Source organism: Lepidochelys kempii, chromosome 18, assembly GCF_965140285.1.
Source record: "Lepidochelys kempii isolate rLepKem1 chromosome 18, rLepKem1.hap1, whole genome shotgun sequence".
NCBI lineage: Eukaryota > Metazoa > Chordata > Testudines > Cheloniidae > Lepidochelys > Lepidochelys kempii.
The window spans coordinates 12741091-12884360 of NC_136397.1; the positions used below are offsets into that span (position 1 = coordinate 12741091).

The following is a 143270-nucleotide window of genomic DNA, read 5'->3' on the forward strand; positions in this document are numbered from 1 at the left end:
GTACGTATACACATAGGCAACAGGGCAAATTTAGACCCAGAGCAAGAGGGTCTGACTCCATGCACCTTAATACACTCAGTCAGACCAGGCCGGTATTTGGCCCTTTCATCCCTTCTGTAACAGCACTGATGTCAATGACTTCACCCCATGAACAAGTCTAGTGTCAAAATGAGCTGGATGCGAAGCATCCTGCCCTGCTTACCCAGGGAGGACACGGTGCCGTGGGTTAAAGGGAGCTGCATTTGTTCTACGGAGGTGTAGCAGATCAAATGGTGGGGAGCATAAGCTATTCAAAAGCCAATGATACAATTCTCAGGGAGCAGAGGATTCAGCCCAAGGGAGGAAAGGACTACCTGCTTAGCTGGCTGGTGCTCATGAAGTGCCCTCTCCAGATCCGTGGGCTCACCCTGTGAGCCGAGGGCTCTGAGCTGCAGGTTGAGAACAAGCTGCATGGACAGCTTAGCCTGGATGCTTCAGGGAAATGGGCCCAATCCTCCACCGCTGAAATCAGTGGGAATTTTTCTATTGACTGCAGTGGGAGCAGGATGAAACCCCAAATACATGCTGGGGCGGGGGTGTGCATGTGGGAATTGCTATGTAACAAGATATTGCATTGCTTACCGGGGTTCTTTTTAATGTGCCCACCTAGCACTGGGAAAAGGCACATGGAACAAACGGGCTGATGGTTGTATAAACTTGCCTGCAGTTGGCAATACAAATAGGTCCCCGCCCACTCCACTGGCCCCAATCAGCTACAATACAAATCAATGAAGCTAGAGGTCTGGGTACAGTCAACAAAGGTCCAATCCCTGCTGATGACAAGGACCTTGGGGGCCAAAAGCTCAAGCCTTTGAACTAGGGTCCTGACACGACATCTACTGAAGGGAGGGGAATTTCTGCCATTGACTTCAAGGAGAGCAGGCTCTAGTCCTGTAGGATTTCCTGCACTGGTTCTCAGTGACCAGCAGGCTCTGAGTTTCCATACAAGATACAGCTGCACGAATTGCAATCGAATTGCACTTGCCCCTCATGCGGACGTTCAGCAAACAGCCTGCAGGGCAGAGTATCATGGCTGGGTACCCATCTCAGAAAACCCCCACCCAGTCCCAGCACAGATCATACAGGGAGAGGGCAGACCCAGTTCAGAAGACAGCACGCTGGTTCCCTCCCCACTCCCCTCAAAAAAGTCTCGCTGACATTCCCGAATAGACTAAACCCAAGAATCTGAAATGCCTCATTAACATCCTAGCCCATCTTAGCAGCTCTTCTGCTTTCAGCCCTGTGCCAGAGTCCGTCTTCATGGGAGTTCCAGCCAGGAGCAGAAGCGCTGGGATTCTGGCAAGGAAATCTGTGCACACGCGACTCCCCAGCCCGATGCTACAGAATGGAAGGTCAGCTAGTCCAGAGAGCACAGGATGCTCCAAGCATCTGGAGGCCTGCCTCCAGTGCAGAGGAGATGTGCTGCAATGTAAGAAGGGCCCTCCAGTGAATTGCACGAAGATCCCTTCTCCCAGGAGCAAATAGCCAATGACACACAGCGCCATCCCTGCAGATTCAACACAGGTTTCATTTGTTTCCCGGCTAGACAAAAGCCACAAGCCGCAGAAAGTCCTGGCCTTGCACTTAAAGACGAACTAACAGGATTTATTGTTGCTGCTGCTCTGCCCTTTCACAATGGGCAACAAATTGCGCTTTCGTCTCCTCACGCTGCTAGCGGGTGCTCAGAGAGGGCTGGATCCTGCTCTCAGGCCCGTCTCCGGAGAAGAGCTGGAGCACCGGCCCCACCAGCGCCTGCCTAAGAGCTTATGGCCTCTTCCAGCGCCTCAGCCAAGCTCCAGCCCCAGCGACGTGCTACCAGCCGCGCTGCTGCTCTCTCATGAGATCAGCACACTGGCCATCAAAAGCAGACTCCAGAGGCAGAGCATAGCAGGCAGCTGCAGAGCCATGCTGCTGACCATTACCAAGAGGCAACTCTTGCCTCCCTGTGATCACCCCCCCCCCGCAACCCCCACTACAGAATCAAACTAGCCCTGCTCCGGCAGCTGTGCTGACCGTTGCAGAGACCAAGTGTGGTCAAGGCTCAGGTTGGCATTTGTGATCCGTTCATTCAGACACTGATCGCTCCCTCTCAGCCCCCCGCCTGCTGTGTGCTCGGGTGGTAGGTGGGTGTGTGTTACTGGACTTGGATTTCAGTAGCACGGTTTGCAGAGCAAGTCACGGCTTCTTGGGAGGAAGGATGTCAGAGAATTCATGGAGGATAGGTCCATCAATGGCTATTAGCCAGGATGGGCAGGGATGGTGTCCCTAGCCTCTGTTTGCCAGAAGCTGGGAATGGGCGATGGGATGGATCACTTGATGACCTGTTCTGTTCATTCCCTGTGGGGCACCTGGCATTGGCCACTGTCGGAAGATGGGACACTGTGCTAGACGGACCTTTGGTCTGACCCAGTCTGGCCATTCTGATGTTTTTAGAGGCATTGTGTCTGTGGAGATAGTGAGGGACTAGACACAGAAGAACTGGGGTTTTTCCCCTCTAGACAAAACTACAGACAACCTTCTCTGCCACTGTGTTCCCTCCCTATTTCCTTTTCCAGTTGCAGAACCTTCCTCCGACAGTTATGACATGGGGTTTGTACCCAGACCAATTCTACCTCCTGCCTCAATTCCAGCCTCTATTTTCAACAGGAGGCAACATCCTCCATGTCCGGTCTTCAACCGTGGTTTAGCACTGCTGTCAGACAGCTGATGCATTTCAGACCAGCAACAGCTGCATTTTACTGGTAGATTACACACTGATCCCCCTCCCATGTATCACTGTGGGTCACTTTGGGATCCTTTCTGGAAAGCATGCTATGCAAGTCCTCTCCAAAACCAAGAGCAAAACTTGCTCCATTGCGAACATTCCCCATCCCAACTCACGGTTTGGAATTTGAATCCTCTGATGATCCCACAGCCCAAGTCAGAGGCCCAGCAGATCCATCCCAGCCAGACTTCACTGGGTCTACTTTTTATCCCCCGTCTCTTTGATTGCCTTCCCCCGGCAAGATGACAGCTTAGCGGCTAATATTTCAGCATCTGGCCTCCCTGGCCCTTTCCCACTGCCTGTTGTGTGTAGCGCTACACACCATATGTGTGTGCCTGGCTGGAAGGACAATACGCAGTCCTGTAACTCGAGACAAACATAAAGAAAGGCATTCTGGCCTGACCCTCAAATACTTGTTGCAAACCTTCCAAGTGTCCTTGCATTGCCCTGACAACTAAACTCCCAAATCCATGTCCTTCACCCTTTCCTATCCAAAGGGTTCAGTGCTTGCATCATAGCTGGAAAACAAACCTGAACTCCTCCAGAGAGGGATGAAACTGAGAGTTACAAGCCAAGGTGCCCTGAAAGTACTCCTGAGCCCCATCGTTCTTCATTCAAAAGCTGTTTGGGCCACTGAGATGTGTCATCTAGGCGGTGACAAATTGCCAGGGAAAGAAAGTGAATCATCCTCTTTGACTGACCTTCCTGCTGATCAAAGGGAGAAGGCCCTTCCTGACTTACTCAGATGCTGATAATGAGCCACTCAGGACTGTCTGGGAACCAATGACTGACTGAACTCAATAACTCCTTGATGCAATTGTCTGCCACCCTACCCACCAACTCCCCACCACCACTATCCCCCCCCCCCCGCCTTCTGCTGGTGCACAGGGAGGGGCTGTATTTACAGCCGAGAAGTGCACACCCGCGCACGCACACACATATAACGGTTGCTGCATGTAGGTTTGTGACCAAGGGGGTGTTGATGAAAAAATGGGCAAGTGAAAAAGGGATAGAGTGTAGAAGGGAAAAAGTCATTGCATCTGTTCGAGTTTGGGCCCAGCGCTCATCGGTAGCATGCGAGGCAGAGAGACCACGTTGTAGTGTCAGTGGAAGATTTCATCGCTCTGTATTTCTCTGCGAGAGGGGCCGAGTGGGGGATTCGAAAATGAAGAGCTGGGAGAGGTTGGGCCCAATTCTGTCTACAGGCACATTGTTGTCAATCTAGATTAAATGCCACCAGAGTGAAACTCTGGCTTAACAGTGGGGGAATCCAGAGTGGAATTTGCTCCTAAATGTAGCACTGTCTCTCCACCCCAAGGGTACTTTAATCCCTTCCACAGTGAGTCAAGGTTCCTTCCCCACTCTGAACTCTAGGGTACAGATGTGGGGACCTGCATGAAAACCCCCTAAGCTTATTTTTGCCAGCTTAGGTAAAACTTCCCCAAGGTACAAACTATTTTACCTTTTTCCCTTGGACTTTATTGCTGCCACCACCAAGCATCTAACAGGGAAAGAGCCCGCTTGGAAACGTCTTTCCTCCCCAAATCCCCCCAAGCCCTACACTCCCTTTCCTGGGGAAGGCTTGATAAAAATCCTCACCAATTTGCATGGGTGAACACAGACCCAAACCCTTGGATCTTAAGAACAATGAAAAAGCAATCAGGTTCTTAAAAGAAGAATTTTAATAGAAGTAAAAGAATCACCTCTGTAAAATCAGGATGGTCAATACCTTACAGGGTAATCAGATTCAAAACAGAGAATCCCTCTAGGCAAAACCTTAAGTTACAAAAAGACACAAAAACAGGAATATACATTCCATTCAGCACAGCTTATTTTATCAGCCATTTAAACAAAACAGAATCTAACGCATATCTAGCTAGATTACTTACTAAGTTTTAAGACTCCATTCCTGTTCTGTCCCTGGCAAAAACACACAGACAGAGAGAGCCTTTGTTTCTCCTCCCCCCCCCCCCCAGCTTTGAAAGTATCTTGTCTCCTCATTGGTCATTTTGGTCAGGTGCTAGCGAGGTTATCCTAGCTTCTTAACCCTTTATAGGTGAAAGGGTTTTTCCTCCGGCCAGGAGGGATTTTAAAGGTGTTTACCCTTCCCTTTATATTTATGACAGTGAGCATACCCCTGGGGTCATACATTGTCCAGCTGGAGGTTCCCAGAAGCACTCCACGTTGGGCAAGCTCTGCTCCCACCCTACTCAGTGCAGGTTTGACCATCGACTGCAGTGAGGGCAGCATAGGGCCACCATCGAGGGCTTTTGGAAATCTGCCCCGAGGCCTGATCCAAAGCTCCTCAGCAGGAACCATCCCTTTCACACCCATTGGCTTCAGCTGGGGCCCTCTGCACACAGCCCCATCTCACACCTCCCTCCATAACACCTTCTACAAGCCAGGGCCTGCTCTGATTTACACCCGCGTAACTCACTCTCCCCAGTGGCACCACTCCAGATTTATACCCGCATCAGCAAGATCAGAGGCAGGCGCTGTAAACATGGGTTGTGCAGTGAGAGATCAGGAGCCACCAGGGACACTTAAACATGTCACTGCCATCCTCCTAATAATCCATTCCCAATCTGCTCCAGCAGACAGCATGCTGAGCTAATCCCCTCTTGGGACAGCAAAGCAGTTCCCTGCTAACAGCCCCGCTACTGGTTACAAGGAGGATCTGATCAAGGCTGGATGAAAATTAATTAAATGGTTGATTCCTATCCAGAGTGCCGGGTCCTAGACAAAAATGAAGCATTTCAAGTTGGTTCTGAGGAAGCATTTCAAAGAGGACAGACTCCTCCTCTCCCCCTCTGTATGGTGGATGCATTGGGCTGGATCAGGCATGGTCTAACAGATTATTCGAGGCCACAGGAGCAGCAGCCCTGGGCATTTGTTGGTTTTTAGCCTGGTGCTGGGGTCAGAATTAACTCTAGTTTTACAGCACGCTGTAAGTTTCTAAACAGAGAGCTGCCAGCGGGGCTTGTGAGTCCAGCATGTTTAAAGATCCAGGCGTAAATCCCAAGGCGATACTGCTTAGGCTCATGTAATAGGAATCCTCTAGCCCTGACAAAGGCAAGAGATAGCTGAGAATGCTGTCGCCATCCACTCGCCACAGATTCTAAAGACCTGGCAGGCCCTGGCAAAGGACAAGCTCCCCAGCTTCTCTGCAAGCCAGCAGGTTCAGCCGAGATTCCCCTTCCCCATCCCCGTTACCCAAGTGCTTCAGACTGGCCGTTCCCTACTCTCCAGCTCCCATTCAGTATGGGCCAGAGGTTAGAAGAGCAGTCTGGGACTTGGAGACCTGGATTCTACTTCTAGTTTGCCACTGGCCTGCTGGGTGACTTGGACAAGTCACTGTCCTTCCTTGTGCCTCAGTTGTCTCCAGCTGAAAAATGGGGATAAAGATACTTACTCTCTTTTGTGAAGCGCTGTGAGAGCTATGGCTGAAGAGTGCTATGAAGCGAGACAAGTGTTATTTGTATTTACTGTCACTCTCAGAGGATGCCCCGTCTCCCAGTGTACGTCTCCACTGCAATTAAAAACTCATGGCTGGCCTGCGGCAGCCGACTCAGGCTAAAGGGGCTGTTTAATTGCAGGGTAGATGTTGAGGCTCTAGGACCTTGCAAAGTGGGAGGGTCTTGGAGCCTGGGATCCAGCTCGAGCCCAAACATCTACACTCCAACTAAACAGCCCCTAAGCCCAAGCCCTCCATGACCTGGGCCAGCTGTGGGCATACCCTGGAGGTCCGGACGCTAGGACGCCTAGAACAACTTGCTCTTAACCCTTTGTCTCCTCTAGAATCCAGCACCCCGTGCCTCTGCCCTCAGCGAGTTGCCAGGTGCTCCGTTTTAGTTTAATGGCATCAGGAGCTTTGATTAATGCAATAGCCACAACTGTGAGAGGCTTGGAGAGACTGCTCAGCCCAGCAGGCCCTGTTGGCTGAATTAATAACTGCCTTTCACTAAGGGAATCACATTAAAGCTACAGAGGAGAACACCGAGCACCTGTCTCTGTGCGTTACACTTGAGGGCCCCATGCTGTGCAGCACGCAGGCTCTAAATCAGCAGCTCTCAATCTTTCCAGGCTACTGTACCCCTGTCAGGAGGCTGATTTATCTTGCGTACCCTCAAAATCCACCTCACTTAAGCTATTTGCTTCTACAATGAGACATAAAAATACAAAACAGTGTCCCAGCACACTGTTACTGAACAATTGCTCTCTTCCTCATTTTTTTACCATATAATTATAAAATAAATCAATTGGAACATAAATATTGCACTTACATTTCAGTGTATAGAACATAGAGAACAGTATCAACCAGTCACTGTCTGTAGGAAATTGTAGTTTGTACGGACTTCACTAGCGCTGTTTACATAGCCTGTTGTAAAACCAGGCGAACATCTAGAGGAGTTGATGTACCCCCTGGAAGACCTCCGAGTACCCCCAGGGGTACACATACCCCTGGTTGAGAACCACTGCTCTATATCCTGCAGCACGCCCAAGAGTCAGTGGCAGCTTCTTACCCGTTTTAAGGAGACAGAGGGTTTTATTGAATTAAACAGAACGAATAACTCAACCAGCACCCCTCTGCCTGCTGGTATTTAACGTTGTTCAATGCTGTTTATCCTACACTGCTCTCTACATTTTTAATTTTCTGCCTGCTGCAGAATTCACAGGTTTGTTTTAAGCAAGTTGTCAGGGAGGAAGCCAGAGGGTTTAAACTTGAGGAGGGGGCAGTTGGGGCTGAGGGCACCCAGGAAGGCGGGGAAGCCAGTTTGGGGTTGCAAAGGACAAAGGGAGGACAATCATGGGATGCTAAAATAAATCAGTGAAATGGCTAACAACGCAGACAGTGAAACCTGCGCCACTGGATTTCACTCGTGGAGCCATTGTTTTCAAGCCACCTGCAGACTCAGGCAGGCCTCAGTCACACACAATTCATATCATAGAAGGTTAGGGTTGGAAGGGACCTCAGGAGGTCATCTAGTCCAACCCCCTGCTTGAAGCAGGGCCAATCCCCAATTTTTGCCCCAGATCCCTAAATGGCCCCCTTGAACTCACAACCCTGGGCTTAGCAGGCCAATGCTCAAACCATATGTGGAAGCTCTTCTGAATGACCATTGGGGATAGAAAGCTTAGGTTCTGGAGTGCAATCCTTCAGCAAAAGGTAGATTTTGCACCTTTAAAACCACGAGTCAAAGGGGCCTGGATTCTGTTTTCGTATACAGAAAGCAGCTATGCTATTGGCATGGCAGGAATACGGCAGAACCTCAGAGTTACGAGCACCAGAGTTACAAACCGACCACACACCTCCTTCGGAACCGACAGTGCGCCGTCAGGCAGCAGCAGAGACACCCCACCCCGCAAAAGCAAGTGCAGTACAGTGTTAAACATAAACTACTAAGAAACCAAAGGGGAAGCAGCATTTTTCTTCTGCAAAGTTTCAAAGCTGTAGTAAGTCAATGCTCAGCTGTAAACTTTTGAAAGAACCAGACCATTTTGTTCAGCATTATGAACATTTCAGAGTCATGAACAACCTCGATTCCCCAGGGGCTCGTCTCTCGGAGGTTCGACTGTACCAAGAACTAAGCAGAAGCCCCATGAGAGAGACGCAGCAGCTAGGAGAGTAAAACAGCTGCTGTCTGTTCACAGAGGCGAAGGCCTCAGAAACCTGAAGGTGCAGGAGAGGGCAGACAGAGACAACACGGTTTCCTAGCACACTAAGAAGGTCCCGACTGACCCAGCACTCGCTACCCTTGCCCTCAGGAGGAGAGAAGGAGAGGGTCAGACAGGCGAGGAGCTGCTGCCCAGTCGTGCTCAGCAGGTGCCAATACTTGCTGATCTTCACTATTAACACGGGGGCAAAACCCTGAAGCCCCCTCTCAGCCCTTGCTTGGGCAGAGCACCCATTGACATAAAAGCCATGTCCCTCCCCCAGCTACCACCCTTCTTCCCTCACACAAATCTGAGTTCACTGTCCAGCAAGACACAGCCACACAGCCGCCTCCCTTCCCACCCGCCCCGCCATGCCACGCCACTCTGCAAAGGAGACTCAGCTCCGGGTCACTTCAGGCACCAGCCCAGCTCACCCACGTGCCTTTCTCCCCCCACCTGCCCCGTGGTTAGACCCACGGCCAGGGAGTCACTGCACCTGAGCAGGTCTCACCAAAGCGAGGGGCAATCCAGGAGCTACTCACAGACTCGAAGCAGCAGCGTGTGCTTCCCTCCTGGGGCCTCGCAGGCCCCATCTCCCTGCAGCTTCCCCCCCAGCTCAGCACATCCCACCTGCTTCCTTCAGAAGGGTGGAGCTATAACCATACCTCTAGTCCCCAAGGGTTTGGCTCCTCCCACCACCTGCAACAAGACAGGCCACCTCCTTATAGGCCCCAGGCCCTTACTCAGCAGGGCAGAGCCACATTCCTTCGCCTCTTATCATAAATCCGCCTCCCATTTAAGTCACTGGGACTTTCCTCCAGGGCCTCAGTGGGAGGGAGCAGGCAGGTTTCCCCCACAGGAGCCAATGACTTCAGGGCACCGTCCTGTGTGCAGAATTGAGACATTTCTCCTGCATGGGGCTTTTGGCACCGTGGGCTCCTCAGGATGACACTGCCGTGTCCATGGGCCTCCGGCTCTGTTACAAGCACTTCCCTGCTGCAGGACAGCGTGTTGGAAGAGAAAGGCTGTAGCGGAAGGGGGCTGGGTTCACCCAGGTCTTTGGCACTGTGCCTCATTAAAGCTAGTTAGTCTTCCTGGCCCGACAATGACTGAATCACCCACACCAGCACTAGGGCTCATTATGCCCGTGACACCCGGGACAGCCGGTCACTAGGTGAAGGAGTGACCTGCCCTCCAAGACTCCCATCCCAATGCAGTCCTCCTCCTGGTCAGAGTATACCCAGGGGAGCCGGCTGTCCTGGTCTGTTGGCATTTCCTGCCCTGAAGGGCTTGCTTCTCATAGTCAGGAAGGCATCAGGGGCAGACAGCTGAGTGAACTATCTGGTTCTCTTCTGTGCTACGCTCCCCTGCCCAACGCCCACCCCCAGGACTACGGCTATGCTGCACAGCGAACTCAGGTGATTGCAGCCTAGCCAGGTGTGGGAACAGCCCCCCTGCAAAGCTCTACCCCCATCTCTGGGTCCTCTCAGGTTCTCTGCTCACATGTGCCTGCCTGGGGGCATTTCCCACAGTGCTTTGTGCTGAGACACGCTAGGATTCGTTCTCTGTCAAGCGTAAGAGATGTTATTTTTCCATCTGGGGCCTGTGGGGGTGCTTTGGAGGACTATTAGCACTGGAGTTAGTTAGCCTGTGTCCCCACTGCAAAATTGGGGGAGGGGAAAGCACCAGACAAAGTTAAAGCAGAGCCTAGGCTCTAACCCCCCACCCCCAAAGCTGGGTAAACTACCCTGGGCATAAAGCACCTCCAAACCCAGGTACAAGGTTTCTGTGTGTCAACAGTGCGGGGAGTTCTCTTATGCTCATAAACCCCGGTAAGAGCTCAGGGTAACTCGGCAGTGCAGCCGTGTCCTATTCTCATCCTGCCAGGGAAAGGGGCATTGCTGAGTTCACTGGATACAGAGCCTGGGGGTTTCAGTACCACACTGAAAGTCAGCAGATCTGGGCTGTGGGCCAAGCTCTGGCACGTCAGACAAGTCACTTGAGCTCTTTGTGTGCCTCAGTTTCCCCCTTTGAAAGGGGAAGAACATCTACTTCCCAGAGGGGGCTGTGAAGCTGTACTGAGGTTCAGACAGTGCTTGGAGATTGTTGGATGAATCTCGTGGCCGTTGTTGAGCTCCGTGTTATATTGTTATGAGCTGGGTGAAACCTTGTAACGGGCTGTTAAAACCTCATCCAAACTGAGGGTCCTCCACTTAAGAGAGTTGTGAGAGACAGTTAAGGGGCCACACCTAAAATGAAGCCTAGCAGGGTATGTCTACGCAGCAATTGGACACCTGCAGCTGGCCTGCGCCAGCCAACTTGGACTCACGGGGCTCAGGCTCTGGGGTTGCTTCATTGCTGTGCAGACTTCCAAACGTTGGCTTGACCCCGGGGCTCGAGGACCCTGTGAGGGGGGAGGGTCCCAGCGCTCAGACTCCAGCCCGAGCCCAGAAGTCTACACAGCAATGAAACAGCCCTGCAAGGGCCAGACATGGGTTTTCTTTGCTGTGTAGACATACCCCCGGAGTCTGCCCAGAAACTAGCACCAGGTGGGCAAAGGGGTCGAGTGGGTATTGGGGCCACAGGTGGGTGGGTGTACGAGAGAACTCACAGAAACTAGAAACGAGAAGACGAGAGGCAGAGGCAGGGGCTGTGACCCTGGGAAAAACAAGGGCGAGCACTTTGGAGTCTGGCGTTGACTGGAGAGGCTTGGGGGCTGTATGCAGAGACACTGCTCTTCTTGATGTTGGTGTTTTCTCCATGCAGAGAGACGGGACTTTTGTATAGTCCTTGAAACTAAAGAAGATTGCATCAAAGAAAATACCAGACGCCATCAATTCCTCCTTCCCACTGGAACATCCCCAGGGCCCTGAACTTTGACGAGCTGCTCATGTCAAAAAGGAGTGACAATCTTTTACTTCCTTTTGAGGAGATGGACGATTTGGGGATGGACGTGAATGTTAAGGAGAGAAGAGGCCAAGGCTGCACCACGTGCTTGTGACCAGCAGTTCTTCACCAGGTAACTGGGTAATAAAACACGGTGGACAGCAGCAGACAAGCTCACTGCTATCATCCTATGAGAAGATGCCCCTCACTGTATAAGATGGTCATCAGCCACCACCATTAAGGATTGAGGAGGCCTGTCTTTTCTTACCAAGATCCTCAACTGCGGTTAAATACTCTCCACCCAGCCAGCACAATCCGTAGGGAATTATAGCCAGCTATGGAGCATGGCAACCAATATCAGGCCCCGATCCACAAACTTTAAGGCCAGAAGGGACCATCATGATCAGCTAATCTGATGACCTGCACACCACAGGGTACAGAACCACACCCACCCACTCCTGTAATGGGCTCAGAACCTCGGGCTGAGACACTGAAGGCCTCAGATCTAGATCTTGTGCTGACACTCATGGAACCACTCACACCAGTACAATGGCAGCACCGCGTAGGTGTGAAACACTAGTAAATCAGAGGGCACTCTGGCATGCACGTCACACTGGTGTAAATGGTGACACAATGGGCAGGGCACTGGAGAATCTGGTCCAGAGTCTTCTGAAGTTTTCGGAGAGCTTTCAAAAGGTCCCAAGCGATCTCCAAACGGTGGTGCAAGCCCTGAGACAGACCAACGGAGGCACCAGTGTGAATGTCAAAATCTTTTATTTACAACAGTCTCCAAAAGTCAAGGAACACCAAAAGTAGTGTGGGCAGGAGAGGACTTACAAAAGTAACGTGGGTACATGACATCAGGGATTGTGCTACGGCCCTCGGAGAGCCAGCGCGCTCACGTCTGCACACAAGATGAAACGCACCGTGGCCCAGCCCTCTGCCCTCGCTACCCTCCGCTCTCAGCCCACCCCCTCCCACTAGCTTGCTCCTCACTCTTCTGTTTCCCAGAGCCATCCCTTCCCTCAGTCTCTGCCCACCCACCTCCAAGGTGTCTGAACTCCCTGCCTAGCCCTCACCCTCCCACCTCCGTGCCCCCTCCCCCCTCCACCGGCCCAGCTTGCATGGCCTCCCACTCCCATCTCTTTGCCCTCCCAGCAGCCCTCCTACCAGGATGGAATTGCCACACTGCCCAGGTGCAGCAGAGGGGGAGATTGGGACCCTATGCAGGTCAGCTGCCTGCTCACAATAGAGAGAGGAGACTGGATCTTGACGGACACTTGCCCCCAGGCAGAGGCAGCTCTGAACCTAACCCAGGGCAGATGGGGAGTTAGCTGAGGTATCCTCTCCCCCTACTACTGCATTAGCAAGGGCCCTAGCTCTGTGGCGTTCAGGCTCCATGCTCCACACTGATTAAAACGTGTGAGCTGAGCTGTAAACGCTACCCACTGGGAGGAGTGATTTTGAAAGGAATAGGCTTTGAGTTTGCCCTGCTTGGCTGTAAATCAATCGGCAAGGCTAAGCTGCAGGAGAGGGCGGGACGATTTATGTCAGTTGCTGTGATAAATAACAGGCCTTTTATAGCCTTCCAGGAGAGCAGGATTCTCCAGCAAGAAAATAAAGGGCCAGAAAAGTCTCTTTGAAGACTGGGAAACCAACTATTCCAATCTGGCTCCAGTAGAGCCAAGGTCAGGGCCCCCCAAAAGTGACCGTCTCGTCCTTCCCCCTCTTGGCTGTTGGCCTGTCCCCCTCTCCCCCACCCAGCAAATGCTGCTAGTTTTTTTCCATTCCTTTTTCCCCACACTTAATTTTCAAGCTGGCTTCATGGCATCTGATGTGCCCTATGCCCCACAGGACAGGGCCAGCACCATGGGGCAGGCCTCACTGACCGGCCAGGGGACCCCTCTCGAAGAGAGAGTTCGGGCTCCATGCCCCAGGCAGCTGACAGGCTGCACCTGCCACAAAAGGAGGCCAACTTTGATATGGGTACTTCTCACCTAGATCCAGGCTGAGACTATCAGCTCATTGCATAGATCACCGTGTAACTCAAGGGAGGCAGTGTAGGCCGAGGAGTGAGCTCAGGGTCCGATTCTCAGCTTTGCCACTCACCTAGTGTAGAACCTGGAGTAAGTCACTTGCCCTCGATTTTCCCAACCCCAACCCCATTCAACATAGACTGTAAGCTCTTTGAGGTAGGGACTGCCTCCTACTGTGTGTCTGTACAGTGCCTAGCACAATGGGGTCCTGACCTGACTCGGGGCCTCTTGGTAGCACAAACAACAGTTACATTTGTACTGTACACAGGACAGTCGTGCCGCTGTAATACAAATAACAACAAATAGCAACACCCTTCGATCCCCACCTACGGCCAAGTGGTGGGAGGCTGCTGCTTACAGCTGGGGAGGAACCGGGTTTTCCTTGCTTTTGGAAGTGTTTTCTAGGCCGAAACGTAATGAAAACACCCAATTTTGAAATTTTCCCCGCAAAATAAAATTCTGAAAAAAATTTCATTTTGGGTCGATTGACACATTTCACTTTGGGAAAGTCTAAACATTTTGTTCCAATTATGACTTTTTAAGGTTCTTTTGGATTACATCATATAAAATTTTTAAAAATTGTTTTGAAACGGAAAAATCAAAACGGCCTGGGCTGCAACGGTTGAAACAGAGCATGTGCGCCGGGGCAGAACGCTCCCTTGAGATTTTTTTTTTTTTAAAAACACAAATTTGTCAAAAACAAACCCCACAACCATCTTTCTGGGAAACATTTCTCCTTGGGCAAATCAGCATTTTCCAGTGAAAATCATTCCACCAGCAAATTTCCAACCAGTTCTACCACCGATCCCCTGAACCAGCTCATCCCCAGCTCCCCAGCAACTGGACCAGAACTCACAAGTCCATGCAACGCAGGTAATGCTGCATGGCAAATCTTTCAGTCTCAGGCTTCCGAGGGTGTAGTGCAGGAATCAAGTGGTTTAAAAGCCATGACAGAATTAATGAGCCTGCAGCGTCAGCTTACCCCCCAGAAAGCCAGGCTTTGCCTGCACACTGATGTTGTGTGTGTCCTGCACTAGTTTTCATTTTTCTGTGCAGTGTGGCTCTTCAGTAATGGTTTGGGTTCAAACGTTGTGTGTGGGTGTAGATGTTGTGTGTGATCCCTTGAGTCAGATTGACCTGTTGGAACCCTTCCGAGCAGGGATTTGGGTCTTCCTGTGTGTTAGTACAGTGCCTTGCACATGCAGCCCGTAGCCTGACTAGGTCGGGCAATATCAACAGGAACTACACTTGATCTTAGCCTTTCCAGTCTTTTGACACCACAGTGCTGTTAAATACAGGTCCCCTCCTTTGCCCTGCTACTCCATGGAGACTCGCAGGGTTTGTCACCACCAGCCTTGCTTGCATTGTGCAGTGACCTACGCCAAGAGCTTGCCTATCGCTTTTAGAGCCGGGCAGGAATTTTTTGGACAAAACGGCTTTGCATCAGAAAAAATGCCCATTTGGCAAAACCTAAAGTTTTTGTAGGAACAAGCCAGTTTCACCAGGAAAGATTTCTCAGGTCCAGGAGGGAATTTCTGGTGAGAGATGGAGTGAGCAAGACCCTCCCTGCACCCAGAATAGCTAATCAGCTGGTGGTCAGGACATTCTCCTGGGAGACCCTTGTTCAAGTCCCCAAGCTTTCTCAAGCGCTCATGTTGGAGCTGTTCCACTTTGTAAATAATTCAGTATCCCTGGGGCCCCTGAGAGAGACTGACCCTGTAGCCCAGTGGCTTTGGCACTCACCTGGGATGTGGGAGATCTCAAAGTTTTGCAGGATGGGAAAACCATTTCCTGCCCAGCTCTATAGATTTCAACGGGACTCCTCATTCAGGTGGCAGTCCATGACTAGTCTAGCAGTGTGCATTCTCTAGGAGAGAGAGAGATGAACCCATACTCCTTTCCCAGCCAGGAGATTGCAGGGACAGGAACCCAACAGAGCCTCTTCTCAGATGCAGGCTGCAGAGGAGCCATTAGGGGAGGGAGACAGGTGAAGGTTTGGAGGGGCTGATTTAGACACAGCATCTGCTGAAGGGCTGGCACCATGCCAGCCAGTTCTTGATTCCCAGTGCTATGAGCAGCTGTTTCAGGGCTCCAATTCCCACTATGGCAGCATCAGACCCACCTTTGTATTTGCTCAAGCAAATGGGCCATTTTCTAATCTGGAGACTGTGGGGTTGTTCCAGGAAATAAGGCCAAAGCAAACCTTGGCCCCCTGGGGCCAAGCATACACATTTGCCAGTGAGGGGCCCTCTCCTCAGACTCTTGGGGAGAGGTGGAGGGTCTGAAGCACCTTTAGGGCGGTTTGGTCCCATTCCATTATACATTTAGGGTGGTATTTGCTAAAGGAGGCATAAGCCCAGGGACCTATGCATCCTAAAGGCAGCCAGCAGGCAGGGTCATCAACAGGGGAGAGCCACCGACAGCTATTTACAGGTAGCCCTGGGGGGAGACACAGCCAGGGTGCTGCTAGGAGACAGCAAGCTTTGAAACTCAGGTCCTCTCACCGGCTGAACTGAACCTGCTGTGCTCTCCTTTCGGGTACATTGATGGTCAGCGGGGTTGCTGGATAAAAGCGAGAGGGGGCCGGGATGTTTCAGCTGGGCCCTTAAGGCAAGAGCTGTTAAAACCAGGTTGATATGTGAAGTTAAATGTTCATATCACCAAGTTTCAGGGGGTTGGGGGCGGAATTAGAGGATACGAGCTGTGTGCTCTAGTGGATAGACTGGCCTGGGAGTCAGGAGACCTGCATTCTATTCCTGGCTCTGCCGCTGGCCGGTTGGGTGATCTTGGGCAAGTCGCTTTCACCTCTTTGTGCCTCAGTTTCCCCCCGCCCCGCCCCCGCCCCCGCTTGGTCTTGCCCCATAGATGGATCTCTCTGTGGTAGGTTTTGCCTCTCACTGTGCATTTATACAGCACCTGGCACAATGAGGCCTCAGTCTCCCCACTTCCTAACTTAGTCTGCTATTTGCTCTCACTCCCCCTCCCTGTCTCACACCTTCCAAAGCTACAAGCTGAACATCACATCCTGCGCCTGACACTAGCCAAACCCCCTTCTCCTACTAAAGCTGGGATGGGGAGAGAGAGAAACAATGGGAACCTCTCTGCAGTCAGGCCCCAGCACTCAGGGTGAGAGCCCCAAGGGGCTGTCCATAAATTAATTACACACATTTTGTTGGTGATTTTCAAGACCTGCCCACCCCTTGTGACACTGAAACAAACCCATAAGGTTAAGCGCCTTCCCACCCACCCACCCCTAATGCATTGCATAATTTATGGACAGCCCCTAATCCTGCTAGGTCCTGAGTGCCCTCCAACTCCCAAACTACAGTGGCAACCCCACCCCCAGGGAAACCCAGCACCTCACCAGATTGGACCCAAGAGATAGAAAAGGTTTCCAGCTGCTTTGTTACACCTCCCAGGAGTGGCTGAGCTGGCAATCCCAGCATGCAGTTCTCAGCCCCATCCGGAGGGGGAAAGACTTACATCAGAAGTCTTTGTATATGCGGGGAGGGGAAACAAAAAAAAAAAAAAAAACCCACCTCCTGGGCTCGCATTTGCTCTAATGAGCAGTTTGCAGGGCTAGACACAGATCTGTGTCCTTACCCCAGACACTCCAATCCCTCCCTTCACACACAGCGAGAGTGACTTTCTCCAGGGGCTGTCTCTGTTTCTCTCTCTCTCTCTCACACACACACACAGGCCCCTTCTCCTCTTGTCTGTCTGTTGACCTGGAAACAAACAAACAGTGGCTTTAATCAGTCTCAGGAGGCTGAAGCATTTGCTCAGTTCAAGTCCTGCTGTCAGACCCGCCATTGCTTTGGTGATGCTGATCAGGTCCATCTCCTTGCACTCACCCTCTCCCTGTGTCACATGCACACACCCGGTACCCCAGCCACGCTGCCACTGATGCTCCGTGCAACCAAGTGCCACTCCGGGGCGCTAGTTAATTGATCTTGAGGTTGGAACGTCAGAGCAAGCTGGTGCCTGGAAAGCAGCGCTGGAAATCAGGGGACATAGGGCTCTGCAGGCCCATGGAGAAGCACAGGTCAGAGACACAGAAACCTGCCCCTGCTGGAGTCTGAGCTAATGGGGAATGACTAAAGGGCCCAGGATTCATTGAATGCCAAAGCAGCTGTGGCAGGAACTCAGCTGCAACACGGTAATGAAAACCCTGGGCCTGATTCTGCTCGCACACCAGCGTGACTTCTCTGCCAGCAGTAGAGTTGCTCCTAATTTCCCCCGGCCTCAGGACCACTGACAGGCTGCGTCCAGAGCTGGGCTAATTCTGAGCATGCAGGTCCCTTCTGAGCCACACAGGAGACAATCTGGTAGCTGAATTTGCAGGGGGTGAAAGGGATGAAGGGCCCAGTCCTGCAAGGAGAGGAGTGCTGAGCCCTCCCCCAGCTCCTGTTCAAGCCAACGGAAGCTGAGCACCCTCGTAAGGTCTGGTCCTAAATCCAGTTTCCCAGGGAAAATCCTGCACCTCAAAAGGCACCAATAAATGCATGAAATTAATTTATCATGGACTCTGCCAGGGACCTGAGCTGGGGACACGAACCCGAGCAGAAGGAGCTGCTGAGCTCAGCAGAGTGGTCACCGGCCCGGCAACGAATGGGGTACGGAGAGATCTAATCCCACTGGGCGCTTACATTTTTTAAAAGGGGCCATTCAATCCAGAGAGCAAATACGAATCCACCAGGGATTCAGTATCTGCAAACAAATGATAAGCCCAGCCCCACTCCTGCTGCCGCGTCTCCTGGTAAATAATGTTTAATGCAGCTCTCATTGGGCCTGACCCGCGCCCCTTCTGCCGGGGAACAGATGTGCCGCATATCAATGCGCACACTTAGTTATTTCCACTTTAAGAATATGATGGAATCAGTGATGCCTAAAAATGTACTTGTTAATGGTGTCACTTTGCAATTTCATTCTACTTTAATATAAACCATCTGTTCCAAGCAGGCAGCTGCCGGGGGCTGCATCAAAACTGCCACATAGGATGAGCCCTGACCTTTAGCAATGGGACGGGGGCTACGTGCATCATTGCTCCCAGTGGGAGAGGCCTGTGTGGTGGGTTGAAGGCCCACGATTCTCTCCCCAGTGGCGGTGACAGGGGGAGATGTTACCCACGCCGAGCGGCACAGGTGATGAGTGGGAGGAAATGTTGGTGCTGGCTGCTGTCACTGTCTTAGCCCGACGGCTGGGCCTGGAGAGAGACAGAGTAGGGAACTGCATTCCTGCTCCCTGCATTGCTGACTGTAACTACGCCCATGAGCTAACTGCACAATGCTATGGAGGGTCCCTGCCCCGGGAGGGAGATAGGATCCCCGGCCCATCCGTTAGAGCTGGTGTTTAGAATAGCGGGGGCGAGCTCTGCAGTGCCCCCGGTGAAGAGGAGAAGATGCTACCTGCAGACAATCTAGCTGTTGACGACCCAAAGCCAGTGCCCCATGAAGCGGCTCACTTGACAAAATGAACCTGGGGCACAGAGGTGGGAATGCGTCAGAGTGGCCATCATGGGCTAAGTGGGGAGGCAAAGAGAGGGGGTGGGGGCAGGTCGACAAGCAGATGACCCTGTGGGCTTCACCTTAGCGCCAGGACAGGGGTATGTGCCCATAAAGTATCCGGCAAACTCATCCCCAGCACACAACACACGCTCAGGAAAAGGGACCCCTAAACCCCGCTGCGCTCTTGGCTCTGGGACTCCACCTGAAAAGGACACACCAGCAGCTGCGTCCAGCCAAACCAAACAGACAGATAACCCCAAAGCGACATGTGAGCTCAGCCAACAAGAACTCCCACGATAGCCAACCCGGCTGGTGCACACACTAGATCCCCGTAGGCTGGGGCACGGACCAGTGGCAGCAGGAGCTTCCTTGGGAATCACTGACCCTTGGACAACCTCAATGGACTTTCCCCAACGCCCCCAAAACCTCCTCATCTCAGAAGGCCGGACTCTCTGCAGGTGTAAATCAGCAGAAGTAGATTACCCGAGTCAAGGATCGAGCCCAGGGGATGAAACTCACAAGGCCTCTCTCTCACTTAAGTCCTATTTTGAAGGCCTAAGTGGAACATCTGTGATGGCACATACATCAGGGGGGTGTCATACAGGGGGTGGGGTGCCAGGATCTCCAAACCCTCCATTCATTAACAAACAAGAAAAAGAAGGAGGAGGAGGCGGCTGAGAGTTACTGTGGCCCTGGTGCACTGTCAGTCCGTCCATCTGCCACCACCAAAATAAATACGAGTTTAGAGCAAAACCCAGTAGAAAATAAAGTACCTCTGGAGTTGAAAAAACATCCAGAAAAAGGGATTTTTTTTTTCATTTTTACAAAAAATATCCTTTTAAAAAAAAAACAGGGCGAAAGAGAGACGGAGGCAGCCCGGTGTGGGGACTACAGGGACGTCCCGCTGGGGAGGGGGATCTTCACGCCACTCTGCAGCAGGGCCAGGCAAACGCAGAGCCCCAAGACGCCCGCCAGGAGAACCCCCACCAGAGCCTTGAGGAAGGAAGTCCTGCTGCGGGTGAAGGTGCTGGGCCCCAGGACGCCCAGCAGGGCCGTGCTCACAGTCAGGGTGTACAGGATGGAGACGGCCGTGTTGAGGGCCACGATCTTCCCGAATTTGGCAAAGGGGGCGATGATGCAGAAGAAGAGCGGGACGGTGGCGATCACCGTGGTGACTGCGCTGGAGACGATGGCCACGCCCACATGCCGGACGGCTTCGATCGTCCTCCACTGGCGGCAGGAAGTGGGGTCCTGGCGGGGCAGACGGCAGCATTAGAAGGCACCCAGAAGGCACAGGAGGGCCGGGGCCTTGTCTGTATGGGGTTTTTAGCCCCTGGCGCAGCTGCAAGCAGTAGAAGCCGCTCGTGCGGAGGTGCTCTCAGCCCAGGATAAGTGGCACCAGTACAGATCGCACGGGACTGGTGCGAGTCAGAGGCTGCCAGCCTGCACCCAGGGTTACAATCCCAGCAGAGGCAAGACCTGTAAAGCAGCGTCTGGTGCCCACTACCCCAGTGTCAATGTGGAGGGATTCCCCTGAAGCCAGCGGAGTTACTCCAGTTTGAGGGATGTAACTCTGACCCTTGCATTGTAGATTCCCCGAAGCCTAGCCCCAGTCATCCCCCTGGAGCGGGAAAAGTGTGCACGGGGCCAAAGATGCATTAGAGGCACCTCCTGGCCCTTCATCTGTCCTGCCCCGAAAAAGCATGGCCAAGTGCAGCGAGGCACAGCATTCAGGGTGTGTCTGCACTGCAAATACAAGACCCACAGCAGCAAGCCTCAGAGCCCTGGCCAACTGCCTTGGGCTCGCAAGGCTAAAACCAGCAGCGTAGAGCCCAGGCTGAGACCCCGCTCCTTGCAAGGCGAGCCCAAACAGCTAGGCTGCTGTTTCTAGACCCACCTGAGCCAGTCGTCTTGGCCTCTGAGCCTTGGTGCTGCAGTGTTTTGGTTGCGCTGTAGACGTACCCGTAGCAGGAGGGGAAGAGAAGGGTGCCCCTGGACTCCAGTGACTGCCCCAGCACGGGGACTGTCTTCATAAGGGCAAAGTACTAGGGAGGGGCCAATCCCGGGGTCACAGGCCCCAGCTCAGAACCACCACTCTGCCAGTCGTAGCGCAGCTGAGTCCTGTGTCAAAGCCCGGGGGCGTAGCCTGGGCACCAGGGAGCTCCTCTGGGGCTGATGGGGGGAGGAATCCCCGCAGGGAGGAGGTAGCCTCCTTGCAGCTTGCCCCCTCCGCCCCAGCTCCATGCGAGAGAGGCCCTGCCGTGGCCCAGCTCCACATGCCCTCACATCAGCATGAGGAAGAGGCTGGGGCGGAACTCACCTCTGCCTGGTGAAGGGGCAAGTTCTCTCCCGCCAGCAGGTAGCCCTCCACCAGGTGCACGCAGTAATCGACGGAGGAGCCGACGAGGATGGAGAGAGAAATCGCCTCCACAGCCCCCATTTCCCAGCCAGACCAGTACATGATGGTCACCACCAGGCAGACAACCCCTGCACAAAGAGGGGGGAACAGCAAGCCAAGTTGGGCTTCGGGCTAGATCAAGCCTGGGCTCCTTGGACAAGGGGCATCAATCCGAGCTGCTTCACTGAAGGCAATGAAGCAGCTACGGCCCTGTGCTACTGTCTAGCACAGAGCATCCCAGCCAGTCTCATTCCAACCAGCCAACCCCTTCCTCCCGGCATCAGACAGAGAGAGACCCCGAACTAGAACTGGGCACGCTGCCCTCCTCCCATAGCACTGATGTTTTCCGAGCGTCTGAACATTCTTACCGTTGGGATGGAAAGTCAACAGCTCGAAAACATTCATGTCTCAAAAAGGCCCAGACCTTTCCCATTTCAGCTGATTGACAGGTTTTATTTTGATTTGGACCTTTAAACAAAAAATTTTTTTTTGTTTCAGTCTAATTAGTTTAAATTGCAAAACAAAAAATCCTTTCGAACCAGAAAACTGGAAATGTCTCCTTTTTTACGACTTTTTTCAAGTCGGGAGAGTCCCCAACACGGACCTGGTTCCACAAACAATTTCTGTTTCTAAGAATCTCTATTTGTTCGGTGAAAAACAATTTGCTGAAAAATTCCCAAGCAGCTCATCTGAGAATCCAAATTACACTCTCAGATTGTGAGGTGCTCAGATACTAGAGTGATGGGGGACCGTATGAGAGAGACAGACCGACTGACTCTGTATGGGGATATTCAGACTGACCGACCACTGATAGTGGTTCTGAACCTTCCAGGAGGCTGATTTGTCTTTCATACCCCCAAGTTTCCCCTCACTTCAAAATCACTTGCTTACAAAAATCAGACATAAAAATAGAAAAGTGTCTAAGCACACTGTTACTGAACAATTGCTCACATTCTCATTTTTACCATAGAATTATCAAATAAATCAATGGGAATATAAATATTGTACTTACATTTCAGCACATAATATAGAGAACAGTATAAACCAGTCATTGTCTGTATGGAATTTTAGTTTGTACTGACTTCACTAGCGCTGTTTATGTAGCCCGTTGTAAAACTAGGCAAATATCTAGATGAGTTGATGTACCCCCGGAAGACCTCAGAGTACCCCCAGGGGTATGTGTACCCCTAGGGGTACGTGTACCCCTGTTTGAGAACCACTGATCTACAAAAAGAAAAGGAGTACTTGTGGCACCTTAGAGACTAACAAATTTATTTGAGCATAAGCTTTCGTGAGCTACAGCTCACTACAGTAACCTTTGGCAATGAGGCACAGCCCAAACGGGAAGGGGTGGAGCACTCATGTTACAAAACCCCCTTGATTAACACGTGAGTTATGCACGTGTTTGGTTTCTAGAAGAAAGTGATGTTTATTTGTGAGTCATGAGTGGGAGACTAAGTCATTTTCAAATGATAGATTTGCTTTTTAAAAAGGGAAGTTTAGCAACATGCTCGGTCCATAATATGGTCAAATCACCAACCAGGCTATTTACAAATGTGTTTAAAACACTAACAAACCCACTAAAATATTCCGTGTTTATAATCCCATCTTTGGAAAGGAGAGTGACTGTTATTCAGAGCACATGGGCCTCAATCACATTATTATACACCAGAGGCAGGGCTGGAGTTTGGGTAGCTAAAACCCTTATTTAAATCAATAGAGGAGATTGTGTAGAGAAAACGCTCCAGAAACTAGACAGGAAAATTCTACTTTCAAGATGGGGACCCTTTGCAAACACGGATCCTGAGTCCCTTCCCACTCACTCCCAGTGCAATCAGGAGTGAGGCCGGTGCAGTTACACTGGCGAAAGCCAGATCAGAATCAGGCCCCCTGGAGTCACTCTGCTGTAAATGAGCAGTGACTCCAGTGCCGTGAATAGGAGCACAGCAGTGTAAACGAGAGGAGAATCAAGCCCGGTATAGCGATTCCTGCTGGCAAGCTGAAGTGGAAGACATCAGGGGGTGTCTTACCTAGAATGCTGAGCAGCACCGGCAGCAGGAGGAGAAGGTGCGTGGTGAACACAGCAACTGCAGCCACGCAGATAACCAGCGAGAGGATGAGACCGTACAGGGCACTCTGCACACCTGGAAGAGAGCAAGCAGCCTGGTTCCAGCCCCAGACTGCAGCCACAGCTGCGCTCCCAGCTGAGCTGAGCAGGGCCTTGCTGTGGGGCAGGCCGCCCACCTGGGAACTAACTCGAGCTGGGGCAAACGTGAAGGGGAGGATGAAGGGGATGGGGCAATGGAGTGGGAGTCAGGGGAGCCAAGTTCTACCCCTGCTCTGCCACTGACGGGCTGGGTGACCGTGGGCAAATCGCTTCTCCCTCCAGGCCTCGGTTTCCCCTCCCAGCCTGGCTCTGTCTGGTCTCTTTAGCCTGTGAGCTCCTTGGGGCAGTGAGCATCTGGACAGGTGTTCATACAGCACCCAACACGATGGCCGCCTGATCTTGGCTGGGGCCTGGGGGTGCTCCTGCACCACACGAGAATAAGAAGGAAATTGGGGTGAAGATCTGTGACCGAGCCAGGTGACGGGAGGGCAGGGTGCTGGGGAGGGAGAGGGATAGGTGCTGAAGCCCCCTGCCTATGATCTCCATGAAGATTTGCTTCCAGTGCTCGCAGGTCTGGAATCCGTGCCGGAGAGCGGAGCTGTCAGGGAAGAGCTGGAGCTGCTGCTGCAAGAAAGTCTCCCACTTCAGATAGTCGGAGTAGGTCTGGAAGGAAGACTTGCCCTGGTAGGTCGTCTGCAAGGAAGCGCATGGGACGGTCCTTAGAGTCGCCAACACAAGCCCAACATCTCCCATTCACACCTACCCACCTACCCCACTCATCCGGGGTGGAAGAGCTGGCAGCAGGTAGCTGCGCTGCTCTGGAGCCCAGCAAGAGTAGCGGGTGAATTGGTCTGCAGACCCCAACAGGAGGTGGGGGCGAGAAAAGTGACCGTGCCAAATGGCACCTTCTGACGCAGCACGCCTGCTCCACGCACACCCGACAGCCAAACCACGGGCGTGGCGCCCTGGCTGCCACAAAGCCAGTGCCAGCCAGCTCGTCTGATGGGCCAAAACCAGGGATTACAACCGCCGGGGCAGGCTCTTTAGGGCTGGGGAAGAGGCAGCTGGGTTTGCAGCTCCCAGGTGGAGTCCACAGCCCCGGCAGCTGAGAAAAACCTTGGGGACCTGCAGCCTGCTCTCAGCCTGGCCCCTTTGTCCAGGCCATTTTGTGGGCGCGAATGGAAGCAATAGGATGTCTCCGTCACTTGCAGCCCCAAGCAGGTTGACTCCCACCTGCAGCGGGAGCACAGATATTGGCAAGTGCAAAATGACTCCTGCAGATAAAGCCGGGCTGGTGCTGCAAAGCCGAGCCCTGGAGAGAGCAGGGTTAACACATGGACATCTGGGAGAATCGGTGCGGAAGCCAATGATGCCATCTGGACAGCCCCTTAAAAGCGGCTGCTTGCTTTCCTCCTGCCCCCGCCCCGCCCCACATGCCGGGGGAGCTGGTAGCAGGAGACTTGACCCGGGGAACATGGAAGTGCCCTCACCGATTCAAAAGCCATGGAGATCCACTGCACCTTGCCATCCTTCACCCCCACCGCCCCGTGGGAGAGCTGCCCGGGGAGCAGGTTCGGCTCTGGGAGGTTCTTACACTCAGGATGCAGCATCTGCAGAAAGGAGGAGATGCTGTAGCCTGGAGAGAGAGAGAGGGGAAGATGGGGGAGGGACACACAGGAGCGAAGGGACAGAGAAGACAGAGTTGCAGTTCTTGTCCATGAACAGCTGCTTCTCCTGTCACCTGCTCTGCCCTGGCTACAGATTTGGATTCTTGGCACCCCAGGGCCTGTCCCTACCAGGGGTTGAGAGCCCTCAGCTCCTGCTGGCTTCGAAGGGAGCAGAGGGCATTTGGTACCTCCCAGGACACCCTAGTCTCCCAGCAGGATGGGGTGGTAGGCCAGTGACCCCCTGTGTTCTCTGCGCCATGCCCTCAGCTGATGTGTGTTGACACAGCTCGCCGGAGTCAACGCAGTGGCATCACGTTATGCCAGCTCAGGATCTGCCTTGCTAGCTTTTCACCTCTCTTCCCCAGCTGCGAGAGGGTGGGGCTGGCCCTTGGGGATCCCTCCTCCCCCAAGAGGCAGCTCCTGAACTCTCGGTGGCATTTACATTGGGGCAGAAAGACGTGGCATCGGTTTGCAAAGCTGCAAGGTCAGGAGACAACACAGACACCCCAAATCAACAGAAGAGTTTTGCTGACAGGTGACAGGTGTTTGCTGGCAGGGGTGGCCGGCTCCAGGAACACTGCTGACCTTGCTGTCGGTGATTGCGGTGCCCTTCCCTACCCATGTCTAAAACTGGCCCCGGGCTCCTCTCGATACGGGTTAACTTGCAGCTCCCTCCAAACCCAATACAGAAGTTTGCCCTCCTTGCACAGGGGGACACCTCCTCGGGGTGTGACATGCCGGGTAAGTGACTACGAAGCAGTGCCACGTACCCAGGAGGGGTTACCGGTTCACTAGCTGAAGTCTCTGCTCTGTGGAGACTGTGGGCCAGATCCTGCTCTCCCTTGCACTGGGGAAAAGTGGAGGAACTCCACTCACATCATGGAGCCACCATGACGGGAACAGATCATCCAGTCCATTCCATCTCTAAGCTCCGTGATGGAGCTTCTAGGAGCAAGCCCACAAAGATACACAGCCCTGGGAGATGGAGGAAGCGGAAAGATACCTTGAGGCCGCAATCCCTTCTGCAGCTTGTCTGGCTAGGGCCACGTCTTGATCAAACCCAGTTCTGAGCACAGCAAAAGGTTAGCAGCACGGTTAGGGTAGCAGCTCCACTGGGCCCAGTGTCTGTTGTTTAACTACTCCCCAAAGCATGAGACAGAGCGACGGAGCCAAGGGTCAAAGCCCTTGGGACTCGGGCGCGATGATTTCAGCTAAGATTTGCAGCAAGATGGAGAGCAGGACAGGATGGTGCAATTTCTATGGCTCTTACCAACCCCACCCGCAGCGCGGGCTCAGCCTCTACATGGGGACCTGTCATTGTCAGGCACTTGTCCCCAGGATCAGGCTGGCTGGCCTTTGTCCTACATACCTGACGGCAGGCACTGGGCCCCTCCCGGCTTCACCAGTTCAGCATTGCCGGCAATGGCCTTGCAGATGAGGCACAGGTTGCCAATCTCTTTGAAGAGGTCAAAGCTGTCATCGTAGATAACGCTGCCCTTTCACAAGGAGACACAACAGCGAGAGCCGAACACGTGAGGCACACGCCCAGCACCTGGCGGGGTGGGGCAGGACCCGGGCGTATGACTGACCACACAACGCCAACTGCCCATTCTCCACCTCCCCCAGCTGGGCATGCGGTTCAGAGCCCCAGCTTTGGGCACAGAGAACAACTGGCACCAACAATCCTAGCTCCCGGAGCCGGAGTCCTGCCTTGGACCCCAGGAGCAGTGGCACAAAGAGGCAACGTGGGTTGCTCAGCAGGTTAGCCTGGGGTGCCCCTGCACCCATAACCCTGCCCAGCTCGCAACAGCACCCAGACAAGTCTGGCGAGCCAACCAGAGCTCCAGAGGTGTTACAGCTATGCCCCAAGGGCTTTTCTACATGCAAGATACAAGCCCTGTCTACACCCTTTAACGAGCCCAGTATAGTTAGAGTGGCACACCCCCTGCTGGTATAACGGCGCTTACAGCTGTATCATTTATTCCTGCAAGGAAGAGGCACCGTTACACCGATATAACTGCGTCCAGACTAGGGGTTGGACTGATTTAAAACTACCCAACATCATTAGACTGGTACAAACCCAGGGCAGAGCGGGCCCTAGCCAATCAAACCCCCAGGTTAGATGAGGGGAGTGTGGGCAAGTGACAGCAAGGGCATTCACAGCATGGCTGATTGGATGCTGAATAAGCAAACGGACCCCCTGCAGGAGCAGCCCAGACAGCTCCTTATCTGACCTGCAGCTCTATCCCCTGGCTGCGTTCCCAAGTGGCAAAGGTTAATTATTCCCATGCTGCTCTGGTACTGCACTATGGGAAGTAACTGCAGTTACCTGGAAACAAAGGTAAGCGGGAGTTTGTTGGGAAAGCAGCACCCATGTGTCCGGCTAGCAGATTTGGGAACTAAGCTGCACATGGACACTCAGATTTTCCCAGAGTAACTGAATCGTCTTTATTTAATCTAATACCTCGCCACAGGCCAGACAATAATTATGCAGCAATGGCTGGTGCTCCATAATCAAGCTTTCAGCCAAGTGTTCCACTCTAAGCCTGATTTGGGGCCCCCTCTAAAATCCACAACGAGTCCCAGAGGGTCTCAAACGTAAGTGGTTAGATCCTGGGCTCAGGTGGGGTTTTCTGGAAAGTTGGAAACAATTCGAACCAGGGGATCCTGATTTACATCTGTAGTAAGCTCGCAAACAACGAATGTGCTCTATTAGGTGCTTCATCGCAGCACTGCTGCCTCTGCTGTTTTAGCTGGTCAGAGGTGGGGAGGGATTGCTGGAGAGTCAGGGGTGCGCGTGAGAATTCGGGGAGGCAGGCATTAGCGCAACCTAACTCGGGAACAGTCCTCCTGCATCAGCCACCCCAGGGCTTGCCGGGCCTGCATGCAGGAAAGCACGTGTACCATGTCTCCGATGACGTGGTTATCCGGGTGTCGGGTGTGATTCACCCCGCGGATGCCAAACACCACAAACACCATGGCCCCCGTGTCCACCAGCGGCCGCACTGCTGGCTTTCCACAGCCGGTGTTCCCACACGGGTTAAAGCCTGAGGTGGCCGAGAGCTTCATCTTGGGGGACCCTGTCAAGCAAAGAGGGGAGGGTTACAAGCCGAGAAAGTGAGGAACTGAGCCAACACTCCACCTGGCGAGTCCTTCCAGTGCAGCCATGGCCATGTGCCCTCTGCCGCTCTCTCCAGCTTACCCTTCTCGCTGGGCACATAGAGGAAGCCTTTGTTGGGTCCGTCCGGGCTAGAGCTGAGAAGACAGCCAGGGGGCGCTATGCACACTCGGCCGTGGTAAGGGGGCTTGTGCGACTGGGCGAAATACAGCTTCCTGCAGGGCAAAGAGAGGGCATGATGGAGCGTCCAGCCCAGCAGCAAGGCGGGCACGAGATGTTAACACAAAGCAGCTCCATGCTGCCGGGCCCTTAGGAAGCAGGCTTAGGGGTTTGGCAACAGATAGTGCACCAGGGGGAGGAGAGGGAAAGAGAGGGCAGGTGAGGGAAGGAAGCTCTGGAGAAGCAGTGAAAAGAATTAGGGGAGAAAGCGACTCAGAGGTGTCATGAGTTTGTGCCCATGGGAGCGGTGTATCTGCGCTGCCCAAGGCCACACATTAGCCAAGAGTGGGATTTCTCTCTATCACATAAAGAATCCACTAACAACCCTCTATTCATTACACTAACAGCATCGATAATCCCACACTCCTGGACAGCACCTGCCACCCTGGGACCCCGGTGGCCTCTGCAAAGGTGGGAGAGTATCACAACAAGCTTATGACTTCACCGAGCTTCCTAGGCAGGGCGCCGCGGCCGCATGCCAAACTCAGAACCTCCTGTTCTAAACACACAGGCCTCTGCCACTTGAGTTAGACTCTCCATTAGCCATAAGGGGCTATGGTGCATAGCTGAGTAATTCAAATTCTACCCAGAAGAGGGCAGCAGTGCACAATACATAGCAGAATTAGACCCATTTTGCAGATGAGGAAACTGAGGTGCAGCAAAACGAAGCCTCTTGCCCAAGGTCACACAGCGAGTCTGTGGCAGAGCTGAGGAGAGACCTGGGCATCCTGACTTCCCCACTCCTTGCACTGACCACAAGGCAGCAGCACTCCCTGGCTGCTGAGCGTTTACCCGCTTGGGACGGTTACCGCGTTCGCTGCTGTTCCTTGGCCGCGACGTAGAAACTGAAGTCGAACTTCCAGCCTCTCTTGGCGTCGCAGGATAAAGTGGTCATCATCCATTTCCGGGGGCTCGTCTGCTGAAGCAGCCCTACTGTGGACACACAAGCTGTCAGCTTCTTGGTGAAGTTACCGAAAGGAACTCTATACACCTAAGCAATGGATTAACGAAAACAGACACTTAACCGCACAGTGCTGCAGAGCAGGCAAAGGTCAAAGAGACGTTAGCATCAGACACCCCCCCGCCCCTGCTTTACCCTGAGTCCTCACAGGGCCAGAGAGAAAAGGTTCTGCAGGGAGGAGCTAATCCATTGCCACCCAGACCTGGCCCTCCCACGCCTTTGCCTCCTTCCCGAGTATGGGGAGCTGGATACAACTAGAGCCTGGCTGTCGCGGGAGCTGAGCCCCCCCCAGACTGCAGCTGGAGCTGTGGTTGTTCAGTCCTGCTGCAGATCGAATGCTGGGGGATCTCCGCTGGACAGCCATCAGGCGCCCTGTGCAGGCCTGGCTCAGCCCCTTAGGCTGGAATTGATCCGTTCGGCTGCCCTGCCTGTGCATGGACAGACGGACAAAGCAAGAATTCAGCCCGCGGGACCCCAGAACGGCTCAGAAACCTTCTGTGGGTCAGCTCAGCTGAGGAACCCAGGCCAGTTCTTATCCCTTGCCACCTCCCGCCTGCTCTCCAGCCGTGGCTCTGGGATGAACAGTGACACAACAGCAGCCCAGTATCAACACCTGGCATCCTAGCAGCACCGGGTAGGACACAAGCAGTGTTCCTGTCCATGCCAGCTGGGAAGCCAGCAGTGCGAGCTTCCTCACAGCAGTGCCCTGTTGATCCCATCTCTGAGCTCCTGCTGTCTGCCTGCGGAGCAGGAGGCTTTGCAGTGCAAGCATGCCATAGAAGAGTCTAATGCACACACTTAACTTACCTGGAATGAGGGCACTTCCCCATCTCCCGGGGACACCATCTGCCACGAGGCAGGAACACTGGCATTGAGGGAGAACCTGTAGATGGGTGGCCTGCCCTGGCCTTTGGACTTGGAGACATACACAGTCCCCTGGGGATCTAGAAAACACACCACAGTCAGCCGGGCGGTGGTGAAAGACATTGATCGGTCAGCTAACGCTACAAACCAGGGGAGCGAACACAGAGGGCGTCTGGTCTATCCTCTCCCCAGCACTAGCCGAACACAACCCTCTGCCTCTCCACAGGATGGTGCCATTTCCAACGTGCTCTATGAACACAGGGCGAGATCCTGAGCTGGTGCAAGCCCTACTGACCCCCTTGGGGCTATGAAGCTTGGGATCTGACCCATCCTCCAATCCCTTGGGGTGCAGGTTGAGGAAACTAGCAGGTTTAATGACTTCCCAAAGCCCGGGAGCAAGTCAGTGGCAGAGGGGGGGAACTAGGAGGCAGCTGTTCCTGGCTCCCAGTCCCATGCTCAGACCACTAGACCACACCGCCACTCTGTTAAGCTGCTCTTCCCAAGTGCCTGTCTGCTGTGCAGCTCTGATGAGTTGAAGTGCCGGGAGCAATGAGCAATGATAATTTGGGGGCAGAGGGAAGGAAAATGTTCTCAGCAGCTCGTCACTCCCTGAACCATACGATGCCCAGCATCAAATCAGGGCTTGGTAGGGAGGTGTCTGCAGCCATGTCCCTTTTCTCTGTCTGTTCAGAGCCCACCTTTGCTATCTTCCTTCCCAGACAGGATCTCGGGCCCAGCCGGAAATCAGCAACAGGTTAGAATGACCGACGGCCAGTCCCCTTGTGCACTCACCCTGCTGCACAGCATCAGCCGCGCCCCCTCTGCTCCCCCAAGGGGGCCCCGAGCCCCGTTTCCTCTTCTCCAAGGAGGTTCGGATGTTGCTCTGCAGATTGTGGGGCTTTTCCTGAAACAAACCTGTCCCACAAGGTTAGTCAGGGAGGAAAAGGAGAATGGCATTGTCAGAGCTCGGTGTGCCAGGAACACACTGGGACCTCCATCAGCTCGGCCCCACACCCAGCACTCCCCCTCCTGGGCCGGTAACACACCGGGACCTCCATCAGCTCGGCCCCACACCCAGAGTTCCTGCTCCTGGCTGGTCACACCAGGATTTCCATCAGCTCGGCCCCACACCCAGAGTTCCTGCTCCTGGCTGGTCACACCAGGATTTCCATCAGCTCGGCCCCACACCCAGAGTTCCTGCTCCTGGCTGGTCACACCAGGATTTCCATCAGCTCGGCCCCACACCCAGAGTTCCTGCTCCTGGGCTGGTCACACCAGGATTTCCATCAGCTCGGCCCCACACCCAGAGTTCCTGCTCCTGGGCTGGTCACACCAGGATTTCCATCAGCTCGGCCCTACACCTAGCGCTCTTGGGCCAGTAACACACCAGACCCTGTCAGCTCAGCCCCAGCCCAGCACAGGTAGAACGGGGCACTGCCCTCAGCCGGCCGGACAATGTTCCCTTAGAGGGGCGCACGGGAGGAGGAGGAGGCGGCCAGCTTTCACAGCAACGTAGGTGGACACGAGAGGGTTGAGCTCAACCTCCATATCAACCCCCGCGGGGCTCTGCACAGGGCTAACGTCTCCGTCAGCTCCAGCTGCAGTGCGGCTGCCCTGGCGTCAGTGGAAGGGAGTTCCCATGGAGTTGCCCCTGTCCTGAGCACTTGCATTTGTGCTTTCCCTCCCCAAGCCCCCGGGGCTGGCAGGCTGCCACCCCTGCCCTACACGGCTGGCTTAGAGACAGAAGTTCAGAGCACCGGCCTTTGCCCACTGCCAGCCAGTATACATGGATTTCACAGTGACAAAACCCACCTTCCTGGGCAACAGGCAATTCCCTGGGCAACCCCAGCTGTCCAGAAAGGGGCAGGTCTTGCTCACAAGCACGGGGCTAACACTGATCACCATGGCGGGAAGGGAACATTTGCTCCCTAATCCCTGGGTTTTTCCTTCCAATGCCTCTGAGCTGAGAACACCAGAGAGCGTGGGGAAAAGGGGTCCAACGCAGCAGGAATCACTCTCCCGCCTGAATTGTCTTGGGCATGTCTAGTGGGCCAGGGAGGCCAGCAGTACAGAGGGGGAAGGGAGGGCAGCCAAGGAGGGCTCAGAAGAAGGCTAGAGACATTAGCATTGATGGGAGGCAGGGTTTGCAAGGGGAGCGCTGATGCCCTGGGGGTATTCACCCCATCCGTGCCGCGCAGGAGCTGCCCTCAGGCTGCCCCCATCCGACCCTTAGGAACTCTCACCTGAACAGGTGACGCAGGAGATGCCCTCGGCGCTCAGGTTGTACTTGAGGTCCAGGAGCACCTGGATGTTGGTGTCGGGCCGGAACAGGAGAGGAGCGCGGCTAGCTGGGCGGAGGCGGCTAGCGAAGAATATGGACAGGATCAGGACCATGACAAAGAGCCCTGCAATGAGAGGTGCGACCAGCATATGGGACTCTGCACACACAGAGCTCTCATCTGCACGGTGCCCCCGGGGCTGGCCATCCAGCAGCACCCAGGGGAGCAGGGTGCTGGGGGATTCCCCAGGCGAGCAGGGAAGCGACAGGTGCTGGATGCCCAGGCGCAGAGAGAGAGAGCCTAATGCCATTCCGAACACTGCAGCAGCATGTCTTCCCTAAATGTAAAGTGGCCGGCAAAGCCCAGAGGGGAGCACTGTGCCAGCGGGGAAAGGGCAGAGTTATCTGCCATATACAGAGCTATGCAAGTAGCAGAGACAGAGCAGGGTCTCAGGACACTGTCATTCCCCTGGGAGAGCAGGAGGAGGGGAGATCTATGTTCCATGTGCCTGTCGGAGGGGCAGGGCAGCGACGCTGTGTCCAACCTCGGCCTCCCCTCACCGTTAAGGCTGAGGAATTCTGGGAGCGCTGCCCAATTAGAGTCTGTGAGACGCACCATAGGGGAGGGCATCCCTCTGGCCATCCTTACCCACAATCACCCATCTGCTCTTCCCCGCAGACCACAGCGCCCAGTGCTGGAGGAGCTCCTGCAGATGGGCGATCAAGTGACCTTTCCTGATCTTCTCGGCCGGGAGCTGCAAGTTCTCCGGCAGCGCAGACACCAAGGGCACATCCCCCATTTCCAGAGCCGCTAGGGGAGAAAGAGACCAAAGGCAGGCTCAGAGCTTGGCTCGGCCCCCAAGCCCCTCGCAGGGGCACAGAGCAAGGAGCCAAAGAGAATGAGAAAGGCAAGTTCTCCTGCAGCCCAGAGTAGCCAGGCAGATGGACAGACTAGAGGACACTCTTAGAACTTCCTCAGCCCTGTGCCCTTCAGTGCATCAAACCCACTGGCCAGGCTGGAGCAGGAGCCAGAGCTGAGCAAGGCAGCGACTTAAAGCTCCTCTTACGACTAGACGTATGTGCCCAGCAAGGCTCTCAACCTGCTGCTCCCATCTATACTGTGGTAGCCCCTATAGGCGCCGGCGTGCTACGTGCTCCACAAACTCTTACAAGCCAAGCTGACGGAGCGTGGGAGGGGCACAGAGGCGCAGGGAGATGAAGGGGCTGCCTAAAGGCATGGGGCAGGTCAAGGACAGGAAACGAAGCCCTTTTCCAAGTCCTAGTCTAGTGCCCTCTTCACTCGGGCACATACCACGCTGCTAGGAAGAGCAGCCAGCAGCCCTCCAAGAGGCTTGGTTTGGAGAAAAACCCAACAACAGCTGGGCTGCTGATCTGAACTATCCAAACCTCTGGAGACTTCAGAGCAGCGCTGAAGGATTTCTGTTCCGGCTTGGGATGCCCTGATAACACCCTGTCTCTCTTGGGGTTTAGCATTTCCACAGTTACTACCAGTCGGAACCAAGAAATGGGGGGAAAATGTTACATTTTTTTTCAAACCTCCTAATATATTTGGCATCAGTGTAGGCCCTGGGTGAAGGTTTGGGGGCGTTCTTAAATGCCAATAAATAACTCAGCAGGTCTCTAGGATCTCCAAGCCCTTTAACAGCATTGCAATTGAGTCTCGCAGCACCCTCGCGAGATAGGGAAGCACCATTATCCTCTTTTTTCAGATGGGGAAACTGAGGCACAAAGAGGGGCTGGAACTTACCCAAGATCACACATTTAAACCAGAGGCAAACTGGGAACAGACCCCAGCTGCCCTGAGTCCCCATACTATGCTTTAGGCACAAGTTCATTCTTTCCCCCACTTTGCTCTGAACTCTGCCATCAATACAGCACACATGTGGATCCAGGCAGAATCTGACCCTTTGCCTGACCTGGTGTGTCCATGCGTAGCAGGGAACTTACCAACCTATGTGTCTGCCTGTTATGGGAATCACCCCCACGGAAACCCATGGCCGCAAACGACCAAGTCGGAAATGAGTCCCCATCCTGCAAACGTCCTGACACCCTCTGTTCCCATTGCCTGTGCGGGGGTGTGGGTTCGCTCAGCGTGTGGCAGCATCCAGCCCTCTAGAAAGCAAAGCAATCTGCGATGCAGGATGTTGGGGATCAGTAGGAACCCCATCACAATCCCTAGCACCTTTACAAGGAAACAGTGATCCCTCCACCCCTCTTCCCCCAATACAACCGGGTCCCCCCTGTACCCTCACCCCCCAGGCTGCAACCCCCAGGGCTTTGCTGGGGCAGCAGGCACTCCAGTCTCTTTAACGTGGCAGGAGAATGGCTGCATCCAATTTCCATCCGACGGCCACGTGCCACCTGTGTCTCACCAAGAATCAACCTCTCATTTGCAATTGGCAAGATGGCGCTTTCTCCGGTGGGGTTGGCGAGGGCACCAGGTGCCTTCCGGCAGCCCCAGCACGCCACATGGGGCCTCCACACAGAGCCACATCCTTGCCTCATTCACAAGTTGCCCAGGGGCTCTACCGGAAACTGTCCTTCTGTTTAGTACGGTCCAGGGACGTGGAGGACGAGCTATTTCCATAAATTACCATCCTGTGTGGCTCTGGCATATTGAGGAGGCTCAGCACTTGCAGCAGGAGCCCGGCAGCATGTTAAGAGCAGCCTGACCTCTGCTTGTTCTGGGACTGGTGAATTCACTAGCACAGGGCTGGGGGGAGGTATTCGCAGGTGGAGGAGGGTTAAACCTGCCCTAAGGAGACAGCTGCATCTTAGCTCCCATCTCCCCGGTCACCAGGCCGAGCCTGCTGCTATCCCCGAGGGTTTGTGTCTAACAGGGACTCTCCAGAGCTCGGGGCTGCAGTTTCAACCAGGCAGCACTAACAGCCAGCTTTAAAATCCAAGGATGAGAGGCCCTTCCCAGCGAAATACCCTTCACTCCAGCCAGGGCTAATTGGACGGTCTGGTGATTAAGGCATAGCAATGCCACCAGGACTCGTAAGTTCTCTTCCCAGTTCTGAGCTCACGCAAGTCACTGCCCCGCACTGTGCCTCAGTTTCCCCACCTAGAAAGTAGGGATAATTGAAATGACCTGCCTCATGGGAAGCTGTGAGGCCCAGCTCCCTATGCGTGTGAAGTGCTCCGAGGCCTCAGGCGCTGGGCACTGTAGAAGGACGAAGTACCTTTGCTCACATGTGCTCACCCAATGTTACACTAAAGACTACAGAGGGGACTGGGATTTTAATTGAGTATTGCCTTCCATCTCGGGAGGATTGTAGTGCCCAGGTGCTCTAGACCAGATGTTTCCTGGGTCCCTTCATAGGGTAGCTAGGTATTCTGGCCAAACCTGGATCCTAATTGGACTCCTGAGGAATAATAATGTCATGCCTCAAGTAACATCCAGCCAAGGGATGCACACACAGCAAATGCAGATCCACGGCATCCCAGGAGGTAGCAAAGGATCATTAGCTCCAGTTCACACATGGGGAAACTGAGGCACAGAGCAGCCCAGTGGTCACCTGGCAGGCCAGTGGCAGAGCCAGGAGGAGAACCCAGGACTGCCACTCCCTCAGGGGAGGCTCCTTGTCCCCAGAATGGGCTGACAGGATTCTGAACACCTACCCGGCTCCTCCTCCACGCTGAGCAGTGGGATGTCATCATCAAGGTACGGGAGTGACCCCTGGCCTGGACCGGCTGCATCCTCCGAGGCGAGTAACAGGTCATCGGCAATGGGCAAAGTGCTCGTCTTCCCACACTTCTGACTGCAGCTGGATGGGGAGGGGGGGAGCCAAAGTCAGCAGCTCTGGGCTACGTACTGTGTGAACAGCTGCTGCCTCGTCTCCGTCTGAGAGGAGAGCGACTGTTCCAGTGACCTGCTACGCACTCAACTGCCAAAACCAAACCAGCCACTTCCACTGCTAATGCGCCGGGGCATATCAGGAGCTCGGCTGCTGCTAGCAAATCGTCAGAGACTGGGCTAGATGTGTGTGGGGGAGGGAGGGGAGGCGGGGTATTCCCAGGTGCTTCTGCTCTTCATCACCCAGCTAAGGAATTAAACCCAGCCGGCTGCTGTGCCACACCTGAGAGGGAGGAAGGGGAAGGCGCACTGATTTACCCAGATACAAATCTGCATCCCCGTGCCCCCAGGGGCTGGGCTGTCCGTCTGTCTGCAGGGCTTGCATGCCTCCAGTTCACAGATTAGATCCTGGGACAAGTTCTCTGCAGGTGTAAGTGGGGGAAGCTCCCTGGAAGTCAATGGGGCTGCACCCACTGATGCCAGCAGGGAACCTGGCTCCTCTGGTTATACGTCTGGAGTCACTCTGCGGCAGCCACCCTGGGTCTACACCAGCAGAAACGAGATCCAAATCCGGCCTTGACTCCCGGCCTGATCCCGAAGGTGGAGAATAAACCTCCCCTCCCGTAAGGGCGGAATCCTGCCGGCAGCAGAGTTCTGAGGCCAGAGCGTGCCCCTCCACTGCCCGGGGGGCTGGAGGCGTGGGGGGCGAAGGGCGTTGCTTGGGGGGAGGGGTGTGTTTACACTAGGCACACGACCGGCTGGGATGCATGGTGCTTGCAGTGCTGGACAGGGCCTGCTGCCCACATGCAACCGTACTTCTGATGCATTGGTTGCAACACCTGCAGCTCAGGTCTGGAAAGGACACCTGACGAGGTTGCAGCTGCTTTGAGGCAGCCGGTTGTGAACTCGATCCCGCAGTGCACTGTGGGCGGTTCCAAATTCCCAGGATACAGTGGCATGACCACAGCCGCAAGGCGCACCGTGTCTGGATGCACCACGACAGCTCTGCCATGTGGACGCACTAACCCATGGCTAGGACAACCCAAGCGACCAGCTGCTCCCTGGAGTCAATGCCCAGGCTGTGGTTTCCTTGCCTGGCATGGGCAGGCTCCTGTGGGGGAGACTGATCAGCGGCAGGATGTGGACTCTTCCTAACAGCCCCGCGAGGACTCTCACCTGGCCTGACAGGAGCTCTCCAGGGGGGACATGTAGAGGGTCCATATTCCAAGAGCAGCCGGCATGGTGAACAGCACGGCCACCCAGCAGCAGGACACAATGAGCGACATGAAGAGACCAAAGTCATGCACGGCAGGGATCTGCAGAGAGAACGCTCAGCTAGGACAGAGGAGGTGGATCCCAGAGACCTTCCAGCAAGAGACCCCGCTAAGGCAACACAGGGAAGCGAACTCAAGAGGAGCCCGGGGGTAGGAACACTGGCCAGTCCATGCTGCCCAAAAGCCATGGAGCCAGCTGCCCCTGGTGAAAGCTGGTAGTCTAGGGCTCAGCTGATGAGTGGCACTTGATCATTTGGCATGGCAGACACTGCCCAGCGGTTGAGGTGCTCGCAGGGTGGGTGCCTACTGCATTGCTACCAGGCTAGGGGAGCTCTCTCGTGTATCTGGCCCTGGGCACATGCAGGGGAGAGGGGCAGAGCTCTCGCCAGTGGCTCAGGGGAAGGCCTAATCAGATTCCCTCCTTGTGTTTGATGAGTACAGTGCTCCCAGGGACAGCAGCACCAGCGTGCCCAAAGCGGAGGGAAAACCTGGGGTGGAATATGCTGGGATTCCTCCCTCTGCAGTTCAGGCCCCAGAGCTCCCCTGTTTGGCTGATGGGACTGGAGTCTGGAAGGGACTCCAAAAAGTTCCCGATCTGTTTGTGGAGGGACGCTGTGATCCTTAGACATGCCAGCTCTGCTTCCCATTGAGCCTCTCTTCCCAGCTTGGGCTGGGGGAGCCAGACCAGGAGAGCCAGGCATAGATGACAACGTTAGCAACGTGCCCCATTTGCCTGCCAGGTCCAGCACATTGCACCTGCCACAGGCCTTGGGAACAGGAGTCCCAAGGACATCACTTGAGCTCCAGCTTCCTGCAAAGCTGTATGGCTCAAAGCCCCAGGAGAGATGGCTTTGCCACAGGCCCAGGGCAACAGAGCTGGCCTGGAGGGAGTCAGTCTCAAGCAGGAAGAGCACACAAGGAGTATCTACATGATGCATCCGATGAAGTGAGCTGCAGCTCACGAAAGCTTATGCTCAAATAAATTGGTTAGTCTCTAAGGTGCCACAAGTCCTCCTGTTCTTTTTGCGGATACAGACTAACACAGCTGCTACTCTGAAACCTACATGAGCCTGAGAGCTCAGGGAAAGTCCCCCTCCAGAGCAGGCCCATGGTTGTCCTCTTGTGGGCCAGGGAACTGCTGAAAGGCCGGGGGTGATGTTTTCTAGCAGGCAGCTGTGACCTCAGGGGGGCCACTGCAAAGCCCTGGCGCACCTGTGAGAAGATGTTGGCAGCGTACGCCGCAGCTGTGGTCAAGGAGGTGAAGAAGGTGGCCTTCCCTGCCGTCTGGATGGTGTGGATCATGCGCAGCTGCAGGTCCTTCAGGTGGGTGGCTTGGCGGTACGTGTTTATGAAGACAAAGACGTCATCGACACCTGGGGAGGAGGAAAGGTGGGGCAGAAATGCCGCTCGCACTGGGGAGAGATGCATGGGGCCAGATCCTCAGTGGGCGCAAGGCGTCACAGCTCTGAAGTCAGTGAGGCTAGACAAACTCACACCGGCTGTGGACCTGGCCCACCAAAGCTAAGCTCACTGTCAAGCCTGCGCCTCCTGCCACGCAGCGAGGCAAGGGCAGACCATTCTGCAGGCTGGCGCGGGTATGGCAGGGCCTTTGGGTGGGGAGCAGCTGGGGCAGAGCAAAGGAAGGAGGCTAGGAAAGACTTACCGATCCCCACAATGACAAAGGCGGCCACGCCATTGAGGATGCCCAGGTACTGGACCCCGAACACCACGTGGTACAGGAACAGCGCCACCAGGCAGCTCAGCCCGATGCTGGCCAGGCCAAAGAAAGACAGGAACACTGCGGGAGGAGAGCGATGCTAGGAATCTCGGTACTGGAACTGCATGGGCTGCAATCCCTGTACTGCCCGTGGGGTGTGGGCACCTGGCCTGCTCCTGCCCCGGGAAGAGCTTTGACCTGACAGGGGATATGTTGGTCAGGAGGGAGGGATTCCAGCTGGGGCAAGGCATGGTGATGTTTCCAAAGGCGAGTGGTGGTTTTGAGGCATCATGGGCCTGATATCCAGAGGAGCTGAGCACTCAACTCTCCTGCGGGCATCAATGGGTGCTGCGGGCATTCAGCACCTCTGGAAATTAAATGCATGGAGTCTCAATTTGGGCACCCAAAGTCAGAGGCTGTTCTTGACCGGGTTGGCCTAAGTGGCCCCTAAGCAGTGGGGACGGTCTAGGACCCCACAATGGGACATGGAGCCTTCCACTTCCCACCAGTTCAACTCTCATCCAGGTCAATAGGGAAACAGGCCCCGAGCTGGATCTCCGTTACATTGGGGTAAATATATACGGGCTCAGTTGAAGTGAGTGGAGTTATTCCAGATTTACACCAGAGTTAGCGAGAGGAGAAGTTGCTTCTCAGTTGGCCAAATCCCCTCAAGGGAGCCCTTCGACTGCCCCCACCCCCCAATCTCTGCCTTGGACAATTCGGGTTGTGTCTCTGTGGCCATGGGAGGCCCTGCTACTCTGCCTAACATCAAAGCTCCAGGCAGTGCATTCCTGAGCAGGCTGGAGAATGACCTGCCCAGGGACTCTCCTGGGGCCTGAGGCAGGGACTCCCATCAGGCTGCTCACTGCAGCCCTTGCTCTGCTTTAGAGCAGGGACGGAGAGTTTGAATGCAACCTACCCGAGCAAGAGGTGAGGATATAGACCAAGACTGCGATGCAGCTACTGCTGATGAAGGCCAGCAGCATGTCGTTACTGAAGGTCCTCCTCACTTCATAGTCAAACAAATCTGTCCCACCATACAGCACCTGCACTTTGCTGGGGTGGAGAGAGAGGCGGGAGAGAAGGCACAGAGGAGAATATACAGTGAGTGGGGCTGGAGGATCGAACCACATGCATCTCCTCCAAAACCAGAGGGAGGTCATGTGCGCGGATCAGGTCAGATTGCAAGGAGTGGTGGCCGAGGTTTGCATCAGGAGAGCAGGCAATAACAAAGAGCGGGTCTCAGATTTTTAAAATTCCTCCAGTGCATTGCAGTCAAAGGTGTTAATAGAGTTCTCGCTGTCAACAAACAGCTCTGGAAGCTTCCAAAGCCAATCCCATCTGGCATCTTAAATCATTGCTTATTATATTAAGCGCAGATGTAATAACTAGCTGGGTGCAGGCAGAGCCCGGGCCTGTGAACCACTGCATGATTTACCAGCCTCTGCTGCTGGAAGCTGGTTCTGAGCAGAGGTAATCCGAGATAATTAAAACCAGGAATACAATAGCCCTGCATCACAGGAGCGTGCCTGTAATCCAGTCTTTTTGGGGGCTTATACACCCCCCCCCTTCCCTATTCCCCTCCCTGCTCCCCATAATTGCAATCCTTCCCCAGGCCCGTACTGAGAGGACTTTCCCACGGCTGTAATTTCAGAGTTGACCCACACTGGCTGTATTTCACTTGGCTGATGAAGATCAGAGTCCCTGCAGGTCAGGGGTACTGAGATCCAGAGCAGCAGATGGCCAGAGATGGCTGAAAGCACTCTTCCAAGCCGCTGCCTGACCATCTGGGTCCCCGCGACCACGCCCCTGTACTGACCAGATGCATCCCCTCCTCAAGCTGTAGTGAGGTTCCCCCTGCAAATGCTGGAGCAGGTACAGAACAAAGCCCAGATCTGACCAGCTGGTTCCCAGCAGCACAGAACCCCAGGGAGACAAGCTCATGTTTACCGGGGCAAATCCTGCTCCAGGTAACACTCACTGGCTCTGTTAGGCTTAGTGGTGTTCCTCCAGCCTGACACGAGGAGCAAGAGGAGAGTCAGGCCCTTTAATTAGACTCATCCGCCCCTTTTACAGGCCAGTACATCATCAAGGGCCAAATTCAGACCCGGTGTGAACAGAGGCAACTCTGCTGAAGCCAGTGGAATTAGACTGGTGCAGAATGGATGCAAGTGACACCAAGATTAGCCCGACGTATCTGTATACACCTCCACCTAACTGAACTGCGCCCTGCAAGGACAGCCTCACCTAGCACCAGGTTCTGCTGACAGCCGCATCTGTGCATACCCCCAGGAACCCCCCAGACTCAGGTCTTGCCCCCCCACCCCCACAAGTTGTCCCATGGTAACCGTACCGGTATAGTTAAAACCGTACAAGCGCCCTAGTGTGGATGCAGTTATAGCCGTATAAAGATGCTTATCCTGTTCGAGCAACTCCAATATGGGACGGGGACTAAGGTGTACTGATGTGAGGCACCTTTATACTGGTATACCACACCATCCATTGCAGCTACTCCTGATTGAGCCCCTGGCAGATGAGAGCAGAATCTGGCCCTCTGGACTGGGGCACCCTTTGTGTGGGGGAATAATTCTGCATGGCTCTTTGCAGGAACGGCTGCCCTGGGCTCACAAGCCGAACCCCATGCCAACTAGCACTGGCCTGAGGCATTAGGTCCTTGCACTGTCTCATGCACGTTGCTGGGGCCATGCAGTATTAAAGCAAACAGGAACTGTGTGAACCATTCATTGCCACATGCTCCAGCACCCGTGGCAAGGGTGTTCTGGAGGCCTGCTTTCTTTCCTTCCTTGTGCTGGCCACTGCCCAAGGGAGGAGACTACCCAGGCTGGCCAGTGGTCCGATCCACTCTGCCAAATCCTGCACTCCTCATTCCAACGCTGAGAAGAGCCTCCTAATCGGACTTACCCTGGCAGGGTTCGTGGGAGCGTGGCTGCCTGGCACCTCCTGCATTAACCTCAGAGCCTCGCCCCCCAGCATCAGCGCAAAGAGTAACAGCTGAAGGTAGCTGGATTAACCCCTCGTGCACCTGACACGCCAGCGGCTCCTCTAATGTAAGTGACAGACAATCTCCCACCTCCTCTCCAGTCCCCTCCCTTCCCTGCCAACTGGATACTAAGTCACCCAGTCCGTACATGGTCCTCCCGCCTCACCTGGTGGACTGCTTGGCCAGCATGGCCACGTAGGTGACCACGAAGCTCTGGAACTTGCTGCGCTGCTCGTCCCACCTATCCTCCACCGAGTAATAATTGGGCAGGGGGGCCCCGAAAAGGATCTCGCTGCGGAGGAGGGAGCTCTTCATGTTCTCTGCCGAAAGCCCCTCATCCACATACCAGTAGAACTCCGGGTGGGTCATGGCCAACTCCAGGGACCCTGCAGGAGAGACCAGCACAGAACCCTTTAGGTCAAGCTCTGCCAGCTGGGCGTGGCACATGGGGCCAGCCTGACGCTGCAGAGCCCCGCATGCTCTCGTCCTCTCTCTCATGAGACAGCAGCCGGCTCAGGGGGATCTCTCCCATCCCATCCATCTCCAGCCTCTGCTCACCCGGCCTGAGAAGGGGATAGGCTGACAAGAAGGCTCACGGCTGTGACAGCCAGCTTTGCTCCCCATGTCACCTGTGCTCGGTGCTACAGGGCAGCCACACCGCTATCAATCACAGCTGCTCTGAACAGGCGGCCTGGAGCTCAGAAACCCCCGGCCCTGTTACCCAGAAAGATGATCATAGGAGAGGCTCCTGAGGGCAGCGACCCCCATCTGAGAAGCCCACAAGGAGAAGATGGAGCCAAACATTCCCAATGGGAGATGGGGGGGGCATTATGGAATCCTGCTTCTGCTGCTGCCCCACGGCAATACTCTGCAGCCCCACGGGATCAGGATAGGGAAGCCGGGAGTGGCATCCTATAGGGTGGGCTGCACTAGCAAGAGTGGGACCCTACGCAGCATCATATATCACGCAGGCCAAAGGCCAGCGCTGATCGTAGGGTTGCCGTGGCCAATACTGTAAAGCGTGAGGCTCCTGCTCCACCCAACTCAGGTGAGGAGCTGGGATTCCCGTGCATGCTGAAAACACGGTCCTACAGAATGGAGCGTCAGTGCACATTTCTTCTAGGGCACTGCAACGAACTAAGCCGGGTGGCTCTGAGTCACAAATCTGTGAATTCCAGGCTGCAAGGAGTCCACAAGGCGGGCTCCGGCAGCAAGGCCCCAGGGCCTATTTTGGAGCAGGTACCAGGTAGCAGAGCTGCTGCTTGCAATGGAGCAGATGGAGTAAATCACTTGCCTGCTGCCCATACGCCGCTCTGGCTGGCTTTCAATCGGCAGCATATGCCTGGGAGACAGATGGAAGCTGCTTCCCACAACCACATCCCTCCCACAGACTATCCATGATTCACCTCCAGCTCCCCTGAAACCCGCCCCTGCAGGAGGGGTGGCATTAGCCCTGCAGAGCTGCTGAGCGGAGTCAGTACTAGTCTCCCTCGCCCCCAGCACCCGCCTCCTGGTGGCGACTCACCGGGAGCATTTCACCCCACAGCAGCAGCAGATCTGTATCGGCCCAGATAGGCGAGATCTACACTCGGAGCTAGGGGGGGCGATTCCAGCTGGTGTAGGCAGTGGGGCTGCGGTCACACAGGTAGCAGGCATGGGCTAGCTGGCCCAAGTACATACCTAGGGGGTCCAGGCGGGTTGGTACTCGGGGTAGATAGCCCTTGCTCCCCAGGCTCTTGCAGCTACACTAGTATTTGTAACAGGCTAGCTTGATGAGAGCCAGTACGAGCACATCTACATGAGCTGGGAATCACCCCCGCCCCCAGCTCCAAGTGTAGACGTAGTCATAGACAGGAGGCTCTCCAAGGCAAAAAGATTGTACAGGGCCTAGCACTGAGGGACCTGACCACTGACTGGGATTCCTAGGTGCTACAATAATCACCAGCAGCAGGTCCAGGGCTCACTATCTGACTTGGGGATCGGGCAGATGATGAGGGGAGAAAGGGCCTGATTCCCCATCACTCTGCACCTCGCACTGTCATTGCAGAAGGGCACCCACTTTGCACTGGCGTTCGTGACAATACGAGGGGCAGGGCGGCAGAGGGGCAAGCTGAAAGGACTCAGACCCAGGGTCCTTGCCCAGCAGTGCAGGGCTTCTGCCAGGTCCCCATCTCAGTGGCATGACGACTGGTACTAAGTCTTGAAACAGTGACGAGAGGCCAAATTCAGAGTCGGATTCACTGATGCACTGACAAACCCACAAGGCCAGGGTGGGAAAACTCCAGGGGCATAACCACAGAGACTGGCTGGAAAAGCAAAAGGTGAGCCCCTTGTCCTAAAATCCTGAGCTCCCCATTCCACAGTCAGGCCAAGCCTCCCCCAGGGCAGATGGAGATCAGCACTACTCTATCTAATCTAACCGGGCCCACAACATAGGTGCTGACCAACCATACAAGGAGACCCAGACCCGGGACACGCCTCAGTTCAAGTCCACCCAACTCCCTGGGCTCACCTTGGATGTCGGCCAGGTCTTGCCCCATGCCGTCGTAGTAGATCTTGCCTCCCCGTTCGGTGGGGAAGAAGTAGGTCATGAGGGAGCTGGGAGGGGAGCAGTATGAATAGGAGCCCAGAGGAAGATCCTTCAGGACCTCGTGGGGCTTCCAGCAGAACTCCCGGAAGTGGGGGTGGTCCATGATCTTCCGCTCTATCTCGTGGATGGTGAGCAGGCGCTCGGAGGTGAAGATGTTGTTCTCGGCGTCCCCTCGGGCCAGGAAAATGAGTTCGATGCGCCAGTGGGCATGCGTCTGGGTGTTGGCACTGACGTAGGTGCTGGAGTAGTCCCAGTGCGGAGCACCCCGGGCGAGGCGGGAGGTTTGGTTCACCAGACTCCGCCGGGCCTCGGGCCCAGCAGGGCTGGTCCTCCCTCCGCCCACGGGAAGCGCCGCGCTGCGCCTTGGCCTGGCCCCACCGCCCAGCCGAGAGGCGTTGGGGTGGAGCTGCTGCAGCTGCTCGAAGATCAGCCTCTGCAGGGTCTCCGAGGTGAAATCAGCCAGGTCCCGGCGGTTCCGGCCCCACGAGCCGAACTGGGACTTGAGGGCCAGGGTGAGCGCATCGAAGCGCTGCGAGGACTCGTGGTTCCTGATCTCGAAGGCGTTGTAGGAGATGTCGATATCCAGGGTTGGGTAGTGGAGGAACATGACGACAGCCAGCGCAGCGGGGATGGCACAGCCCAGGAAGAGGATAATGCTGGCGCAGCATGGGTTGGTGAAGACCCAGCCAAGCACGCTCCAAAAGCCGGACGCCGGCAGCATGGTCGGCAGTGGCCTGGGATTCCACTGGCATTTGCCACACAGCTGGGGACCCTTGCTCCTCTTCCGGGGGCCAAAGGCAACCTCCTCCTCCTCCTCCTCGAGCCAAGCATCTTGCAACAAGGGGTCATCCTCAGTGTCCATGTCCAGCACCTGCAGCGAAGGGGGAGAGAAATAGGAGTGAGCGGGGCACCCGCAGGGTGGAGAGAGAGCGGCAGGGAGCTGTGGGTGGGCCCACAGCACCGCAGAGGGGCTGGGGGTGGCAGAGGAATTGTCCCAGACAGCACAGAGTTAGCATCACAGCAATGACCTAGGCATGCCTCGGTGGGGGAGGGATGGAGTCCCATGCTCCCAGCTCAGTCAGGCAGCAGAGAGCCTCTCTATTTTGATGCCCCGGCCTAGACCTTGCTGCTCTGTGGCTACCGCCGTGCCAACCCTGCCTCCTTGCTAAGCTCCCATAACAACCAAACGCTGGGACCCTGCCCAGCTCCATCCACACCAGGCACTTCAGACACAGATTGAAAGCGGCCGGCATCGCTGTCCCAACTTCCGGGGCTTTGTCAGAGGGGCTCTGCCTAACTCCAACGGCCTTGGACACAGACCAGGGGGAATCCTCTGGGCATGCAGCCCTCACCTGCATTGCAGCAGCTGGGCCATTTCAGTTAGCCAGCTCCACTTCGTGTCCGGGAATAGTTTATGCCGTCAGATGAACATTCCCAAGGCCTCCTCGCACTAAGGCTGAGAACCCAGATATTTATAGCCGGGTTATGTATCTTTCCTGACAGCGCACACATGCACAAATTCATCCTGGTCCTTGGTATCAGTCTCCAGACCTTGCCGGCGTGGGGAACAGGCAGCCAGGCAGGAATCTCCTGGGCAACACACAAGAAATGCTTCTAATTTCCAGGAGATAATTGCAACACCGTGGTCTCGGAGGGCAAAAGCATTGGGTTTGTTTACCAGCAGTTACATCAACACTTCAGCCTAGAACTGCCCAGCTTCAGGGCCCCCCAACTCCTAGCCGTGGGAGTCCGTCACCAGGGTTTACTGCATGAATTTGCATCCCTTGCTATGGAACAACTGGAAGCTACAAGCAATCCCCACGGCTAGGGCTCTCTGGGGAGGGTGGGGCCTGCTCATGGTGGGGGCGGCGGGGAAGACAAGGAGAACACACCCTGGAGATGGACGGACACCTCAGGGCAAAGCTCGAGCAGGGGGACTTCTTTCCATAAGGAAACTATTAGCATGGTGGTCCTTGGCCTCGCCCATCCTGGATCCCGGGTTAAAGAGAAGTGTGTTGGGACCCCCCCTCTCCAGCCAGCCAGGGAACCCTGGACACCTGGTAGAGAAGCCCAACTTGAGACCCTGCAGTCTAGCTATTTCCTTGCCCTTCCTTTCGGCAGCAAAGTGGACTCCTCCCCCTCCCTGCAAAGTCCCGGTCCAGAGCCACAAGCAATCTACCCCCAGGGGAGAAACAGCATCAGGCTTCTGCTTTAATGGGGCTCCAAACACCCGGGGGACTAACGGAAGCCCCCCCAGCTCCCCCCCCCCGGTGCCCTCGTACTGCTGGAGCCATGCCCAGAAATATACAAGTGTAGCAGCTGGGAGGCCAGAGGAGAGCTAGCTGTGGTCAGAGCAGATAGGAGCGCTGGGAGCGCACCGGGGCTCGCAGGCTGTGGGAGTGCAGCAGGGATCCGGACTGCAGGTGGCGGGGGCGTAGTAGGGCTCCTGGGTTGGCCTCGCCAGCTCCTACAGGATTTAAGCTCCCATTTTTAAAGTACAAATTAAGGCCCCAAACTCACAAACCTACTCAGCACCTGCATCTCCAGCCGAAGCTTATGGCAGCGGCGGGTGCTTGGCCCCTCTGGAGCACCCACCAAACACGGCACTCAGTCAGCAGCCACTTTCGAGAACGGTCAGTCCCCGGGGCTGTGAAGATCTCACTGTGCGGGACTGAGCCTGCATTCAGGCCATACATGACAGCAGCTCTCCACTGGGCAATGCCAAGGGTTTCCCTAGTTCTGCTCACCGGGGCAGTCTGTGCAAAGGGATTCCAGCCAGAGCAGCTGTGTGGCATGGCAGGGGAGGGCTCAGTGCACGCCCCATGGTTTGGATTACAGGGCTAAGAGGGCCCCCAGCTGCTGCTACTGCCCAGTGCAAGGGGAGGAGAGGCACAAAGTCAAGAGGAGGAGAAAGGAGGAAAGGAGAGGATGGCGCGGAGCATCACTCTGAGTCCCGCAGCTCCCGCCCAGCAGCGGCTGCAAAGGGGGCTCTGCACATCCGTTCAGCTGGGGCAGCAGGTACCGACAAGGCCCCGGGCATACAGAACAGGCCCCTCATCCCCTGTGCAGCCTGCATCCCGTTCCCTGCTGCTGTGTCCGCAAGCTGTGGGGCATGTCCTGGGGAAGGAGCTGGAGAGCTGCAGGGCACAGGGATCAGCAGGGGCGGGGGTCTTTGCTTCCAGGAGGAGAAAGCTCTAGAGCTGAGGCCATGCATCCCCTCCCCCATCCCACCCGGGAGATACAGAGGGACACGTGCTGCTTTCAGCCACACAAGCGTCCAGCCAAAGAAGCCTTCTCAGAGGAGTTGCCCCAGATTTACGGCAGTGTAACCTACAGGAGAATTTGGCCCAGAGTCCAGTTTTACAGGGACCTTCCCATAACGCTCAGCACCTCCCCGGACACACAGGTCGCGACTGCCTGGCCATTCCCCTGTAGCACACGATCCTACCCAGTTGGCCAGTAGCCCTGTACACTAGCCCACGCTCACATCACTGTGGGAGAAGCTACCCTGAGTCACTGTCCCAACTCCACTCCGGGCTCGCTCGAATCCTCCGTGAGGAGCTCCTGTCTCCCCCAACCTCTCCCCCCCACCACTCCAGCCCAGCCAAAGAAGCCACCAGCGACACTGGGAATTGTCACAACACATTAAATCCCATCTCGTCAGCCCCAGACGCCGGGATTGTTCCGCCCACCTGCCGCGTCTGCAGAGGGAAGAGTCTGCTCAGCAGCAACTCCCACGAGTACGCTCCCGGCCTGCCTGCCTCCACCAGCCTGCAGGGCCCAGCTCCCACCCTTGCCCCTCACTCTGCTCCGCTCTCCAAGGGTGCGGGAGCAGGGGACATGGCTGATGTCCGGACAGCCACAGAGTGTCCCTTTCCCCAGACTCTTAGTGCATATCTGAGGGTGCAGGGGGACTCGGGCCAAAAAGGGGGTCTGGAGTCTGCCTGTCCACACTCTGCTCCATTTCCTCACCCTAAAAATCAGAATGCTAGTACTATCCCCAGGGGAAGGCAGCAAAGGGGTGTCTCGTTAGAGCATTCAGGAAGATCCTGGACGGGACCGAGGGAGTGGGTCTGGGTTCAGGATCAGCTAAGGGGTTATTCAATTTCCAGTGTGCACATTCCAAAAACAGGCACCCTTTGGGTTTCACTGCACATCCGTGCGGGGCTACACGGGATTGAGGCCCTGGGGCAAAGCCAAAAGCAGATTAACAACGCTGAGCAGAGAGGCTAGCGTTGCTCAACATGATCAATTTCAAGCCAGGCCCCACCCAGCCAGTATTTGCGTACGGGTCCTGGAGATCTTGGGTCCAAATCCTGCTGATGACCCATGTGGAGACGATGCTGCTGATGACCCATGTGGAGACGATGCTAAAGACATGCAATTACCTACCACCCCATTCCTTTGACCTCCCTTCCCACTGCCCAGACACCCACCAGGGCCCCCATTTCCCTCCCAAGGGATGGAAGTTCCGCAGGACCCAGCCAAGGGCAGGTACATAATTTTTTCAAAATAATCTTCATGAGAAAGGGAGGTAAAGAGCTATAATCATTCCGCATTTATTTGAGCTTCTGAGGAGAGGCGGGGAAAGCCAGTAATCCTAAACAAGAGTGCCTGTGCGTGACAAGAAAGGAAGAGGGAACACAGAGAGAACCTGAGATGGTAACAGTGCAGGAGGAAAAATAATCACACCTTCTTCTTTTCTGACCAGAGCCCAGTAAGCTGCAATTGGAGGCCACGTCTACACTACAATATTCGGTCAACTCACGTTGCATCAGTGTGCAGCCACTGACTGTCTATTTCTCGGGTGCATGAACGCTTGGCTGCTTACATCAGTGCCGTGGGTACTCACAAGCGGTTGTGTCCATGTAAAAAGCTGTGTACCATGGGTAGGTTTTCCAGCGTGCCCCATGCCGCTGGCTGGCACAAGCCTAGTGGGACACTTCCACAGGGCTTTGTGAGATGCCAGCAATTCGCCCAGAGATTTGCTAGGAACTGGGGGTCAAGTATGCACAATGCCACCTCTTCCATCCCATGATGCAGGGCATTGTGAGACAGCTGCTGGAATACTGTTAGGGCGGACACTGGTACTGCAGCATCTACTCTTGCACCGTGTTGACGGAAGGAGGCTGACCATGCCCCAGTGTCATTCAGACAGGTGGTGTTATTTCCTCACTGTAATAGGGGGCTTATGTCAGCAGGAAACCAGTTTAGGCGGAAACACATGCACCACGAGCTGAGACAAGTCAATTTAGGTCGACCTACCTTCGTAGTGCAGATCGGGCCTGAGGCAGGATATCAGAAGTCAAGATCCCCACCCTACCTGTTGCTTCTAGCCCAAGTGGGGCTGGGAAGCTGCTTATAACTGGGGAGCTATGTTGTATCCCTGTCTCGGGACACCTCCTCTTTCCAGAGGTTTGGGGCCTTTATTAATGTAAATCCAGAGTCACTCCACTAAAGCCAATGGAGTTTCGGCTCCAGGATGGCACACCCCAGTGTAAATGACATCGGAGTCTGGCCCCTGGGTGGGATCTGAAGGGAGTTGCCTCCGGGAGGTGGAGTGGAGGGGAGGGGAAAGGGCAGGAGGAAATAGGCGGGGCAGGGGCAGGATCTTCGGGGCCTAGCCTCTGCTCTCAGGGAAAAGGAAGGACCTGGAGGAGGGCCTGGTTGACAACAGAACAGGGTTGTTCAGTCTGACAATTCCTGCTCCTCTCTGCAGGTGGAGGGGCCAGCCATTGGGAGCGTTTCCCCCTCACTCAGCTCTGCACCTCCTCCCTGCTCTGAACTCCCTTCAAAGGAGACTTCACCACGGGAGCAGCTGCAGAGCCAGACGCAGCCCAGCCTCACCCCTGGGACTCGGCTCTCACACAGCCCCTCATTGGGTCACGCCTGGGTCGAAAGCTGCTCTAACCCCCGGCACTGCTCCAAAGAAGACGGGGAGCGTGGCTCCAAGAGCGGACAAACCCTGGGACAAGCCACGAGCAGAGAGTTCTGAGAGAACAGCATTTCCTCTGCTCATTACCATGCAGGGGCAAGCTCGCCTTCCCTCTGCTGGCTGCTGTGTTGTCTAGGGACTCCCAGTGCTCACATACGGCCGTGTTACCTTTCCTTTAGCATCAGCGTCAAGCCAGCAGGCCCTAATCTCGCAGCCCTAGTCAAAGCTGCCTCCTCCGGGGACTTTGCCTGCATCAGGATTCCAGGATCAGAGAACAAGGCCAGCTCTGACTGCCGACGCTGTGCAGAGAAAGGGCTGGCTTTCTCCCCCAGCCTTGCCCGGCACTCCCTGGCCAGCCATAGATCACGCGTCATGCGAGTCGTCACTCGCCATCCAAAGAGCCACTTGCTGGCTGCAGTTACGCAGCTGCTGAGACGCACATGCGTCTCCTAAAGAGCGGGCAGCACCCCGAGGCGGCACAAGTGGGACGGCAGCTCTGGGACCTAGGCAGCACTGGGAACAGCCAAGTGAGGCTGGCCGGCAGCTTTCCACGTGTTAGAAGGAAGGATGAAGAGGCACCAGCCAAACACGCCCAGACTAGGTCCATGTCTCTGGAGGAGATGAGGCACGGACACTGCCCACCCCTCGCGGAATGAAAAGGGGAATCTCAGGGGGACTCTCTCTGCCACGGCTGGCACCAGCAGGGATCTTCTTGGGAGGGCTGCACTAGAGACGGAACAAATGGGTGCCGTTGGGACCTTGATCATATTTGGGCTTGGATTAGAGGCCAAACCAGGGCTAGGGTTAGGTTAGGCTTCAATGGCAGGGGGCTCTCCTGGGCTGTCACTCCCCCTTCCAGCTTTGGAACAATCCTGGATCCCAAAGGGTGGCTGAACCCCCTGAAACGAGGAGAGGCAGTCAAGATTTGAGGACCCCCCTGCAGGCTCAGCTCCAGCTTGTCCTGTAGGATGGGGGGGGGGGAACGAGGAGACACGTGGAAAAATAAGTCGAATCCAAAAGCATGAAAGAAATGCCCAGACGCCAAACATCTGCCCAAGTTGCATGCTCCACTCTTGACCACGTAGCCAGGGCTTCTCTGCGCAGCTTGCTCGGCCTCAATAGACTGCAAGCTTTTCCAGACAGGGACCAGTCCCCTCTGCAATGGCACAGCCCAGACCCTTGTTTCCAGGCTGCATGTGGGAGTGGAGAGCTCTGGTGCCCTTCCCCAGGTTACACCATCCTGATTCTCCAGTGGGTTTTACACCAGGAATGTCTGAGTGCAGAGAGACGCTCAGGAGGAATCGGAGTTGGGGGCCTTGTAGCCACGCACCCATCCCCTTTTCTACAGGGGGCAGGGGAATCCCTGAAAACTAAACGGTCCTACCATTGCTGCTTGGCACCAAGACACGAGGGATCACAGCTGCTGCCTGTAAAAACAGACACAAGCCCTCGCAAAGCAAATGCTAGTTCAATCTGCGGAGGAGGAAAATGCTTTTGTTCCCCTGGCACAGCGACCTCATTTGCAGGCCCGGATCTGCCTGTGAGCACGCCCTGCCCCACACCAGATGACCCCTGGGTGAAAAAAATCTGGTTTTCAAGCAGCTGCTAATCTGCTGAGCTGTTCTGCCACAACTCGCTCTTCCATCCCTCCCTCCCACAGCCCGCCCGGCACAGTCCTCCTCTGCGGCTGCCACTCACTGCACTCCCACGCAAAGGCACACTGCACAGGCCATGCCCTGGCTTTCAGATCGCCACTCCCACCGCTGATGCCCATTCTGGGCAGTAATTGGGAACCGGAAAAGGCAGCGTGGAAAGGGACATGTCCAGCAAGGGGACACAGGCAGAGGGGCCGACACAGAGCGTAGCGTTATTTGCTGTTGCTGAGTGGGGTCTCTTTGTACTTGTGATCTGAGCAACGTGATGGCCATTCTAGTCAGCCCCTGCCACTTGCACTGACTTTATCCAGACCCCCAGCTGGAGAGCATGCAGAGTGTCAATTTCTGCTAACCCTCCGCTCCCAGATCCACCCTGCGGGACTGCACCATGGCAGAACCCCCTCACAAGTGCCAAGGCGGTGCAAGTCACTAGTAGAGGGGTCTAGCGCCCACTTGGACCCAGCAAAGCAGCCCGGGCAGAGCGCCACACAGTGGAGAGTTGAGCCGTGTGCCTAACACACTGGTCTGAACAGTGGCTGCTTCCCCGCGCATTGCACCAGCTCCCCGGGAAATCACTGGGTGGAGATCTCGCTTTGCTTCTGCTGAGCGGGGACTATGCGTCTAACGTGCAGCCAACCTCACCCACCCCAGTCTCACCCAGACATGTGCTCATCTGCCGTGCCTTCCTCCTTCTGCCAGCTAAGGGCCATTTGAGGATGGCGAGAGAGGGAGAAAGACGCAGGTTCAGCAGCACAGCTGAGCTCGGAGCGACGACGGTGCAGAAAACGATCTGCCCCAGGGAGCGGGTGGGGCGGGGACGAGTCCCTAATCAAGCAAATAAAAAGCCTTTGTGGTTCCTCAGCATCCAGTCCTATGGACCAGAGCCAGCCACGATTCAGTTCCATTCATCCTCCTGGGATGCCTGCCAAGGCTGCCAACATCAGGGAGCTCAGCCTGCCCCCTAGGAGGGGCTGGGACAGGCACATGATCCTGAAAGGATCAAGAGCCTGAGCTGGTGTAAAAGGGCCCAGCGCTCCTGAAGATGGTGGAGTCAATCATGCAAATGGGCATCGGCTGAGGATCTGGGCCTGCACCTCACATGAGAGCACAATAAGCTCAGGGGACGTGTGTGGCCTGGGTTTGTGCTAGGCGCTGCACAGGAGGGTGCCGGTTCATGACTGGGGGTACGAGGCACTACAGTAATGCTAATGTCAATTTGAAAGGGGGCCGGGAGAGAAGTCATGGTTACTGCTTGGACTCGATCTCCAGTTTTGCAGACAAATGGGCACCACAACAGGAGAAGCCAAGCCCGCACCATTGCGCTGCGCCCCATTCTCCCCTGCCTCGCCCCCAGGGCTCATCACCTGCACCTGAGCAGAGTGGGCCACGTCAAATGCTACCAGGGGGGTCTCACGCCCCCGCAGCATGGGCGTATGTGATGGCACAAGGGGCAAGGCCAGGTAGAACCCCGCCCACAGGTCCCTTGGGACCCGAATCCACTCGGATTGTAAAACCCAAACCTTACCGTTCTACCTGGGAGCAAGTCAACCTGGCATCTTGTTACCATTTACCAGGCTGACTAATGGGTTAATTAGTCATTTAAGGGGCTGCGGAGCAGGGAAGCACCAAGCCCTGGGTCATTTTTCCTATAGCTCTTGAAATCATATCCAACTCCCAGCATACAAGAAGAGGTTGGGCCAAACTGGAATCAGAAGAGTTTTAACAGTCACTGGAACGGGCAGAATCTGACCCTACAGCTCATGCCCCCAAACATCTGCAAGCACTTCCATTAATTCACACCCAGGCCCAGCAAAACCTCCACGATAAAGGATGATTTCCATTTGGCAAACTCTGGGACAAAAAGCAAGCCATCACCAAGTCAGGGAGAGGCAGTGACAGACAAGGAAGCTAATTATACCTGACCTGACTAATTAATGCCAACTTTCAGATTAAAAAAATCCTTGCTAATGTTCCATTTCAATTACTCGGTTGTTCCTTTTACAGGAAAAAGGGAACCGTGTGTACCAGCGAGACAAAAAGAAACGGAGACAGAGAAAAAGAAATGGGAGGGAAAGACAATTTCTGTGAAATTCGAGCTCCTGGTGGACAAAATAATTAAACTTCACATTCCCGGACCCCCTGGGCAAAGCTTCCAGAGCCCAGCTAACCATTCTGCGGCTGAATTTGTATTCCTGAAACTTCACAGAGTTGCTACAGGAGTCAGCTTTCGGCCTCTTCGTCATCTAAATAAAGTCTCTATGGGGGGGCTTTGTGCCTTCTCACACAGCTTGCAAAATCAGTTGATCAGGTTCCAGCTCAGAGGAGCAGCCCCATCGCCATGCGAAACAGCCAGCAAAACCCTGCGTTGATGAGGTCCAGGGTCATCTCTGGTCTCCACTTCCCCATGCCAACACAACCATGGCTTGGTTAATTCATTAAGCCTCACAACGCCCTGTGAAGTAGGGCGGTGTCACCCCTATTTCACCCATGGGGGAAACGCGACACACAGAGGGGAAGGCCACTTTTTGAGAACAGTGGATACAGGAGATACCAAGCATTGGATTTTCGGAAATGCAGAGACCCCCCTGGCATTGTGGGGCTCGGCATGGGTGCTAGCTGGGACATCCCCTGTTGTCGTTAATGGGGATACTCGCAAGCTTAAAGTCAGGCATGTGCTTAAGTAACTTGCTGAATCAGGGCCCAGGCCTCCTGTCTTGAATTCCTGTGCTGGTGCCACCCATCCATCCTTCCCCCTGATGTTGCAAGCCAGCCAGATTTGCTCCTTGTACCATACATAGGTGCTAACTTTTGGTTTTGCTGGTGGGTGCCCCACACCAGCTCCGCCCCCTCCCCCCCGAGTGCCTCCTGCCCACTGCTCACTCCTTTCTACCCCCTCCTGCCTTCATGGCAGTGAGAGGGGGAGGAGCAGAGAGGAGCGAGTGGCAGGGCAGCCCCACTCAGCAGCTGATGGGGGCGCAGGGCCAGCCGCTGACCAGCCGATTGGCAGCCAGCCCCCAGGCCACCAGAGCAGCAGCCCCAGCCGTTTTTTTTCCCCATGGGTGCTTCACCCCCTGAGCACCCCCAGAGTCGGCGCCTTTGGTACTGAATCACGCAGATCAGTGACACGGCATTTATCAATGGTCTTTCTGGCTCTTTGCCTTTCCTTTTCCGTTCGCTCCAGATACTTTGGAAAGATGCACACAGGCCCCCCGGACACTTTACAGATCAGAATGACATCAGGACGCCCCAGCAGCACGCTGGTGTCGGAACTGCCATGCGAGGATGCGAACATGGGTTTGCTGGGAGAGAAGTCAGAGGAAATTAATTCCCCTGGATTTTTCTTCTTCTTTTTCTTTTATAGGGGCCATCCTCTGCCATCTGAAGACCCCGGGAGGGGAGGGGGGCAAGACTTCACAATGGGCCATATGCAAGAGGGAAAGCTGACTAAACTCCCAGCCCTTCTTCAAAGAATGAAGCATACTCACACTCCTAATTAAGGCCTTCTCTTTCACACCAATGACCATCTCTGTCTCACCTTTGCCCTCACTTTCATTTCCAGCATGCCTGGCACGCTGCATGGAAAGTTTTCATCCTGGTTAAAATCAGCACAGTTAGAGACAGACGAGGCCAGTTAGATCTAAGGTCTTGTCTCCACCAGGTAGAAAGGCCGGCTAGAGCATTTGTAGTTTGCAACACCTGTGATACACATGCAACTGCCATCCCAGTTGTCTTACAAGTGGTGATTGGACCTATTTGAAATTACACACAAAAATCCTACACTGAAAGAACAATAGGGTTGCCAAGTCAAAGCCTCAGAAGTTAGGAAATGCCAGAATTAAGGTTGCTTGTGTAACTTTAATTCATCCCCCTTGTGTGTACGCTTTGATAAAGTCTTTAATGCCATGATCACGTACTATTTTTTCTACGGGTTCTCTCCCTCAGTCAGGGTATTGGACGGATGGTGCTCACGGAATGAGCAGCAATTCAATATTTTGTTTTTCCACTGTGTGGTCCCAGGCCTTATTTCCTGCACGCTATTCAAACGCTGCTCTGGAGACAGAATTGTTAGTGTCTTCCCAGACTTTCCTTGGAGCTCATCACTGTAACATCTGAGTGCTTTGCAAACATGAATGGATTCATTTCCACAGTGCCCCTCTGAGGTGAGGGGTGGTATTATCCTCGTTTTACTGCTGGGGAACCGAGACCCACACCAATTAAGGTCAAAAGTATCCACTAATTTTGGGGTGACTAAATTGGGACACTTTGGACCTGATTTTTTCAGAGTACTTAGCGTGACATTTTGGAGGTATATCTGTGCCAATGAACCTCAGCCAAGCATGGCCTATGGCATCCCAGAGCTGCGATTGCAGGGAAAGTCCTGTCGCCCCGGGCTGGAACATGCCCGGTGCAGATGGAATCTTCAGGGCAAATCTAAGGAATCTGTACTGAGCATGTGAGAACTGGGATTTTTCCCCTCCCCACAGATTTTATAACAGCCAAATGTGGGTGGATTTTCACAGGGACAGCAAAAGACACATGCATGACACAAAGCACCCGCCTACCAAGTGTCGAGTCGCTGCTCCAAAGCGTGACGTTGTGAAAGCTCTCCAGAGAAAGAGTCACCAGAGTTTTTTTTAAAAAAGATGCATTTTTCCCCTCATTCTCAAGAACAGCTGAACCATTTGGACAGAAATTAAAAACGAAACAATAAATAATGATCCGCCTGAGGCAGACACTCGGCATGGAAAATTTCAGCCCAAATTATTAAAATCTCGCAGTTATAAAAAAATGAAAACAGGGTCTTACCATGGGAAGCATCAGACAACCTTAACAGGCAGTGCTATCAGCCCCACCTAGAATATCCTGCTCCAGCAGATCATTCACTGGACTACGAGTCAGGAGATTTGGCTTCTGTTCCCAGCTCAGGCACTGATCTGCTGTGTGACCTTTGGGCAAGTCATTTCACCTCTCCTTGCCTGTCTTGTCTATTTCGGTGTCTGTACAGCTCCTAGCACTGGGGGGCCCTGATCTCCATTGGAGCCTCTGGGCACTACCACAACACAAAGAATAAAATAAAGGGCAGACTAGAATCCCACCCCCAGAGAGCATTTTACACCTTAAATGACACTTGATCTTTGGAAATCAGAGGGAGGCTGGCAAAGAAAACTAATCATGTGTCTCTCTGGGTTATTGCACCTAATTATTGGGGGTGCTGAAACATAGCACCTTGGTTTTAATCATACAAACCCCCTTCTGCCGTGTTCGCTACGGGAGTTATTTATGTATCGTTTAATGTTAAAGCCCCAGTGTGACTCAGGCTTGTGGCACATGGCGTAAGTCTACCCTGCGAGCCTCCCAGCTTGGGGAGACAGCCGTGAGTTAGGGGGGCTTGCGCTAGTGCCAGCTGCGTGGACCCCGTGGCATTGGCGGAGGCTCTGGCTAGCCGCACAAGTTCCGAGCTGGGGGTTATGCTGGGGCAGAGCTATTTTTAGCACACTGACACAAGCCCCGCTAGCCCAAGGCTGTCTACCCCGGCTGAGAGGCTTGCTCCCAGCGATAGCGTCGACAGCCTTACAGGCTTCCACCCGGCAGCACCAAGCAAACGGAGCCGCCGAGGTGCTTCAGAAGTAACAAGCTTGGTTAAAAAGTTGCTGGGATTTGTGTCTGAGCCAGAACCCCTCACTGGGGCTGAGCAAAATGCTCAGCCACGTGTGCGGGGGGCCCGCCAGAACAAGCTTGTTAAGGGTGGGTGGATTTCAGTGCTCCGGTTTCTACCCCTCACGTTCCTGCGTTTAGAGCCACACCTTGGTACACCATTAAAGGAACATCTGCTACATGAAAGCTGTGCATGATTATAGCGAGGTGTGTCACTCCAGGAAGGAATCTCACACACCAAGACCCTCATTGGATCCCCAATTCCCCACAGCTCGCCCTCCACCCCCACCCTTGACAAGGCGGTGTGCTGTTGTCAGCCCCTCTGGTCCATTTATTATTCCAACCCATGCTCGCCGGCTTCCCAGTTTACGTCACCGTGGGCAGCAATGCCGTTCTTCGCTCAGCTGCCTCCTCGGGCATGCTTCTAAGCTCTGACCTAGCTCCCTGGCACCTGCTTCGCTCAGGGCTGGCGAGGGAGTACTGACAAGGGGGAGGGTGGCTGGGCATTGGCCTCTGTCTGCAGCTCCCCTGCAATAACATGCTCTTTAGTGCATGGTGACGCTGACAAGCATGTACTGATTAACCCCCATGTTCCCCTTTTGAGAGTCCCCCCGTAACCTGACAGTAGGGAGAGCAGCCTCCCTTCCCCCCCTCCAATATACCAACCACTTGCCTACCAACACAGAGGGTAAAGAGGAAAATCTGTGGGCCTGATCCTTGGGCATAGACCATTGCTTTCCACTGTATCACCAGAATAATCAGCCCTTACACCTAGCTCAACCCGCCAGGAAGAATCACCCCAGTGTCAGGGACTGAGACGCAAACTAGGTGCCCTTTTGCCACTCAACCACTCTACTCCAGGCAAATGGAGGCACAGCAGGAGAACATGGGTATTCCTGGAGAAGGGGGGGCCTGGCCACGATACCCCTCCACCAAACCTGTGTTTTCACCCTGTTTTCCTTTTCACGCTGTAACACAGAGCTGGAGTAACGGCCACAGTGTTGCTGACACTCCTGGTTTTATGGCGAGGTTTGCTGTAGTCGGGGCTTTTCTTAAAGCCCCAGCTCCTGGATTCATGTGCGACTCTCAGCTTTCTTTTACACTTCATGGATGCAGAGAAAAAGCTGGGAAAACGTGACTGCTAAAAAGCTCAGAAACCAAAGGGCAAGAAGAGAGTGACCCTAAAATTTGTCACCAGCTGAAAAATCACGATTTGTAAAATCATACAATTTGGGGGGCCCCACTCCTGCTATTTGAATGCAAAGGAGAGCATTGAGCCCATTTTGAGCATTGAGCCCACCTCCTGATCAGCTCTCTGTACCAGTGGGAGGAAGCCCAGGATTTAGCTCACCAAAGTCTTCAGTAATCCAGTGCCACTGGGGGCCAGCCTGCACGGGGGCTATTTGTACCGGCATAGCCACACCGCGGTGCAAATCCCTACCGTAGGCCTTGTCTACGCTATGGGCCTGACCGCAGCGGTACTGCAAAGCGGCATGGTGCAGGCCCTTCCTACCTCGATGTGAGAGGGTTTTCTGCTGCCGTAGGTAATCCACATCCCAGAGCAGCAGCAGCTAGGTCAACGGAAGACTTCTTTTGTAAGCATAGCCACATCTGCACCAAGGCTGGGGTCAGTTTAACGATGGCACACAGGGGTGTAGACTCACGGCACAGGTGTAATTCAAGGCTTGCAATGGAACCGCTTAGCCTGGCATGACACATTTACATATCTGTGTAGCTACACTGGTACAACAACCCCCAGAACAGGCCTGCCCTTCGACTTCAGCCATTGCCTCAGTGGAGCAGCAACCCAGCCTCACACACATCAAGGGTTTCTTCTTTCCATTTGAGACAGCTAGCCTCTACCAGTTCCACGTGCCCCCTTTGCTTCCCAGGCCTGGAAGGCATGAGAAAACAGTAACCTGTGGAGGGAGGTGCATACGAGCCACACACATCAGCCATCCCTCATTCCAGACACAATTTAACCTCCATTCCACATGGACTAGAAGGTCTCACTTTTATTGCTATAATTTACTGACACCAGAAATGCCAGACTCAGACATAGAGGTTAGAGGGAACGTTATCTGTGCTAGAAAATTGATCCCAATGGCACTTGAACAGCACTCAGCTCTTCCATGGTATTTTCCACCCCTAGATCCCAAAGTGCTTTGCAAAAGGGTGTAAGTGTTGTCATAGCCATTTTACAGATGACAAAATGGAGGCACAAAGAGGGAGCAGTGAGTTTTTTGAGTCTCATAAGGCGAATCTGTCTGTGGTAGTTATCTGCTCCCCCAACTGTAGCATCTGAGCACCCCACAGTCTTCAATGTAGTTATCCTCACTGTACTCCTGAGAAGTATAGAAATGCTACTACCCTCTTTTTACAGAGGGGAAACTGAGGCACCAAGTGGCTGAGCTGCTTGCCCAAGGTCACACAGGAAGTCTGTGGCAGAACAGGAACTGAATGCAGTTCTCTGAAGTCCAGGACTAGAGCCCTAATCCCTGGCCCATCCTTCCTCTCAACTGCCCCAATAATTCTCGTGTCCCTGTGTAACCCACTATTCAGTGCATGTCTGTGGTACCACCTTCTACTGGCTGGTCCACAGAGGATAAGAGTTTCCTACATCTACCAGGTGGTGGAGTTATCCCTTGAAGTCAAGTGAAGAAGACTCATGCTTTTAGTGCTGAATGCATTCCTGGATTCATTCCCCAGTGACCCCTTATCATAACAAATCACTACAGCTGGTTTGGGGATCACTGGGACAAAGCCTGCTCTCACTGAAATCAATGGGAATGCTCCCTTTGGACCCAGGAGGGTTCACAGAAGCCCTTTGGGCCCAGGAGGCTTCACATCATTTAGGTCCTCGCAGCCTGCAGGGCAGGATCTAAGTAGGCACACGTATCCCCTGCCGGGTTGCCCTCCCCCTTAGAAATGTATTCAGCCAGCTGCTACTCTCGCATGGAAACCTGACACTTCCAGAATTAGATTAATTAGCACTAATTTCTCATTTTCCCAGGATCAGTGAGAAATCTGGAAGCAGAGGCATAAAGCCCAGAGACTGGAATGTCTCCGCCACCACAACTCTGGCCAAGCGCGGGAGGGAAGCAGCATCATGACTCACTGAAAACTTCCCCAGGGATGGGCGGGGTGCAGGGGGAAGAGGGTGCTTCGGTGCTTAAACAGCACAGCTGCAGCTGCCCTGCCAGGACAAGGGCTTAGAGTTCCAGCCCACTGTGCCAGCCATGCAGAAACTCACATCAAGAGCTCCCACAGCTCAACGGCCACATCCCTTCAGACCGTTCGCACGGGGCCGACGGAGGGGATAGACTGGTAGAATGAGCAAACACGCGTTAGTGGGGCCTTAATCTCATTTAGAGCCCAGGATCCTTCCAATGCAAACAGGGGCCACTGCAAAGAGGTATTCCCCAGCCTTGGCCTGGCTGGCAGCCGAGAGAGGGTGACCTGCGGCCGGGTGGGGTGGGTCCTGGGCTGCAGCACTGTGGAGGGTGCTCCATAGGGTGCGGGAGCTGCCGGCAAGGAGGGCTGGGCTGGGCAGGCAGATGGAGAAACAGGATTATGCTCCCCCTCCTATGCCCCCCACCCCCGATTTACACCCAGTATCTGTTGCTGATAAGTTTGTATCGATTCCCATTAGCATTGTGTCACATGCTTTCCCCCTCCATCCTGTTAGGGGTGCTGTGTGGAAGGGGAAATCATCCCGCAGGGAGCACAGATTCTACAAGAACTGTGCTGACCACAGGCCAGACTGTGGTAGAAAAATGCCCCTACCTGGATGGGATGGGACTCCGCTGATCTGAGATCAGCCCGGATCTCCCTGTCAGGGCAGTTCTGCAGGGGACAGATAACCTCCCAGCCTCCCTTTCTCCCCTACCACACACACACACACACAGGATTCAAGGGAAGTCTCCTAAGTCCAGCCTCATGGAGTTTTCCCCTAGCCCCTATGAAGTGCAATGACCCAGCCCAAGGGAAATAAACAGAATATACCACATGGTCCCCGAGGGGCTCTGCCCATAGGATGCATCCCACACACACCCTCACAGAGCCCTTCATAGGCTGAGATGCTGCTTCCCCTTCTTATTTAAGGCCAGAGGCAAATACTGCAGTTCTCCAGGGGATGGCCTTGTGGCTAAGGCAGAGGAGTGAGAGTCCAGGCAGATCTGTGTTCTCTTCCTGACTCTGCCACAGGTTCTCTCACAAGGCCTTGGACAAGTCATTTAAGTGAATGTGCTGCAATTTCCACCATCTGTCAAGCCTGACATACTTGTGGCTCTTTAAATTCTATCTGTTCAGGGCCGGCTCCCAGCTGGTGTTGGCCCAAGGCAGCAAGGAAACCAGCTGGCTGTGCAAGGTTCAGACATGGACAACCTGAGCTCCTCCAATTCCTACTGGAGCCAATGTGAGCTGTGGATGTCAGGTCCCTCGGTTTGCCTCAGCAGACTCACTGGAGCCAGCCCGCAGCTGGGACAGAGGAGTGGAATGGACAGAGGCAGCACTGGTGGGCATGGGCCTGACCCACAGCACACTGAAGTTGATGGGATATATGGGGCCAAACTCATCCTGCTGGAACTCTATTGACTTCACTGGAGTTGTCAGGGGTGAATTTGTGCCAAAGATTTTAGGTCAGTAGGGATGTCTTAACCCAGCAAGTTATGAACCACAGGAGACAAAACAAAGAGAGGCTTTTCCAATGGAAAGGTCATCCCGGGTTTACTATCAGTGCTATTCCAAGCCTAGTTCTCAGGTACCAGGATCTAAACAAGGTCCAACTCTTCGCTGCGCCAGGTACATGGCGAACTGCTCTGTGAACTCCAGAGTAACTACACAGTGACTTTCACAGAGGAATTCACTCTGTGTAGTAGCATCAGATTTACAAGACGGTAGCTTCTTATCTACAGATTAAGCAGTTCCATCGGGAATAAAACGTTTACCTGCTGATGTATCGTGCTCCTGAACAGTGTTTTATTGCTGTGTATGATGCTGCAGAATTTTTATCTCACTCTGTGCCTGGGTGTATAGACACTAGTGACCAAAAAGAAAGAGCAACACCAAAGACCACAGCCTCTCTCCAAGAAACACGCATGACCCACTAGAGCTGAGATGCGGACTGGTAATTAGGGGTTGGGGGTGGCTGATCTCAGAACTTTGAATTCGACTGTGTAAAAATGATGGATGTCAACCCGCATTGCTGACGCCAAAGACACTTCAGTGGAGGGAGTAGAACTCCCAGAAATCTCTATTTAAACGCATGCATGGATCCCCATACAAGTCTGAAACTAGCTAGAGTACAAGCCACTGCAAAAAAGCCCAGTGGGTCTGGAGACCCAAGTGTCTCTCTCTTCCACAGGCCCAGTACCAGGGCGTTCTGAGCCTGCAGCAGTTGGCAGCAAGCACCAGAAAGAGCAGTGTTCTGCCTGCTTTAAGCAATTGCACAAGCTCTACAGAAAAATGGATTTGGCTTTCGAAACAAGCTTCGGCCTGGGTTGTCCAGATTCTCAGACCCCAGTTGAAATGGAGTCCACTGAGTCCCTTTCATGCTCTTGTGGGCCTGTCTCCGCCTTTCCATTTCAACTCACCCAGAAAAATCGGCTTGGAGATTAAACTCTGGCATGAGTTGTAGGTGGGAGAAAGACTGGGGGAGTGGGAGGGAGAGGGAGGAGAAGAAAGTTTCAAGAAAAGTTGTTTGGGTTGGTTTTGATTTATGAGCAGGAGGGAGGCTTGCGCTTCACTTCAAGCCTTTTAACCCTTCCCACAGGGTAGGGTTCAATGGCAAGTCTGCAGCTCCCTCTTCCCAGGGAGGTTGTTTGACTTGTTTAAATAAAGAGAACAAAAAGCCCTTCCTTTGACTCAGGGAGGTGGGGGCTGCACATGTGGCTGTCCCCTGAGTAAGGGGGAGAATCAGGATTTGTCCAACTCTCTCCATAGATTCTAACCCAGCACTCCAAAGCAGGTCACTCAACGCCAGGTTACGACAGACGAGGACCAGCCAGCACATCGCAGCTCTCTCTCAGAGCAGCCAACACTTCACATTTCGAGATCACATCCTCTTTTACCAGAGGCTGTGCAAACCTTTCACTAACACCTATTACATTTCGCAGCTCCCTGGGGAGGTTGTGAAGATTACACCCGACTTTACACATTAATAAATGAACGCACAAGGGACTTGCTCCTGCTCTCCCTGAATTCAGCCAAAGCTTCCATCGACTTTAGTGAGAGCAAGATGAGGCCCAGCAGCCTATGGCTCAAATTATCAAGTAGCCCCAGATCCCACCTGCCTCAGTTTTAGGGTACCCAATTCAGGACCTCGGGCCTGATTTTCAAAAGCAATGGCATCCATCGCTCCAGTGAAGGGAGGCCCAAATTGGGTACTCCACCAAAAATCGGAAGCCATTTTTGATATATTGACCTACGTGATCGGCTCGAGGTCACACAAGTTGGTGGCAGACCCTAAACAGCAGCCAGGGATCCTGACTCCCCTCCAAAGCCCAAGCACAACAGAGAGTAAAGCAGTAATTAAGCAAAACCTTGTGATGCCTAGACCCAGATTTCCTTCTTTGTCGTCATTCTGCAAACCTAAGGGTCTTTTCGGTACAGTTTGAGGGGAGCTGGCACAACTCCAGCTATGTATTTCTGTAGCTAGACTGTGAAAGAAAAATGATCCTCAGATTGAAAGTGCCATGAAAATGCAACGTGTTATTATTTATTAAAGTCGCAGCTGGCATAAGCAGGTGAAACTCCATTGAAGTCGATGGAACTGTGCCCACTTGTGCCTATATCCAAGCTGGGCCGTAGCATCGATGGAGACTTCCATTCAGAGGGAGGGAGAAAACAGAATGGGAAGAGAAGAGCCCATGCAAAGGACACGACGCAGTCACATGACAGTCAGCAGCTGATCAGATCATTCTACAGGTATCGTTAGGGCCGGTAATCCTGATGAGCATCCTGGCTGGGAGAGACAGTCGCTCAAAAGGAACACCCAGCATCCCACCTCTCAGCAGCTGCACAGAGCCTCCATGGGCAGCCTGGGATAAGTCCAACCAGAATTCCTTCGCCCACAGGTGGCAGGCTGTGAGAGACACAAGGCCTGGTCCCTCATGTTAATCCTTCAACACAGCAGCAGTATGGCCAGTCAGTACTCTCCTGATATGTCTCCTCTTCCTCCACTACAAACACCCTGCTGACGCAGCAAGGAGGAAGCAAAGGCAGAGGATGGTCCTGATTCTGATAGGACAGACAGCCCATGTGCTGTCCCCTCACTCCCATGTATGAACGGTGGTGTGATGTGGATCATGACCACCCTCTTCCTTTAACAGCACTGAGCACTGTACAAACCATTTCTCTGATTAATTCCCGTCAGCAAAAAGTATCATTACCCACCTTTGCAGGCAGGGCAGGAGTCTCAGGCAGGGTTGGTAGGTGGCTTGCCCAAGGTCAGTCAGGAGAGCTGGGATTTGAACTCTAGACCCGTGAACTTAATTAACAGTACAGAGGGCTCTTCTACTAACTACACAAGTGCCAGGCAAAGCCATGCTGGGAAGGAAGAGAGTGGGCAACCGCAAGCAGACGTCACTGACACCCACAACTCAGGACTCTGCTACACAGTGATCCACCAGCTGGATCCTGAGCTCACATATCCCACGTAAATCCAGAGTGACTCCACTGACGTCACCAGATCTACACTGGAGCGAGTGAGATCAGCATCTGGCCCCAGGTGCAGTAACGTCCAAGCCCTCGAGGCCAGAGTGTGCAAATAAACGATTCTCACCTCTGACTCCCCTGCATGAGGAAGCGGCTATTCGGAGTGACCAGCAACTTAAAAAAAAACAGACAACTGTCGGAGCCTCTCTTTTCGTTCCCTGCACGAACAGCTGCCTCCCCAGCGTCTATGGAACGTGAACTGCCTTCAGTTCAGCAGGAATGTTCTCTATTAACAAGGTTTGGCAGAGATCAGAAATGAACAGTGCCAACTCACAAGTCTGATGCCTTAAGGCAGATGGTGGGGAAAGTATTCCAGCCCCGCTTCCCCCACCTCCTCTCCCAGCAAACAGAGAACTCTAGGCAAGAATAAAGGGGGCAGGTGTCCAAGGTTACAGCCCTCTGTGGAATCCTAATGTCCGTACCCAACATCGAACATACGCGGGGCCCCCGGTCTGCGCCATGCACCCTCTGCTCTGCGCCTCGGGGCCCATAAAACCTGGCCTCTCTCGACTCCTGCCAGGCCTTTGGGCTGACTGCAAGGGCACGGGACCGCTTAGAGGCCTTTGCTGGGTGCCTTATTCACCCTCAGCTCAGGAGGGCAAGGCCCTACTCCTCTCAGAACAGACGGCAAGGATGCAAGTCTGCTCCCACCGAAGGCAGTGGGGTGATGCCAGTGACCAGGGGGACCGAGTCCTGCATTTGGGGAAGGAAGACAAATCAGGCAGCACCCAAGCTCCTGCTTTCTTCTTTGTCCAGCTCCTGATAATCCCAGCAGGACGAGGACACACGCTGACCCCTCACGGGGGGGACGGTGGAGGGGGCAGGATGCGCAGCACCTTCAGCTTCCGCCAACTAAAAACGCTGCTAGCCAACAGCCAGGAACTGCGGGATCCAGCGGGAGCAGAGCACGCTGCGCTCCCAGCACAAAGTGGGTCTGATCCTGCTCCCGTCCAGTCAGCTGGATCTTGGCTACTGACATCAGGAAAGGCAGGTGGGGGTCCCTCAACTACATCCTGCTCTGTCTAGGAGGTGCTGAGCACCCGGTGACATACAGAGGAGTTGGGAGTGCTCAGCACCTCAGGGATCGAGTCTGTCATTCTACATTAATCTGGTCGCAGAATGTCTGGCTCTCTTGGGGGGTTGACTAAGGTATTTCAAAGGCACTGTGGGATCCAAGCTCAGACCCCCTTCCTGACTGTACAGCGCTGTCAAGGGGAGGTATTCTCTGCTGACAGCCGAAGGTGGCTAGGGAGGAGTGGGTGAAGCTGCCTCCGAGATTAGAGATGCACAGAGCAGTGCCGCCTACCGTTACAGCTTAAGGACGCAGAGCTCCAAGGTCAGGAAGGTATAAACTCCAATCAACGGCTCTTAAATCCTAACTCTGCTGCTTGTCCCAGCTGCTGTCTGGGTAGAACCATTTACTCCAGAGACCTACGGAAAATAAAGCTAATCCACACGCCTTAATAGACAGAAGCACAGACTGGCGAATGCAATATAAATAGCTCATACTCAGTAATAACCGTAGCCTGCGGATTGTCATCTTCCCATCCCATGTAATTCTACTCAGCTGGCCACTCTCTCACTCACCCAAGGACCAAATTAATATCACAATGGAAAAGCTGGATGTTTCTACATAACCAGGCCAGAAATGAAGCAAGGTTCAACTCTTTCATCTTTGATGAACAGTAAATCACAAAGCTACAGCTGTCTGTGGTGCACAGAAGCCAGAGTCTCTTCCCAAATAGGGACGGGCAGGAGGAGATGTGGTACCTGTTTGCTCTGCCAGTTCCCAGAACAGCACCATCACACGCCAGCTGCAAAGCCATAAAGCCAGAATCACACCTACACACCATGTTCCTTTTCCCCAAAACCACTGACAGCCCCATCAAGTGATGAGCCTCTGTCATACATATAAAGGGAAGGGTAACTACCTTTCTGTATACAGTGCCAGAAAATCCCTCCTGGCCAGAGGCAAAACCCTTTCACCTGTAAAGGGTTAAGAAGCTAAGGTAACCTCACTGGCACCTGACCCAAAATGACCAATGAGGGGACAAGATACTTTCAAAGCTGGAGGGCGGGGGAAACAAAGGGTTGTCTGTCTGTCTGTGTGATGCTTTTGCCAGGAACAGATCAGAAATGCAAGCCTCCCAACTCCTGTTAAGTTAGTAAGTAATCTAGCTAGAAAATGCGTTAGATTTTCTTTTGTTGAATGGCTGGTAAAATAAGCTGTGCTGGAGGGAATGTATATTCCTGTTTTTGTGTCTCTTCATAATTTAAGGTTTTGCCTAGAGGGATTCTCTATGTTTTGAATCTGATTACCCTGTAGGGTATTGACCATCCTGATTTTACAGAGGTGATTCTTTTACCTTTTCTTTCATTAAAATTCTTCTTTTAAGACCTGATTAATTTTTCATTGTTCTTAAGATCCAAAGGTTTGGATCTCTATTCACCTGAACCAATTGGTGAGGATTATTATCAAGCCTTCCTCAGGAAAGGGGGTGTAGGGCTTGGGGGGATATTTTGGGGGAAGATGTCTCCAAGTGGGCTCTTTCCCTGTTCTTTGGTTAAAAACGCTTGGTGGTGGCAGCATACTGTTCAAGGACAAGGCAAAGTTTGTACCTTGGGGAAGTTTTTAACCTAAGCTGGTAAGAATAAGCTTAGGGGGTCTTTCATGCAGGTCCCCACATTTGTACCCTAGAGTTCAGAGTGGGGAAGGAACCTTGACAGCCTCTTGCATCTGATCTATGGGGCCCATCATGAACCCCCGAAAGGGACGGCACCAGTGTTATCCAGAGCCACCTCTATACCCTACCATCCCTCCCAAAAAAATAAACCTGTGTGCTACCACCAGGTGCTTTTTCTCCCCACTTCTGAGCTAAAAAGCAACTACTTCCTCATTCCTCCTCCCGCCTCCCTCCCCCCAGCTCTGGAATGCTGTTCTCACAAGTGAAATGGACATGCTGGATCTCTGTCATGAGCCTTCTAGGCAGACATCCAGGCAGTTTTGCTGCCCATTAGGGTTTCAGTCTCCAGCCCTTTCCATTCCACCCTCATCACCTTGAAACAGTAGGACAAACCCTGACCCCATCAAAGTCTGCAGGGGAAAAAAAATCCCACAGTTCAGCCTGATAGTGAATCAAAATCATCATAGCTCTCCTATGGGGCCTGAAATGTGTGTGTCACCACGTTGAATGTGTGTGTCAACGTTGCTCACCACGGAGACAATGAGCCATAGGGCAAAACGGGCCATTACTCACAGGAGAAGCAAGACCCTGGATGTACTCAGACAAGCAGGTATCTAGCTACCTTCATTAGCAGATCCCACTCCGGTCACAACAGGTTTCCAATTAATGAAACTGTTGCATTGCTTTTGAACAAAGCCACCCCCTGCCATCACCAACTCAATTAGCTATCTGCAGAGAGCTGGCACCTGGCCAGAAATGGGGCCCAGGAAGGGACTGGACTATGGACTCCAAGCCTGCTGGACAAGCCACAGAGTTCAAGGCCTGTGTCTTGTGGACCTCCAGGACAGAAGCCTGAATGGGTCAGACCATAGCGTTCAGAGATAGTGTCCGATGGGCTCTTCTATCCCCAGACCACCCAATCCCACTGAAATCAATGGCCAAACCAGCTTCAATGAGAGCAGGAAGAGGCTCACAGACAGGCGTCTTAGCAAAAAGGCCAAGAGAGGCCAGCCTTGCATTGTGAATGGACTTCCTCCACAGACAACCCCACCGCCTTCCAGCTGGATGGAACATCTGTTCAAGGCAGTGCGACTAAACTGTCAAACCACCTGAGAGTCACCGTTCTCAATAGCTAACGCTCCCACTCAGGGACCAGATCCTGCTGTCTTCACTCAGGCCTAACTATTGGAATCACTGGAAGTTTTGCCTGAGCAAGGGATGGCAGACTCAGGCCCCAGATTGTTCGTTTTGATCCATGCACAGATGAATGGCTTCATTGTTACTCTATTTTCTCTCTTTCTGAAGCAATTCCAAATGCAGGGGGATTAAGGACCCTGGAAGTCTCTATACTGCTCATCTGAGAGCACATTTCCTCCAACAACCCCACAGGAGCTCTGGGAGCCTGCCAGCACAAAACAAGCTAAGAGGCTGGACAGCTTGGATTATACAATATACTGAGCGACAATCCAGTAGAGATTTGTTAAACAAGCAAACCAGGTCCACAGGTGAGCCCCTTTCGAAAGGGTTGGCTCTTCTATTCAAGAGGAGACACAGAAAACGTATCCAGCCCAAACCAGGTCTATGTCTTCTCCCAGATCAAATAAGATGGTCAGGTAGGAACTAAGAATTCTAGGTTTCTACATCCGGGGGGCTCTGGTTTAAAGAATGGAAAACAGTCGGTTAAAAACAGTCTATTCTTTTGGATCCTTTTCCAAACCCCGTTGGGCTCCCTAAGAGTCATTCCACGGCCTTGGATTCTGATTGCTATTATTGCAGCACTGACACACCCCAACCAAAGTTAGGATCCCAGTGGGCCAGGCCCTGGGCTCACAAACACTCACACGCAGTAAGAGACAGTCCCTGGACCAACAAGTTCACAATCCAATTGCCTTCAGAAGGGTCCCTTACCTGGCACTACTTTAAAGGGGCAGAATGTACATATTTTACGCCCCAGTGCAACAAAGCCTCTAAGCACATGCTTGAATCCATTCTTATTCATTAATGCACATGCTTAACTTCAAGCCCCAAGCATGTGCCTAAAGTTAAGCATGCACTTACGTGCTCTGCTGAACTGGAATGGAGTGCAGAGGACCAGGGGCTTCACTTCCAGCGACAAAAACAGGCATAATCCAGCACTGAAAAAGTATGCAGCTACAAAAAAGCAATCATGTTTTCTTGCGACAACCTAATATTTCACCCACTCAGATGCATTCTTTTTTCAGCCTTTATCCAGTGGCTGGAGCAAGAATCTGATCTGCTTTTCCCCCCTCAATGCGAGTTTTTAACTCCTCTGAAGGGATGCTCCAAAGGACTAGACTGCTTCTATTTTTGTCGCTGGTTTAGCATTTTTATTTATTTATTTCCCCCCCCATAGAAAAGGCCCCGCAGATCTTAAGCAGCCAAAATTATATATTTGTGGCTTGTTTTGACAGATTTTTTTTAAAAGATCTGTATCCCCCCCCTCCCCCCGTTTCTGGTATAGCACTCTGGTTACTCATTGGTCTTTATATCTTATTCTGCATGACTCAGTGTGAAGCAGAGAGCTCAAAAAAAAAAAACACCTTACCTCACAGTGCTGCAGAGGTGTATTCATGACCGCCCCATGTACCGTATCATCACCAATGATCTTACAGTAACCACCAGCTCCCAGGTCAGAAAGGTATCTAGCCACATCTAGATCTTTAACACATTGCCTTCAATACGATGACTCCATGCTCATAGTTAAGCACATGCTTATGTATATTCAGAATCAGCACTGTAGACCCCAGCCCAGCTCCCCCGGAAGTCACTGGGAGCCGGATTGGGCTTTTAGTGCCTACAGTCATCTTCATGTTCTCCAGTCATTAATTTAGGGCCAGATTCCGCCACCCTGACTTGCACTGGGATTGATTCACAGTCCTTTGAAAGCAATGGCACTTCAATGAATGCTGAGTCACATCCACAGTGTAGTTCTTTACTCCTGGAGTAACCCCTGTCGTGAAGTCAGGAGTACGGTGCTGCCCAACGTGAGTAAGGTAGGCCGAATTCAGCCCTCGGAAAAGATGGTCATGAGAACTGTGACCAGAATTCACCCTGGTGTGCAACTCCACAGAGATGAATGAACTTGTGCATCTATGCACAAAATCAAACCTTTAAAGAGAGAGTATTAGGGTACCGTGTCAGGGATGGAAGGAAACCACAGCATCTAAAGTTTCATTGCTCAGCCTCATTACAGGGTCTGGACACACAATTTCCTTGCCTCTGCCCACACATATAGACAGGCATACTCCTGGTGATGACTACGTTCTCTCTCAGCACTGGGGAAAAATGAGGGCACTGCCTGCTCCTCTTGATAGAAATAAAGGAGACAAGAAGTAAATGGAAAAGGAGTACTTGTGGCACCTTAGAGACTAACCAATTTATTTGAGCATGAGCTTTCGTGAGCTACAGCTCACTTCATCGGATGCAAGTACTCCTTTTCTTTTTGCGAATACAGACTAACTCGGCTGTTACTCTGAAAGAAGTAAATGGGAATTCTCCTCACTGAGGGGCCTGATCCCAAGACCCTCAACTCCCACTGTCTCCTTCATCTGCCAAACCAGCAACAGTGCCAGATTCTCGACAGATGGGGGGATGCCAGGCGGATCTCTCTCATTCGAACTTTGCTGGCCTTAGCTCTGAAAACAACTTCCATGAATACTAGATGAGCCTATAGAAGAGGAGAGTTAATTACTGGGTACCTTTCACCACCAATCCTGTATCTATAGTTAGAGGCTTTTAAACAAACAATGGATAATAAAATAAGCCTATAAAGCAAATGAAAGGAGAAATCATATGCTCTACAGACAAACATAACAGGGTTTGATTTTTTTTAAATGAATTAAACTGTTGAGTTCTAATTTATGTCCTCGCTTGATAAGATTAGAGGATTAAACCAACTTTATGCTAAATGCTCCCTGTTAAGAGAGCCATGCCAGGGCTTATTGTGCATTGGCATGCACAGAGATCACAGCAATATCACCCCGAGATGTGGGGACTCATGGTATGACCAGCTGTAACTTCAGAAATAAAAATCACGGCTTATCCAGATATTCCATATGCAGCCAGGGCAAGAACTCCAATCCCACTTCGCTTTCAGGGAAGGTTATTCGCTGAGCACTTGTACACAACAGGCAAGTTTTTGTATAAGCAGTGGGCTTTTTATCTTGGATCATTGGCATCATAAGATGATTTTGGAGTAGGGGGTGGGAGAAGGAGGTGAACTGACTGACACACACCCACAGTCTCCGCCCCAATCCACACCAACAAATTAACAGCCCAACATAATCTCTCACAATACCACACACACGCAGCCTACCCCTACATACTCATACCATACAAAGTATGAAACGAAATGCTCACCCTCCTGATCTGCAGTCGATGAATGAGAAACACCCAACTGTTCAAAGTTCTCCCCTAACCGCTCATCTCTTCTCACCTGCCTCACAGGGGTGTTTGTGGGGCTTAACGTTCATAAAGCATGAAAGCTTTGAATGGAATCAACTATGGATGCTAAAGGGCGAAGTATTATTTTTAAAAACAGGTACCAAAACCTGTGACCAGCTCTAGACAAACCAAGTTGAGGCTTTGTCCACATTAAATCAGTCATTTAATTCTGCAATACTCCTAAAAACTAAATATACATGCCCCGGTTCCCCTGCCCTTACATACTGTGAGTAGTACCTTCGGGCACTCAGATCAAAGGGACTATTCGCAGGGTAAGGTATCTCTCACTGTAGGTAAGAATGGCAGAATCCAGCCCAGAGAGCTAAATCTAGCCATCGTGTAATGAGTGACTTTAGGTTTGTTACACCTGGGATGAATTTGGCCCAATATACTGCAGAAACAGAACACTTTTTTTTAATCGCAGTGGATGACTGGAACAATACGGATACTATTTTCCAGGCCCCAGTCAGGATCGCGCATATTGCGCCCTTATACATTGCTTTGGGCCATTGGACCCTTAGCTTTTCCCAGTGTGTATCTAGGGGAAACAGTCAAAAATACTGATGACTAGTTTCCCCTTGAACGATTTTTCTATCAGATATGAATTGCCCCTCCCCAGTGAAGTGTTCCCCTCATAGGAACAGCAGTCTTTGCAGGGAGAGTGATGGGGAGCAGATCTTTTACCATATTGAAGAGACTTGTTCCATCTGTTGTCTCTCTCACCAGCCCACGTCTCTATTATTCCAGGCTCTGAGCCTATCAACTTACAAGCCTCTGCAAGGTGCTAGAGAGGCTGGCTTGATGATTCTAACCTCTGAAGATGTTCTGAGTATGATAAAAGAAATCCAGCTATTGAAACGTTTCCCCACAATACAGCTACTGTGTTGCTCGATTTCCATCCAGACACAGCCTAAAAGAGCAATCAGAGAGAGAGAGGCGCTGTTGCTGTGGATATCTTTATCAGTACTTGACGGGGTGGGTGGGATGGAGTGGCCCTGAATAAAGTTTGGTTTCATAAGAAAGAACAGAATCCAGGTCCAAGATCTATTCCCAATTTTGGCTAGACTTTTTTTCTTTCTTTTTCTTTAATTGAGTTTGGTAGGGTGGTGAATTACATGTGTGTGTGTTTATTCCGTCATCTGCAGCATATTCAGATTCAAGCACAACAGCAGCAAATTGACAGACTCATCCCCCTAACACACACCTACTCACCCTATTGCATTGATCCTGCATCCTCCAGAGGCAAAACCGGGCATGCACCAGCCTGGTTTTAAAAGGCTCTGATTTGCTGATATATTACATTAAACCTTAACGGACTTCGTTCAGCTGTCAAAATGCTACCCCAGTAATTGCAGACGTAGAAGCAACATAATTGGCATGCTACTGCCCGGAGAGTACAAGGGTCGCTTTGCGTGGGAAACAAATGGAACAGGACCGAGCCTGGGCTCCGTGCAGGACATGTGTAGCATCCTGCACCTGTCCCAATGGAGGGCTGATTTTCTCTTATTCCCATCTGCCCCACTTCACCAAAAGCCTCTTTCCTAGCCACCCTAGAGGCAGATTTTCAAAAGAGCCCAGCTCAGAGTAGCTCCCTTTGTTTTGGTGGATGCTCAGCACTTTGGAAAGTCTGATCCCTACAGCCCAGCCCCTTGCACTTTAATAATAAACCAGAACAAGCAGTAAAACCCTTGGGGGCAGGAGCTCTCTCTGCTGAATGCATCCGACGAAGTGAGCTGTAGCTCACGAAAGCTCACGCTCAGATACATTTGTTCATCTCTAAGGTGCCACAAGTCCTCCTGTTCTTTTTCCTCTGTTCTGTGTTTCTGCAGCAACTAGCATGTGGGATTCTGGTCCCTACCCAGGCTCCCCGGAGCTGCAGCAATACAAACAAACAATACACAATGATCCTCAGAAACTGGTCTAGTTTGGTGCGCACATTACTATCCTGATGAAGTCACTGCAATGTAAGCCCAGGGTTAGTAGAACTCAAGGTAACAGCCCCTGGGTTTGTTAACCTAGGGTTTGGGGGTCTACCCTCATTTGTAACTCTGCTTGGAGCTGTCGAACCCTGGGCCCCAGCCTGGGGCTCCGGCATCTGCACTGCATTATGCAGGCCGGGGTCCAACCACCCACATCCCAGACTTCCCACAATGTGGCCACTCTAGCCCTTTGTTCACGGTGCCCTGTGGGAAAACTTCACTGTCCACCAAACCGGACTGTCCAGAGGACAAAGGAAGTCAGTCCCTGGCCACTCTGGGAGCCTGCCCAAAGTATGAGTCCACGGAGGTTGCCTCTTCATTGCAAAGCAATAGGGCTTGAACCCTGGGTCCCAGCTTGCCTCAGGCTCAGACCCTCCACTTTCATGGGGTCTTGGGTTCAAGCCTAGGTTAGCAGGATGTGTGTGTTGAGGGAAGGTGGTGGGGGGAGGATTTAGCCGGAGTTCAAACCCTGGACTTACATTGCAGTGTACCCATGTCCAGATCTCTGTTAGGGTAAGACCTAATGAGGGAAGCAGATTGACCCACAACTGCTGCTGTGTGGTTCTTACGCCATCCTCGGACACATTGCTGAGGGCCACTGTCCAAGACAGGACCCTGTCCTAGCTGCACCTCAGGAATTGCCAATCTGGATCAGACCTCCGTCTTCACACACACACACCGCACGCACTCTGTGCGCTCCCCGGACCCTCTCCACCCCGCTGGGACTCAGGACCGGCGCCAAGCCTCCCGCACAGCCTGGGACACAGCGCGGCTCCCTCCTGACGCTCCGCCTGGGGCGAACAGAAGGATCCCGCCGCAGCCGCTAGCGCAATCGGTGCATGACAGAGAGTCAGCGCCCGGGGGAACTCTCCTTGGTGCCCGTTCGGGACCTCTCCAAAGCCCGCCTGGAGAGCGCGCCGCACGCACCCCCCAGGGACTGATCCGCTGTAGCCATCGCAAGCCCCTGCCTGCCCTCTGCCCTGCCCCACGGGGCACAGGCAGAACCAGCTGGGAGGAGGTGAAGGGCTGGAGGAAAGTGACCTGTCCCAGAGGGGCCTAAAGGGCCGGCTGCGGCTTGGAGCTGGGACAGGAGGGATCCTGTCCCCGATCGTAAGCAGCTGGGTGCCGAGCTCCTGGGTTCGCCCCGTCAGCCGGGACACCCCCTGCTGCTACCGCAGCCTCTGCCGCCTCCCTCTTCTCCCTCCCCGCAGCCGCAGCCTTCTCCCCGGCACCCCCGGACTGGCATCCCCCCCTGCGCGGCGTGGGGGCAGCGCTTACCTCAGCCCAGCCGGTGGGAGCAGCCGTGCGGGGGGCCGATGGCAGGAACACAGCGGTGGGCAGGGGGCGAGGCGCTCTTCCCAGCGAGCGCCCGGCCAGCGGGCTGCTGGATCCCCCCGGGGAGCGCTGCGGTGCCCAAGGACCGGGGCGCCCCTTCCTGCCGCAGGACCGGAGCGCGCTTGCTCCCCACCGCCCCGCAGGGCACCGCTCCCGCCTGGCACAGCCCGGCCCCCTTCGCTCCCAGGACGGACTGGGGCCACCCGGAGCGCACCGGCTCCTCCGGCCCTGACCCAAGGCACCGGGAGCGCACCGGCTCCCCGGCCGCCGCACGGACCCCGCAGCCCCCGGAGCGCACCGGCTCCCCGGCCGCCGCACGGACCCCGCAGCCCCACCAGCGAGGAGCGTCTCCCCCGCACCCAGCCCAGCGAGCAGCCGCCGCCGCCTTTTATTGCCGCCCCGCTTTGTTTTGGTCTCGGCTCCTACCATCGCTCGCCGCGCCGTCGGGGGGGAGGCTGCAGTCAGGCCCCCGCGCGCCCCATCCGCTGGCAGCCCCGCTCTGCCCGCGGGGTGACAGCCGTGCCGGGGCTCAGCCAGCGCTGCGCCGCGCCCGCGGCGTCCTGTGCTCCGGCTTGGCTTTCCTCTCCCCCTGCACGGACGGCAGCGTTGGTTCGGCCGAGCTATATATTCCGCCGGCAGAGGCTGGCGCTGGGCCGTCGCGAGTTGAGGCTTCGAGGGGAGGGTGCTTTGCCTGGTGCGTTCCCGAACCTAGCCTGCGCTTCCTGGTCTGCTCCTTACCCGGCCTGCCTGGCCCACCCTCCTGTGCAGGGCAGCTGGGCTACACTGCTCGTGTTGTCTGCCTGCATGCATCAGGATGAGAGGGGGGAAGCCTTCCTCTGCTCCAGCACTGGCAGTCACAGCATCGCACCAGTAACTGCCCTGCAGAGTGTTTCAGGCCTTCCTCACGAAGCAGCTGGCTATGGCCACCTGAAGGGGTGCTGTACATTACCAGACCCTCAGTTCTGCTCCTGGCTCCCCCACTTGCACTTTGCACCAGTCACTTAGTGCTTAATTTGTGCCAGGACTGAGCCCTGGTACCTCTACGCTTGCTCCATGGCTGTTCATAGCCCTGGCCCCTCTGGGCTTGCTCCACCAGTTATGAATGCAAAAAAAAAAAAAAAAAAAAAAATTGCTTGAGCCCTGGCACCTCTTTCATTACAAACGAAGCACTGCTTAGCCTCTGGCTCGGCTACCTCCCCTGTAAGTGAGGGGGAGCTTTCTACTTCTGCCTTTCCTTTGAGACTCACCATTTCCACACTGATGAAGGAAGCTTCACAAACACCACATAAAAACAGGGCCATACTGGGTCAGACCAAAGGTCCATCTAGCCCAGTGTCCTGTCTTCCAACAGTGGCCAATGCCAGGTGCCCCACAGGGAATGAACAGAACAGGTCCTCATCAAGTGATCCAGCCCCTGTCACCCATTCCCAGCCTCTGGCAATCAGAGGCTAGGGACACCATCCCTGCCCACAAGGCAGCTCAATAATATTGTGAATCTTTCCTGACCCATCAGACGTGGCTTTGAGGCACAAAGAAGGGCCAGCATGGTTTCCAGAACTTCATTTTTTCTCTTTTTAAAAGGAGAATAGGTTATTGGCTTATTGCTCAACCCCAACCTGGAGGGCCAAAAGACTGCTTTTCATCTGGTCCCCACCCTTTGCCCTGTTCAGCCTGAGAGGACCTATGATAAGTTAAAACTCCTGACAGCTATCATTGGAACACAAGAGCCTCCATACCACATCCCCAGGGAAGGCAATAATATTACCCCCATTTTATAGATGTGGAGACTGAGGCACAGAGAGGCTATGTGACTGGCCCAAGCTCACACCAAAATTCCTAGCTCTGACACAGGCTGGAACCCAGATCTGCTGGGCTTTAGCCACAAGACTCTTCTGCTGAATATTGTGAGGATTTGCTTGTTAATGTTGCGTAGAAAGGGTTAAGTGTTTCTATTATTGGCCACTGGTGGCAGGCAAGCCACTGGCAGGGTGGAGGGACCACCCACCTGTCCTATAGGGCAGCTCTTATTTACACAGCCTCTAATTCTGTTGCAACCTCTTCTCTCCCAAAGGGTGTGGATGGCAGGAGAAGCAATTGGGAGCACCCGCTGCTGGATTAGGAGCCTCAGTTGCACTCTGCAGCTCTGGTATGGTGAGTGCCCTTTCCCTGTACCTCACTGCTGCCAGTCAGATTCCCTCTATCTCAGAGGATGGTAGAGAGAACAGAACTTTAAGGACAGAGATTTCTAGAGCAGTGAACAGTTAGTGGGCATGGAAGTCTAGTTATTGTTGGTGCAAGTGAATCTCTCCAGCATCATGCTGACCTATCCTTATCCAATTTGGGATTTAATAAAACAACCTTAGAACAAACCTATGACAGAATTCTGCAGTCATGCCTTAGCACTGTGGTAGAGTAGCATTGGGATCCATCACTCTAGAATTATTAGAATTGTTTTTTTAAGCCACAAGCCAAGTACCCCTGCCTCTGAAAATGCTCCATATATAGGAGTTATCTAGAACACTTTTTTCTATAAGACTGTCATGTGAGGATTACCCATTGACAAAGGCCAAACAAAACATTTAGCAAAGAGAGGTGGGAGACTGTGGTTATTAGCTCAAGTGATGGAGAGTCCTCCTTATGCTCTTGTCCCTCACTAGCACAGCTAACCAGCCTGCAGAGCTTCTCCTATAACTGGAGCAACAGTCACTCACCTTGGGTTTCTGGAATCTAATGAGTCATGTTTATAACACAGACATTTTTCAGTGTTGGAGGGGAGGTAGTTGACAGGTGGTGCTGTAGGGAGAGCACCAGAAACTGGAGTCATGCATTTATCTACAGCACAACCAGGAGCAATGGCATGCGCCAGTATCACTTAGACCTGGTCTACACTATGAAATTAGGTTCATATAACTATGTAGCTCAGGCGTGTGAAAAATCCACTCCCCAGAGCAGTGCAGTTAAACTGACCTAAGCCCCAGTGTAGACAGTGCTGGGGCAACTGGGGCTTTCTCCCATCAACATAGCTATCGCTTGTTCGGGAGGTGGATTACCTACACCAATGGGAGATGGCCATTCAACCTTCTCTCCCCATTCAGTTCCTGGCCTGTCTGCTGGGACTGCCAATAATGCTCCCAGTTATAGTGGTGTGGACACCTGCAGAGCGGAGATTGCTTCACACAGGCTACCACACGGCCATTGGATGGTGATAATGTTTAAGCAGTTCCAGCCTACGCCAGACTGAAGTGTAAAGCTCCATCTTATGTCCAGTCAGAGACTCCCTGAGCCTACCAGGGGCTCTGACGCTTTCCACACAAAGACACCCCACCCTTAACCGATCACACAGGAGGTGTCAATCAGCAAAATCCAGAGAGCAGCAGAGAAAACAGGGAACAGACCTGAGTCACCATCTCCAAGCAGGTGGTCCATACGGGAGGTATTGATCTTTTTCCAGTGTGTTACCCACAGGGATTAAGAAGTTGTGCAGGCAAAACCAGACCAACCCTTGGCTTGCGGAGGCTCCAGTGAATGGGGATTTAATGAGGCTCCTGAATAAAGAAAAAAAAATGACACCCCACCAGCTTTGAGCCTGTCTGCCAGTGATGGAAGTTTCTGCAAAGAGGGCGGCAGTCGGGGGTAGGGCTTCTGTTGAAAGTGAAGAGTGTGCTGTAAATGAGAAGAAAAGTCATTTTTTCTAACTTTCAGTAATGCAAGCTGAGCCCACGCTGATGCGAGGGACAGTATTCACACAGCAGAGCCCAAGAAACAGCCGTGAGCTATCATTCAGTGCTGCACACAGGCGTTCAGCCAAGCCCAGTCTTCCTCAGCACCATCTCTGCCAGCACAAGTAGGCACATACCTGCAAACCCATCCTCACACAGACATTCCTTTAGCCACCTGGCTGAGCACACACACACCAGCCAACAGATGTAAACCCATCCTCATAGGGCAGCTCACACTCACATGCACAAGTTGTATCACCATCCTCCACATCACAACACACAAACTTTGTACACTCAGACATTAGATTTGTGTTCTAGTTTCCACAAGACAAACATGTACAATATATGCAAACGCCTCCCTCCCAGCACACTGGTATTAGAATTGATCACACCCACGAGATGTACACACAGGTGAAACACCTTACCCTACCATACACCCAGACATGGGTACTGTACCACAGTTCCCAGTGACCTCAGCTACTCCTTAGTGCACATGTTAACACATACATCTTCAGACATTCAAACTCGAGCCATAAACTGCACGACAGATACACAAATGGTATCACATGTAATCTGCTCCATATTTAGCTACCCACTGGTATTAGAAATGCATTGTAAACCTAGTAATATTAGAACTGCACACCCACACACCTAGGTAATAGAACTGTATTTTAAACATAGTGCCATTAGACATACTGTACCCACACATTAGAACTGTATCCCAACCAGCATTCGCACACACTATCCTACAGACATTCACAATACATATACACTGGAAGAGCTATTAGCACTGTATTGAAATCTTTATTGAGAACACACACAACACACACAGAGAAACAAGAAAAGAGAATTGTCAATGGATTAAAAACCCACTGAAACTTTGCTAAAGAATGTCTTTAGGGTTAGGGAGGAGGGAGCTTAAGGCTTCTAACTGGAAGCATTTCTCAGCTGGAAACCTTTCCTTCCTCCAGGTTTTCTGACCCTCCCCATCCAGGCCAGCATCCATGCTGAAATGAAACACTGCTGGGTATTGGGCACGCTTATATTTATGACTTCTTTTTGAAATTCTGTCTGCTCATCTATGCAGAATGAAACTACCCAAGCAATCTCGTCTGCTCAGGTGCTCATTACCAAAGCACTTGACACCGCCAGGCAGGCTCACTCAGGCCTTGTAAATTTTATCTTGGGGACATTCTGCTTCCCCTAGCTCTATTACTGCCCGATTGCCTGAAAGGCTTGTACCCAGCCAGCCAGCCATACAGAAAGCTGGGTAACATCCAAGAACCGAACATTATTCAACAGCCTCGGTGGCGTGGGAGCCAGACATTGATGGGTGCGTGTGCACATGGAGCCCGCCTGCGTGCTCCTGAAGTGTACATGGGCCTACAAGGGTTTGCATGGTGATGTGTGCAGTGCCTGCTGATTGCAAGGAGACATCCAGAGAGGAAGGTGATGGTCCGCATGACCGAATGTGAGATTGCATGCGTGGGAGCGTGAAAAGGGGCAGGCCGTGTTTGCGGACCAGATTCTGGGCTCAGCTAGGCTAGCACCAATCCGGAGTCGCTCCAGTGAAGTCAGGAGAGTCACTCTGGGTTTACGCCACAGGAACTGAGGGCAGAGTCAGACCCTGGGAGTCTACAGTGCTGCTATTTGAATAGCTTTAGCCATCTGCCAATCAAATAGGTAATGCTTGAAGTTCCTTATAACTGCAGCTAGGGCTGAAAGCAAGGGCAAGTGAGGGGGAATGAGGCTGTTTGTTTGAGTAAAACGGTGAGCTTAAGCCAAGGATGAGGTCCTGGAGAAAAACAAAGACATCCAGTCCACCACTCACAGGACAAGGAGAAAGGGCCCTGTCCACAAACAAAGGGAGGTTCTGCTTCACAAGCAGCTGGCAAAGGGTCCATGGATCCTATGCAGGTGTCTCTAGCAGAGGTTGGGGGCTGCTGCAAAAAGGCACATGCAAAACAATCCCAAACCAAGCACATGTTTAGCAGACAACAAAGTCTGTTGAAACTGGGACACTTTGAGAAGGGGCAGAATCTCTGGTCAGAAACCTGCTTCTGGTGCACATTTCAGTCCCCAGTGCAAACTCAGGCATGATATGATGGGGGTTTTCTTTGCCTCCTAGCATCTCCCCTGCCAGAGCATTCCTCCCCTGGCCACTCGTCTTTCTAAGAGTGAATTTCCTTTTAGGTGGACCAATATGGAGGGTTTCAGAGTAGCAGCCGTGTTAGTCTGTATTCACAAAAAGAGTACTTATGGCACCTTAGAGACTAACCAATTTATTTGAGCATAAGCTTTCGTGATGCATCCAATGAAATGAGCTGTAGCTCTCGAAAGCTTATGCTCAAATAAATTGGTTAGTCTCTAAGGTGCCACAAGTCCTCCTTTTCTTAATATGGAGGGTGACATTCTCTCTATGCACAGAACAGAGCTGCAGTGCAGGCTTCCCTGCATGCTGTCTGTGAGCCTCCGCCCTGACTGCCGGGACCCACATCCAGCAGGACCGGGGCGCTCAGTCTCCATGGCTTGCTCAATCTCTGGACCCTGCTGAGTGTCTCAACATGGCCACTGGTGATGGTTGTACTGTGGACATCCATGCCCTGGGAACTGCACTCAGTCCAGGAACCGATTTCTCACCCAACAACCATCAAGTGGGAACCACTCCTACTACAGACTCAGATAGGGATTCAAACTGCCAGCCTATTATTTAGAAACCAGGAGCACCCAGTGTGTGCTGGGGGCTCCCAAAACACAGACACAGCCCCTTTCCCAGAGAGCACAAAGGTGAAAGCCTTGAGCTGGCAAGTTCCCATCCTTAATAGATTAATATGCTTCCTCTATTTCATAAGAGCCAGATGGCACCACCTGAAAGGCAGCAAGCCTGCATCCTCTCCACAACACGTGATCCAGACCTGCATGTGCACACAGCACCAGTTTCAGCTCACAGGTGGAATATAGACCTTAGCTTGCCCTCTAAGGTGGGACAGTGACCATTGAGCAGGTCTGAAAAAAGCCCCAGGCAGCAGAGAGGGTTGCCCTTATTTGAGTAACATCTGCAGCTAGGGAGTGGGGTTTACTACTCACCACTCCTTGGGGCCACATCTACGGATTAGCTCTCAACCAGTCTGACAATCCCACCTTCGGCTGCTCCCTCTGAACTCTACTGCTGCCTCTTCAGGGCTCAGGGGGCTCCTTCTTTGGGGCTCCAGCCAGAACACTGTCGTTCTCTCCCTCTGGGGTATCAAAGTCCCACTGGATGATCCACCTCAGGCAGTCTTCCCTTCCACGGTCCAGACTGTCCCACTACCCCACTGGCTGGGGAGGGAACCTGGGTCCATCCACTGCTCAGGGTTCTAGGGACCCTGTGCCCAGCAATTACAGTCTACCCAGCCTCAGACCCTGTTGTCGTTTCCTCTGACTCTCTCCTACCTTCCTTTCTCTGTCTTCTGGCCCACCCCTGGAGGCGCCTCTGCTGCCTGTGGATACTCCACCCTCTCTCAGGTTCTTGCCAGAGTCTATATTCGCAGGCAGGATCCCAGGGCTTATGCCCCTTAGACTAGACTAGACCCAGCTTTCTCTGGGAAGTGACTAGAGAGCTCCTTCCTGCAGTCCTCTCTCTTACTGGCAACATCCTCTTTTTATGCCTGTCCCAGGTCCGCCACCAGCTGGGCTTCATCAGCCCTTTGGCCTAGGGTGACCAGATGTCCTGATTTTATAGGGACAGTCTTACTATTTGGGGCTTTTGCTTATATAGGCACCTCTTATGCCCCACTCCCATCCTGATTTTTCACACTTACCAGCTGGTCACCCTAATTAGGCCCAATCAGCCCTGACACTCCTCCAGGTGCAGCCTGTCACAGGGTTAACTGTGCAGGACTTGTGTGGGGTAGATGCCCCAGCACAGGGTTGTCTGACAATCCAGTAAAGCCTTCCCAGTGGGGACTAGTCTGACCCTATAAGTTTGGTCAATGGGAGAATCTCCTGTGGCCTGGGGAGCCTGGGACAGGGATACCCCCCAAAGAGAGCATCAGAGAAAGAAAGAAAACAAGACAGAGAGCGAGACAAAGTATGTTCAGAACCCCAGCTGAGTGCAGGGCTTTTTCCTTGCAATTAAGTCAGTTTAATGGTTTTCTTTGAGTTGTTTGTTTAAAAGGCCTTCACTGCGCTGCTTAATGGAGTTTCACCAGCGCTCCCCGAAGACTCCAAGATGCCATTAGTATCCCACAGCTCCCATCCTATCCAAACAAGTTCCCCCTCCCCGATGTGTTTACCCTCCCCGAAGAGCAGAGCACAGCGGCGTGCAGAGTCGCCACACCGCCTGCACTTGCTTTTCCGCTGGAGTCTCGAGGCCCCAGGCCGCAATGAATATTCATGGCCCAGATATTAGCAATAACTATTGTGCAATTTGGCCCCAAATATATTTGAGACAGAAGAACCGAGAGCAAGAGAGGTAATTTTTATTCCTGAGCTCTGGGAACAGCTGAATAGCATTTTCCTGCGAGGGACCTGGTGTTTTTTTAAATGCAAATCAGACTCTGGGTTTTGAAAGATGCTGTAAAAAAAAAGGCAGATACAGCAAAGCTTTATCGCCTCGTAACAAACACTGAGCCCAGCGCGTTCCAGTCCATAGAACGCACGCTGGGGAGTCAGGAGATCCCACTTCCACCGGCTCCTTGGCAACCGGGGGCGAGCCCCTGCCCCACTCTGTGCCTCAGTTTCCCCAGCGGTACAAAAAGGGTGTGTGTGTGCGTGGGGGGGGGTAATGCTGCATGTTATTGAGGTTACCTGTTACAGGTTATGATGACATTGGAGCCAGTGGAAGAGCTTAACTAGGACTGACCGACAACGATAATACTTTCTACAGGTTTGACTAGCCTTTCTCTGCCCACCCCTGGGGTGATGGGCTGTTGGCTCCAACCCCCCTCTTGTCCACCCTCAAGTCTTTTCACCTCAGCCCCAACATGCTCCTCCCCTTTATAGCCTCCTGCCCTCCTTCTTCTCCTCACCTGTTCTGTCCCCATTGCCCTTTTCCCTCCCCTTGTGTTTCCGTTTAGCTGATCCCCTTCCCAAACCCCACTCTGCAAACCAAATCTTGATATTAAGTCACCATCACCATCTGCTTGTGAGTTAGACCCTTCCCCTCCCCTGGGCTGTCTTGTCTGTTTAGATGGTAAGCCCTTTGAGGCGGGGCCTGTCTGCTGTTCTGCGTCTGTAAAGCACCTCTCACAATGGGGCTCTGATCTTGGTTGCTTCCAAGTCACGACTGTAATTAACATGACTGCTAATAATATACACTCACCCACCAGGGAAAATTTTCACCGAGCAGTGAAACCTACACTAAGGACCATCTCCTACAGGCAAACCCTTCTCCTATGCCCCCACTTGGAAGTACCAACCACTTTATTTGCCCTTTAGTTAAAAACCTGCCTCTAACTATTGAGAGGCACTGGGGTCTGCTGGAAGGAGCACGGGAGTGTGAGCCTCCTCTACCACTGACTCGCTTATCCTCTTGGGCAAGTCACAGCCCCTCTCTGGGACTCAGTTTCCCCATCTGTCAGATGAGGATAATAATCAGAGCTTAGCACATAATTCATAACAAATAATCTCTTTGATGCAGCTGCTGGGCTGGGCATGAGAAGCTCCATCATACTAATGGCAAAGGGAATTGATCCCAGAAGGGGCACGAAGTTGGATGTCCCAAATACAGCTTTCAATTCAAATATTTTCTTAATTATTCCTCTGCTTATAAAATAAAATCAATAATAATCAGAGATTTTAGCCAGGCAGCACAGTCCAGTGGGCAGGGCATTGAACTGGAAGCCAGGAGACCTAGGATCTCCTCCCAGATCATCCCTCCAGCTGCTGTGAGACTTTGGGCTACTTCCCCACGCGGTGCCTCTGCTCTCCCTCCCATCCTTTGCCTGTCTTGTCTATTTAGATAGTGAGCTCTTTGGGGCAGGTCTGTCTCGTACTATGTGTCTGTATAGCGCCCAGCACAACAATGCAGCACGCTGCCCAAGTGTGGGGCAGATCCCGAGCTGGCGAGAGAGGCCTGGGTGCTTTTTATTGTGGCACAGTTGTCTTCCGTTCCTTCATCTGAGGCTTTCTCTGTACCCCACCCCTGTAGCTGCTTGGAGAGGAGCACAGACTCAGCGGCCTCTCTGCCCACAAGAGCTCACTTGTGACCCCCACACCTGCGTGCCATACCCAGGATCCAATCAAGACTAGTGAGTAGCTATGTCATCCCGCCCTCTCACCTGGGGTGTCCTTTACACTGCTTTGCTGTTGTAGCCTCCACTCCTGGACTGCTCACAAACAGTAAATCATTCCCAGCTATGTCTTTGGGCACTTGCAACCTGCCAGTCACCCGCAGGCTTTTACCAGCCTGAATTATATCAGCACACTCCCGCTCCCAGACTCTTCCCCAGAAACGTGCTGTCCAGGCCCCTCCTGGACAATACAAGCTCATCTAAAGTCCATCATTTTATTAATAGAAATGATATGCACAAATCCTGTTAACCCAAATGGAGTTTGAATGAAGTGTTTGGGAAACACGCTGGTGTGGATAAAACAATACAACAAATTTATCAGCTACAAAGAGATAGATTGTAAGTGGATACAAGTAGCGAGACATAAAAGTCGGAAATGATTACATGAGAAATGAAGATAAAACCGCAACTAACGCCTATGTTAAATTCAAATCAAGTTTCTCTCACCAAGTGCTCTCAATAGTCTTACTGGCAAAACTTCTGGGTCAGGATCCCTACTTCCGTGTAACGACTGCTTCCTTCATTCTTTCCGGAGCAGTCCATCAATGGACAGAGCGTGAGAGAGGAGAAGAGAAGGTGCCGTGGGGTGTTTGTCCCTCACTTTTATAGTGTCAGTCCCCCTCTTAGAAAACATTTCCAGCTGAGCCTTGGTCTACATTACAAAATTACTTTGGTATAACTACATCACCCAGGCGTGTGAATAATCCTCACCCCTGAGCAACACATTTATACCAATCTAAGTGACAGTGTAGTCATAGGCACCGACTCCATGGCTGAGCACCCACCAGCAGCCCCTCTATCAGAGATTCCCCCTCTCCCAGCGCCTCCCGCCCACCGCGAACAGCTGTTTCGCGGTGCGCAGGAGGCTCGAGGGCTGGGGAAGGAGCAAGGAAGCAGCGTGCTTGAGGGAAGGGTGGAAGGGAGTGGGAAGAGGCGGGGCGGGAAGAGGCAGGTGGGGGTGGCGCCTTGGGGGAAGGAGTGGAGTGGGGGTGGGACCTGGGGCAGAGCCAGGGGTCGTGTAAAGTTGGCGCCTCTGAATGTAGGTGACAGCGCTATGTCAGTGGGAGAGCTTCTCCTGCTGCCACAGCTACCACCTCTCCTGGAGGTGGATTAACTCAGCCGACAGGAGACGCTCTCTCCCAGCTGTGTAGAGCATCTTCATTAAAGCATTACAGTGGCGCAGCTGCATTGATGCAGCTGTGCCAATGCAGAGTTTTAAATGTAGACCTGCCCTCGGGTTGAGGAGACAAAAAGTCTCCAGGGGAGGAGATCTCCTGCTGGAACTTCCTTTGTCCTTGAGACTCTGCTTACTGCTTAAAATGCAAAGTAAGCAGAGCACACTTTTGTTTGAGACAGACCTGTCTGCCAACTCCTGATTGGGGAGGGCTGTGGCTTGGAACAGGTGTTATTAATACCATAGAGTGGAATCTTATAACTTTCCATACAATGTTGCCATATGTATTTTATCAGGACAATACTGATCAGCAAATTATGAGTTTTCAAATGATACCTCACGAGGCAGACTTTGCAGAAAGGTTACCACAGTCGTGTGCAAGGGGTGAATACAAGGGTTCAGACCTTCACAGCTGTCACTTCAGGGCTGTATTCTTCCACCCTTCCTGGGCATGGTATTTCAATCCCACTGATCTCTGGCCTTTAAGAACTAGGCTGAGAGTCAGGAGCAGCGGAAGTTCCCTAAAAGTGGCGGGAGGAGCCATCGGCATCTGAACCGTGGCCCTACCCCTGTGCTTGCTCCTCTCTGTCCCCTCCCCCCATTACTTGCCCATCACCCTCCTACTCTTAAAGGTGATAGAGCCAGGGCCCCCCCTGTTCTGGCACCCCTGCTGAGAGTTCAGCACCAAGTTCATTCCACAGAGGCTGCTGAACAAGCTCTCAGCTGATAATAGCTTTCAGTCATTACCCACCAGAGATGGATGTGAACTTGAGACCCAGAGCTCTTTATTCCATGACCAATCCCTCAAGCCACCCAGTCACGCCAGAGGGTGAGCTGTTAACTGAGCTCCTCAACTGCATTTTCGCTGACAGTAACGTCCGAGCAGCTGCCTGACCTAGATACATATATTAAAGGCAAAAATCCCATAAGAGTAATCCAGCGTTAGAGAAAGAAATCAAACCCTCAGAAGTCAGGACAGTCCAGAATTTAAGGGACATTTTCAGACCAAGATATTTAAAGTTAGGTTCCCAAATCCAGATTTAAACACCAAAATATAAGCAGCCTGCAGCTCCCATTGATTTCAACATTATTTGTGGGGGTTCAGCCCCCATCTGAAAATCAGGCCACTTATATGTAGGTACCTAAATTCGAAAGTGGGAGCTTGAACTGGCTGGAAAGTGTTTTATTTCCATTTGACTCCTCAAAAATTGTGGTTGAAAATCTAAATATGTCAGTTCTGGGCTGAAATATTTTGAGTGTTCACATTTTTTGGGGACAAAAACTAATCAAAATTTTCCGCAAAAAGAAGACACTTTTTTTTTGGCGGGGGAGGGGGGGTCAGCAGATAGGGCTAAAAACCTAACTTTTTGGAATGTTCTGACTGCTGTGTTTCTCAACCTTAATGCTCCTGTAACAATAGGTTTTGTATTTCCTTAGGGGTTTTGTGAAAGAAAAGAAAAGAAAACTTTAATACAATCACACCTGATTTAGGCATCTTTAAAGGAAACATCCTTAAATGAGATTCCCTTAATCCAACCATCCTTAACTTGGATCTCCTTAACTGAAGCATCTTTAACTCCTCCTGAGAGGGTGTTGCTGGAGGGGGTGCCTTGGAGGAGGAAGGGAGCACTGGGTGCAGGAGGCTCAAATGGCAGACTCAGAAAACAGAGGGAGTAGTGGGCAGAGGAAGTACTGGGGGAGAAGGTGCAGCAAGACAGAAGTGGGTGGGTAGAGGGAAGCAGGAGCAGGTGGGGGAGAGACAGGCAGGCAGTGGAGAACAGGAGGTGACGCTGTGAAATGGAAGAGGAAGCAGGAGGCAGGATAAGGAGAAGTGGGTGCAGATTGAGCAGATGAATCAAGTAGAAGCCAGCCAGATTCAAGGGACTAAGAGGTGCTTGGGGCGGGGGCAGGGTGCAGAATCCCCTGGCTGCCCCTACATGTAGGAGCTGGAGAGGGGACATGCCGCTGTTTCCGGGAGCTGTGTGGAGCCATGGCACGCATGGAGCGGGGCAAGCCCCAGACCCTGCTCCCTAGCTGGAGCTTGAGGGCCAGATTAAAACATCTGAAGGGCTGGATGTGGCTCCCGGACCATAGTTTGCCCACCCCTGTGTTAGTTACACCTGTGCAACTCTGTTGCCTTTAATGTAACAGGGTAGGAGTTAGCTCATTAGGTGATGATACACCTACGCCCTTCAGAGTAGGGACTCTATGCCCAGGTCTCCATTGCTCTCCGCCTTGCTGTCGTGTAGTCATTTATACCAGTGCAAAGTGAGTGAGCGGGTGCAGAAAGCTACCAAATCACAATGGCTGCATTTCACATACACTTTGCACTGGTATAAACTACTACACACAATACAGGGCAATGAAATATCAAGAGATCAGTGCTCACAGTCTGGGCCAGGTTTGCAAACCAGCTTGGCATGCTGGGTGCACACTGGGGGCTAAGCGCTCGAAAACCTGGCCCTGAGCTCTTTGGAAAATCAGACCCCACGTCTTCCTATCTGTCTTTACAGCACCTATCCCATTCTGCGTGCTACTGCTCTATAAATTCTACAGCATAACAACAATGATCCTGATTTTCAGCGCTGCTGAGTGCCACATCCCCCGTGGAAGTCAGTGGGACCTGCGGGTGTGCAGAACATATGCAAACCAGGCTCACTAACCCAGCCATAAGTTAGTAGTGCCCTCGGTATTCCTGAATGGCGCTGTCCCCCCAGCGAGGCTGTGCAAGCTCCACCTTAGTGCCCCAGGAGAAGAGGGTTTTGCATTGCTCATCATCCCTCTTCAAACGCCACTCGTTTGTGTTGTGCGTCTATTTCATTCTCGTGGGAGAATTTCAAATGAAAAAGACCATGGGCCAAGTTCACATCTGGTGTAAAGCAACCTGGCTCCATTGACTTCAGCAAAGTTAGGCCAATTTACATCCGCTGAAGCTGAAGCTGTGGCCCGCCTACAGAAATATGGGGCGGGAGGCATTTTGCATGGTAACTGTGTGGCTAATAAACCTTTTGTCCCCAGTCTGCAATAGCTGAGACAGAGTTATCTCAGCCACAGCTATTTATATATTGGGACGCTAAGCAGCTAAGTGCTCCTTTCATCTCCAGGTCCTTCAACCGAACCAAGAAAAACAGCCTGCCTTAGAAGGTGAAATGGAATAAAAACCCATACTGTTTTCTTACCCAGCGCAAGCAGGAAATACTTCTGCTTATGCACAGCCAAAGCCTTGTTTCATTTAATGCAAACATTGCAGCTCACAGGGAGGCTTCAGCCCTTGCTCGAAGCACAGTGCTGGGGAAGGGACCTCTCTGTGCTACAGGGGAGGAAACCAAGGAGCGCTCACTGGTTCCCTAGACACTATGGCGATTGGTAGTATATAAATACCATGGATGAGAGATGAACTAGACTGATAGATAAGAGACAGATAAACAAGTTAGATATAGGAAAGAGATGGATTAGACAAGAGATCAATTCAATGTAGCTAGCTAACTAGATAAAGAGACAAGATATAAATAGAAATCATGTGTAGATACATAGATAAGACAAGTCATCAAGTTAGATAGAGATGAGAGAGAGAATCTATAGATAGGAAACAGATTAGATACACTGATCGATGAAACATGGCCACATAGAGTTAGAACTAGATTAGACACTTGTGAGGTTCAAACGTGTGTTAGTTTCTCACAGGGATAGCTCAGTGGTTTGAGCATTGGCCTGCTAAACTAAACCCAGGGTTGTAAATTCAATCCTTGAGGGGGGCCATTTAGGGATCTGGGGCAAAAATTGGAGATTGGTTCTGATTTGAGCAGGGGGTTGGACTAGATGATCTCCTGAGGTCCCTTCCAACCCTGATATTCTATGAGTACAGGAGCTCTGGGCTGCTGCCTGGCTTTGGATTTGTTGGTTAATTTTATTCCCCTGGCCAGCCTGGAAGCAGGCACTAGAATGACTTGTTTCAGAGACAATTCAGGGGGGCAATTTCCTACATTCAGTGCCCCCTTTGGAAGAGCAATGGTTTAAATTAAAGGGGAAACTGCTTCAGAAAACTCCAGAAAAATTTGGCAAACCCCCCAAAAAAGTTACAGAACGCCAGCAGAGCCCCACCGCAGAGGTTCTGCCATCCCCGGTGAAAGGTCAGCTTTATAGCCAGAAGATCATACAGAAGAAATGCAGCCCCATGACTGCCTCTTGCTGCAAGAAAGGGGAAAGGGACCTTTCCATTCAGTCATGTTTCCTATAGTGGAGCTTTGGGAGGCTGACAGGCAGGTTAGGAGCAAGACGTCATCTCCTGATTGAACATCTGGGATCTAGATGCCAGCAGCTGGCTGACAGATCACCCACCAGCTTTTCAAACAGAGACGGGGTGGGGTGGGGGTGTGTGGAAAGGAGAGGAGTGAAGAGGAGAGACTAGGGGAAACAGAGGGAAAGAAACAGTGTGGGAGAGAAAGAGGAGGGTCAGAGAAAGACAATAAAGGAAAGCCCAGTACGAATCCGGTACCTAGATACTATGCTGAAGGGTATACAAAAGACACACGGGAAGACATATAGACAGGGGTGCTTGGCTCATGTTCAGAATGAATACCTAGGGAAACTTTCCTGTGTGGGAAAAAGGAAAAGCAAATAAAGGGAATGAGAAGGTACAAAGACTAGCTGGGGCCATGCTGTTAAAAGCTCAGGCTGCTGGATGCTCAGGCTGCCATGAGAATCCAGGGCTGATGCTGCTGATGGGCTGAAAGAGGGGGGGAACCGATGGCTGCTTGTTCAAATGCCATGAAAAATCAGTAGCTGCCAGGCCTCGTGCTTCAGCCTCCAAGCGCCATCCATGTCCCAGGCTCTCCAGGCTGACTGAGCCATGCTCTCCCCAGTGCTGTTTACATTTGAGGAACGCTGCAGTGACACAGAATTAAGCCTGGGGAAAGGGGACTTTATTAGAGTCTGCAAAGCAGGGCCTGTCGCTGTTCAAACCACTTCACAGATAAAACCGTCAGGCTCGTGCTTCTACAGAAGCACCGCCAGCACCGGCAGGAGTCCCCACCACCAGCACAAGTGAGCCTGCCAGGAGATTGGGAGCTTCAGCTGGTTGTAGAGGGAGAGTTTGGAATATGCCTCACCCTTCTTCCTTCTGTCTGGTCTCTTAGCTCTGGGCCTACGATGGGGAGTGGAGGGCAGGGTGTGGACACGGGAGAACAAAGGGTGCGGAGCATGAAGGGCTGAAGTGTGGAGTCACAAAACATCCAGATATACTGTCTGGTTGCAGCCCGGCTGTTTTCCACACCAGCCTCTTTGGAGGGAGGGTCCCAGCCATTGGGAAGTAAAGAATAGCACCAGGAAACAGCCAGAGCCCATCTGACCACAGAGGGCCCAGCCCAGCCTGGATGGAGCATGACAGAATTGTAGCCTTTCTAGCACGAGGGACTCAAAGCATCACAAGATGGAGCCACCCTGACAGCTTTGTGGTGGTTGGTCAGTCCCAAATGGACTTGGAACGTGCGGGTTAGCCTGAGTGCGGGTATAATTAGATCCCTCTCACTTCTTTGTGATTTTGGCACATTCTACCGGCCTGCAAAGAGGATCAGAGCCTTGCTGCTACTGAGAGGTGATGGACTGTCTCCATACAGCCTCGCAATCTCCTGTCAGGTAGGGAAATCACATTATCCCCATTTTGCTGGCAGGGAAACTGAGGCACACAGACATTCTGGGATAGTGAGCCAGTGGCAGAGCCAGGACTAAAACCCAAGTCCTCTCCCTTAATCACTGGGCCCTGCTTCCTTCCTCTGCAGCTGGAGTGGGAGAGGAGTCGGCAGCCTGACCCCATACAGACACCCTGTGCACATGCTCAGTTTGGCTGGGGGCGGGCGGTCGAGCTGGGTGAAATTCCAGAACTCTTTTTTTCCACTGAAAAAACCCCACAGATTCAGCAGCAATGAAACGTTCTGTGAATCTGCGTCAGCGCGAATTGCACCAAGAGCCCCCAGCCCCTAGAAAACATTCAGGGGAAAATCAAAACGTTTCATCTGGACATTTCTCAAAACAAAATGCTTGGTCCAACACTTCCTGTCATTTCATTTACAAATTCAAAAAAAGCTGAGAAAGGATCAGCGTCGAAACAACGTTGCAGTTGCTGCTTCAGCTCCCCGAAAAGTTCAACATTTGTTGATTTCAGTCCGACCTGAAGTGCTTTTTCGGTTTGCTTTTCAAAATTGCCACCGCACCACAGAATCTGTTCCTTGCCCAGCTTTGACGGTAGCCCCGCTCTGAGCCCATGGACCCATTCCCAGGCTCCTGCCTGCAGGGGCCCGTGCGCCAGGGCGAGGTGCAGCCGCACAGCCCAGACAGCGAATAAGAGACAGGTGCAGGGACGGCGAGAGGGCAGGGGAGTCTGGGCTGCCTTAGCAATGACTTGCAGGCTGGGAACAGGGCCTGCCTCGCTATGACCTGCCATTCCACCGAGCCTGGAAACAAAACCTCCTTGACTCCAGGCAGCTCACAGAGGTTCCCGCCGCCTGCTCCTCGAATGAATTGCACAGCACGATATGGAATTAATAAAATCCAAGTTATTAATTGTCTACAACAATTAGCCAGGATGCCTGGGCCTTCAGGCACCTTGGTTACGTGTGGGAGCCAATTAGAGCCTCATACATATTCATGTTGTTTAATCCAAGAGCACTGCTCCCCCATCCCTCCCCCCGTCCCGGGAAGTTGATGGGAAGTTTCCTTTCCTTTCACATTAGACTGAAATCAAATATTTGATGTGGCCATAATTAAAGGGCTGCGCACATCTGAGAGAGCAGGATTGGAATGCTCTGCGGATCCCCGAAACTGGGTGCCTGAATGAGTTTTGCAAGGCCTTTTGCTGGACTCCTCTCTGCAGTCCCCAGGCTCAGCTGCCCAGCTCAGAGAAGCAGCAGGCAACCAAGTGGTGGATTCTCAGGCAGCCTTGCCTCTCTCTACAGATCTCAAGGAGCAGGAGACCCTGTTGCGGCTTGCAGCATGCCATGGATTCAACTGCAAGGGGATCAGGCCTTCCAGTCACCTAACTAGCAACACCAGGGTTTGATCCTCCCATGGGTGTAAGTCACCGCAGCTCCGATGAATCACATGGAGTGACGCCAGTTTCCACCAGCAGAGCCCTGGCCAGTAATTACTGTAGTGTTAGCACCTTCCCACGAGGGAGGCATTAAGGATTGATCGGGCCCAACCAGCCAACTCCAAATGGCCTTTAAATATGCGATGGAGTGTGCAGAAGAGCAGCCTGCAGGGGATGAGGCTCGGGTGCTGGCGGGTATGTGATGACAGTGCTGTATCACAAGGGCAGGTGGTTACAACCCTCAATGGGGAAGAGCGTAGCTGCGGGCAATCCCCAGGCTGCGTGTGGAACGCTGCTCCAGAGGCCGTGGGCATGCTGCTCAGGCCAAGGCTCACACTCAGAGCTGCCTAGCACAGAGGGCCCTCTAGGGAAGGGGGTTACGGTGCCACTTCTGAGCCCTACACCCTAGCCAGTAATTAACCATCTCTGTTCTAGAGATGGATGGGAAGCTCCCCGAGCACAGGCCCACAGGGCTTGCTGCTATTAGTCAATGCTGATGCTAGCTTTATTAGTCCTTCACTTTAATGAGCCCTAAAGACACTGATAAATTATTGAGGAAATCAAACGCGAGGCACTCCCGGGAGCCATGTGGCAGGAGGCCAGCAGCAGGCCAGAGCACCCAACTCCAGGAGAATCTTCTCAGCCCCATGGCATTCCCAGAGTCCTCAGAGCCCTCTCTGGGACAATGCTCTGTATGAAACGCGGCTGCCAGGCACGGTTTGTTTGGGCTGTCTTGCTGATGCGCCCATGGACGCATCTGGCAGATGTGCAAGGTGGAGGCAGTAGGCATGCAGAGCTAGTTTTAGTGAGAACAATGGGAGAAATCGGACCCCGGAGCCAGCTAATCCCAGAGCTGGAGAATACTCTGTGCTTTGACCTCTGCCTCTGCAACACAAGCCTCCCGTTGATCTCTGTCTCATCCTCCCCCTTGCTCTCTCCCTGTAATGATCCTCACTTGGGGCTTGGTTGGGAGGCATAGCCTAGTGGTCAGAGCTACGACCTGTGACCGGCACAGGGGTTGTTGGTGGGGGAACCCGAGCCCTCCCAGCCCAGGGCCCTTTGCGGCTATCAGCAACTGATGCTGCTCATTCTGCTCTCCCTGGGGTGCTCACTCTGCCCTCTCCCGCTCAGTCCAAGGCTTTGCTCTGCTGGGGTAGTCCAAACCAAGAGAATTAAAAGGGAATCCCAATGTCCAGGGTCCATACATGGGGGAGAGGGGAACGCTTCCCTCTCTGACAGTTTCTGGGGTGGGTCCTCCCTTCCCTCAGGGAGGGGCCTTTGGGGAAGCGATCTTAGCAATTTCAGCCTTCCCTCTGCTCTGCTGAGGTGGCAGGTCTGCTCTCTTCCAAGTCTGCCCCCAAAGGAGCTGTTTCCCTGTCTTTTAATTCCTCCTCCAGATGGAGCTTTTGCTGCAGGTGTAGCAGGGTGAGGCTGTCTGGGCCCAAAGTAATTTGTTAACCCCTTGCTGCCCCGTGTGGGGTTTGTATACCCCATCACACCCCCGCATGGGGTTCAGCTTCCTGGCTGAGACATGTCTGATTCTACCCTAAAGGCTGTACACACAGTTGTATGGGCATACGCTTGCCTTCCTCTTTCATTGGGGGGGGGGTCTCTTTGCATGTCTCCCTTTGCCACAATGACCCCCCCCCCCGCCAGCCTGCTCCCTAATATTGTCCTTTGCAGAGGCCCCATCCAGCCCTCCTCTCCCAAACGAGCTCCTATCACAGCTCAGCTGGGCTGCTCCTAGTTCCAGAGGGTTAGGAAATACAATTCTTTGTGGCCCTTGTCAGAGAACAGGCTGCTAGACCCTGAGGGCTATCTGACCTCTGCTTTGGTTAGCTGGGACACACAGCTGCTGTTTCGTGTTTACACAGGTGAATTGAGGAGGTAGAAATCAAAACATTCTGAACAGGCTGCCCACCTAGTACAGGCTCGGCCAGGGTCCATTTGATTTGGTGTGGTTTACTGTTGATTTAGTTGTAAGAGTTTCCCATTTAGAGCCCTGATTCCAAAGCATGTTACCCTTCAGGAATATTAAGCCCCGCCCGAAGCCTGCCAAGTGGCTACTTTGGGGCAACGTAGCTAGCAGTAAGCAGACAGAAGGTATCTATGAATTGGGCCTGTGGCATCATTAACACCCATGCACAGCGGCCATCAAATGCTCCCAGAGCAAAATGGTAGAGTTTCCCTCTCCCTTTGCACAGCTGTAAATGACATGAGGTGCAAGGCGACGGAGTCTATCAGGCCTGAAAGCTTTACGTCTTGCTCTGAATCCTTATGGAGCATTGCTGTATGCAGTTTCAAAGGTGCTACGTCCTACCCAGTAAGCAGCTGCATTCTAGTGTGGGTGAAGCGTTTCCTGAACACGTCTGGAGTCTGTGAAGCATTTTAGAATGAAAGGAACTATAAAAAAAGCAAGATATTGTTATGGGATTCTACTCCTAGACAAGCTAAATAACAGAGGCATCTCGTTCTAAATCTGCTGCATAATGAGAAGAAAATGGAAAAGTTCCCTGTCGCACTTAATTGTTTATATACACACTTCTGAAAGGTCTGAGAAGCCTGGTTTTCTTCATATTCCACGCCAAGATCTTGCAGTCCAAATTATTTTTTAAAAAAAAATCTTAATTTGAGCTAAGTGGAGAGACAGTTCCAAAATATAGTGCATGAATCATGTTTCATGATGAACACAATATGTCTATCAGGATATTTTGATCCTTTTCAATGTAGGATTGGGTCATTTTTACCATTAGGATCATTATTAATGTTTTCTGACATTTGCAAGAATGTGTGGTTTTCCATTTCATTCTTAACTAGGAGGTGAGCTGCTGTCTTTTGTTTCCCTCCTGAAAGGAAACTGAACCAATGAAGTATCCCAAGATGAGGTGAGACTGGCAGTTTGTTTCAATATGACAAGAATAAGGAAAGGCGTTTCCTCATTGTATACGTATGTTAAAAATTGGAACAAAGATACACTTAGGAGATCACAGATCTATGCAATGATCACATCCTGTAGGTTCCCTGCTTAGAACTCCTCTTGTTCCTTCCCTGCTTCTTTCCCTTTCTTGGGTCCAATGTTAAATCCATAATCTGCTCCAGAGATGTATTCTCCCGTTGACCATTAGGATTTCTCTGGGCTGTGGTGTGCACAATGATGTTACAAACACGTTATTTATCGAGCACACCAGAGTGACTCCTGCTCAGTCAGCGCTGGCTGCTGGGTAAATAAATCCCTGGTTTGTGTTTAGGAAACAAAGCTCTTTTTGTCATACAAGGGCCCAGCTGAAGCTTTTGAAACCATCAATTTTTCACGTCACTAATGTCTGCCTTTGTCTTCTGCACCCAACAGCTTCCAGAACGGGCCTGATTGATTTTGTCTTTCAAATTGTTTGAACTATTCCATCAGTTGGGTCAGGAACATACTGGCCCAGTGGTTCAAGAGCAGCTAGTGATTGGGTAGGTGACTCAGGTTTGGCAGGGGATGCCAGAAAGGTGGGTTCTCAGGAAGGGCTGAGTACTTCCCTCTGGAAACCAGGCTCCGCTAAGGCATCTCAAACCGGGTGCCCAAAATCACTTTTGGGAATCATGGCCAAAGTATTTGTCCTTCCAAATTTGTCCACACTTGGCATGTTTCCCACTGTCCTTTTGCTCTGTGTTTGTACTGACGTAGCCCCTATCGGCATGAGTTAAGGATCAGGGCCCCATTGTGCCAGGCGCTGTACAAATAAATAATCCAGTAATAATAAAATGCTATTATAGCAACTCTTGGCTGGGAAAGGGAAAGTATTTAATGTTTTAAAAAAATAAAACACCAATTAAAAGAAGATAATTGAGCTGTAAAGCTTTGGCTAGGAGTGACCACCCCAATGCACTAACATACGGGTAGTTCTCCAGGCCCCAGCACCATAGGTAGTCTCTGCCCTGAGCTTTTCCTTAATATTTGCCATGAGTGCAGCTCCACTGATGATGGTAGAAGTCTAGCATCAACAGGGCACAGGTGTTTTACCGTCTTCAGTGTGCTGAGGCTTAGCCAGTAAGGTGGCCAAAATGCTAGCAACCTGGGCTACTCTGTTGTTGGAGCAAGGAACAAAAAGGCACACAACCGGGGCCGGATTATTCACTGTTAATCCTGATTTATGCCATGTGACTCCATGAACCTCAATGGAGTCAGTCCTGATTTACACCAGTAAAAGTGAGATCAGAATCAGGCTTCACATTTCAAGAGTGAGAATAACTTTCCACCCAGAAGGTCCCGCCCTTTATCCAGAATCCTATACAAACACCTCCCGGCTTTCTCTAGGTCCTGGGGGAGCAGAAGCTTGATTATTCCACTGCTGCTACCGTGGAGGAGCGGTGCTGGTGGCAGGGCAAAGTTCAGAAACTTTAAGGGAAAAGGTCAGTGCAGACAACCCCAGACAGTCTCCTGGCCAGTGCCTGGGCAGCAAGGTAACAGGAGTGCATACCAGGATGGGGATGCCTGCACTGAAAGCTAGCTCCACACAGTCCTACGTGGTTACACAGTCATTTGCTATATTTGTTCCAGTGCAGATAGGCTCTGCAAAGGAGGTAAGGCCATGGCCTGGCCTTGCCCTGCTCCCCTAGCTGGTGTATAAGGCCTTTGGTGCATGCTGTATCCTGTCAGAGAGTGAAACAGGGGCTGCTCTGGGCTTCACTCCCACAGTGATTTGATCCAAAGCCAGTGGAAAGGGGGCTACCTGAAAGGGGGTTCCGAAGAGGATGGCTCTAGACTGTTCTCAATGGTAGCAGATGACAGAACGAGGAGTAATGGTCTCAAGTTGCAGTGGGGGAGGTTTAGATTGGATATTAGGAAAAACTTTTTCACTAAGAGGGTGGTGAAACACTGGAATGCGTTACCTAGGGAGGTGGTAGAATCTCCTTCCTTAGAGGTTTTTAAGGTCAGGCTTGACAAAGCCCTGGCTGGGATGATTTAACTGGGAATTGGCCCTGCTTCGAGCAGGGGGTTGGACTAGATGACCTTCTGGGGTCCCTTCCAACCCTGATATTCTATGATTCTATGAAAGATTCCCATTCACTCCAATGGACCAGGCTCCTAGTGCTCCTCAGTGCCTGCCCTGGGTACCAGTGCCCTGACCCACAGCACACTCCTGCCCAACACAAGCAGAGTGGTCAACGGCCTCGTCTTGCCCATACAGGCTCAGAGGCTGCTTAGCTCAGTGATTAGCTCATAGGTTGGGGTTTTCCAGCAGTTCCAATTATGTTGTAATCCCCAGCCAGTAAACAGCTTCATTTGATCTCTCATCAATTTCATTTCACTTCCCCAACTGTCTTCTCCTCTCCCTCCGCTTCCTGGTTTATATATAAATATATTTCCTTTTATCACTGGGTTTCTGCCTATTAGGGGGACTGTACAGAAGGGAAAATAAACAGACCATTATTTGATGTTGCATTTTCTGTTTAGAAGTTTGTTTCCCTTTCTTCTTCCCTTGCATCAATATTAACATGTTGATTCATAAGCAAAAAAAACCCCACTACAAATACGTTTTTTTTATTTAAATCAGGAAATTCAAAGTTTTGGTTCCCACAGCAACTGAAACTTGGCCACATTTATTACAGCCTGGGAATTTATTGCCAAAGGCAGCAATCAACTGTGCATGAGGGGGCAGAGTTACCCAGCCGTGGGAGGGCAACATAACTTTGAAATCGTTGCAGGGCATAGAAACTCTCACGCAGAACTCTGTGTTAGCATTTAATCCCCAGAGATCATGGGCTGTCGGGACACAAATGGGTCCAGCACAGACACACACAGAACCACTTGGTTGGGACCAGAGAGAGGTCACCCACGGCGCAGAACCACTGGAGAAGTGGAGTCACAGCACATTGTACTCGCAGACCCTAAGCCATTCTACAACCGGAAGAGCCGTCACAGAACCTGGAAGCGTGAGCCCTACACCTATACACACAGCCAGCGAGAGAGTCCCAGGCCTGATAGATTCAAGCGTCATACTTTCAGCTGTACACAGGTACAGTGAGCGGTCACAAGACTCCATTAATCCTGCAGATCCCCAGTGTGAGCCCTTCGCCTGAGCCAGCCAGGTGGGATCACAGACCCCACCATAGCACTGAAGCGTGGCTGTGCACCAGTCACCTGTCTGCAACACCAGGGGAAGCATCACAGACTCTGTGATGCTCACAAACCCTGGCCGCACTCCATCCCCCCATTCCCAAGCTGGCGTGTCATGTTAACTTTCAGGCCTGACTCAGCCCGACTCCTTGGAAAGGACTGGAGCCCTCTGGGGCACACAGACAATGCAAGAAGCCTCTGAAAGCAGAAGCCCTCAAACACTCTCCGCAATCAGCTTTTCTACGGTGGGGAGGCCAGTGTCGCCAGCCAGTGAAGAGAACTGCTTTAAGCCAGCTCTGCATCCCAAAGGGCCTGGGTTGAATTATTCTAATTTATACCATGAGATGAAAGACCAACAGGCTCATTTCTAATGTCAGTTTCCTCAGACAGAGTGGGTCAGGTGCTCAGGCTCTTTCCAAGAGCTGGGAACTAATTAGTCCTAAATTCTACCCCTGACAAACCCACACCCAGTAAACATGAAAGGCGAACACACTGCAAATGGCTCCGTACTGGGGCCCTTTCCAAGGGCAGATCTGCCGGGTGCCGCCACTTCAGAGGGCTGGAGCACCCTGGTCACATTTACACGGGACAGCGAGGCGGAGGAGGAGGAAGAGGAAGAGGGAACCTTGCTCTACAGGTCCAGAGGAGGAAGGGAAGACAAATGCAATAGTGCTACTCTGCCTGGGAAGATGGCTCCCCTGCATGGGGGCCTTGGCAAGGCCAGGAGTAACGAGGAACACCCAACAGAATGGGGGTCTGCACAATGGGCTTTGGGGACCTTTGCTGGCATTTACCAATGGGTAGGCTGACCAGGCGTCAGGGCCAGCTCTCTTCACTAAAACGCTGCAGTCCTAGCCCGCAACTGAACAGTTAGAACTGACAGTGCACAGTTCCCGATCTATTGCATTATGTAGGAGACCGTGTGCGCTCATGGCCGAGTGACAGCGTGCACACAGAGCGGGGAAGAGTTAAAGCTCTTCATATAACTTTCCCTTTCATGGTTCCTGACTGTACAGTGCTGCAGCAGCAGCTGTCCTCTTTGCTCCACTGTCCCAAATTCTCACACACTGGTTGCGGGAGTGGAGAACCCTCCTATAACCCTTGGGGAGGCAGGAATTCACCCAGGAATCATTATAACACAAGGCTGTATTCCAACACTTTATCAGCCACCCTCACGTGTCTCAGAACCAGTGCCAATGAAAGGAGCAAGGTACAGCAGTTACACACATGGTTAACTAACCAGAGCAATTATACACTGACAGCCCAGTGCAAACGACCTCAGGCGGTTCATGTAGGAACTGACTGGACCTGTTGGCAGTGCTTGAAGAACCTTCCCTGCTGGATGTTAGCCGCATGCAAGCCAGTGTCCCACAGGGCAGCTATTCCCATGCTGTTGCAGAGGACAGAGATGCTTGGGGACTTCCCCATGAATGCAGACCATTCCCAGCCAGGTGCTAGGCCGCCTTGTTTTCTGTTCAGAGCTCTGCCCTATGCCCTGAGAACTCCACTCAGCATAGCTGGCTTCCCCACACCACTTGCAAATGGGTCCACCTGTCTGGTCGAATTGGTCGCTGGCCTCCTCCCAGACCTTCTCTTGGCTACTTGTCTTCCCCCTCACCACCACGCTTGGCCCCAAGTGAGCATCTCCATTCTGCTACACCCCTCATCAACAAGGCAGTTGGACCATTCAGCCACCAACTCCGGGGCTGCAGAGACCTTGGGCAGAAGGCAGAATTTGGCCTTGGGACCCAAGGCAGAATTTGGCCTTGGGACCTGGACCACTTGTTTCCAAGCTGACTCTGTATCAGCAAGGGTGATGTTGTGTGTTCTTCCACTGACTGGAGAGCTCCAGTCCACCCCCAGCCAAGCCCCAAATACTGAGTGGAAGCAGTCTGCCTCCAAGGCTTTTGGGAACAGGATGTGGGAGGTGGACCAGTTCTGATTTTCCTGTGCTCCACCAGGCACCTGTTGCCCAATCAGCCTGAAGTCCAAGTCCAGGTACTGGGTCTTCTTGTTTCACAACTGCTAAGTAACAAGGACATAGGCCCTTTCTGTCAGTCACCCTGCCAACTGTCTGTTCAGAACAGGTGCCAGTGTAGGATCCATGCACTCAGCACACTGCAGGGCCAGCTGGAGACCGATAGCAAACTCCTAGTATCTCAGTGGGTTTTTGACTCTTTTCACCTGTGTCCTTTTGCCTCATTATATCCCAGACAGCTCCTCCCCGGCGGCCATGCAGAACCCCAGCTCTGATGCTCAGGTAGGTGATACATTTGGAATGCAACCTCCAGGATCTCTCAGGAAACCACCAAGCTTGTCTGGTCATTTTCCCATAAACCAGTCACCAGTGGGCCCGGGCCCCTTTGTGGTATGTCATCATCTCTGGCGTGATGTCTGCTGCCAGTGGAGGATTAGCCAATCCCGTTCTACCTCAGGTGATGGTTGGGATTCAACTGGAGCTAGCGAGGGTGGTGATGCCACCTGGATCCCTCTCTCTGGTCAGAGCATCAGACTGACAAAGGCCCCGGGTTCCAGGAAACAGTGGGGGCGGCGGCCATGACAGAGCAGCTCTCCCCAGTAGCCTCCATCTCTTTTTGCCCTCACAAAAAGAAAAGGAGGACTTGTGGCACCTTAGAGACAAACCAATTTATTTGAGCATAAGCTTTCGTGAGCTACAGCTCACTTCATCGGATGCATACTGCAGAATGTCTTCTGCAGTTTCCACAGTATGCATCCGATGAAGTGAGCTGTAGCTCACGAAAGCTTATGCTCAAATAAATTGGTTAGTCTCTAAGGTGCCACAAGTCCTCCTTGCCCTCACAAAGTCTTTCTTTAAGGATCCACAAAGGGGTGGATGGGTGGAGTAGCCCATCCCCTTATTATTTCATCCACCAAATAGGCCTAACATCTGACACTCCAGTTTTGGTTCATTAACCTCTGGTTCCATGTCTTCTGTTTACCCTAGGCATGATTTTGGCTAGTCCTTGAACCATACCAATAGGCCATTTTGTTTAGACTAATTCAATCGGCCTGTCTCCCTTTTGTACCTTTTCCTATCACTGTTTGTTATTACAGGTTATTGTGACATCAGAACTGTCACATACTTTTACAGTTCAGCTCACAATTAGAGCAACTTTGTCGGCCCCATTATCCAAACAGGTGTCCTCGACAGAGAGGGGGTGGGAATGAGCAGCTGTAGGACAAGGTGCCACCCCACTCCCCACAGAGGACAAGGGCCTGGCTTAACAACCCTCAGTCTCCACCATCCTGTCTAGTGACAGCCCAGCTCTTCCCCCATGTCTGCAAAACACCCCAGTTCCCAGCCCCCTTTCTGACTCTGATCCTACCCCACTGCCTCACCCCATGTCCTTCCACACCGCTCAGCTCCCTCCACCATCTCCTGGCCTTCCTGCTACTCCCTGCCTGCCTTTGCCCCACTACCTGACTAGAATCATTATTGAAGTGGGCGTTTAGATCATTACTGTAGCAATTCTTACTGGAGAATGCATTTGTCTGATGAAGACCGTGCAGCGTGTTTTATGCTGCCCTCTGAAGCACTGAGAATTGGCGACTGCCAGAGCTAGAATACTGAACTAGACAGACAGTTGGGAATTCCTTGGGGCCCAAGCCTGATCTCAGTTACGCTTGTGTAAATTCAGAGCGACTCCACTGACGTCAATTGAGTTACTCCCACTTTACAGTGGTGTAAATGAGAACTGGACATCGCCGTCCGCTCCTAAGATTCCCACATGGAGAACTCCCCCTCCCCCCAGAAATGATCAAAACAGGTCCCCCTTCAGGGTCAGCCTGCAACATGGCGGAGTTCTGACCCTGGGTCAATCAACTCCAACAAGACGTTTCTTCAGCAATTGCTGAGGCTGAGTCACACTTGGGTCTAATTCTGCCCCGAGATCATTGCTGTCACTGGGAGCTGCCCTCAGGGGCCATGAGGGCAGCGCTGGGTCCAGGGCTGTGCTGGCAGGTCTTTACTGCCCCACTCAGTAGGTGGGGGTCATTCTCCTTCTTCCTCCCCACACCTGGGCTTCATTCATCACTGTGTCATCTGCTTCTCCCAGCTGGACAATTCTCCACTAAAAGGCAAGTGTCAGGCACACTGGACTAGCATGTTAATAGCCTGTAAGTCTTTCTACTGCCCTTTCAGAGCTGCCTGAGGCACTGTGGTTTAGGGGATGGCACTATATTGAGTAGATTCCAGCTCAGGGTCTGAGACTCAGCTGCGGGAGCGCAAGGCGCTTAGCGAAGGTCCCACCAGCCTCATGTATTATTTATTCATTGTATTATCGTAGCACCTAGGAGTCCTACTCATGGACCAGAGCCCAGAACAAAAAGCCGAATTGTCAGAGGTATGTAAGCACCAAGAGATGCAGATGGCACCCAGGGGAGTTAGGCACTTCGCCTGGTGTACACTTAAAATTTAAATCAACCTTTGTCATTCAAGGGCTGTGAACAATTTCGCACCCTGAGTGCCTTATTTAAGACAGGCCAACCTCCAGTGTAGACACTGCTAGGTCAACAGAAGCATTCTTCCGTTAACCTAGCTCCCGTCTCTCGAAGCGGATTAACTACACCGACAGAAGCGCCTCTTCCATCGATGTAGGACGCACCCACACTATGGTGCTACAGGAGCACAGCTGCGCCGCCGGAGGTGTGCTGCTGTAGCGAATGCAGTGTAGACACAGCCTTTGTAGCTCCCACTAGTCACCTAGCTGCACCTGTAGGCACCTACACACACCTTTGAAAAGCCGGCCCAAACTATCCATGCAGGAAGACTGTAGATTCCCTGTTTGCTATTGCTCAGTCTGTTATTTCACAGCATTTTCAAAATAGACAGGACAATACATGTTAGAAAGCACCCAGCTCCCCTCCTGCCAGCCACTCCAGCCAGTAGTGGGGTGGCTCTCTGTAGTGGGGTGGCTGCCCCACTCCCTTACTAGACGGGGCTTCAGCAGGCCAGGGAAGTGGTGCATGTGGGCGGCCAATCAGAGAAGGCCTGCTAGGGAGCCAATCAGAGGCTGAGTTAGAGACAGCCAGACTCAGCCATATATAAAGGCTGCCCAGGAAGGGAGCAGGGAATCTCTCCTTGGGGGTCAAGGGAGGAGGACTGACTCCTGAGCTGGAAGGTAGCACCTTGGACAGAGCAGTGCTGGGGAAGGGCAGAAGGAGCTGGGGAGCCCGGGCCAAGGAAAACCCAGGCTGCTGGCCTAGGCCAGGCAGGTGCATAGGGTCGAAGGGGAAGTGGCCCAGGGACAATAGCAGGGCAAGAGGAGAGAAGGAGGACAGAGAGGCTGCTGCTAGAGGGTCCCTGGGTCGGGACCCAGAGTTGCGGGTGGGCCTGGGTCCCCCCCTTCCCCTTGTGCTACACCTGGCTGAAGAGGAGTGTGGCCTGATCCAGGCTGTGGCTGGTCCCTGCCATAAGGGGCTAGACTTAGAGGCTGCAGCCAGCCACTACAACAGGTGCAGATCGTGGACTGCTGATAACACTAAACCCCCAGAAGGGGGTGAGAGCGGAGCAGTGGGCACTGCCAGAGGGCAGTGTCCTGAAGAGGATGCTGCCGAGCGGGGAGCAACGAGGGTCCCCAAAGCAGTAGAGCAGATGAAGGGCAGGGCACCACACGCTAAAGGTGCTCCATGACTGGACAGAGCTAATTCCCGGAGCAACCAGCGGGAGGTGCCAGCAGTGGTGAGTCCTAACCCCGTCACACTCTCCCTACAGCTCAGCTCCTCCAGTCTCCTCTTCCCTTGGAAAAGCCTTAGTTACATTCTCTTCGCTAATATCCCCTGACTGTCCTGTCTTGTCCAAGCCCTTTCCCTGATGTAAAGCAAAGCTCCCAGGGCTAAATGCCACTGAGGCATGAATCATGTTTATGATAAACAAGAAACAAAGGAAGGAAGAGAACAAAGGAAGGAGGAAAGAGGGGAGGAAACAAGAAAGGGAAAGAAACACAATAGCGAAAAGGAGGGGTATAGCTAGACCCATTAATTTCCCTCTGTTTGCTCTGGGATTTTAACAACAAGCTGCTATGTCGAGGGTTTATCTTGGTTCCTCAGCTGTGAAACATGGTGTGCGCCAGCATCTTCTGAGCTTTAGAGATTTGCCAAGGAGCCGAGAATGAAGCAGGAGGCTCGGCAAACAGAGATAGCAGGAGCAGCTTCATACATCACACGCAGAGGAAATTCATTCCTTTCAGCGCTGCCCATGGGTGAAATTACATTATATCCTCTTCGGATAATTGGATGTCATATACCACCCGACTTGTGATAGGATGGCATTGCCTTCCCTATCCAGGCTGTTCGCAATGTCCCAGGGTGCAAGGCAGAGGTTTCATACAGTATGGGGGAAAGGAGGAAGGGGAAAAGGAGGTGTGGATAGACAGGCCCTGACCACTCACAACGCCCACTGACTTTCAAAGGAGGTGGGAATGCAAAGGATCAGGCAAACAGGGGGAGAGAAGGAAATATCAGACAGAGGCAAAGCAGGCAAAGAGAGAATGAAAAGGGAAGAGAGACAAACATAAGAGATCGGAGAAGAGGGCGAGAGAAAGAGGGAGCTGGAGAAAGTGGGTAAAGAGACTGCGAGGGTCTCATTTTCAAAGCACAGCTTCTGTTTTGTGCACATACCGTTTTGTGCATGTCATCACATGCAATTTTTGCACATTTATCATTTGCGAGCCACAAAATGGACCCACCAGTCTTCTGTGTGCGTGCAACCCGCCGGCTAACGCAGTCGGCGCATGTACAGTCTGACAGGTGGGTGTGCACACAGGCAGCAGCCTGAGGACTTTTGGAAAATGTGGCCAATGGTGAGCAATGGAATGAAAAGCAAGAGGAAGTAAATGAAAAGACAGACGCGGCTAGAAGGGAGCCATTCACACATCTCCCTCCTAAGAGATGGCATCGAAGCAGGGCCATGGAGTCCTAACGTAAGCGAGGCCAATAGAATCCGGTGGTTTGGTTGGCTCAACGTTTAGGTGCCCAAATTCAGACACCTCAGAGCAGGCTGATTTTGTGCAGCCTTTCTGAGGATCAGACCCTTTCAAGGTGTCTCAGGTTGGCCACTGAAATCACCAGCCATTTTTTAAAAGCTTGGCCCCCAGAGTCTAAGCTGTCTAATAGTGACCCCTGCCTGGGGATGGATGAAGAGTCAGTGCTAAAAATATCAGCACATGTGATGTTGAGCAGGAGGCATTGCTGACTCACCTGTGAGCCACGCCAGGGTGGATGGGGTAGCTGCGGTCTTTTCTTGCTGAGCAGCCTTCCGGGGGGAGGTCTGAGAACTGCTTTTCAGCACTGGGGCAGGGATTAGAGCAAGCCGGCTGAGATTTGCTCCATAGGAGGTGGAAATAATGTTCGCTGGCTGGCTGACGAAACCAGAAGATACAGAGAAATTTGCATCTGCCCCTTGGAGTCAGGGGGTTTCTCTGCCATTTGTTACTCTAGTTCTCAATCTAGGAATTGAATCTTAAATTGTCTCAAATCTGGCACTGGAAAAATATGGTACCTCAGACCAGGCCCCTTTTGGAAATGTTGGCCAAGGTGACTTGCCCAAGGTCACGCACTGAGTCCGTGGCAGAGCTGGGAACTGACCCTAACTGTCCTAAGTCGCAGACCAGTGCCTTCACCACAAGGCCATCCTTCTTCCCCAGCACGCCTGCAGAAGTAGCAGCTGAGACAAAACAGGGACACTGGAAGCTGGTGACAGCTGAAAGGTGGCAGTTGCCCTAGCACAATGGGGTTCTGGCCTAGGTCTCTAGGCACTACACTAATACAGGTAATAATGAGAGGTAAAAAAGTGCCATGGATGTGCGCCCTATTTTTTGTCTGAAATCCCCTGAATTTCCCCCTCATTCTCATGGTCTCCCTTCTTACAAGCCCTAACACTGGTTTCTTGGATGGCTTTTTAATAGCGCGGTTAGAGTCGCCAACGCAAGCCAGAGGACAATCTCATGTATCATTCTCCCAGCGCACCCCGGGAATGCCATTTGGCTCGGGAGGACTTAATTTATTAAAATGATCTCTGCTCAGTTCCACTAGTTATTGAATCGTCTTGGCTCAATGGCCTCGCTCAATATCAGCTTTTCATGTGTAATAATTAGCTCTGGGGAAGAGAGTTTCATTGAATAAGCGTTTGATGTCACACATTAGGAGACCCAGAGATGACCTAACTCGGCAATTCAATCTGGGGATGGAACTGCTCTGATGAGGGACAATTAGGGACATAGTCTGCCCTCTGGATATAAACCAGTCATTAACCGTGAAATAACGTCTCTCCCCCATTCCTGCCCCCCCATCCCAGACTGGTTTAAAGCACTCTGACCAGCTGCACATACTGCTCTCCCCGTGAAGTGCCCCTTCCACTCAATTTCTAAGCAGCCTGACTGGATGGGGGTGTAGAGGCACGTCCTGCTGGTCTTTATACCACTTAAGGTATTAACCGATGGCTATAGTGATTTCCAATGTACTCCCTATGCGTTAAATCCTGGGTCTCATTGAATCCCGCAGGAATTCGGGCCCGATGAAACCTGTAAGGCATAAGGAGAGGCAGAACCATCACATATGTCTGTCTCTGGCCCCCATCACCAGGGCATCATAACGGTGGCTGTACTGATCATCACAATGCCCCTGTGAGGTTGTGAGGTTGGGCCGGGCTATTATCCTCATCATACAGATGGGAAACTGAGGCAGAGAGCGGCTAAGGGCTCGTTTCACAAAGGCACCTAGGCGCCCAGCAAATCACAGAAACACATGGTGATTCACAAAGCCTGAGCTTGGCGTCTAGGCTCCCTCTACACTGAATGAGGGGGCTGAGACAGCGACTCATGAAAGCCAGCACACTAGGCGGGGCACCACCTAAGCCAGCCAATAGGGGATGCCGACGTCAGAGATGTGTGCTAAGCCCAGTCCATCTCTGACATAGGTGCTTAAATCCAGGCTGCAGGGAGGGGCCTAGCTTTGCTGGCGATCCATGAACAGGAGCCATCTGTTAGGCATGTAAGATGTGTTGTTTTTTGTGTTTTTTTTTTTTTTGGCAACAAGCTGCGGGGAGATAGAGGTGGAGCCCCCCCATGACTTTTAGCCCTCCGGTTAGGGTACTCACCTAGCATGCAGGAGACCCCAAGTACAATGGTCCACTGGGAGCAGCTGCGACCTCTCCAGTGAGTCCCCTAGCCTAGGGCTACGGAATATTCTGTTGGGGGCGTGTGACGGTGTGGCCTCACCACTGTGGCGCCTCCTGCTGGTTGTCCGGGGAATTAGCTTAGTTCACCAGTGCGCCTTCAGCTGGGGATGTCTTGCTACCGTCACTTCTGTCCCAGGACCCATGTCGCTCCCAGGACCGCAGTATTCTCTTCCAGACATAGCCCTCCAGCTGTGCCCCACTTGGTTCTCCCCGCTTCCAGGGGACCGGCAATCCACTATCCAGCCACTTCCTTCTCAGTGGTGAGTGGCGGCAAAAGGTGAAGGGGACTCAATAGCTGGCAGTCACGTGCTGCGTCCCCTCCAACCCCGCAGTCTTCTGTCAGCAGGTAGCCGGGAGCGAGCGCCCACGCCCCGATCCTGCCCAGCACTGCTCTGTCCCAGGTCCGTCCGTCCGTCCGTCCGTCCGTTCTTTCTTTCTTTCTTCTGCAAGGCCGCCAGCCCTCCCTCCGGGAGCTCCCGGGAGCGACTCCAGCTGCTCTACCCAGCAGCCCTTCTTATATGGCACAGCCTGGTCCTGATTGGCTGCCTCCTGCACTCCTATAAGCTCTCTCCTGATTGGCTGCCTCCTGTGCAGCCTCCCAAGGGTTGCACTAATCCCTTATGGGCCAGTGTAGGGCAGACATCCCCTCACAGTGCTCCTCCAGCCTCGTCTGTCGATGCTGTTCCACTATAATCAATGTCACTGGAGTAGTGGGACTGGATCGTGGGTCTTCTGCAGCCTAGGGGAGTGCTCTAACCACCAGGCCACAGAGTCATTCCCTTCTGATGCTCTGCTTCTCTCTGGCCCAGATGACTCAGTATTTAACCAGAGTGAAACAGCTTCAACTGGAGAGATTGAGGGAGCCCCACATTAGCATCCCCAATGGCTAGAGCACTCCCCTGAGAGGTGGTAGATCCCAGTTTAATCCCTTCTCCTCATCAGGTGGAGGGGGGACTTGAACTGGGGATCTCCTGCATGCCGGGTGAGTACCCTAACACACTGGGCTAAAAGTCACAAGGGAGGTCCAGCCCAACAGTCTTGCATGAAATCGCCTGAGGGGCCCAATCCAATGGGTTGTCTCTGAGCTCGCCTACCAGATTGGGCCCGACCCGCTATTTAGGTTTTCCCCTGGTTTGCGAATCGCTTGGGGCTCAGGCAGGAGCCAGGCATCCAGGCATGAGAGGGAGGCAGCCGTGCACTTGCTCCGAGAGAGACATAGATGCTTAGGAAAACCTTAGGCAACGAGTGAATTTAGGTGCCTACAGGGTTCAGTGGTGAATCGCAATGAAGCCTAAAACTAGGACTTAGGTGCCTAAGTGACTTGGCTGAGGTCACACACAGAGCAGGGACTTGAAGTCAGGTCTCCTAGCTGCTAGCCCATCCTTCCTCTCTGTAAGTAAACGATCATGTAATTAACCAGTGATGATAACATTACAAAATAAATGTTACTACCCATACTTATTGCTCTTGTACAAGGCTGCCATATATGAACTGCAAGTCACACATCATTTATCACTAGTGACAGGAAAACAACCTCCTAGGTGAAACCTAAATGCATTCCTTTCTCAAACTCCCTGATCTCTCATCACACAAACTCCCACCCCTGTGCCCCTACCTCTTGGTGCACCATTTTTTAACACAATTTGGAAAGCATTTGGTCGCAGCTGTCTCCCCCTTTAATCTTTAATACAGCTCTCCCCTATCCTTCCCCCCATCAGCGAGAACATTGAGCTGCCCTGCACGTGGTGTATTTCATTTGTCTGAGACATCAGGGCCACCTCTTGGTTGCAGAAGTAAAAAAGTGGCTAGATGAGAAACCTGCTCCTTGTTTATGGCAATGTTTTACATGTGAGAAATTGATTTGCTGGGAGAGCCACCAACTAACTTCCTGCCCTGCTAACCCTGTAGTGCCACTCTCCTGCCCCCAATGCTGTGGGGCCGGGAGAGCACTCTGCACAAAGGACAGCTGCAAATACAGAGCACCATTCCACCCCACGGGACAGACAGACTACAGGCAACTCTCTGCCTACTCGTCGGCTGCGCAAGAGAACGGTTTCCATCCCCTGGGCAGAGGAGGGGGAGCCTGAGAGCAGCCTTTGACTGTATGGAGGAGAGCACTGCATGGAGGCGAGTGCTGCAAGCCTCTCCCAGGAGGCAGAGTGGAGCCAAGGGAATTGTAGCCTCCCTGTCCTACTGCCGCTGACAGTGCTGCCCTTTCAAGGCAGTGCAGCAGGCGAGGTCCCTCGAGCTCCAGGAACTGCTGACGCAATCCCTCCCACGGGGGCAATGCACCCTACACCAGGCTGTGTGCTAGGGGCCGAGACAAAGCTCACTGCAGTGAGTGGAAGCGTCCATTGGCTTTGGCTCAGGCCCTACAGGCACAAGATTGCCCTATATGCTGTACACAGGGTGACCAGACAGCAAATGTGAAAAATCGAGACACGGGGTGAGGGAGTAACAGGAGCCTACATAAGAAAAAGACCCAAAAATGGGGACTCTCCCTATAAAATGGGGACATCTGGTCACCCTAGCTGTACATAGGAATCATTACACTCACCCCTGAAAGGCAGCCACATCTGGGATGGACACAACAGCTGTTTAAGCCGCGCACGGCAATGCTACACACAATGGGGTAGGGGAGTGAGGGTCTGATCCTGTTCCACTGACTTTAGGGGATGGGAGTCAAGCCATAGCCTGTTGAAAGTGCAGGGGGGAGGGGGGCAGGCAGGAGGCACTGACTCCCAGCAGGATCAGGCCAGTACACTATTTAATAACCGACTCCTGCAAAAGCAATGCCAAGAGCTCTTCAAGGTGTGCCTGCTAGCAGGCAGGACGCTTGGTGTTCTGTGTAGAATTGCTCAGCAGAGCCCCATGTTCGCTTTGGGGGGAAAGCCCGTCCTGTTGAACCACCAGTACCTTTTCCTAGCAGGCCTGGAGCTGCAGATCAGTGTGTGATCTATTGAAATACATCAATGGATTTCCCTACAGCACCCTGGAGGGCTCCCTTCCAAGGCCTGGCCCTGCTTAGCTTATAGGAGCCAACCCGATCACAGCCCAAGGTGGCATGTCTGCAAATAAGAGTGCTCACATTTAACCCCAGGAACCTCGTCTAAAAGCAGCTGTGACCAGCCTTCCCAGAGAGCAGTCTCCACGCTAACAGAGCCTGATCCAAAGCTTGTTCAAGTCAATGGTAAAACTGCCATTGATTGCAGTGGGCTTTGGATCAGGCCCCGAGCAGCAATAGGGCTCACCACCAATGAGAAGCCCATTTACACCCATGGAGCCACTCATAAAAAACCTAGTAACTGGGAGCAAGTGTTTGCAGGCTCCAGCCCAACCAAGGCAGCCACCTTGTCTTCTGGGATCCATGTCTTGTCAGTCTCACAGAGCACCGAGCTCGCACCCAGAGCAGGGAAGGGGAAACGTGCCCCTCACCGAGCCAGAGTTCTCAATTGCCAATTACAGAATAAGGAGTCTCAAATGAGTGGAAGTTTTCCACCGGAAAGCTGGAATCGGAGATTGTTTCCCTCAGGGCAATGTCAGCCAATTTAGCCTGCACCAGCTGGCCCTCAGCCTAATAGGCTACTCCGGTATTGTTCAGGCAGCCCATTCTCATGCTGCACGAGGACTGCGAAGGGTGCCCCCCTTCAATAAGATAGGGGGGATTTGGGCAGCCAGCACCATCCTCCATTACCATTAATATTTAATTTTTAATTAAACAAAGGAGGAAGTCTTCTATTTTGTTAATTTCCTCCTAGTCCCAAAGCTGCAGCAGAGGAAGGGGCCAGCAGGAAGCACATCAGGGCTGTCGATCAAATGCCACCGGAGGGCGATCCGCCTTCCTGAGAAGCGGCACTCATGAGTTTTCCTAGAAACAAATCTTTCCTCGGTCCCACCTGCTAAAGGCCCATGGCCAGAACCTCAGCTGGGGAGAATCATTGGCTCCAATGGGATTAGGCCAAATTTACACCAGTGAAGAATCCAGCCCCATGCAGAAAACACATTCTTCCAGGATTTGCATGATAATGCATCTTGGCTTTTCATACCTCCCCTGTCATCCTGTGATCTTTGGAGACGAGCAGTCAATAATTATGCGCGCACGCACGCACACAAAGAAGAAAAAGAAACCCGCTTTCAGCTCAATCGAGGCATTTATTTCATTATTTATTCGCACGGCTGGGAACCTGTCACCAGATCAGGCTGCATCGTGCATGGAGATGAAACACAATTACCTATAGCTCTCAACCTTAAACAGGGGGAAATCTTGAAAGACCTTGGGTGGGGGAGAAGAAAAAGAAAAACGGTGGTTCAGGACCAAGACAGGAAATGTCCTTTGAAAGCAACATGAGAACTTCATTTTTTAAAAAAAAATCTGAGATTTTTATAGACATAAATTGGGCATTAGCTCAGAGGTTTTCAGTTTAAACAGATATTTTAATGAAATTAAGGTCAGGACTTGCTGATAAATATTCGCTTATGCTACGGGGTGGGGGATGGATGATGGAGCCAAACATACCTTGAATTTTATGGGCAAATAAATCATGAAAGCAAGACGCCACAATTATTTAGATCCAGGGAAAATCACCTTGCAACACTGTGACATATTGTCCCCCAAAGTAGCACCCTGTAACCCCCACATTCACCACTTGTATGTGGCTATGATATTTTGTACCAAGAATGCCTTGTAAAATGTCCTATGAAGTCATAATTTGCTGAAACTCATTGTTCTGTCAAAATATGCCATCATTGTATATGGAGTTATGAGATACTGTTATATGGTTATTGAAATAGGGTGAGACTGGGAGATGCCAACAGCTAACTCCCCTCTGGCAACAAAGGGGGTGACCCACACTCAGCTGGGTGGTAAGTGACCATCACCAGCCATTGACCAGCAAGGGAGCTGTAAACAAGAGATTTACAATTCACTAGCTCTACACAGTGAGGGCTGCCTAACTCCATGACTCAGCAAGGTATCAGGACATGTGATGCTTGATTCCATGTTTGAGCCAGTATTTTTCTAGGCATGTGAACTGAGAGAATAAAATAAGGGACAGGGGCATCATGAGTCTCCCATTCTCCTCCCCCACCTACTTTGAAGGCATTTAGAAGAAAAGACTTTGAATTGGGGATATTGGTCCTAGGCTGAGTTGGGAATTCAGCCTCTGTATTAAAAATTGAACTGCTTACAACACCTAGTGGGGTGAGAAAAACTGCTTGATTCAAATCTTGCTTAGTCTGATAAAGTTTAGGATTTAGACCGCTATTTTACCTTTTATTTCTTATGCAACCAACTCTGACCTCTTTGCATAACACTTATAATCATTTAAAATCTCTTTCTGTAGTAGTTAAACTTATTTTAATGTTTTATCTTTACCAGTGAGTTTGTCTAAAGTGTTTGGGGAATCTGCTCATATCACAAAGGCTGGTGAACATCCACTCTCCTTTGATGAAATGGCAAACTAATTAATGAGTTTGCCTTGTTCGTGAGAAGGTCTGGAGCAGTGTCAGATGGTACATTTCTGGGGTGCTAGGCTGTCGGGGGGATTTGCCGGTGTGTCCCTGTGTATAGTTCATGAGAGGCTGAGGAAGCCTGCATTTAACTTTGGGTGGGCCTCACGTGCTAATGGCTGAGTGAGAACAAACCCTGAAGGGGCTGCTTGTCACTAGCAGAGCGGTGCACAGGATACCCGGATCCAGAGAGTGAAAGGGGATGCAGCGATCCCACAGTCCAGGTTGTACCCTGGGGGGTGTCCCAAACAGAGAGTTTCCAAAGTATAGGACTCAAAGGATTCCTCTGCTAGTCCCCAAGTCCTTAAGTATTAAGCCCCAGGGTCGTCGATGTAGCATTAGCAGGTTCTACCTGCAATCTTCACAACACTGGAGTCAGAGGCCTCGTGTTTTGGCCATTTCCTGATTCCACAACCTGCAGCACAAAGGCTGAGGGTTTCAAAAGTCAGGAGTGTGTCTGGATGCTTTTGGTTTTGGGGTGCCCTACTTGAGAAACCTTAAAGGGGCCTTTCTCAGCAAATGCTGGGGATAAAGATTGTCACCCTCTGAAAAAACAAACACACTTTTTCAAAGTGTCTTCAACCCTGATCCTGCAAACAGTGATGCACCTACCTAGGGGCATGGTGGGTTCTCCATCCCCTGCAGTCTTTAAGTCTAGACTGGATGTCTTCCTAAAAGACATGTCCTAGCCCACATTGGAGTCATGGGCTGGATTCAGGGTTTACAGGGTGAGGTTATCTGGCCTATGTTATGCAGGAGGTAAAAGATTAGATGATCACAGTGGTCTCTTCTGGCTTTAAAAGGGTGTGACTTTAGGGCTCTGCGCTGAGCTAGGCCCTCGTGAGTAGCACTCATGGTAGTAAAGTTAAGGTGACCAGATGAAATGGAGAAAATATCGGGACACATGGGAGAAGTTGCCAAAGCATAAAAACAAAAAAAAAAACCACCAGAGCGGCCAAAGCCGCAATATCGGGACAAAATGGCGTCCCAACCGTGCATCAGTCGGGACATGGGACAAAGACCTAAAAATCGGGACGTCTGGTCACCCTAAGTAAAGTTGAGCTTGTGCATAAGTGTTTGCAGGACTGGGGCTTTAACTGTCATCCATAAACATCACTAGTCTATTCCAAATCTTTTAGCCAACCGGTGTGTTTCCAAACAATCTGCCCCGGGTCGACTTAATTAGCCAAATAAGCCATTTAAGAACCACAAGAACCTCCATGCTGGGTTAGACCAATGGTCCATCTCGCCCAGTATCCTGTCTTCCAACAATGGCCAAACTGACCTGAATTTAAGCCAATCAGGTTACACCAGGGATTAGTTTGGCCCATTAACTCTTCTTACCGATCTCTGATTTCTCTAATACTGTCAGTGAAGGGACCTTGTAGGAGTTGGTCAGGCCAGCTATAGGGGCTCTGGTGGTTTAATCCAACTGGAAAATGTCTGCCTTTCAGCTCCAAGTCATTTGCGTAGCAAGCAACTATTAAACCCTTTGCTGCCCTAGGCGACCCCTTGCATGGTAGAGCCAGGCCCAGGGCCCAACCCTTTCATAGGCTGCAAGTACCAGCCTTAGTATGGGAATAAGAATAGCATGTGCAATTAAACTGGAGAAGCTGCAAGCAGATTACAAGGGCTATCAATTCCCATGCTTCAGGGCATAATCTGCTCACCAGCTGAGGTCAGGAAGAAATGTCTCCCCTTGGGCTAGAACTGCACAATGGGGTGCATTACACCTTCTTCTGCTGTGCCAATCAGTGGTCACTGTTCACAAACAGAGGACAAGATGGACCACAGGCTTGTTCTTTTGTGACAATCTCTGGGGCGCTGGGGCTGTGCAGTCAACACTTCAGCAGCACGGCACTCCTCTCTGTGCCAACTGTGCAAAGGGGTGGGGTAAACAGGGAATCGAGTGGCTTTTCAAGCCACCGCAAGTGGCTGCAGGTTAGAGTCTGATAGACTGAGAGGCCACACTGAGGAGACAGTTAATAAAGGCAGGACTAGAAGAATCAATGTGTTCTGACACAGCAGTGACAGATTGGTGAGAGGGACAGATTTAATATCCCAGCATTATCCTCTCCCAGCCTAGGGGCCCTGAAATTGATTGAATAAATTAAAGCATTGCAGTGCATGATACTACAGTTAAGGTCATCTCAACACTTCCATCTTAACACCCTTTTCTCCCCCAGCTTCTCTTTCTCATGGCCTGGCACAGAAATTTTAATTCCATGCCACAACTTGGCCCAGAATCTCTCAGCTCACGTGCAATGTTACCAGTTTTCAGAAAGAAAGAAAGAAAGAAAGAAAGAAAGAAAGAAAGAAACAAACAAACAAACAAACAAACAAACAAACAAACAAACAAACAAACACCTTGGTGAACAAGATAAGTGGCTCTCCGCTGTATTCCACTGAGTGATGCAGCGTGGCCTGTATATCCAGTGATTTCAATCTGCCGAGAGATTGCACCACAGCATGGAATAATCTCCATTTGGAAATACTGAACCAAAAAAATAAATGTAAAGAGATCAATATATTTAAAATGTAAAGAGACAGTGGAAAGATTAAAACCACAGGCCAAATTCATCTATGTAACTTTACTCACACATAAAATTATTCTTTCCTATGTTACTAAACAAAGCTCAGATTGTTGGAAATGAAGAAATTTTTTTAATCCAAATTTATTTTTCACCATTTTTACTTTAATTCTTTTCAGTTTGCTTAAGGCCAGATTTAATCCCCTTTACTCATAGCGAGCAGTGTTTTACTCCACAAGACATCCAGTTCATTTCAGCGGGATTTCTCTGTGAGTGAGCAAGTGCCTCAGAATCTGGCCCTCAATTGAGATAATCTAATCTGCTGTAGGTATTTGTAAGACACCCATCACCTTGCCATCGAAGGGATGAATCCTGCAAAATGCCCAACACTTCCTTTGAATCGCCAAGCCCCCTCAGCTGAGCGGTAAAGCCACCCCAGCATCTCAGGGTAGGTGGGGCACCCCCCTCAGGAACGGGCCCTAACCTGTTCAGCAATGCTTTCCATTTTATAGCCCATGTCTCTCCCCAGTTCTCCTGCACTAGCCTAATGCCCTGGGGTTGGAGTCCCGGGTGTTACAAGAGTGCTCTATGAGAGAGATGCCGATGTATGTGCAGAGAGTCCATTGATAGATTAGGTGCCCGTAGAAGGCGCTCCAGAAGAGACAATATCGTTCACAATAGAACTTGCAGTGCACTGCAAACGGCTTCCTTTGCACAGCAAGACAGGGGAGAGTTTACATCTAAACCCCACCACCGGTTCCTCGGATTTTTTAAAATTTCATGGAACTGCCTGCGCAGAACCCCAGTCCTGAGAGACCAAGCACCTCTCTGGATTTGCCTCTACTTTACAGGCAACCCACTTAAGCTGCACCTCCCCTCATCCGCTCAACCAAGTTGACAGCAGCAGCAGCAGCTTTCCTTTCTCCCCTTGCAAAGAAGCTGGTCCCCAGCAGCTTTCTGCCGCACCGTGTTTCGTCAGGAAACACAGCATGGACAGTGACCGCCCACACAAGCTTGGCGAATGCAGAATGGCTCCCACTAGTCACATCCCATGACGCTCTGACAGACAGTTACAAGCGAGGTTAGCCATGTGGCTGCCATTGTTTGAATGGGAGTCACGTGACTAAGCCCCATATGAGCTACTTGGCCAATGGAGAGGGTTGCTGTTCAAATTCCAGAGAAACACACATCCACCGCCTCTGCTCAGCTCAGCACAGACCCAATGCAACGAAGCTAGGGCATTTGCATGTAACATACTACCATGCCCCCCACCTCTTCCCCAGCAAACCAGCATGGGTTAAAGTCAGAGTCCGATTCACTTCTGTGTCGCTCCAGTTTTATGCTCGTGTAATTCCACTGATTTACTGGAGTAAACATGTTGGTGAATCAAGCCCATGGCATCAACCTCACTGGGAACCTCACCAATTTTGTCATTTTGTGTCTCTCCCCACATGCTATTTGCCCATAAATTTAAATACAGATCAAGCTTCAATCCACAAATCAAGCTCTCTCGTTGAAAACAGAACACAAGTGCACGTTAAATAGGAACTAATTAGACACTCAAAGGGAGGACAAATCTATTTTGAATAGTGGGATATGGAGAAAATTCATGCAGTGCTAGGGCATGATAGAAGGGAGCATTGTACAGGGATTGAAGTGGTGGGGGCGCGGGGAAAGGACTGGACTCCTGGGTTCTATTGCTGGTTCTGTCACTGATTCCCTTGGGTGAGTAACTTAAACTCTTGGTGCAAGGCAATGAAGAATGAGGCCCAAGCATTTACACCAGCGCACAGGGATGTCAGCCACTAACCATTCTGAGGTGGTCATGTTTTACACCCATTTGTCACTGGTATAAGTGGCCACAGAACGTGAAGGATAACAGAACCAAGCCCCTTAGTGCTATTTTTAAAAAAAAGCCCTCTGCCAGGTGGGTGAGCGTGCTTCTACCACACTCACACAAGGCTTCAGAAATGCCAGCTAATCACTTTGAGCTCCTCACCTGGAGGTGCTCTCCATGGAAACGATTTGCTTAATCTGCCCTCACACAGCTCTCACCCCAAGGAAAACCGTGAGCTCTTCTGTGAGTCATGGAGCCTTCTGATGGGTGTCTCCAAACATAATAGAGTGCAGCTGGCCAAAGTCATCTTTGCAGGCTACTCTTTGAACATCCCCAGGTCAGAATCCTCAGGTCACAGAAGCTAATGAATCTCCCTTTGGACGTTAATGCGCTCATTAGTTCTAGGCTGATGGAGCAGATGGGATCAGTCTTGCCTTCCCTTGGATGCAGATGGTAGAGTTGGTGCTGCCCTCCATTAAGAGCTTTGTAACTATTCAAGAAGCCTGTAGTTGATCTGAAGAGTCGTGTCTGAGGATTTCTCACCTACAATGGGGCTTAGATTTCACACCACACACGATACCATTTCGGCTCCAAAGGGCGGGGGAGGGGCGGGGGGGAGAAGAGAGAACTCAGCTTCCCGCATTCATTTTAATTAGACCCATGCAAAGCAGAGATGATGAAATCTCAGACCAGGCAAAGCTCACTTGCTAATCTGGCCACAAGACTGAAGCTCTGCCCAGGCTCAGACAGAGGTTTACTAAAGCCTGTGAACCTTTCAAGCAAGCCTGAGCCCAACATCAAGATCATCTGAGACCCATTTCTATGCAAACCTCAGTCCAGCTTCACGCTGAGTCCAATTTTAATCAAACTTCATAGAATTCATGAGTTCCCCTCCAAACTACAGGAAACAGGCAGTTTCTCTATACAAAACACGGTGGAATTTCCCTTTTCAGGTGGGTTTCACTGGGAATATTTCCACTCAGAACACAAAGCAAAACTCAGGAGGCACTAACCTAAATGCACCCGAACCAGAACCACAGAAGAGGTCCCTGAATAGAAACTAACAAGCTCTGCAGAGCTCTGGTTTTAACCCATCCATATTCACTTGGACAATATACAATTTAACCAGACTCTCCTCTCATTCCAGTCTTACACTGGTGTAATTTCATTGAATCCCGATTTATACCAGCAAAATTGAGAACAGAATCTGACCCCAATATACCAGTGTAAAATCATAAAGTGGACCCAATTCTGCTCTGATTTGATGTCTGAACCAAAGCTCATTGAAGACCAGAAGAATTAACCCCAGTGGGCATTGGATCAGGCATTTCCATCCCATGAAACTTTTTTACACCAGTAGGGCTGTCAACACAGATTTTGATGCTGTAGGGCTGGAGCCCAAGTCATCTTATGCCCAAAACAGTGCGCAATTCCAATCCAGCCAGCAGTGCCCTGTGTAATTACGTTAGGCCCTTCTACCCTCCCGTCACCGTATTATCTGGGAGCTGGTGCCTGCACAGGAAGGAGCACGCTAGGAAGTCTTCCTCCCTGCTCCGGAAAGAATGCGATGCTGCCACCCAGGGTGCAGCCACGAGCTCATGGGCATGAAACGTTCAGAAAAGTAACCGAGCACTGAGGGATCAACACAAAGATACTGGGACAAATTCTCTACCCACATAAATCCATTGGTGCCAGCAGAGAATCTGGCTTTATTTATTTCAGGTGTTTCTATAACAGATCAGCTGGGAAAATTCACTTGCCTATATTTCCCTTAAGCAGAGTGGCCACAATGGATGCTGGCTTTTTCAGCAATTTTTGCATTGCAGGCTATTGATGACTAAATGTATCTTCACTTCAAACTTAAAAGGGACTCCCCCCCCCCCCGACTCCCCAGCACCACCTGGCTTCCTTCACCTCAGACATGCTCATGGGGGGCCCAGATCTGCATTCAGGAATCATCTTCAGGTCAATGGGAAATTTTCCACATGGAACTGGAAGCTAGGACCAGGTAAATGCCTTGGGAAAATAGGCATTGGGGCAGATTCTACACTGCCAGGGCCCCCATCGATTGGATCAAGTTAATCTGTGATGTGAACTTCACTGAAGACAATGGAGTGACACCTGGACTGAAACTGGCTCATATTCTTTACCTGGTGAAGTTGGAGATGACTCACTCTGGGAGAAATCCACTTCTGAGAGGCCAAAGCAAGATATAGGCACCGCTTCAGTCCCACTTAAGACTTATCATTAGGGCTGCCAATTTTGGTTGGACGTATTCATGGAGGTTTCATCACATGACAATTTTTAATTCCTAGAGATTCCAGGACAATCCTGGAGGGTTGGCAAAGCTACTTATCCTTAGGACTTAGGTGGTGTAAACTCCTTATATTGGTTCCTCTGCACAGAGGAGCTATCCTCTAAACTGGACCCTCTATAGGAAGCTGTCCATTCAGATTCAAAAGGATTGAAGTTCCACCCACAAAAGACTATCCATAAAACTCTTCCAGTCAAAGGGCAGTTTAAATTCACATTGACTTTTGCAGTGGATGTGGCAAGTTCAGCGGGATTTTGGCCAGGAGGTTATTAATGAAATTTCAGCAGTTTAAATGGGGCAGGATAGAATTTTTGGCATTAATTCTCAGTACAATTGATGGTGTTTGCAGATTTGGTCAAACTGCAGAGTAACACAAGTTTTGCAGGATTCCCAGGGTTTTCTGCTGAGGCTCTGGGTTCTGGTTTGGCTATTGAAGGGAAGAGAGGCTGCATGGGAAGAAGGAGACAGAGATCTGTCTTAACAGCAGTTGGATTTCTCAGTAAGATACATTTCACTTTTGCAGTCCAGGTACTGACGTTAAGAGTCACCAATCCAGAACCCACCCAACAAGTGAGAGTAAGGAGGGTTGGGCTCTCAATTCCTTTGGCCCTGCATGAATGCCCTCAGCATGTCTATCTAGAGAAGGACAAGGAGTCAATACAATCCCCATCAGCAAGCATTAGGGCCCAGAGCCTTAGTCCTGATCTGTGCAAAGCAGTCCTAAAGCCAACTTAACCAGCCCTTTGAGGATTCCCCCCATGTGCCAGTCTCAGGGGTCTACCCCACCCCGTCGCAACTACAAAGCAATCTTGCCCCACACTTCCTCCCATCTTGTGCTGATCAAACCTTCACTAGGCCAAAGGATCTGATCCTGGGATTTTCACCTGATGGTGAAGTGAAACCCCAGTGGGCATGGACTGGTGACTCTAAACACCAGAAAATGATCAGAAGATTGGGTCCTCTGTTAATTACTGCAGCATCCCACAGTAGCAGCACCAGAGGCTACGGTGTCGCCGGGGTAAGTTGCCATGTTTGGCACTATTGGGATGCAGTGTGGTCTAGTAGATCCAGCGCTAGACTGGAACTCTGGAGACCTGAGTTTTGCTCCTGTCTCTGCCGCTGGTCTGCTAAGTGACCTTGGGCAAGACACTTCACCACCACCCCCAAACTGTGTCTCACTTTCCCTATCTGTAGAGTGACCTTCTTTGTAGACGGCCTGGAGATCTAAGGATGAAGCGTGCTACATAAGAACCAGGTATTATTGTAGAACACAGTGGTACTTTAAAAAAAAAAAAAAGAGGTAAATCATCCAGAATGGCTGAGATGCACCACTTCATATTTTTTCTATTGATCAGTCATTGGGACTATGATATCGTTAATAGAGATGTGTGGAGCAAAAATAGATCAGAAGTAAATTTATATGGCATTTGCAGAAGCCAATTTGTAAACAATAAAGCAATAATTCAGACAGTTTATTATACACACACACATACACGTGCACACACCATTGAAAGCACCAGCAGGAGAGTGAATTTGTGTGGGGGGGTGGAGGGTGAGAAAACCTGGATTTGTGCTGGAAATGGCCCACCTGTTGATCACTTTAGATAAGCTATTACCAGCAGGACAGTGGGGTGGGAGGAGGTATTGTTTCATGATTTCTGTGTGTATATAAAGTCTGCTGCAGTTTCCACGGTAAACATCTGATGAAGTGAGCTGTAGCTCACGAAAGCTCATGCTCAAATAAATTGGTTAGTCTCTAAGGTGCCACAAGTACTCCTTTTCTTTTTGCGAATACAGACTAACACGGCTGTTCCTCTGAAATAAAACACTGTTGTTCAGAATGCCAAAGAGCATGTAAAATGATATGCTGGTTCTGTGATGTCCCTGTAATTTAACTGTGGTTGTACAGATTGATAAAATGTATGATCTTGGGCTGAATTCTTATATACAGCCTGCCAGGAGGCTGTACCGCAGGGATGGGTTAAAGGATAGTTAGGAGGGAGGTCCGGAGACCTGAAGTCTATTCCCAGCTCTCCTACTGATTTACTGGGTAAGCTTGGGTAAGACACTTAAATTCCTTCTGCCTCTGTTTCCCCATCTGTAAAATAGGAGCAATGCCATTTTAGTTTTTCCCAGGGCTCTTGTGAGGCTGTATTAATTGAGGACTGTAAAGAACATTGAGACCCTTGTATGGAGAGTGCTAAGCAAAGTATTCTAAATATGCCCTAAAAATGGGGCTTCATATACGCGTCAGTGATAACATGAATGGTAACCACCCACCCAGGAGCTCCTCATATGTTCTGCCCTTACCCCACAGCTCCAATGATCAAGGGAAGGTTCCATCTTCATTCTTGATCTTTCTTGCCTTTTAGGAGTCATCGCTGACAATAATTAAGTCTCATAAGGATCAAACTTAAATGAGCGATAGCCTTCAGGGATGATATTAGAGTGTTAACTCTGTTTGTGGTTTAAATATTAATGACAAAGCATAATTACCATCCACTAAGTTTCAGGCTGGTGTTTGAAAACTCATTTAGCAGGAGGAACAAACCCACACTCTTGGAGACATATGTATAGAACAGGGGACTGGAGGAACATCTCAACCAGAATAGAGCTCAGGGGGAAATAGGGTGGGTGTTCCTGGTGCGAACTTGTGTGTTGCTCAGAAAACCCAGGGGCCCTCCAGCTGCAGTTTGACTCAAGGCGGAACGCTCAACCCCTAGGGTAGGGTCATATCGATCAATGTCCCTTTGAGCGTGCATTGTCATATTAGGTGTGGTTTATCTACCTTGCCCTCATAACATTATTTGTGCCTAATTCCCAAAGAAAACGCTTAAGAATGAGTCTAGTCTAATTCCTATACTCACAGCCTGTTGGCTCTTCTGTAGGAATTGGCAGCGGGGTGAGGGGGCAGATTCTGTTGTGCCCTGGGTCACTCCTGTTTGCTCCTTGGATTCAATGGAGGGACATAACTACCCGCTCTACTGATCATGTCTGTACTGCCTGGGTGTCTACACAGCAGGCACAGCCTAACTGCCCCCCCATACACACACATCTCCTCTCCCAGCCCCCACTGGGCTCACTGTAAAACCTGGGCAGGATTCTTGGGCGTTACCTTTCCTTTGGTTGTTCCAAAGTTGTGATGAGAGATAGGGAGGGGACCTCGCTAGAAGCCAGGGCTCAGGATAGATTAGCCCGTCTATTGAATTGGGCTTAAAATGGAGGCATCGCTCCACAGCCCACTCCACCAAAGGGCAGAAAGTAAGAGCCTGCTGTGACAGCTCAGGGGACTAGTGCCACATCCCGCAAGCCAAACACTAAGGGTGGATGAGCATGCGCCAGGGGACTAAGAGCAAATACTCGCATCCAGCAGAGGTCTGATGACTCTGAATCACACAGTCCTAGGGCTCACCCATGCCAGGTGCTGAGCACCCTCAGGGCCTGCTCCAAAGTCCAGCGATGTCAATGGGCCTCTTTTCCTGGACTTCAACAAGCTCTGGATCAGGCCCTCAACGGGAACTCCTAGAACCTGCTCAGCACCTGGCAGGATCAAGTCCTGTGTGACTTAAAACACCATCCTTAGGAGGGGAGAAGGGACTAGGGGGGAGAGGAGAGAGGGGAAGCAGGGAGAAGGAGGGGAGTGGGTGCAGATCAGAGGATTAAAATGGGAGAGGAGGAGACACTTCTTAGGAAGCAGCTACCTGGCAGTGAAGGAGTCACAGGCTGTGAGTCAGCTGCGGCTGGCACTTAGCTCTCCCTCCCCACTGCTCTAGGTCCTGAGAGAGAGAATAATTCATTTCACTTCATCTCTGTTCATTTCAGACAAATAGAGCAGAAAAGTCAAGCCAGGGGAAATGGAAACAGGACATGAAATGGAGCTTTGGCTTTGCTCTGGCTTGGTTAGCCTGGGAACTAGTTACTGTTATGAATAACATAAGCTCTTCCTAGTGTCCTAGACACATAGGGGTGATTGAAAATTGGGGGGAGAAGGGGGTGACTAGTTAAAGTGACAGATCTGCAATGCTGGGACTAATAAATATCACACAATGCTGCCTTAGCGTCATCTGCCCTCCCTTCCCTGCATTCCACCACCCTTTGTGACTGCTGCACGCAACGGCTCCTGGGGTTCATTTGACACACACAGAGAGCCCCCCTCTGAGAGAGCCTGGGGCATCCCTGGCTTGTCATCCTTCTATTCCATGTCTCTGGGGTGGGATCAGACAGCCCCTAGCCCTTTGAACAATAGCCAAGTGATTAAGGAGGATTCCTCCAACGTTGTCTCACAGCCTTGGGGACAGGGGGCTCTGGGGAAAGGTCTGGCTGGCCTTTTTATTTTATATCCCAGGGTGTTTAAAGAGATTTGGTGAATTAATCCAGCCAGGATTTAGATGATCAAAATAATTTATTCAAGTCAGCAGCATTTACAATGAAATCTAGCCAAACCCCTAAAATACAGACCCTCAGCAGGGCAAAGCCTTTCTTCTTTCTTTTTGAGTTTATGTATCTTTATTTTATCCTCTCTTTAGGAAAGGGGGTGCGGGGGAAGAGAGAGAAGTGTAAACGTGCAGATAAATTCTGCCTTGCTCAGGATCTGCCCTTAGACATTGCTGGCTCCGGTGACACATTAACCTTCACAAGACTTGATCAATAGCTGGAGAGCTGGAAATGAGTCAAAGCCAGTTCTCTAACTACAAAAACAAAGAGAAAATCTGCCAGCAGAACTGTAAAATTAACTCTGGTTCTAAATAATTAAGGGTAGATGAATATTCTTCCCTGTTACTATCCACTGGCTGCACAATCACCGAGTCCTCCCTCACGTAGCTGTAGGGCTCTTCCTTTTGACTGTTTCTTGGATCTTTGTATCATGCTCCTGGAGGAAATGATCCAAGCAAGGGACTAGCAGCCTAGACTCCTGGGTTCCATCCCTGACTCTGCTGCTAACAAAATCTGCAACCTTGGTCAAACCAGCTAGGTGGCTAAGGTTGAAATGAAGACTCCCAAAATCAGGGCTCATTTCTGGAAATCGGAGCCTTCCTCTCTTGACCCTCAGTTTCCTCTGCTGTAAAATGGGGTTAATACTACTTGCCTGCCCAAGAAGGGTGCTGTAGGACTTCAGTTGTGTTTGGAATGAGCTCAGAGACCTTGGGAGGACAGGAGCTGTCACATTCGCAGCACACAGAAGTTGGATGAAAACCGTAAAATACTCTTGCTGGAAGGTTGCAACATAACACACACACTTATATCTCTCTATGTACATAGTTTTTAGATGCCAAAATTCTCATATACAAGGACCCAAAAACAGAGGGACACAAAGCAGGCTGCTTGCTGAAGCTGAGCGGCATAATTCACCCCACCGTGCACTAGGCTGGCTCTCTGGACAGACTGCTGTGAGGCCCAGATCACAGGCTTCCCTACAGAGCCTCGTAGCCTGGGAGCAGGCCCAGGAAATCCCTTACCAACTTAAAAGGGATAGTTTTCTCTACTCCACATGCTAGAATAACTCCCTTTCCTGTTCCCTGAGCCGACTTTTTCTTTTCTCTGTCATTTTGGGTTTGATCCTGCCAGGCACTGACATGCTCAGCTCCCATCCCATTTGTAACTATGGCAAAGGGCTAAGAGAGAGATTGATACATACATACAAGACACCTTCCACAGAGATCACCTAGCCCCTCCCAGGAGGGGCCCAGCACCAGGCAGGATCAGGCCTTCATTTGCCTTTCGGTCTCTCACTCTCATGCTAGTTCTTTCTTGCTTTCTCCCCTGCCAGTCCCTCTCTGCCTTTGCATGGCTCCTCCGACAGTTCCCTTTCCCCTCACTCCGCACTTCCCTGTCTCTGAAGTTTCCAACTCTCCCAGCTGACATGAAAACTCTCCCGATTGACGGGTCTCGTTGCCAGACAGCTTCTCCTCACCGTGCTCCTGAATCTCTCCCCCAGTCTGGCTGCACAACGGTACACGCTGTCCAGGCGCAATACATGGCCTCTTTCCCCACAGACTAAAACACCACAACATCCTTCCTCAACGTCACTGCTCCAAGAGGGGGCAATGGGGACAGGGACAAATGAAGCAGCAGCAAAAGGCTGGTGCCCCGGTGACCTGCTCCAGACGCAGCAGGATATGTCTGCACTGCAGTAAAACACTGGTCCTCGCAGGGCTCAGGCTGAAAGGCTATACAACAGCAGGGCAGATGTTTGGAGTGGCACTGGTGCCCAGGTTCTGCGTCCCTGTGAGGTGGGAGGATCCCAGAGCCCAGGCTCCAGCCCAAGCCCAAATAGCGACACCGCAATTAAACAGCCCCACAGCCCGAGCCCCAGCCAGCTGACACAGCCCAGCCATGTGTGCTTTATTGCAGTGTAAACATGCCCTCACTCCCCAAGCTGGCTGCTATCCGTTGGCAAAGCCACCCACTCCCAAAGACTCCCTGATGGCCGAACACCACATGGAACCCACATGTGCAGGGAAGGAAGTGGCTAGGCAGCTGAACACATGGAATGAAGACTCTGCAGTTGGCATAGGGGGAGAAGGGACTCTCTCATGCCAGAGGGTTGCAGGGATATTTTTTAATAGTGGCACAGAATAGGAGTGGTTTGATGCAGCAGTGACATATGCATGCTTTACGAATCTGATTATAATTGGAAATCAACCCTTGATCAGGCTCAAGGCAGGAGAAGGAGGAGAGATACACAGACTCCGAAAAATCCCCGGGCAATTCTGACACTGAGTAATTCTGCCCTCAGTTATACTATCAAGCTAAGCTATTCGCCCACTCACCCCCATAACCACAGCATCTGAGAGCCTCACAGTCTTTAGTGTATTTATCCTCACAACACTGCGGTGAGGCAGGGCCGTGCTGTTATCTCTGTTTCACAGATGGGGAATGGAGGCACAGAGAAGCTAAGTGAGGTGCCCACGGTCACCTAGGGAGTTTATAACAAAGCAAGGACTCCAACCCAGCTCTGACAAGTTCCCTAAGCACACAAGCCCACTGATGTCAGAGGTTACACCGATATCATCAAGGGGACAGTTTGCCATTGTTTCTCTTTCACTGTCGCAAACCCACAGCAACTTCACTGACATCACTGGAATTAGGGCCAAATCAGGGTCCCACTGATGTGAACAGCAAAACTTCCATGACACCATGACTTGGCCTTATCCTAGATTTTGATCTCCAACTGAGATCAGAATCTGGACCAACATCTGGCTGACTCAGGAGAGCAGAAAAAAGTAATGCGTCATTACCAAAAAAAAAATAAATCCCCACTCCATAGTAAGAGCAATTCATCTCTGTCAACGCAGTGATAATCCATCATACAATCATCCGCATTGACAGCTGCTGCCTCTCCAGCAAACAGTATTTCCTGGGATGTTCTCTCCATGTCCCTTCTTGTGCTCATGTCCCAGCCACCACTTCTAAAGTCTCTCACCAGCTGTGATCTGCATTTGATATTCAAGTCACTTCCTCATCTAGGCCTTTCCACGTCACCTCTGACAATGCCTGGTGCTGCCAGTATTCACCTGTGTGATGGCTGGGCTCGGCTGACAAATTTTTAATGTAAGAGTAAAGTGGGGAGGGGGAGGTAACAATAAGCCACATCCTCATTGGACAATAAATTGGCCTAGCGCCGTTGAAATCAATGCCGATTTACATCAGCTGATGACCTGGTCCTGTCTCTTCAATTCCCTCCTCCCCTTCTGCTCACCACCCGCCTTGCCGCCCCCTCACCACCCCAGCGTGGCTCTACCATTCTCTGCCCCTTCCAAGTTCTCCTTACGAAAAGCAATTGCTTCACTCCCAGCAGTAGCTGGGGATTCCGGGCAAGAGACAAAAGCCTTTAGGTTAGAAACAGTTGTGGACGAACAGAGCCAGTGGAGTTGCACCCCACAAACCAGGCCTGAACATAACCCCAAGAAGGAAGGCAGCTTTCTTCTCTGGGGAAGAGGAGAGCATTCGCCGTTGGGTCGTAATGCAGCGTTATTTTAGGCATTTGTCACAGAGAACATATTAGACAAAACGGGCCAGGTTGTGCTCTGTGACACCAGTGTAAATCTGGAATCATTCAATTGACTCCATGCCAGAGTGATGTCAGAATCTGGCCCCAACCACTCCACCACGAGACGCATCCTGTCTCCTTAGCTCCTAATGGGAAAAGATGTATTGATCAGAGCACTGACAGGCTGTGGGCTGTTCTTTTACCTTGCTGTCTGTCTCCCTCCCAGGCCTCATTTGCCGCCAACGGAAGAAGAAAACCAGCATCAGCAATTTCTGCCCACAATGAAATACAAACTCACTCTCCAGATCCCATTTGTGAAACAAGCCTTGGTCAACTCGGAGCTCACTCCCTTTTCCTGTGTGACACAGGAGAGGAACGACTCCCTGGCCAGTGCATTAGAAAGAGATATAAACCCTTCAGAGACTAGCAGTGCGGTACATTATCTCAGGCGCACTCAAAACACTGCAGCTCATGACAGAAATTCAGTCCCTTCAGTGAGGCCTGAACTCTCTTTGCATAGAAGCTCTTTCCAGTGTCCTCTTGAAACAGACACAATTACTATAGAATTGTGGGAGTAGGGCCTGGAACACTGGTCTTGTAGCTCCAACAACACAGTCCTCTGACACTTAAGCTAAAGCGAGACTTCCCTAGGTAGTACTGGTCCAAGGTCCTTCAGCCTGCCTGTAAGTTAGACACTGGAGAGTCTCACACACATCTTGCTGAAAGATAAATCTTTTGGACTTGGGCTCTCCTGAATAGGAGGCTTGCGTCGTCCTATTGCCTGGTGTACCAGATGAAAAAACAGTGCCCTCCTTGGCTGTTCATCTCATATTATTGCACTTTCCATTTGTGGGCCTGATCCCCAGCTGCAGCGTCAATGGACCGAGCCCGCTTTACACCAGCCTAGGATCTGTCCTGGGAACCCAAAGCACTTTGCAAACATTAAATCATTCTCTCAGCATTAGGTAAGAAACGTTTCATATGCATTGCCTTTGTTGAATCTTTGGAATCTCCTGGAGGGACAGAGTCACCAACACTGAGGTGCTCAAACGGGCCAGCATACCCAGCATGCAAACACTCCTCAAACAGAGATGCCTCCACTGGCCTGGGCCTGTGTGCCGAATGAATGACGGGTGCATCCAAAAGGACATTCTCTACAGCAAATTGGCATCTGGAAAAAGACCCAGAGGACACTCAAAATTGCGTTTCAGGGATATGTGCAAGTGAGACCTCAAAGAAATGGACGTGGATGTGAACAAATGGGAGAATCACACTCAAGACGCAGCCTTTGGAAACAAGAGTTTAACAAAGGTCTCCAGAGTTCCAAGAGGAAGCTGTCCAGCTTAGTAGAAGAGAAAAGAGCTCGCAGAAGGCAGAGCCCAAAAGGGCCGAAACATCCTCTTTAAATGTGACAGATGCAGCAGAGATTGTCTCTCTTGAGTGGGTCTCTTCAGCCATGTTCGTGGCTGCCATAAAACCGAAGGAGTCAATTCGCTCTTAAGGGGTGCATACCCATGGTCTCGAGAGACTGAAGGATGCCTACATTCAGGTAAGAAACACATCACACTGGGCAGCTGAGGCTAAACATGCCCGAGGTCATAGGGCAAGTTAGTGGCAAATCTGGGAAGAGTGCCCAGAAGTGCCGATTCTCGGTTGCACTTTATTCGGACTACTTTTTCCTTCACATAGTGTGGGGCTCAGAGATACCCAATATAATCTACTGAGCACAGATAGGTACAACATTAATTGGTATTTATTCTACAAACACCTTGTAACTACATGGTCATTCACAAGTTCCCTTAGATCACTCTAATAAGGATATTTGATGTTGTCAAGATATTACAACCATAACTGCTACACAGTTCACAGTGTACAGATCTCATGATGAGCAAGCAACCCAGAAGACATGAACAGCCCTGCATTCCCCTTGTCACTAATCAGCTGTTCCAATGCACTTCCCCAGTTGGTTGTGCTTCCTATGGAATTCTGCGGTCACTCGTGTTACAAAAATGGCAACTAATTTTACCTTATTATCTTTGTCTTGCATAGGGCCATCAGTTTAACAGCTCCTCAGTGCAAGCATCCCCCTCTAGGTTTAGCTCTAGCTAAGCATTTGTGGGGCAGGAGACTGGATTCAACAGACAGTTACAATGGTGCAAATGGGCTGATGAGAAGAGGCAATTAATTCCCTCACACCCACCCACCCCTTGATGCAGGTATGCTACTCCTTCAGCTCTGTGCTTACAATAAATTGGCCACCATGTTGTTTCTTTCATTACCACCCTCTCTCTGCCTTGGTGACATCTAAGGATATGCCTTAAACCCTCAGCACTCAAGTACAGCGATATTGCATCCTCTCTGCTAACTGCCCCTGCCAGCTCTTCCCATATTTGTCTCATCTGTAAAATGAGATGAGTGGCTGCCTATGCATTAAATCGCTTCATGTCTGTGACTGCTGCCATCACTTTAGGGATAATGAGAATACCGGGTCCCTGGGGAAACGGGGAAGGGAAACTTTGTTAGAACAAGGTAGCATCTGTTTTGTTTTGTTGCTCCTTACTCTCCTTCATTCCAGGATTGAGAAGATGTCTTTGGGGAGTTGTTTCACCATTTTTCAGGCCTGCAGTACATTTGCACAGTCACACTGGGGACTTGAATGCAATTATCAGCATCCAATGGACATGACTTAATGCCTTAGAGAGAGCTCAGTGCAACGCTTAGAACCAGTCTGGCTGCTGGCCATGGTGCTGAAAGGATTAAAAAAATAGGCAATGTGCTAACTACAGGACTGCAGATCTAGGAAATCAAAATGCTATTGATCCTTGGCCCATCCTGGTCTTATTACAGTCTGCCCTGCTAGTAGCATCAGCAGCTTTGATGAAATCCATCATCACTAGCAGTGTAAAAATGCACCAGCTGAGCTATGCTGATCTACCCCAGTTGAGGATCTGGCCCACTTAGTCGTTAATCATGTGCAGGAAAATCGCATGCAGGGTCAACCCAGAGAGCAACACAGCACAGTAATGCAGAGCATTTGTATACATCATCTGTTTTAGTGTGCAATCAATGTCAACTTTTCCTCCTCTAAACAGCCACAGACAAAAAAAAATTGCTAAATGCTCATGCAGCAGATTTTGGCAAATCACTGACTTTAAAAGAAAACCTGCTACAAACAAACCTCACCGGCTGCTTATGGATTATTTGGTGTGCCGTTTGAACAAATCACCTTTGGCTAATTGGGTAAATATAAAACTCTTTAGAGTCGCAACACAATAAAGCAGCCAACAAAACCCAGCACTTCCAGAAAGAGGAATTCCCCAAGAAACAGCTCAGAGACAAAAGGAGGACAGGGGTTGAGGGAAAATGATGAATTAATCATTTCTCTCAATTCCTCCGGATGTTAGAGGCAGCTACAGATTTTTTTAAATAAATCTTTAATTAATAAAACGGAAGGAAGGAGACAAGGGTATAAGGGAGGGAGTTGTTTGGAGACATTTCACCCTGGGGTCCTCAGGAAAAGGTAAACAAACTGGCAGACCATTTCCCAATCATTTCTACAGTGCACCAGTGGTTTGAGTTTAAAGACAAATCTGAGCACTGCTACATTTTAAAGCAGACTCAAAGCACTAGCAGGCTCCTGGAGAAGCTAATGCTGAAACAGGCGAGGAGGATGAACCAGATGTGACCTGACTGGTCTTTTCTGTGCTGCGCCCATTTTACAGACAGGGAAATGGACCCACACAACGGCATCACAACTCACTCTGGGTCATGCAGCGGAGTCCATGGCAGAGCTGGCCATAGAACCCAGGTCTTCTGCCTGTAAAGCTGGTGCTTAGCTACTAGGAAACACTGCCTCCTCTTTCCACCTCCGAGTCCTGTACGTCCTGTGATACTGGACTGAACAACCCTAGTCAGACTGAGTTGAGCTCGTGAAGCTGAGAAAGGGGCAAAGGTCTCTTCCTCCCCACCCAACCCCCCTCTTTGTGGAATTGTTTCTATTGGTTTAACATCCCTCCATGGTCTTTATTAGCAAGCAAAACGTGAAGCACTTCACATGCTCTGTTTGAATGCTTATGAAGGAGGAGAACAGCCGCGCAAGATGGATGTGTCAGCTGGGAGGCCGGGGAGCTCGGCTGTAAGAATTTTAAGGAGCTAATTTCAAGAAAACAGTAATCAAGGGATGCTTAAAGGTTGGGGGAGGCTCACAAAAAGCAAGCAAGCTGTCTCTCTCAGCTAGAGGCACTGGGCTGGCACAAGCCTCTGTGGGTCCTGGATCGCCCACTCCAGTCCTGTAAATGTCAGTATTCCAGCAGGCAGGCCATGGGAAGTGGTGCGTTAGAGATTATGCGTAGCTCCAGATTAAGTACCCATGTAAATCCTGTCAGCAGGAAAATGGGTTGTTTTTTAAAGCCAATGATGGAAACCACAAACATCCAATTTTTCTCCTCCCTCCACCCTTGCTTTGTACTGATGAATCGCAACCACATTTTGAGGAGAGCGAAATGGAGAGGACACAGTGCTGAAGTGCTGGTAACACTAAAAGCCACGGAGGAGGCAACTGATCCACAGATCAGCTTATCTCTGGCCAAGCCCGCGAGTACTCCCTAGCTGCTTCATTTGGGGCAGGTGGGATTATCCCTGTGCGAAGCAGCACGGTCTCCCAAAGAGCTTGTCTTCACTGCAAAGTTAACGCCTTTTTCAAAGTGAGCCAGTGTGGGGGAGGTGCCCAGAGGCGGGCAAGCATGGGAATGCTGCCACTGGGAGTGCAGGGCAGAGCTGGAGTTGGGGAGGGGGTTGTCCTCAAAAGAGCCTCCAGTGAGGAGCAGGATGGAGCAGCTGACACCCAGGGGGCCAAATGGAAGGAGCTCATGGGCCGGATCTGGCTTTCAGGGGATCCCCTGCTGCCTTGGGGGCTCCTATGGTTGCAAGGGCTGCAGTGCCTATCACGGCCACTGTTCCTGTTAACTCAACCCCATCTGCACACAAACCGCCAGTAGTCATGTTGTGCGGCATTAGTGACTCAAGCTGGCCGGCACGACTGGGACCTGGGCGAAAGCGGGAGCGAGCACAGCTTGTTTTAAGCAAGGGCGTAAGTGGGCACTGAGTGGTGCAGAAGCCTGACAGTGGCAGGAATGTCACCTTTCAGCTAGAAACAATGATCCTCTCTGGAACTTCTTGGCGTTCCGAGGGAGGGTGGGGTTGGGAATCAAAAACCCAAATTCAAACAAAGAGATAGATACAGTCAGAGAGAGATCAAGATCCATCTATTTCTTCCCCTCTGTGTAAACAGCAATAGAGTACAGGCCAGATTCTGCTTTCACTTATACTGCTGCAAACTCCATGAAACGAATGGGGCTGATCTGATGTAAATGGAGGAACTGGAGGTCTTTGGTGTTAGGGTCAGATGTCATAGGTTTTAAGGGGGAACATTGTGATCATCTAGTCTAACTTCCTGGATAGCATAAGCCACAGCATCTGGCAACAGCTGCATTCAGCCCAGCTGCTTGTGCTTGAATAGACTGTGCCTTCAAGAAAGGCATCCAGGGTGAAATCCTGGTTCCCATGAAGTCATTGGCAAAACTCCCTTTAACTTCAGTGGAACCAGGATTTCCCCTCTAGTCTTGACTTAAATGGAGTCTCTTACTTGGAGCCTTTGACTTTTTTTAAACTTAACTAAGGCTGTGACTCAGTCCTGCAGCCCTTACTCTGGCAGCAGCCAATGGATCGACTCAGGTGCCAGAGGGAGAGCCCACCTGGGTAAGGGTTTGCAAGACCCTGCTGCGTTTGGCTCCAGCATGGAAGCAGTTGCCTCTGTGAAGGAGCTCGGAGGCAGACGCAGTTCTGGGCATGGCCCATCCCATTCATTTTTCTTCCTGCCTGCAAAAAAGGGGTAACTCTCCCTTGGCAAGTGAGCCATTCCTCTGAGCACGTCGTCAAACAGGTCTCCTCTGTTCCCCTCGACTGCCAGAGAGGAGCCCAAGCACCGTACCGCTCAAATCCTCAAGGCACCTTCACAATTGCGGAGCAGCCAGAAGCAGGAACATAATGCCAGACAGTGGGGAAATGAAAGCATAGGAAATTGTTCCTTTTGCTGCTTTATTTTCTCCGCTTCCTCCCTGAATCCTCCTTGTTCATCCATCAATCTGTATCTCTTCCTGCCTTGCGAGCCCTGTCTGTGCATACAGGTTTTCGCTCAGATGACAAAAACCCATGTTCCTCCTCCAATGTCTGGAATGAAAGTCAATAAAAAACAGCTTCTTATCTCCAGCTTCACCTTTTTATACCTTCAGGGGTCTTTATTTCAATCCATTAGCAAATTTTAACTGACAATTACAGCCATTGGCTTGCATGCAAGGTCCTTAAAACCCACCCTATCTCTGCATTAATACAGGCAGAGATGTGAAGCCGCAAAGCTAGACAGAAGCTTCCAAAGGAGACTCCTGTCAATGTATTCAAAGGAGAGGAGGGGACCCAGGCACAAACATTGGCCCTTTTCTGCAAAAACCCATATCCCTTTTCACTTCCTTCATCCCTTTCCAGAGCTCCGGAATTTCTCACAGCCGTAGGATAGGAGAACCAAATACAGGATTTAGAGCAAGAAAGAGCTAGGGCAGAGGCTAAACCTATCAGGATTGTGACCTGCAACAGCGCTGGCTTTTACAAAGAGGACAGGATTAGCAGCTGAGAAGAAATATTGGGTATTAAAGTAGGAAAAAACAGCCTGGCTTCCTGATGGGCTGCGTGAAAACAAATGGAGGAGGGGGCAAGAGAGTTCCGCTAGCAGGTTTGCCAAGCTACACAGTTTGGAAACACAGATCGCAGTGGCTTTGTTGTGAGACGTGGCTGTTAACGAGGGGAAAACAGGAGGGGGCAGGAAGAATGCTCAGTGCCTCAAGGGGGAAGATTCACTGATGATCTCCAAGACTATTCTCCCCACACTCAGCATCCTCAAGCAGCGAAGATCTCTGGAGGCTCACTGGATGGAGCAGGGGAAAGCCTCTCTCTTCTAGTCAACACTTACACCAGAGTAGTAGTGACCACTGGCCAGAAGTGATTGCCAGCTGACTGATCTCAGGAGCCATGAGCTTGCAATCTCAGTCTAGTTCCTCTATTCCCAAGCTCCACTGACATGAGGTAGGCCGCCTCCCACGCCCCCTCATGGCCTCAGGACAGCCCTGCAAGAGACCCCGGCCTCAGTTTCTTCCTTCACAGGTTCTGGTTTATTAAATTAAGAAACAGTCAAAATAACATTCTCAGGTCACTCCTCAAGTCCATCCATTTAGCACCTTATCAGGTGACTCCCAGGCCTTCCCTGCCTGTAGTCTCACTCCCCACATCCCAGGTGTCTCTGCTGGAGCGTACTCGATCCTAGCAGCCTCCATGTTCTCCCCATCCCCACTTAAATCTCCCTGGGGATCCTTCCTCTGCAGCTTCCCACTACTTTTTATAATGAAGTTAGCAGACTCCTGCTCAGCTGTGCCTCCTTAGCAACTCAGGTTGGCTGGCTGCAGGCCTCAAGCCCTTAAAGCCACCCTGTTACAGACCCCATCACAAAACTTGCATCCCCGCTGGCAATGTTGGCAGAGAAATCGAAGGCTCAGTGGGCTCTGGAGGCTGGCACTTGCTGCAGGCTGCGTAGGAGGCTGCGTGCGGGGGAAAAGTTGGCACTGCCCCTGCCCATGCTGAGCCTGGTCTGTGGCCACACGGGGCCAAACGGAAGAGTTGTCTGAAACGTGGCCACATGGTTGCAAACACAGAGCCTGGTTCTCCTCCCATAATGGCTTTGTACAGAATGAACTATGCTGGCTTCAGTGGAGATACACCTGGATTTACACCCCTCTGAGAGCATGAATCCAGCCCCCGGCTTGCAGAGAATGCCACCCACACTGCATATCCTTTCCCGCTGGCCCCAGGGTATTTATAGTAAACTGATTCAAATAGGAGAGTACAGGACAACGTGTCCATCTATTGTGTGTAGGTCTCTCTCTGACAGCTTTGGGGTGCAGTGACACCTGTCCTAAGTTTCTTCACACACAGAGCAATCAGACTAAGTCCCCGCCTCCTGGATTCGCTGTATCAGCACCGCCAGCCTGAATTAGCCATATGCTGGCACCATCATTCTAATTGTTTTCAAATACTCATTGTAATAAAAGTCTATTAATTAGCGCAGGACTCTAAATGGGAGCAGATAGCATGGAGGAAGGGTTTGTGTCTGTGACACAAGTAATGAAGGATTACACACGTCCTCCAGCTACCTCTGGGACCCCTTTTCTCACCAAGTGTTTTGTCTGACATTGTAGAGGTTTTAAACAAATGCACAAAAACAAGGAGCGAAAGAGCAGGCTGACAAACTGCATGCAAGATGATATGTAGATTGGACCCTCGGGAACGCAATCCAAGAGAGAACATTTAAATAAAGCACAGTGGCAAGGTAGCAAAGTGAACCCGACCCCCACGCGCTAACAAACAGCATGCAGTCACTCGCACACCGACCAGCGTGGCTGCATACACACGGCTATGCACACACGCACTGGTGACACAGGCATGCATACATATGCACAAATGTCCACGTAAATATACCCGCAGTAACACAGCAATACGCAGACACACCCCATGTACACAGTCACACGCATGCTGTAACAGACATGCCCTCATCCACAAACCACAATACTCAGCCATAAATATGGACCTCTACACATAAAAATATACAGCCGCTTCCAGATGTGCGCTCACACACAAAAACAATCACACATATCCACCACAAAACCACACTCCCTAACACTTGCTGCTCATCAAGATTTGGCGAAAGTTTAGTGTTCATGCTACAGCTGCAAACAGAGAGGTAGCTACAATGTCTAAGATTCCCAAACTAACAAGAACAGCTGCTGGAAAGTTTGACGCAAAGAGCCCATTCCCCAAGGCCCTCAGCTCATGTTAGTGTCTCAGTAGTCTGGAATGGCTCTGAGGTGAATACAACGAAGGCTTCCATCATCCCTCCTTTTATCTGTGCCCCTGGATCTTAGAAAAAGTTATTTTTGATCTCAGGAAAGGATTTAAAAAAAATACTACTCAGGTTGCAAGAACTCCTTGCAGCTTCTGCCAGAGCTCAGCCTGGCTCGCTAACCCTGTTCCCAGGCTCCATGAACTCCTCTGTCCTGATGGATCAGCCAGCCTCAGTCTCCCGAGCAGGGAAAGGGTAAACGCACAGGAGGGACAGGCCAGCCTATGGCCATCCTTGCCCAGCCCTGCAGGAAGAGCAGGGATCAGCCAGGCACATGACACAGGGATGATTTGATAGATGGGATTTGATAGCTGCTTTCAACTACCTGAAAGGGGGTTCCAAAGAGGATGGATCTAGACTGTTCTCAGTGGTAGCTGATGACAGAACGAGGAGTAATGGTCAGCAGTGGGGGAGGTTTAGGTTGGATATTAGGAAAAACTTTTTCACTAGGAGGGTGGTGAAACACTGGAATGCGTTACCTAGGGAGGTGGTGGAATCTCCTTTCTTAGATATTTTTAAGGTCAGGCTTGACAAAGCCCTGGCTGGGATGATTTAGTTGGGGATTAGTCCTGCTTTGAGCAGGGGGTTGGACTAGATGACCTCCTGAGGTCCCTTCCAACCCTTATATTCTATGATTCTGTGATGGTTAGAACCATTCCAGACCTGGACAGAGGCTGGCTAGCAGATCTCCCTCACCACACAGGAGCACTCAGCAGGTGGATTGTTCTTCTCCTTGTGCCCACTATCCAGCTACTGAGAAACAGCTTGGAGAGCTGAGGACCACTGCCCACACCCACCCCACCGATCTCCTCCCAGGATGAAAAACACTGTCCACAGTGACAGAGAGAGGATCTGTCCAGAGCAGGTCTGGCTTTACTGAAGGTGGGACTCCACGTTGCCGAGGGGCAGCAAGAGGTCAGGTCCTGTGTTCCTTCTCCTTCCAGCCTTGCTAGCCCAGTTGGAGACCAAGCCAGGCAGTGAACCCCTGAACTCTCAGTGGCCATAGCACATGCTTTCTCTGCATAGGCCAAAGTCAGCATGAGAGCCCAGAGCTAAGAGAACACAGCTATGGAATAATTTGCCCTCGGGCCAGCAACCTGATGTCCCAAAGACTAAATAACTTGTGTGCATATCCACCTCAGGTGACATAAGCGGTGCAGCGCCCACCGGGGCACCTGTCTCCGCCTCGCCCGGGGATCTGATGCATTACCACACAGGCAAATACAGCAGAGGTGCTCCCCTCTCCCGTCACCATGTTTGTCTGAGCCAGTCGGATCTATGTAAACAGAAGGGAGCCAATTAGTGGCTGATGTGAATGGTTCAGCAGGAAGTTATTATTTAAAAGCTAGTTAAGATAATTGGGGGCCAGTTTAATTAAAACATCAACTTAAATACAAAATTAATGCCAGAGATTTCTAGCCCAGCGATACAGGCAGCCGGCGCCGTCCCTGGGGAGGATGCTAATTGGGCACCAGCAGTGACTGCAAAGTGCAGAGAAGGAGCCGTCAGTTTCAGGACAGCGACCTGGAGCCTGCCTCCAAGGACACGCCTCCCACCTGTGTATTCTAGCAGGGCCCACCTCAGGGTGGTGGAGAACGGCAGGAACCCAGAACAATTCAGGAAGAGATTTTCAAAAGCCATTGAAGGGATTGGAGGCCCCATTCCCCATCCACTTTAATGGGAACTGGGCGTCTAAATCCCCAGGGAGGCTTTGAACAACCTTTGCCTTGACATCAAACACCAATTCCAATAAACACCTTGGTGCATCCCAGCCCTGGGAGAGATCTGCTGGGGGCTTCTGCCAGGAACCGCCCCCCAGGAGCCACATGCAGCCTGGCAGAAGCCAGGGTGCCTCTGGGCCCTCTTCAGCGCTGCCAGCAGCCCATGGTGTATGTGGGTCTGGTCAGGGCTGAGTGGTGAAGTTGAATGGAGCCTTCAGGGGCATTCAGTGGATGGCAGGAGGGTGAGTTGCAGCAGGAAGAGCAGCTAAGAGGGCCTGAGGTACCACAAGCAGGCGGCCAGCTTGACCTTACACCTTTCAATAAGCGGTGTTGCCTGGTTTCAGAGTAGCAGCCGTGTTAGTCTGTATCCACAAAAAGAACAGGAGGACTTGTGGCACCTTAGAGACTAACCCATTTATTTGAGCGTAAGCTTTCGTGAGCTACAGCTCACTTCATCCGACTCACCCCTCCCTGCGGTTTCCTCTCAAGCACAGCAAGCTTCCCCTAGAGTTGCATGGAACTGGGGCATTCAACTAGCCCGTGCTGTGTTTCTGCTCGTTTTCCACCAGCTCACTGAGTGTCACCAAGGGACCCGCCCCTGGGAAGTGACTGTTTTTGAGGAAGAGTCCAGCAAAAGCCTCAATTCCTCTCTGCTCTCAAGTCAGCCAACTCAGGAACAGGCTGTGTCCAGGGACAGACATACAGAGCCTGGCTGGGGGCATGAGGAAGAGAGGCAGGTTTCTTGGGTCACGATGCTTTACAGAGACACAGCATCACCTCGTAGTTATAGAAGGGGACTGAGCATCTGCAGACCTGGCTCCAGCTCCTGACTCCGGGTAAATGTAGGATCAGATCAGCTATGCTGATTTACACGAACTGAGGACTTGGCCCAGCCTCTCTGCACCTCCGATTCCCCTTCTGTTAAATGGGAATGACAGAACTTGTCCCCCTTTGTCAAAGCAGGGCCCTTGGGTGAGAGGCACCATATCATTGCTAAGGGCCCAATTCAGATCTCAGTTACACTGGTGTGAATCAGGAGCAACTCTGGTCATTTCACACTGCTCAGTGGAGAGGTGTGGCCTGGCCTATGGGGCTGAACAGGACAAACACAGAATGCCTAGGGCACTGGGGGCAAGAGCCATTAAACAAAGCATCGAATAAGATAGGGGATGAGCAACCACGCTCCCTGCCAGAGACGGGGCCTAAGGCCCATGGCATGGGAGGAGAAGATCTCTCCAGCCAAAGAGGTAACAGAAGAGAGTAACCCCCAGCGATGCAGGCACCCAACCCTCCCTCAGCCCCTCGGGAAATGTGAGTGCTGAAGTCCCCCCTTGTTGTAGAGAGGAGCCGTTTTATCTCCTTCCTGAGCTATAGATCCTGAGCTGCCCTAGGGAAGGGGAATGCTTTAATTACTTATGAATCAATTGATCTGCTGCTGTTTCAGGGACATCTATCTAATGGCTCTATAACAGACGATTCCCAGCCAGTGGCTTCACTGTTTAACACATTCACCTCGCTGCAGAAGGGCGGGGGGGCAGGACCTACAAGCGCAGGTGGCTTTAAGGTCACAGGGATAAACTCTCCCCAGCAGATACTGGGGGCCTGATTCTTGGTTGCCCTGCAGCTTTTGTCACCATTTACACCGGTGCAGAGTGGAATTAAAACCAGCCTTCCTGGCCCCGGGGAGGATCATCTACTGCAAGGGCAATCCTCTGCTAGGGCAGAGCCTGTGTAGACCTCAGTGCCAACCTCATCCCTGCTGCTGGCATAGCCTGAGGAAAGGGGCATGGGCAGGGCACCTCCACACTGGTAACAGCACAAGTCAGAGAAGCCTCCAGGGTTTTTCCTCACTTACCCTAACAGCCCAGCACAGACCAGCCCCCTCAACAGGGGAGTGCAGAGGGCATCCACAATGCCCACCCTTGTGTTCTGAACCACAGCCCTGCTCACAAGCTTAGCCACACCCCAGGATCCGGCCCTTTAATTTTAAAATTGGCATGTTTGTGTTTCAAAATGAATGAACCAGCTGTTTTCCCACTGACTTACCCTGCAGCTTTCCCCCCAGTCTCATCTGCCACGTCAGCCTTACATGTATTAAGGTGTCGGGATTAAAAAGTATACAAGATACTTTGTATACATGAAATGCTTAGTGAACATGACCTTTGATTTTGCTCAGTAACGTGGCCAGATCACAGCCACGGGGGGCCGAGTACAGAATCGCTCCCTCATTTTTTCCATACTTATTCTCAGCTGTAGGTGATGCCACAGCTGAGATTTGGCTGTCGCCGGCCTTTCCACACTGACAGAGTGCCTTATAAAAATAAAAGCCCAGTATCTATCTGCCCTACATTTTTTATAGTGCTTGTCAGCACAGGGCCAGTTCTTTGCTGTTACACACAGCACAGCTCCATCAAGAGCAATGGTGTGATGCCAGCTTACAGCAGGTGAGGAGGATGTAGCCCATAGTAGAGAAGCGCTGAGAGCAGTAATAGCCCT

The 143270-nt window shown here is 51.8% G+C and overlaps 1 protein-coding gene across 4 annotated transcripts; it reads right to left on the reverse strand.

Moving 5' to 3' along the window:
* Positions 1-16637: 16637 nt before the first annotated feature.
* On the reverse strand, positions 16638-79787 carry DISP3 (dispatched RND transporter family member 3). 4 transcript variants are annotated; one of them, XM_073316547.2, is made up of 21 exons: positions 79720-79787; positions 44824-45772; positions 42478-42697; positions 40230-40366; positions 39257-39391; positions 38806-38966; positions 37496-37635; positions 36145-36290; positions 33149-33310; positions 32465-32626; positions 31014-31136; positions 30165-30301; positions 29206-29387; positions 28262-28392; positions 27964-28139; positions 26429-26555; positions 24883-25028; positions 23926-24085; positions 23316-23429; positions 21208-21374; positions 16638-20138 (listed from the first exon to the last, which is right to left on the reverse strand). In XM_073316547.2, the coding sequence occupies exons 1-21, from the start codon at positions 79729-79731 to the stop codon at positions 19776-19778; spliced, it is 4050 nt and encodes a 1349-aa protein (XP_073172648.2). In that variant the 5' UTR covers positions 79732-79787; the 3' UTR covers positions 16638-19775. The 4 variants fall into 4 exon arrangements, with proteins under 4 accessions (XP_073172648.2, XP_073172650.2, XP_073172651.2 ...); XM_073316549.2 differs by lacking the exon at positions 79720-79787 and adding an exon at positions 76751-77005; XM_073316550.2 differs by lacking the exon at positions 79720-79787 and adding an exon at positions 76268-76618.
* Between the last annotated feature and the right edge of the window lie 63483 nt (positions 79788-143270).

Coding starts and splice junctions, on each gene's coding strand:
- DISP3 (XM_073316547.2), bottom strand. Junction 31,137..32,464: donor CTCCTGCGTCACCTGTTCAG/GTGAGAGTTCCT, acceptor CTTGTGGGACAG/GTTTGTTTCAGGAAAAGCCC. Junction 25,029..26,428: donor GGCCCAGTGCCTGCCGTCAG/GTATGTAGGACA, acceptor CTCTCTCTCCAG/GCTACAGCATCTCCTCCTTT.